Source organism: Chiloscyllium punctatum, chromosome 13, assembly GCF_047496795.1.
Source record: "Chiloscyllium punctatum isolate Juve2018m chromosome 13, sChiPun1.3, whole genome shotgun sequence".
Taxonomy (NCBI): Eukaryota; Metazoa; Chordata; class Chondrichthyes; order Orectolobiformes; family Hemiscylliidae; genus Chiloscyllium; species Chiloscyllium punctatum.
The window spans coordinates 83,061,607-83,205,785 of record NC_092751.1 but is presented as its reverse complement, the minus strand read 5'-3'; positions in this window follow the sequence as shown (position 1 = coordinate 83,205,785).

Genomic DNA, 144,179 nt, shown 5'->3' with positions numbered 1-144,179 from the left:
CAGAGGTTTGCACTCTGATGACAATCAGCGTCCAAACCTTGTGGAACAGTTGATGAGTCCAACAAATAGTTTCAACACTTTTACACCTCTTGATCACTGCGTCTCTCTTCCAACTCTCACCCTCTCAGGATCCGAGTATGAGGAACAAAGCTCACACACTTCAATAATTGCAGTCCGAGACAAAAATCTGAATCAGTAGTGTCCTTTATTTTACTCTTGCAAGAGGGTGTGATGTCCATTGTCTACAAGGCAAAGGACACACACACTAAATTCAATTAATACATGATATTTATATAATTTGGTTTCTTTTTTTTATTGCTCCTCCCCTGTTTACATCTTCCACTTCCCTAAGACCGGCCCCCATTACCCCTGTTTATCTCTTGCCTTTTCCGGCCTTGTCTGTGACAAAATGCTTATTTCTGGCCTCACAAGGCCGTTTGACCTCATCCCGCTGTGGGTCATTGTTAGGCATATCCTTTCTTCATCATAATCTACTCCCTCCGTCTGTACCTTCCCCTACCATACTGATCCTTATGACCCTTTTAACTGGGGTTTGTTCCTGTGTTTCTGTAAAAGTGGGAAACAGATGTTTATACCTACTGTTTGTACAGGCGTATCTAGCTTAACTTCCTCCCCTCACAGCATCTTATCTATTCGCCTGTAATATCTACCATTGTTTTGCAGTCATGTTTCATTCTTGCATACAATTTTAGCTAATACAAAAACAATTATGTATTTCCTCCACATAGTTTCCATTCTTGTTGACTCAGCTCTTGGCTGAAACAATTACACACTGGTGTGAGTTCATTTACTTTGTATAAGTAATTACAATTGCAGAAGTAACACTACTTTACCTATATCCCACACAAGCATAGTTATTTTGCAGTCAGTACGTGACCTAAGGTCTTGACCTCAGCTATTTTCATTTGGAAAGGTTTCTTGCTCAGGTTCAGGTTCATCTGGTGAGCTCTCTCTCTCTCTAATAGCTGTCCCGTATTCTGAGTGTGGTCTACGATGTTTTCTTACAATGTGGCTCCATAACCTCACGCTGGCAGGTCATCCAAAATAGCTCCCCCTAGAGGAAGATCATCAACTTCTTGTGCTGTTTGTGTTGGTATTGTTAAGGAGCAGTGAAGCTTACCAACCATTTGTATCTTCTGAATGGCATCCAGAACTTAAAAGAAAAAACAGTTGCTATCATCCAGGTTCACTTCCCAGTAACCGTCTTTTGTAATAAAGGGAATAAAGACATTTGCCTTGGCAAGTTGTGGCAAGTTTCTTCAATGATTGGAATGGGGGTAATGAGATCTCTTCAAGCTCCGTTCAGATTTTTTGGATCAAGCATACCCACAGTTTTCCAAGTTGTTAGCATGCTGTTAGTCTAGTCTGCAGGAAGTGTCACTTTTTTGAATTACCCAAACCCCCTTCTTTTCCAGCTCTTCCATTTTGCCTACGAGGTTGGCCTTGAGAGAAGTTGGAACCGTGCTCGGTCTCAACTGAGTTGGTCTCACACTTTCACCCATGTAAAGATGCTATTCGCCAGGAAGACATCTGAGTCCTCTGTAATCTTTCAGAATCTGTTCAGCAGTCAATGGCCTCATGGCTTGTGAAATCCTGCAAACCTCGTCTGGCAGATTTAGCCTCGCGACTCCAGAGTCCAGACGAGCTTTAGCTGAAATAGAGCCATAGAGTCATACAGCACGGAAACAGATCCTTTGGTCCAACTAGTCCACACCGACCATGTTCCCAAACTAAACTAGGCCCCCTTGCCTTCACTTGGCCCATATCCCTCCTTACCTTTCCTATTCATGTACTTATCCAAATGTCCTTTAAATACTTTTAACTGCACCTGCATCCATCATATCCACTGGAAATTCATTTCACACATGAACCACTCTCTGTGTAAAAAAAAGTTGCCCCTCATGTCGTCTTTAAATCTCCTATGCCCTTAAATATTTGCTCCCTAGTTTTGAAATTTACCCACCTTTGGGAAAAGACCTTTGCTGTTCACATTATCTATGCCCCTCATGACTTTATAAACCTCTACAAGGTTACCTGTCCGCCTCAAATGAAAAAAGTCACAGCCTCTCCAACCTCTCCATATAACTCAAACCCTCCATTCCCAGCAACATCCTGGTAAATCTTTTCTGCACCCTCTCCAGTTTAATAATATCCTTCCTGTACCGGGGGACCAGAACTGTACACAGTACTCCAGCAGAGGCCTCATTGACATCGTGTGCAACCTCGACATGGCATCCCAACTCCTATACTCAATGGTCTGAGCAATGAAGGCAAACATGCTAAACGCCTTTTTCACCACCCTGTGTACTTGTGAGGCAGATTTCAAAAAATAAATGGGCTTTGCTTAATGTCTACAAAAGTAAATTCCAGATCTTCATTCTTTCCATTTTTTTTTACTCTCAGCTTTGTATGACTTCTTGGGACGAATTTAGTGCCTTTATGTAGCCTTCCCATCATGCAGCTCTTCATTTTCAGTCACCACCTTGAGTGACCTCTGACCGGTCTGCAGTCTTCCTAATGCTGGGTGTGGTGTCTTGATGATATTTTACATTCACTTTACACTTTCCTTCTGCAGACATCAGTCTAACAGCCCCAACATATTTGATGCCACCCTGTTACATTGTGGAATGACATTCATCAGAATCACAACCTCACATTTCCCCAGCAGCTCTTGCTTTTTTACCTCTGTCGAGCTAAGCACTTGTGTCCAAAACAATTCCGTTTCTTGCAGTTAGACCATTGCTTTCCTCACATTGGGCACACTTTCTTTTCTTTAATACGACGTCCGCTGCAATATTTACACCCAGCCCTCTGTCCTTAATCTTTCTGCAAGGTCTTCAGTAAATATTTCTTCTCTTTTTCTACCTTTTTAGTTTTTATTGTGTCCATTTGGACTGACATGTCTCTCAGTCTAATGCAAAGCCTTGACTATTCTCCCAGTAATACACTTTACCTAATGATCGACAGTCTTGAAGCTTTTTACAAAGATTTGTAGATGTGATTGTCGGTTTGTTCGCTGAGCTGACAGGTTGTCCTGCAGACATCCTGTCAGCACACTCGGTAACATCGTCAGTGTGATTCCTGTGAAATGTTGTTATTCTACTCCCCTTGATAGTTATATGATCCAGTCTGTTAAGGTAGGCATCGTCATTTCCGGTTCTGCTCTGGAGTGGTTTGTATATGGCCTCTAGAAATTCTCACACTTGACTCTGGTTAGTTTGTCCTTGGATGATTATATTGCCCAAGTCAAACTGGTGGTCCTCTTTGTCTGCGTGTATTGAGATGAGGGAGAGTTTGTTGTGCTGTTTAGTTGCTAGTTGGTGTTCATGTCAGGGTTGTGTCAGTACACGATTTAAAAGTGCTGTAACACACCACAACACACCAGAACTACACAAAAATGAGGAAGAACATCTGCACAAGGTCTTCAGAAACAACAGATACCCCAACAGCTATTGGACGGACAAGAGGACACCGTACGCCCTGACTCACTGCGTCACCCTACCCTATATGAAAAACGTATCAGAAATGACAAGCAGACTCCCGCTACCACTGGGAATCATGGTAGCACACCGACTCGCAGCCACACCATGCCAACTACTCACAAAGATGGAAGACCCTATACCCACACCATGCAGGACCAACGTAATATACAAAATCCCATGTAACGACTGCCATAAACACTGCATCGGACAGACTGGCAGGAAGCTAGCAATCTGGATACACAAACACCAACTCGCAACAAAACAGTATGACCAACTTTCCTGGGCGGCACGGTGGCACAGTGGTTAGCACTGCTGCCTCACAGCGCCAGAGACCCGGGTTCAATTTCCACCTCAGGCGATTCTCTGTGTGGAGTTTGCACATTCTCCCTGTATCTGCGTGGGTTTCCTCCGGGTGCTCCGGTTTCCTCCCACACTCCAAAGATGTGCAGGTCAGGTGAATTGGCCATGCTAAATTTCCTGTAGTATTAGGTAAGGAGTAGATGTAGATGTAGGGGTATGGGTGGGTTGCGCTTCGGCGGGGCGGTGTGGACTTGTTGGGCTGAAGGGCCTGTTTCCACACTGTAAGTAATCTAATCTCCCTCATCTCAATACGGGCAGGCAAGCAAGGCCATCAATTTGACTGGGACAATGTGACCATCCTCGGACTAACCAGCGACATGCACGGGAATTGCTAGAGGCCTGGCTTTCTACCTGGAATACCATCAACAAGCATGTAGAAATGGACCCCATATACAAACCACTCCAGAGAAAAACCGTGAAAGTGACATCACCCACCTTAACAGGCCGGATCATATAAATATCAAGCAGAGTAGAATAACCACGCTACATGGAAATCGCACTGATGATGGTATTGAGTGTGCTGATGGAATGTCTGCATCACAACCCACTAGCTCGGCGAGCAAACCAACGACCAAATCTTGAAGCGCCTGCACATCTCGGTTCTTGTGTTGGTTTCTCCTTCTTCAGCCAACGTGCTCTCACAGCTGAATCATTTATATAGAAGCCAATCCTATTTCTGTTGAAACCATCTTCCAGTTGTCCAAATTTACAGGAATTCAGCAACATATGCCAGGGTGGTCACACACTGGTCAGTAGTCTCACTCTCGGTGTTCTGATGTTGAACATATTGTTTTAGTGTAACATAAATTTAGGTCTCATAGGGCATCTTCAAAGCTTTGAAAGGTTCTGCAGTTTGGCTCCTCAGTGGGATTTAGCCTGCAATGTAGCTTGAAATATTCTTTCCCCAGCACTGATAGCAGGGTTGTTAATCTTATGGGATATATACCTCATTGGCCATCCCAGTATTTGTGCCTGATCTCCAAATGGCCTTGAATGGAGCGGCTTGCCACCTTAGAGGGTGGTTAAGAGTCAACACAATGCTGTGGATCTGGAGTCACAAGTAGGCCAGACTTGGGGTTAGGGTGACAGATTTCTTTCCATGAAGGACTTTTGTGATCCAGAGAGCTTTTTTGGACAATCGGTGATGGTTGCCATAGTCACTATCAATGAGATGGCAACGCATTCCATTTTTTTCCGAATGATTTGAACTTTCCCACTGGCTGCCATGGTGGGACATGAACCCACCAGAGCACGAGCTTAGACCAGAAGCTTAGACCCCATCGTCTCCTCAGAATTTCATTTCATTCAGAATTTTCTTCTTGTGATTTAAAAAAAAAAGGAGTTCTCCACCAGGGGCAACTGCTAATTATACAATCATAGAATCCCTACAGTGTGTAAACAGGCTTTCCATCCTGTCATGCCTACACCGACACTCAGAAGAGCATCCCACCCAGATCTACCCCCCTCCCGTATCTTTGTAACCCTGCTAACCCACCTAGCTTGCAAATCCTTGCCAATCCACCTTATCTGTACGTCTTTGGACCTCTAATCCTAACAGCCATTCCTCACTATTCATGCATGCTCTACTGTCCGAATGCCAGTGGAAGAGGTAGACGAGATTACAACTCCGAAGATTCATTGCAGGAGCCCGCTGTCAGCTAAGCTGGGGCCACAATCATTTTCAAGGAGCCTGCCATGGAAGTACATTGCCATTCCTTTGTTATCGCTGAGTCAAAATGCTAGAAGTCCCTCCATAAAATCTCAATGATGCTTTGACACTGCATGGACTGAAGTGACCAATGGCCATGGCCAATCAGCTCTAACAGTGCCCACACCCCGGGAATTCTCTAATGCATGCACATCTTTCCCATAATGTGGCACCAGAACTGCCCGCAATCCTTCAGCTGAGGTCTAACACGTGTCTGCTACAAGTTCAACATCACCTGCTTGCTTTTGTCCTCAATGGCCGTATTATTCAAGCTGAGAACATTGACTGTTCTGTCCACTTGTTCTGACCCCCTCAATGATTGATACACACAGAGCCCCAGATCCTTCTGTTCCTGCACCCCTTTAGAACTACAGCTGCCATTTTGTTTCATAAATGCCTCTGAGGGAAGAAAGCTTGACATCCAGACCCCATCTGGCCTCTATGTGACTCCAGACCCACAAGAAGGTGGCTTACACAGTAAACCCATGACTGGGGTTTGCAAGGCTTGGATAGAAGAGAGCTGGAGACCAGAAACTAATAAACATGTTTATTGGCTATTCACACTATTTACAGAAACAGGCTTTAGCAGAAGTCCATTAGCACATCCCTGCTTCAGGCTCCAGTTGCACATGGTCTGATAATAAGGCGAGAACTGTTTAACTCCTTATGCTAGAATAAAAACAAGCAAAAACTCAGCAGGTGAAAGGGAAATGAACACGGTTATAGAAAACACAGAAAATAGGTGTGGGTATAGGTATTCAGCCCTTTGAGCCTGCACCACTATCCAATATGATCATAGCCGATCATGCAATCTCAGTATCCCATTCCAATCCTTTTAGCCGCATGACCACGTTCAGCTTCCTCTAGAATATGTCTAGCAAACTGCCTCCAACAGCTTCGTGTGGGAGAGAATTCCACAGGTTCACAACTCCCTGAGGGAAGAAATTCTTCCTCATCTCAGTCCGGAATGGCTTCCCCCTTATTCTTATACTATGACCCCTAGCTCTGGACTTCCCCAACATTGGGAACATTCTTCATTCAGTCATCCTGTCTGGTCCCATCAGGATTTTATACACTTTGACGAGACTCCCCCCTCATGCTTCTAAATTCCAGTGAGTACAAACCCAATCGATCCAAGCTTTCTTCATATGTCAGTCCTGCCATCCTGGGAATCAGTCTGATGAACAGTCGCTGGGCTCCCTCAATAGCAAGATGTCCTTCCTCAGACTCGGACACCAAAACTGCACACAATATCATTTCAAATCCATTCAGATTGTTGTTTGGAGTTGAAGAGAGAGGGTGGAAAAGTGATGGGTTTTATACAGTAGTGAAAGTAGACAGGTAGGACCAAATGGAACAGGAGGGAAGGGCAGGAGAACACGATTAAAGATGAGTGATTTAGTTACAAAGAAACAAAGAAAATTTACAGCCCAGGAACAGGTCCTTCAGCCCTCCAAGCCTGAGCCCTCTCATTATTAAATCCCTCACCTGGGGAAAAATCTTATCTCTCTGCACCCTGTCTATACCTAGTACTCTTACTCTTCCCTTAGGACCACTCTCATCTTTGTCTATGAGTATTCTAAAACTTACAGAATTGTGGTCACTATTCCCAAAGAAATAGGTCTGATCCACCTTTAACCTCAAATCTCCCTGGTCCTCTACCCTTCCTCTACACTTCCCTTTAGTTCTACTCACCTTTCCTACCATTTTCCACAATATAAACTTAACACTAATCCACCTTCAATTCCAAAGAAGACTCAAAGTGTTAATTCTGATTCTCTCTCCACGGAAGCTGCCTGACCTGTTGGGTTTCTCTGGCACTCTTTATTTTTATTTCAATGGTCTGGCATCTGCAGGATTTTGCTTTGGTTTTAGTAACCTGATATCATTTGACTTGGCTGCCTTTCTGAGATGGCTCAGTATGCCCCTCAGTGATATGATAAAACAATGGGAGGGCCTACACTACATGAATTGCAGCAAAGACACAGGCATGCAAATTAAGATGAGAGGAGGCAACTCGAGCCCTCAATCTGTCAAAGAGTCACAGAAAGGTACAGGACAGAAACAGACCCTTCGGTCCAATACGTCCATGCTGACCAGACAGCCGATATTTATCTAGTCCCATTTGCCAGCATCATTCAATAAGATCTGATTACTCTACATTCTTGACTGCCGCTAACAACCTTTCACCTCTCTGTGTAATCTCTGCTTTCAAAGAGTCTGCTATTGAGGAAGAGAACCCCAAGCCCTCTGTGAGGAAATATTTCTCCTCAAATTTGTCTTGACAAGGCAATTCCTTATTTTTGAAGCTGCGCCCCTTCATTATTGGTCCTCCCACAAGGTGAAACACCGCCTCCACATCCATCCTCTCCAACCCTCTCAGGATCTGACACATCTCGATCAAGTTACCTCTTGTTCTTCTCAGCTCCAATGGATACAATCATAATCTGTCCAACCATTGCCCTCAAGACAACACACTGATTCCAAGCTCTCGCCTCTCCAGGGCAATTAAGAGTGACCAATAAATTCTGGCCTTGCTAGTGATGGTCACATCCCTGGATGAACAAATAATCTTTAGGAAAATAAACTATTTGAACCAGTCACCAATTCTCTAGAATTGGCAGCCATGTTGTAATGCCTACTCTTTCAATGGGTATAGAAAGATAAGAACTCCCCTCTCAATAACTATTGTAGATGTTGAGAGGGCTGCAGAGTAGCACGGTCGAAACAAAGGCTCATCTGCACCTATTTGCTTTCTCTTTTTTTCCTTTTCTTCTTTTCGTGTTTGCTCCCTTCCTCCTTTTTTCTTTCAGTGAATGATGGGTGAAGGAGGAGGTCTCCGGTGGCAGTGGCAGCAACATCAGGAAGAGCTGGATATGGCTCCACCACAGCCCAGGGTCTCTAGGTGAGTGGGGAGCTGGTGGACTCGCAGGAAAAGCTGGGGTTTGAGGTCCAAGGCTAGGCCCAGACACCTGGAGGGGTGGAAATGTCGGTGAAAGGGTGGTGGACGATGACCAACGGCTGGCGGCAGCATCTGGAGGAATGTTGAATGGGGAAAAGGTGGGACATATCACAAAAATCCCCAGGGCCTGGCTCCAGTGGCAGTTGCAATTGTGCTGAAGGTGGAGACTGGCAACGGAGAGCATAGAGCCCATTACAGAGACACTAGGGCCCATTACAGGGACTCCAGAGCCCGTTACAGAGGCCCCAGAGCCTGTTACTGTGACCCGAGAGCCCATTACAGAGACCCCAGGGTCTGTTACAGAGACCCCGGGCCTGTTACAGAGACTCCAGAGCCTGTTACCGAGACCCTGGAGCCAATTACAGTGACCCTGGAGCGTGGTAGAGACCCCAGAGCATGTTACAGAGACTCCGGGGCCCATTACAGAGACCCCGGAGCCTGTTACTGTGACCCCAGAGCCCATTACAGAGAGCCCAGGGTCTGTTACAGAGACCCCCAAGCCTGTTACAGAGAGCCTGGGGCCCATTACAGAGACCTCAGGGCCTGTTAGAGAGACTCTAAAGCCTGTTACAGAGACCCTGGGGCCTGTTACAGAGACACCGGGGCCTGTTACAGAGACCCCAGAGCCTGTTACAGATACCTGGGTCTGTTACAGAGACCCAGGAGCCTGTTACAGAGAACCCCGGGCCCTGTTACAGAGACCCCGGGCCTGTTACAGAGACCCCGGAGCCTGTTACAGAGAACCCTGGGCCTATTACAGAGACCCCGGGCCCTGTTACAGAGACCCCAGTGCCTGTTACAGAGACTCCAGAGCCTGTTACAGAGACCCTGGGGCCTGTTACAGAGACCCCGGGCCTGTTACAGAGACCCCGGGCCTGTTACAGAGACCCCGGAGCCTGTTACAGAGAACCCTGGGCCTATTACAAAGACCCCGGGCCCTGTTACAGAGACCCCGGTGCCTGTTACAGAGACACCAGAGCCTGTTACAGAGACCCCGGAGCCTATTACAGAGAACCAGGTGTCCGTTACAGAGAACCTGAGGCCTCTTACAGAGACCCTGGAGCCTGTTACAGAGACCCCGGGGCCTATTTCAGAGGCCCTGGGGCCCGTTATAGAGACACCGGAGCCCGTTAAAGAGACCCCGGGGCCTGTTACAGAGAATCCGGGGCCTGTTACAGAGACCTTAGAGCCTGTTACAGAGAACCCAGGCATGTTACAGAGACTCTGGGGACTGTTACAGAGACACTGGAGCCTGATACAGTGACCCCGGACCATGTTACAAAGAACCCGGGGCCTGTTACAGAGACTCCGGGGACAGTTACAGAGACCCCGGAGCCTGTTACAGAGACTCTAGGGACAGTTACAGAGACCCCGGAGCCTGTTACAGAGACTCCGGGGACAGTTACAGAGACCCTGGGGACAGTTACAGAGACCCCGGAGCCTGTTACAGAGACCCCGGAGCCTGTTACAGAGACTCCGGGGACAGTTACAGAGACCCCGGAGCCTGTTACAGAGACTCTAGGGACAGTTACAGAGACCCTGGGGACAGTTACAGAGACCCCGGAGCCTGTTACAGAGACCCCGGGGACAGTTACAGAGACCCCGGAGCCTGTTACAGAGACTCTAGGGACAGTTACAGAGACTCTAGGGACAGTTACAGAGACCCTGGGGCCTGTTACAGAGACCCCGGGGGTCTGTTACAGAGACCCCGGGGGTCTGTTACAGAGACCCTGGGGACTGTTACAGAGACCCCGGAGCCTGTTACAGAGACCTCGGGGCCTGTTACAGAGACCCCGGGGGTCTGTTACAGAGACCCTGGGGCCTGTTACAGAGACCCCGGATTCTGTTACAGAGACCCCGGGGCCCGTTACAGAGACCCCGGAGCCTGTTACAGAGACCCTGGGGACTGTTACAGAGACCCCGGTGACCGTTACAGAGACCCCGGAGCCTGTTACAGAGACCCTGGGGACTGTTACAGAGACCCTGGGGACTGTTACAGAGACCCCGGAGCCTGTTACAGAGACCTCGGGGCCTGTTACAGAGACCCCGGGGGTCTGTTACAGAGACCCTGGGGCCTGTTACAGAGACCCCGGATTCTGTTACAGAGACCCCGGGGCCCGTTACAGAGACCCCGGAGCCTGTTACAGAGACCCTGGGGACTGTTACAGAGACCCCGGGGCCCGTTACAGAGACCCCGGAGCCTGTTACAGAGACCCTGGGGACTGTTACAGAGACCCCGGTGACCGTTACAGAGACCCCGGATTCTGTTACAGAGACCCCGGGGCCCGTTACAGAGACCCCGGAGTGTGTTACAGAGACCCCTGGGCCTGTTACAGAGACCCTGGGGCCTGTTACAGAGACCCCGGTGACCGTTACAGAGACCCTGGGGACTGTTACAGAGACCCTGGGGCCTGTTACAGAGACCCCGGTGACCGTTACAGAGAACTCAAGGCCTGTTACAGAGACCCCGGGGCCCATTACAGAGACCCCGGAGCCTGTTACAGTGACCCCAGAGCCTGTTACAGAGACCCCGGAGCCTGTTACAGAGACCCCGGAGCCTGTTACAGAGACCCCGGGGCCTGTTACAGAGACCCCGGGGCCTGTTACAGAGACCCCGGGGCCTGTTACAGAGACCCTGGAGCCTGATACAGATATCCCGGGGCCTGTTACAGAGACCCTGGAGCCTGATACAGAGACCCTGGTGCCTGTTACAGAGACCCCTGGAGCCTGATACAGAGACCTCGGGGCCTGTTTCAGAGTCTCTGGCCCATGTTAAGCAGCAACTAGAAGAGCAGCAAAGGAGGCACAATTGAAAGGGAGAAAGATGAATTTTAACGCTGTAAAATCTTACATTATTTTCACTGTTTCAAGATGGTGCTGGAGCCTGGCAACACTTTCACCCTTTTTTTTACCTACCTGTGACAATACATCTAAATCTATGTATAACAAGATATGCCATCCAATCACAATTCTAATTAATGGCTGGAGATCGGGGGAAGGTGGGATTGAAGTGAGGTCTCTACATACATATAAATCCATTTCCTTCATCACTACTGGGATTGAGTTAGACCTGAGAGCAAGTCCAGTCTGTTGACTCTGCAAAGCCCTGCTTACTTACATTAGGGGGCTTGTGTTAAAATTGGGAGAGGTGTCTCACTCACGTAATGAAGCAGCAGCCTGATATAGTGATACTCACAGAATCATACCTTATACACAATGTCCCAGTCAGCACCATCACCGTCCTTGGTTATATCCATTGCCACCGACAGTACAGAGCCAACCTGGTTCAATGGAGAGTGTAGGAGACCATGCCAGGAGCAGCACTGGCATACATTACAGAGCCACATGCGTTCCAAGCATCATACACAGAGCTGAACAACTCAAAACCAACAGATATGATCTTAACTCTGCAGTCCTGCAACATTCAGTTTTAAAAGGTGATGGGTAATCAAGTTATTGGCCGAGAAGGAGGCCGCACAAATGTCCCCATCCCCAAAAACAGGGGGAGCCCAACATGTCGGTGTGAAAGATAAGGCTGAAGCATTCACATCAAACTTCAGCCAGAGTGCCCAGTGGATGATCCATCTCATCTTCCTCCTGTGCTCCTCAGATACCAATCATCAGCCAATTCCATTCACTCTGTGCGATATGAAGGAGCAGTTGGAGGCCCTGGATATTGCAAAGGCTTATTGTTGGCCCTGACAACATTTTGACAATTGTATGTATTGAAGATTTGTTCTCCAGAACCTGCTGCTAGCCTAGCCAAGCTGTTCCTCTACAGCCACAAGATTGGCATCTACCAGACCATGTTGAAACTTGCCCTGGTACATTCTGTATAGAAAAAGCGGGACAAATCCAACCTGGCCAATTACTGCCCACCAGTTCACTCTTGATCATCGGGAATGTAATGGAATATGTTGCTGGTTGCCCTGTTGAGAGGCACTTACCCATTCATTGTTTGGGTTCCTCATGGACACTCAGCCATGACTCCATCTCAGCCTTGGTTTAAACATAGACAAAACTCTGAACTAAAGAGGGGAAGTTATGGCCACTATCTTTACCATCGAGTCAGCTTTCGACTGAGTGTAGCATTTCGGAGCCCAACCAAATGTGGAATCAACCATCTATAAAACTCAACTCAGATTTATTTTGGAAAACCCTCTGCTTGTCTGGATTGGTACAACCCCACCAACACTCAAGAAGTGCTTCACCACCCAGGACAAAGCAGCCTGGCTAAATGATACCCAAGCTAACAACTTCAACATTCACCTCCTTCCTCATTGATACAGAGTAACAGCTGCGTGCACCGTCGACAGGATGCATCACCAATTCCCAGATAGAACCTTCTAAAGTTACAATCCCGACCATCCAGAATGATAGGAACAGCAGGAACATGGGAACATCACCACCAGCAAGTTCACACCCCCAAGCCACATCCTACCCTGGTGTTACATTTTATTGTTGGCTACATTGTCCATAAGACCAGAAGACGCAGGAACAGCAGTAGGTCATTCAGCCCATTGACTCTGCTCTGCCATTCAATGGGATCTTGGCTGATCCAATAATCCTCAACTCAACGTTCCTGCCTTTTCCCCTTGATACCCTTACTAATTAGATTACTTACAGTGTGGAAACAGGCCCTTTGGCCCAACAAGTCCACACCGACCTGCCGAAACGTAACTCGCCCAGACCCATTCTCCTACATTTACCCCTCTCACCTAACACTATGGGCAATTTAGCATGGCCAATTCACCGAACCTGCACATTTTTGGATTGTGGGAAGAAACTGGAGCACCCGGAGGAAACCTACGCAGACACGGGGAGAATGTGCAAACTCTGCACAGAGAGTCTCCTGAGGCGGGAATTGAACCCGGGTCTCTGGTGCTGTTAGGCAGCAGTGCTGTGCCACCGTGCTGCCCACTAAAAATCTGTCTACCTCACCCTTGAATATGCTTAATCATCCAGTATTGACAATTCCCTTTCTGAAAAGAATTCCACACATTCACTATGAGTGAAGAAATTCTTCCTCATCATTTCTGTCCTAAATGGGTAGACCCCCCCCCCCCCTGCCCCCCCCCCCCCCCTCCACTCTGGCATTTGCTGTTGGTCCTAGACTTTCCCACAAGGTAAGAAAACCTTTTTGTATCTACCCTGTCAACCCCCCCACTAAGAATCTTGTATATTCCAATTCGGTCACCTTTCTTTCTTCTAAACTCCATTGAGCACAGATCCAATCTACTCAGTCTCTCCATACCTGGGACCAACAAGTGAACCCTCTCTAGTCTGCCTCCAATGTCAATCTATTCTTCCCCTGATAATGAGCCTAAATGTTTCCCAGTATTGCAGCTGTTGTCTGACTAATGCCTCGTACAGCTTTAGTAAAACTTCCCTTTTTCTTTTATTCCCTTTAAAATAAAGACCTACATTTAATTTGCCTTCCATATTACCCAAGTTGGGTGTTAGCTTTTTGTTATTTATGCAAAGGTTCCCCCATATCCCTCTGCCATGCAGCTTTCTGTAGTCTTTCCCCATTTAAATAACACTCATTCCTCTATGTGTCCTGCCAAAGTGCCTATCCTTATATTTTCCCATATTATATTCCACCCGCCAAGTTTTGCCCACTCGTTTAACCTGTTGCATTCCTCTCCAGGCTGTTCATGTAATCCTCACTACTTGCATTCTCATCTATTTCTGTGCCATCTGCAAACTTGCGATGATACATTGCCTGCAGCAAACATCAAGTATTCAGATGACTGGTTGCAATCATGTCGAGCACAAGGGAAGTTGCTTGTGATTGATCAAGATCATCCATCTCAGGTCCAGGACATTTCTGCAAGAATAGTGCCTGAGCCCAACCATCTTCAACTGCTTCACGATGAACTTCCCTCCTTGGTGAAGTCAGGGTGGGGTGTCAGGGCTATTCACTGAAGATTGCATAATAATCAGCAACATTTCCAACTTCCCAGAGAGTAAAGCATTCCAAACACAGCAAGGCAGGACATAAAAAAGGGTAAGGCAGTGACTTAGTGGTATTATTGCCAGACTATTACTCGAGAAACTCGGTTAATGTTCTAAGGATCTGGGTTTGAATTCCACTGTGGCAGATGGTGGGATTTCAGTTCAATAATAAATACTTAGAATTAAGGAAAACTCATCTGGTCAACTCATGTCCTTCAGAGAAAGAATCTGCTATTCTACATGTGACTCTACGCCCACAGTAATTTGGTTGACTCTCAATGGTCCTCTGAAATGGCCTAGCAAGCCATGCAGTTGTTCTATTCGTTACTGGGAGGGGCTGTAGCTCAGTGGTTAGCACTGCTGCCTTACAGCACCAAGGGGCCCAGGTTTGATTCCATCCTCAGGCGACTGTCTGTGTGGAGCCTGCATGTTCTTCCCACATCCGTGTGGCTTTCCTCTGGTTACTCCCACCATCCCAAGATGTAAAGGCTAGGTGGAGTGACCATGCTAAATTGCCCATAGTGTCCAGGGATGTGCAGACTAGGTGGATTAGCCATGGGAAATGCAGAGTTATAGGGATAGAGTAGGGGGATAGGTATGGGTGGGATGCTCTTCAGAGGGTGACTGTGGACTTGATGGGCAGAATGGCTTGTTTCCACACTGTAGAACTCCATGAGTTACACATATGTAATTCAAATTGAAATATCATTGTTAATTCACATGATGAACTCCAGTCTGCGAGCATTCTCTAGCCAAAAAACAACACAATTATTTTTCACCAATCTTATCAGACACATCTATGTAGCAGGTAGGTGCGAATCTAGATCTTCTGGCCTAAAGGTGGTGACACTACCACTGTGTCGCCTGATCCCTGTAGGTTTTAGTGAGCTATGGAGTCATGCTGCTTCACTGGGCAATTGAATGCAGATGCTGAACCATCACTAGGCTCCTGATTATTGCTGTGGTCATACAGTTGGTGTCACACTCTTGCTGTCAATGCTATCCCTTTCAGAAAGAATGTCACTTACTCCTTCACTTTGTGCGCATCTTAAGTTGTACAGTGGCTCAGTGGTTAGCACTGCTGCCTCACAGTACCAGGAATCCGGGTTCGATTTCAGCCTCGGGCAATTGCCTGCATGGATTCCCTCTGGGTGCTCCGGTTTCCTCCCACAGTCCAAACATGTGCAGATTAGGTGAATAGGCCATGTTAAATTGATCATGGTGTCCAGGGATGTGCAGGCTAGGTGGATTGGCCAAGTTAAATTGATCATGGCCTAGCAAGCCATTCAGTTGTTCTATTCACTACTGGGAGGGGCTGTAGCTCAGTGGTTAGACCTGCTGCCTTACAGCACCAAGGGGCCCAGGTTTGATTCCATCCTCAGGCGACTGTTTGAGGATGCTGGAATCTGAAATAGACAGTTGCCAGTTTTAATTATTAATAGAGGATATTATGAAGTTGGAAGAACTTTACCAGGATGCTGCTGGGATTGGAGGTTTTGAGTTATAAGGAGAGTTTGGACAGGCTAGGAAGTTTTTTGACTAGGAGGTTGAGGGATGACCTCAGAGAGGTTTATAAAATCACGTGGGGTATAGATAAGGTGAATGGGCAGGAGGCTGGAAGAGCGCAGCAAGCCAGGCAGCATCAGGAGGTGCAGAAGTCACTGTTTCAAAGGGTTACACCTGAAAAGTTGACTTCTCCACCTCCTGGTGCTGCCCTGGCTTGCTGCGTTCTTCCAGCCTCCTGCCTGTCTATTTCAGATTCCAGCATCTGCAGTTTTGTTTTTGTCTCTAACCTAGACAAGGTGAAAGACAGATGTCTTTTCATTAGGGTGGGGGATTTCGAACCTGTAGAGCACATTTTTAAGGCAAGGGGGGAAAGATTTAAAAAAGACATGAGGAGAAATTATTTTATGCAGAGAGTGATTTGTGAGTGAAATGAAATTGCAGAGGAAGTGGTGGGTGTGGGTACAGTCACAACGTTTAAAAGACATTTAAGTAAGTACACGACTGGGAAATGTTTGGAGAGATATGGGTCAGGCCCAGGCTGGTGGGAGTAGTTTAGTTGGGATTATGGTCAGCATAGACTAGTTGGACCAAAAGATTTGTTTCTGTACTGTATGACTCTCTGACAGACTGTGGCTCAGTCCCTGGACTGATAAGAGTGCAGGTCACCAGACTTGTTACCGGACTAAATGGGTGACCATGGTGGCTCAGTGGTTAGCACTGATGCCTCACATAACCATGGTCCCAGGTTCGATTCCAGCCGCAGGTGACTGTCTGTGTGGAGTTTACATGTTCCCCCCATGTCTGTGTGGGTTTCCTCCCACAGTCCAAAGGTGTGCAGGTCAGGTGAATTGGTCATGTTAAATTGCCCATAGTGTTAGGTGCATTAGTCAGAGGGAAATGGGTCTGGGTGGGTTACTCTTCAGAGGGTTGGTCTGGACTTGTTGGGCCGAAGGGCCTGTTTCCACACTGTAGAAAATCTAATCTAATCTAAACATTGGGCCACAGCTGATCCCCTGGACTGACCGTGGTGACTGAGTGGGACCGTTACTCCACTTTCCCATTCAGACATCACCATCCTCTTCATGCACATGTTCTGTGTTTACTGTGTGCGTAGCAGGCACATACACTACATCTTGGTCAAAGAATGTGATGCTGGAAAAGCACAGCCAGTCAGGCAGCATCCGAGGAGCAGGAGAATCGATGTTTCGAGCATAAGCCCTTCATCAGGAATGACATCTGACATTAAAGCAGCACCATACCCTTCAGTTACATCCAGCCTCCCTTCGCTGAGCATGACAAGCTCAGGGTTGTGCTCTTATTTCCTTCACAAAGCTGCCACCTTCGGATCCAAGCTGCTATGTTGCTGTTGCCCAGCTGGGTTCTGAGATGGTCCAGAGACACTGGTGTCTTAGCATTCACCTCCTCCAGTTGTAGATCTGACATTTACACCTTTTCACTGAGTTAAAAATCACACAACACCAGGTTATTGTCCAACAGATTTATAATTTTATTAAACAATACAATTTACAAAACAATTAACATTGACAGCTTGTATGCAGAGAAACAGCAATTTACAAGGGGGAGGGACAGCAAAGCCAAGTCCCAAACCCAACCATTTAACCAGTTTTTGGGGAAATGAAGGCAAACCTCAAATCCCACTTTCAGTCATCACAAAACAGTAACAAATACAAGTTCATATTAAAAAAAAAGTGCATACAATGCAAACACCCAGCAACCCAGCAACCACCCGCTCCTCCCACCATTCAGCCACTCGAAGGCAGCCTGCCCCCTACTCCCCTTCCAGCTCTCAGTCCTCCCCATTCCCCTTCCGGCTCTCGATCCGCACAATACTCATTCCGGTTCTCGGTCCGCCCTGACAGATCTTCTGACCATCTCTACGACAGCCTGTCCTCTTTCCCCAACTCCCACCCACCTCCAGGATGACAGCAGTCAGGACTCTTCTGGCCACCTCTAGGATAGCCCATTCTGGTACCTGCCCAGGGTGACAGCGCTGAGGATTGCCTACTCTCCTTCCGGCCCTCAGTCTGCCCCTACGTACCATCTGGCTCTCGTCCAACAGGTTTATTTGGAAGCTTTTGGAGCACTGCTCCTTTGTCAGGTAACTAGTGCGACAGGATCATAGGACAAAGAATTTACAGTAAAAGAGAAAGGAAAAGCAGAAACCTGAAAGAGTGGAAACCACAGAGTGAGGTAACTGGTATGCATTTGCTACATATGGTCATACATCACAATCATTAAGTATCTCAACTGGGTAGAAGTTAATTGGGAAACTTGAGTCCAGTGAGTTTTGCAATTACTGAGGTGTAAATGGGTTACATGTTAAAATCTCATATACTGAAGTGCTGAAGGTTGACTTGAGAATGGAGAAGACAATTGTTAAAGTTTATTTAGACTAAGATTTAAATTTTATTGACACGTACTCAAGTATGTGGTACAAGTGTACAGTGAAAAGTGGACAATGAACATCTTAGGTACAAAGTGTGTAGGTACAAAATCTTAGTCACAGAAGGAGAGAAATAAATAAGTTAAGAAGTTCAGCATTACAGTCTTAGAGTCATAGAGATGTACAGAACAGACACAGACCCTTCGGTCCAACTCATCTATGCAGACCAGATATCCTAAATTAATCTAGTCCCATTTGCCAGCACTTGGCCCAAGTCCCTCTAAACCCTTCCTGTTCAAATACCCATTCAGATGCCTTTTAAATATTGTAATTGTACCAGCCTCCAACACTTCCTCTGGCAGCTAATTCCATACACGTACCACCCTCTGTGTGGAAAAGTTGCCCCTTAGGTCCTTTTTAAGCCTTTCCCCTCTCCACCCTAAATCTATACTCTTTAGTTCTGGACTCCCCAACCAGGGAAAATACCTTGTCTATTTACCCCATCCATGCCCCTCATGATTTTATAAACCTCTATAAGGTCACCCCTCAGCCTCTGACGCTCCAGGGAAAACAGCCCCAGCCTGTTCAGCCTCTCCCTATAGCTCAAATCCTCCAACCATGGCAACATCCTTGTAAATATTTTCGGAACCCTTTCAAGTTTCATAACATTCTTCCCATCAGATGGAGAACAGAATTGCACACAATACGCTAGAAGTGGCCGAGCTAACGTCCTGCACAGCCGCAATATGACCTCCCAACTCCTGTATTCAATACTCTGACCAATAAAGGAAAGCATACCAAACACCTTCTTCACTGTCCTAACTACCTGCGACTCCACTTTCAAGGAGCTATGAACCTGCACTCCAAGGTCTCTGTTCAACAACAGTCCCCAGGACCTTACCATTAAGTGTATAAGTCCTGCTAAGATTTGCTTTCCCAAAAAGCAGCATCTTACATTTATCTAAATTAAACCCCATCTGCCATTCCCCAGCCAATTGGCCCATCTGATCAAGGTCTCATTTTAGCATAAAAGTAGGAAACAGAAGAAGTAAAATTAAGAAGTCAAACATTAAAGTCTTTTCATAAGCCATAGGCTCAAATCATTGCATTTCCCCCACACCGGGCTAATATGCCAAGGCTTCAGCCTCGATTGCTGCATTGCTGCTGATTACTACTGTCACCATCCTCACGGCCAAATGCTGCCATCCCTCAGCATCACTGACCACTGCCACCATGCCCCATCACTGTCCCATCACTGACCGCCACGACGATGCCCCGTCACTGTATCCATCCTCACAGCCAACTGCTGGGATCCTTTGCCATGGTGCCCGGCCGCTATCCCATTGCTGACCACTGCCCCCAGGCCCTACCACTGTCAGCCAATTGCCACCATCTTGGTTGGTACTGTGCCCCAGCTGGTGCCATGCTTACTTCACAGCCTCCAGAAGGTAAGTGAGAAACACTGAAAACTAAAAGAAAACTGGGAAAAGAAGAAAAAAGCAAAGGGAATGGGAAAGGCAGGAAAAAAAAGGAAAGCACAATGAGATTGGGGCTCAAGAGCCCATCCTACTGTCCCCTACCACAACACCGCCACCTACCCCATCAACGCCACCTATCCCATCAACGCCCCCTACCACACCACCGCCACCCATTCCATCAATGCCACCTATCCCATCACCACCCCCTACCCATTACTGCCACCTACCCCATCACCGCCACCTACCTCACCACCACCACCTACCCCACCAACGCCACCTATCCCATCACTGCCTCCTGCCCCATCACTGCAACCTACCCCATCACCGACCCTACCCCACTACCATCCCATACCCCATCATCGCCTCCTAACCCATCACCATTTCCTGCCCCATCACACAACCTACCCCACTACTGCCTCCTACCTCACCAGCATCCCCTATCCCATTATCGCCCCCTATCTCACCACCATCCCCTACCCCACCACCACCCCCTACCCCATCACCGCCTCTTACCCCACCACCATCCCCTACCCCATCACCACCCCCTACTCCACCACCATCCCCTACCCCATCACCGCCTCCTACCCCATCACTGCCTGCTGCTCCATCACCGCAACCTACCCCACTACTGCCTCCTACCCCACCACCACTCCCTACCCCATCACTGCCTCCTACCCCATCACTGTCTCCTGCCCCATCACCGCAACCTACCCTACCACCGCCTCCTACCCCATCACCACCCCCCTACCCCATCACCACCCCCTATACCATCATCGCACCCTACCCCATCACTGCCGCCAACCCCATCACTGCCCCTTACCCCACCACCACCCCTAACCCATCACCACCCCCTACACCATCACTGCCCTGTACCCTATCACTGCAACCTACCCCACAACTGCCTCCTACCCCACCACCAACCCCTACTCCATCACCACCACCTACACCATCACCGCCCCCAACCACATCACTGCCACCTATCCCATTACCACCCCCTACCATCATTGCCCCCACCCCATCACACCTACCTCACCACCACCACTTACCCCATCACCGTACACTACCTCATCACCGCCACCTATCCCATCACCACCCCCTACCATCACCCCCTCTCCCCATCATCACCACCTACCTCACCACCACTACCTACCCCATCACCACCATATACCCCATCACCGCACCCTACCCCATCACCACCACCTACCCCATCAATGCCCCCTACCCAATCACCACCCCCTACCCCATCAACGCCACATATCCCATCATCACCCCCTACCATCACTGCCACCTACCCCATCACTACCCCCTACCCCATCACAGCCCCCTATCCCCTCACCACCCCACCCAATCACCGTCCCCTACCCCATCACTGCCTCCTACCCCATCACTACCCCCTACCCCATCACAGCCCCCTATCCCCTCACCACCCCACCCAATCACCGTCCCCTACCCCATCACCACCACCTACCCCATCACCACCACCTACCCCATCACCACCACCTACCCCATCACCGTCCCCTACCCCATCACTGCCCCCACCCAATCATCACCTCCTACCTCATCACCACCACTTACCCCATCACCGCCCCCTATCCCATCACCACCATCTACCCCATCACGGCCACCTACCCCATCACCACCCCTACAAATCACCGCCACCTACCCCATCACCGCCACCTACCCCATCACCACCACCTACTCATCACCGCCCCCTACCCCATCATCTCCCCAACCCCATCACCGCCCCCACCCCATCACCACCTCCTACCTCATCACCACCACCCTTACCCCATCACCGCCCCTTCCCCATCACCACCATCTCCCCATCACCACCATCTACCCCATCACGGCCACCTACCCCATCACCACCCTCGACTCCATCACCACTCCCACCCCATTACCACCACCTACCTATCACCACCACCTACCCCATCACCTCCCCCTACTCCATCACCGCCCCTACAAATCACTGCCACCTACCACATCACCACCACCTACCCATCACCGCCCCCTACCCCATCATCTCCCCAACCCCATCACCACCCCCAACCCATTACCACCACCTACCCCATCACCACCACCTACCCCATCACCATCCCTACCCCATCACCACCCGCTACTCCTTCACCACCCACTACCCCATGACCACCACCTACCCCATCACCACTACCTACCCCATCAACATCCCTACCCCATCTCCACCCGCTACCCCATCACTACCACCTACCCCATCACCGCCACATACCCCATCATCACCATCCACACAATCACCACCCCCACCCCATTACCACTACCCAACCCATCATCACCATTTGCCCCATTTCCACCATCTGCTGTATCACCGCACCCTACCACATCAAAGCCTGCTATTCCATTACCACCACCTACTCCATCACCGCCACCTACCCCATCACCACCTTTTGCCCCATCACCACCCCCACCCCATTACCGCTACCTACCCCATCACCACCATTTGCTCCATCACCAGCCCCACCCCATTACCGCTACCTACCCCATCACCACCATTTGCTCCATCACCACCCCCACCCCATTACCACTACCTACCCCATCATCACCATTTGCCCCATCACCACCATCTGCCACATCACCGCCCCACCACATCAAAGACTCCTACCCCATCACCACCCACTACACCAACATCACCCTGTACACCATCACCGGCCCACCTCAACACTGTCCCCAACTCCACCTCCGCCTTCTACCCCATCACTGCCTCCTACCCCATCACCACTACCTACCCCATCACTGCCACCTACGCAATCACCACCCCTGAACCCATCACCACCATCTACCCCATCACCACCCCTGACCGCATTAACACCACCTACCCCATCACCACCCACTACCCCATAACCGCCACCCACATCACCATCATTCCCGACCCCATCACCGCCCCTACACCATCACCATCCCCTACCCCATCACCACCATTTGCCCCATCACCACCACCTACCCCATCACCGCACCCTACCCCATCATCGCACCCTACCCCATCAATGCCACCTATCCCATCAATGCCCCCTACCCAATCACCACCCCCTACCCCATCAACGCCACCTATCCCATCACCACCCCCTACCATCACTGCCACCTACCCCATCACTGCACCCTACCCCATCACCGCCACCCACCCCATCACCACCACCTACCCCATCACCGCCCCTTACCCCATAACCGCCCCTACCCCATCACTACCCCCTACCCCATCACAGCCCCCTATCCCCTCACCACCCCCACCCAATCACCGTCCCCACCCCATCACTACCACCTACCCCATCACCACCACATACCCCATCGTCACCATCCACACAATCACCACCCCCACCCCATTACCACTACCCAACCCATCACCACCATTTGCCCCATTTCCACCATCTGCTGTATCACCGCACCCTACCACATCAAAGCTTGCTATCCCATTACCACCACCTACTCCATCACCGCCACCTACCCCATCACCACTTCTACCCCATCACCACCCCATACCCCTCACCACCACCTACCCCATCACTGCCCCCTACCCCATCACCGCCACCTACCCCATCACCGCCCCCTACCCCATCACCACCTCTACCCCATCACTGCCCCTACACGATCACTGCCTCTTACCCTATCACCACCCCCACCCCATCACCACCCCCACCCCATCACCACCACCTACCCCATCACCAGCACCTACCCCATCACCACTACCTACCCCATCACCAGCACCTACCCCATCACCACCCCTACCCCATCACCACCCCTACCCCATCACCACCACATACCCCATCACCACCCCTACCCCATCATCACCCCTACCCCATCACCAGCACCTACCCTATCACCACCACATACCCCATCACTACCCCCTCCCCATCACCGCCACCTACCCTATCACCACCCCTACCCCATCATCACCCCTACCCCATCACCACCACATACCCCATCACCGCCCCTACCCCATCACCGCCACCTATTCCATAACCGCACCCTACCCCATTACCACCGCTTCCCCATCACCGCCACCTACCCCATCACCACCCCTACCCCATCACCACCCCCTCTCCATCACCACCACCTACCCCACCACCAGCTACCTCATCACCACCCCTACCCCATCACTGCCACCTACCCCACCACCACCAGATACCCCATCATCGCCCCTACCCCATCACCACCATGTTCCCAAACACCGCTCCCTACCCCATCACTGCCACCTATTCTATAACCGCCCCCTACCCCATCATCACCACCAAACCCATCACCACCACATACCCATCACCACCACATACCCCATCACCACCACCAGCCCCATCGCCACCACCTACCCCACCATCGCCACATACATCACCACCACCTAGCATATCACTGCCACTTCCCCCATTGCCATCACCACCTACCCCATCACCAGCACCTACCCCATCACCACCCCTACCCCATCACCACTCCTCCCCATCACCGCCACCTACCCCATCACCACCCCTACCCCATCACCACCCCTACCCCATCACTAACCCCTACCCCATCACCACCCCTACTCCATCATTGCCCCCTACCCCATCATCGCCCCCCTACCCCACCACCACCCATACCCGACCACCTATCCCATCACCGCCACCTATCCCATCATTGCCCCCTACCCCACCACCACCCCTACCCCATCGCCACCACCTACCCCATCACCCTCCGTACCCTGCCACCACCCCCAAGCCCATCATCTTCACCTACCCCATCACCCGCCCCCTACCCCACCACCGCATTATTGCCTTGACACCAAGATGCCAGATTCCCTGTCTGGTATATCATCATGCCCAACGTTTGTCCCGGCTCCTCTGGGAGCGGGAAATCATGTCCAGTTAAAATAAAACAAAATAAAAAAGGATGAGTTGACAGCCTGGTTTGATGTTACCTTGTATGTGAGATCGAGTCTCGATTTGCATAACTGATTGCAAGTGCTGCATGATGCCAGTGTTGGAGCAATGGATGGTCTTTGTGATGTGCCCTGTTGTCCTAAAGATTGTACCATACTCCTCAACACTCGACTCTGTTCTCCTGAAGGTGCAAGATGGCCATGAATGAAGCAACTCAGGAACTCAATGGAAACCTCTTCAACCAGTGAGTGGTGTAAACAGGGGACCGCACCAATGCTGGGAATAGTTGAGGTGAAAGTGACATTCAAAGGACAAGGTTAAGTCGTACATCAGGGAGACAGAAATGCTGATCGAGTGAAATAGAGTCATAGATTCACAGAAATGTACAAATCCTTTGGCCCAACTCATCCGTGCCAACCAGATATCCAAAATTAATCTCGTCCTATTTGCCAGCATATGGTCCATACCCAACCCACTTAGTGTTGTAATGTTACTTACTTCCTCTGGCAACTCATTCCATACACACACCACCTTCTGCATGAAAAAGTTGCCCCTTAGGTCTCTTTTGAATTTTTCCCCTCTTATCTTAAACCCAGGTCACCTAGTTCTGGACTCCACCACCTTGTGGAAATATGATCTTGACTATTTACTGCTATTCATGACCCTCATGATTTTATAAACCTCCATAAGGTCACCCCTCAGCCTCCGACACTCCAGGGAAAAAAACCCTGGCCTATTCAACATCTCCTTCTAGCTCAAACGCTCCAACATCCTTGTAAATCTTCTCTGAACCCTTTCAAGTTTCACAACATCTTTCCTATAGCAGGGAGACCAAAACTGAATGCAGTAATCCAAAGTGACCTAACCAAGGTACTGTGCAGCCGCAACATGACCTCCCAACTCCTATACTCAATACACAGAACAATAAAGGCAAGCAGACAAACACCTTCTTCACTATCCTCTCTACTTTCAAAGAGCTGTGAACCTGCACTACAAGGTCTCTTTGTTCAGTAACACTCCCCAGAACTGTACACATTAAGTGTATAAGTCCTGTACAGGTTTACATTTACAAAATGCAGTACCTCACATGTATTAAATTGAACTCCATCTGCCTGAAGAGGGTGGAGTCTCGCATTGGCCTGTGATGCTAACACTAAACAATTCTACTTGAACATAGGGTTGTCGGGTGAAGTGCAATTTTAATATTAGCCATTTATTGGCCTCGAGGAAACCTCTTCAGTGGAGATTTCTGCCCTTCATTCTGATTGACAGAGCAACCAATGGGCAGCCACTCACTCATGGTGTCGGACATGCAGTATTCATGGCTCCTGCTTTTATTCAGAAATAGTTGGGGAAATTAAAGACTTGTTGGCTGGGTGTCAGGAAAGTAGAATTAATGTAATGTAGGAGCTGAGAGACTGCCAGCCTTCCCTGTCTTATTTTGTTTTCCCCCCTATTCAGATGCTCATTTCTGAATGCAGGAGTAACCAGATAGGGTGGACAGCTGGGGACCATGGATGAGGAACCTGCACTGCATGGTTTTGACATAAAAATGGCCTATCACTTACATAGAGTTGTATAGAGTTGTGTAAGATACCTATAACCATCTCACTCGGATAGTGATACCTGAAGAGTGTACGAGAGAACGGAAATGAACACTGTCAGTTCCCTGGCAATGCAACAGGGTTACTGCAGTGCTCTGTGTGTTTGTAGTTCGCCTGAATTTAATTTCGCTGTGTGATTAGGACAGAGAGACTCACTGCTACCCTGGTTATTAGTTCCATCACTAAACTAAGGCTTCGTGCTAAATAATGGATAGAATGAGATAACTTCACTGAATAGAAGGGACCATTCCATCGATTGTCTGGCACCATTCTTTGAAGTATTCTCCAATAATCGTGCCCTCCCCCCACCCCCACGCTTTCCTGCTTTTGTTTTTCTTCGCTAAGTATTTATCTAATTCCCTTTCAAAAGTTCAGATTAAACCTTTCCTTCCTGGCTGCACAGTCATGTTAATAAAGAAGAATTCTCAGCTCCTCTCAATTATTTTGCCAGTGACTGACTGATCTGCCAATGGAAACCACTTTATTTTCTGCTTTCCCTGATCAAAGCCCTTTCGTTTTGATTTTGAGCACCTCGATCAAATTTCTGCTTAGCCTTTGGGAAGGGGAAAAGTGCAGCGGCATGAGATTGGAGAGACGACTGACATCACTTGTGGCAGACCAACCAGTTTCCACGTTACAATCGCACTTTTTTTTTCCTGGCTGCCATTTGGTGATATTAGCTGGGGTTCCAGTCTGGAGATCTTTTAAAGCAAGAGACTGGTCCTCATTCCAATCCAATCAGGAGGTAATATACTCCCTGCCTCTATGAGCAGCCAATAGAAACACAGACAAAGCAATGAGAGGCTTGTGGGATTGTCACCTGACCTGGCGTTCTGCCAACTCACCTGTCCTCATCATAACACCAACTGTGTGACGCACATGGGAGAGCATAATTGCATGAAAAAGGATCTCAATCAATTAAGAACACAGACGAGTTTACAGTTGGCATGGACTGGTTGGAATGAAGGATCTGTTTCCATGTTGTATGACTCTATGATTCTATAACAAGAAAGGAGTTTCTTTTTTTCTTTTTTTTAGAATGAACAGGATATCTGACACCCCTGTTTTTTTAATCTCTTTTTTTCCCTTTTTTTCTTTTTTTCTCTTTACCCCCACACCACCGCCTAACTGCGGTAGTGCTTATTTGTTCCCCAGCACCCATGTTGTGTGTGTGTGTGCAGGTGTGAGACACAGTGAAAGACACAAGGTGCACGAATCTTTATTCAATTTCCATCACCAGGAAGAAAGGAATCACCCGAGTGAAGAAAGAAGTTTTAATATGGACATACGTTACCTCATGCATGGGGACAGAGGTAGATTAAAAGTGCAAGGGATGCCTGTTAGCAAGGGTCAAAAGCCATTTGCCACTGGTCTGCCTATCTGTGACCAACCCTGCTGTATCTTCCTGTAACCTACAACCATCTTCTTTGCTATTAACCATCTCCACCAATCTTGGCGTCATCTGCAAATTTGCTTAACATTGCCCCACATTTCCATCAATATCATTGATGTAAAAAACAAACGAGATGGGTCCCAGAATTGATCCTGGTGGTACACTGCTGGACATCGACCTTCACTCACTCACACAACCTTCTACCATTACCCTTTGTATCCTGTCACTAAACCTGTTTCAGATCCATCTCGCCAAGTTTCCATCAATCCCAAAAGTTGTCAGAGGTTTTACTAAAATCCATATAAACTTCATCAAATTTGTTGGGCAATTAACCCATTCTTTCTCGATGTGTATTAATTCTCCCCTTCAGAATTGTCTCCAATAGTTTCCCTACCACTGATGTGAGACTCACCCAATCTGTAATTTCCTGGTTAATCGCTACCACCTCTCTTAAAAGTGTAACCACATTAGCCATTCTCCAATTCTCTGGCACTTCCCCTGTGGCCAGAGAGGAATGAAATTAGATTCTTTCTTGTTGGAGATGTTCGGTATTGTGGGTCCAGCATGCTTCATGATACTCGTGCCTCAATGCTGTCCAGGTTGTGTTGCCTTTTAACATGGACTACTTTGGTACCTGAAGAGTCGTGAGTGGTGCTGAACATTGTGCAATCCCCTACTTCTGACCTCTGAGAGAAGGTCATTGATGAGGCAGTTGAAGATGGTTTGACCAAGGACACTACCTGATGATACAAATGAATTAATGTCTGCATTAAAATAGCAGAGCGAGACATCTCATATAAGCTGTCTAAGCTTTCTTTGATGTCTGTGACAGTAATGTTTTCACTTATTTCTTAATAATATGCAAACATGATTATCTTTCATTGATTGCTAGGTCTGTTCCACTTGAGCAGCTTTTTGGTAAATCATAAAGTAAGTGTCAAAAATACTTTAAATTAAGATTTGTATTCCAACATGCCGTGCATTTTTCTATTGATAGTAGACAAATCACAATCTCTTTTGGTTCCCCGCCACTTCACTAATCTAAAAAAGAGCAGAAGTCCTGGTCAACATTTATCCCTTGCTGAACATCCCAAAAAAAAATCATTCATGTGATGTGGGTGTCACTGACTGGGCCACCATTTATTACCCAGCCCTTGCTAACTTTACCAAATGGCCTAGTGGTGTTGGTGGGTAGATTATTAATTCCAGAAGTCCATGTAATGTTCTGGGGATCCATGTTCAAATCCTACCCCAGTAGCTGGTGGAATTTGAATCCAATAAAAATCTGGAATATCGATGATGATCATGACAAAGGAATTGTTGGCAAAATGCATTTTGTTTACTAATCTCCTTTAGGGAAGGAAACTGTCATCTTCAGTCCTGATGAAGGGCTTTTGCCCAAAACATCGATTTTCCTGCTCCTCAGATGCTGCCTTGACCCGCTGTGCTTTTCCAGCACCACCCTAATCTAGACTCTGATTTCCAGCATCCCAGTCCTCACTTTTGCCTAACTGTCATCCTTACCTGGTCTGAACTACTTATGACCCCAGACACACAGCAATGTGGTCAACTCTGAACTGCCCTCTGGGCAATTAGGGACGGGCATCCTATGAAGGAATTTAAAAAATAACTTAATCTTGTCATTAATCACATTAGTGTTTGCGGGAGCTTCTCGTGTGCAAATTGGCTGGCGTGTTTTCAACATGACACCGGTCACTGCAATCCAAAACTACCTCATTGGCTGTAATAAGGCATCCTGTCATTGCGTATGGTGCTATATAATTGCAAACTTTCCATGGTCATATTCCACTTAAGGTGGCAGCTTACAATCAGAAACTGTGCCCATTACTGTTGAATTATGAATTGCCCTGATTAAAAATTGAACAAAATTTTTACTGCGCTATTAGAAGCAATCATGACGTTCGTTCAAGCGCCCTTTCACATGAGCTTGGAAAAGCTGATATAATATCAATTACAAAGCTTAATAAATATTGTAGGAGCCTGATACAGAGTTCGAAATTACTAATCATAGCTTTTGTAATGTTAGCTGGTTTCTCCCAAAAGAATGATTGACACGCTTTTTTGTAAACAATTTGCTCATGTAGGCCAAGCCTAGTTTCCATGGCGACTGCTGATGTTGACTCCATTTTGGCCAGAATAAGCAAACGCCTCTTGTTCTCTCGATGTTGAATATACCCAGAATTAGGGTAAAACATGAATGGAAGGAAACTATCTGCCAAAAACACAAATGGAGAATACATCTGAGCTGTGGGAATAAACTGGTGATTCCTGACCTGAACTGCACAAGGTGAGAGGTCGGAGGTTACGTATCATCTTACTTTGAGGCACAGCTGGGCTGATTCTTTTCCCTTCAAAGTTTGGACAGTAAACAGGAAAACAGATTCATCTCCCGGTCTAGAACATTCTGATTCTTATTGTCCTGATTTCTGTGAGAATGAAAAAAAAGGGATGGGATCTTAATGGAAGTTAAGCTGTCATGCAGATCATGTCCAGAGTTGTAACAAGGATCTAACTAAAGTCTTCCCCCAGTGATGTTACAGTGGAATAGCACTGAGTAAAATTCAGATTATCTGTAAGTTCAAAATTTCTCAGCCCTTTCTGCCACAATTCCTCACTGGTGACTCAAGATTAGCCAAACTTATTTAAACTGTCACATGGCTCTGTCAGCCATTTGGTGTGGAGTTAAGTCATACGAAAGCACAAAATCATGGAATTCAGGGAAAGCCATCACTTAACTTCAAGAATACAGGAACACGTTGAGAAGAGTCAGACCAGACTCAAAATGTGAAATCACTTTCTGTCTTCATAGATGCTGTCAGGCCTGCTGAGGTTCTCCACTGTTCCCTGCATTGATCTAACATCAGGAACTTCCTGTGAAAGGATGTTGAAAGCCTGTGCGTAGGGTTAGTTCAGTGATTGGAAACTGGGCCAGGTGGATTTCGATGACCATCAGATCCTTGACTGAGGTTGTTAACCTGGACGGATCAAGTAGCTGTGGTTGACAGATATAAACAGGAAATTCAGAAAGTCTCCAGATTCTAGAGACAAGCTTAAAGCTGGCTGGTCTGAACCAATATATTGTGCACACACAAATAACAGGTGACTTCTCAGAGAATCCCTACAATGTGGAAACAGGCCAGTTGGCCCAACAAATCCACACCAATCCTCTGAAGAGTATCCCACCCAGACTCTATTACTTCACATTTCCCCTGACTAATGCACCTAATCTACACGTTCCAGAACACTATGGGCAATTTAACATGACCAATTCACCTAACCTGCATATCTTTGGATTGGGGAGGAAACCAAAGCACCCGAAGGAAACCCATGCAGACACGGTGAGAATGTGCAAACTCCACTCAGACAGTTGCCCGAGACTGGAATCGAACCTGGGTCCCTGGCATTGTGAGGCTAATCACTGAGCCACCATGCCACCTTTGGTGACGGGATACCAGCCTCTGTGCAGTTATTTCAGCTAGGTTGCAAATATAGGCCATTGGAGAGAATAATATGACCTCTACAGTGTTGAAAGTGACCTTTTGGCCCACACCAAACCTCCAAGGAGCATCCCCACTGCCCTAAACCTGCACTTCCCATGGCTCAGCCACCTAGCCTGTTGCACCCCTGGATACTATGGGTAACTTACCATGGCTAATCTAACTAGCCTGCACATCTTTGGTCTGTGGGAGGAAACTCACACAGACAATCACCTGAAGGTGGAGTCAAATCCAGGTCCATAGCAGAGGGAAGAAGGTGAAGTTGATGCAGCAAGTCGAAACCCCTAGAGTGAAGCAGACATCATAGAGAGCTTGAGCAGTCTGGCAATACCTACCTGCCTGTTTCCTACACTAAAAGCTGAAGACCATCGAGGGGCTGCAGGATTGTAAACTGCAGCACACAAAACCCAAAAACATGTTTGGCTGCATTGATGAGATGATGGACTGCAGGAAAGTCAACATGCTGAGCAGAGAAAACGTCAGAGCTTTTCCGGATCAAACTCCTGACATTTTTCAATGGCTTTGACAAGGTCAGGCCACTGAAAGGTATGAACAGACTGAAGAACAAAGAATTTTTGCCACAGTCACTGTGTTTTCATTTGGGATTCATTTTGACATTGGGTTACACTGGACCTCAATGGCTCCTCAAAGTTCTTGTTAACGTGAGTCTGTGGGTGGATCACCTGGGATTTGTTTTATCAAGTGGTGACGGTAACTCAGTAAACCAGGAGGCAAACAACAGGCCTCTAATGGGTGAGGAACATCGGAGAACAGGATATAATGAAGAAGAAGATGAAGACCTGGTGAACAGGTGCATGTATATATACTTCACATCGTGGCTGCTGCAATCTCACCTCCACCAATGCACTCGCTGCTACAAGTCCTCGCTAATGCAGACGCCATTGATGCCAATGGGTCTCATACTGGGCCCAAACTCGTCATGACTCCATGCTTCCCGGGCCTACTTGTACCTGACTCGGCTCACTCACGGCTGCCAATGTCATCACCGTGACCGAGCTCTTCAGCAAGAGGTAAGCAAAACATTAAGAAAAGAGAGAAAGGAGAGGCAAAAAAAGAGAGAAGAAACAAAAGGAAAAGCAGACAGTGCGGATGAACCCCAGGTTCAGAAGTGCTGCTCCGTCACCACCTTAGCAGATGAAGTGGCTTGTTTAGATGTTAATGTTACAGCGTGTTTTGTGAAACACACAGCTTGTGATGGGTTGTCTATGTACGTTTGTGAGAAGAAGGATCTGCAGATTATGAAAAAAGTTGCTTTAAAAAAAGCAACATTTGATGCTTAAGAATTTGTCCCTGAACCTTATCAATTAAAATTTGGAACGAAGAGGAAGAAAACTAATCAGACAGCTGCAAAATTTTCAGCAGGGAAACAAACGCTCTGGAATCAGTGCTTTTGATCACCGACATTAGAAAAAAAACCCAACAGGTATGTATTGGAAATTGTGATTAGATTCCCCTACAGCATGGAAACAGGCCCTTCAGCCCAACAGGCCCACACTGACCCTCCGAAGAGTAACCCACCCAGACCCATTTCACTCTGACTAACGCACCTAACACCATGGGCAATTTAACACAGCTAATTCACCTAATTTGCACATCTTTGGACCGTGGAAGGAAACCCACACAGACAGAGGGAGAATGTGCAAACTCCATACAGACAGACGTCCAAGGCTGGAATTGAACCTGGGTCCCTGGTGCTGTGAGGTAGCAGTGCTAACCACTTAGCCACCATGCATGATTATGGAAGAGTTTAGCAATAGCACACTTGCAAACATTAAAACTTTTTAAAATAGACTCCTTATCATGTGGGAGCAGGTCCGTTGGCCTAACAAGTCCACACTGACCCTCTGCAGTGTATCCCACTCAAACCCATTACTCTACATTTACCCCTGACTAATGCACTTACATATTCATGAACACAATGGGCAATTGAGCATGGCCAATTCACCTAACCAACACATCTTTGAATTGTGGGAGGAAACCAGAGCACCCAGAGAAAACCTGTGCAGACACAAGGAGAATGTATAAGTTCCACACAGATGGTCACCAGAGGCTGGATCCAAACCTGGGTCCCTGGTGCTATGAGGTAGCAGTGCTAACCACTAAGCCACCATGCCACCCATGGTGGTCAAATTACGTAGCTGAGAGTCAAGTGTCAAAGACATAGGAAACAACCTGTCTAGCAGACATCAAGAATATGTGACAAAGATATTTCCAGATGCATTATGGGAATTCACTAGAAAAGTGGAGCCATGTTTGAATGGAAGAGATTCTAGTTTTGGTAAACAAACAAATGCCAAAATAATGAAAGGGAAAAATTCGAACCAGAAGGTTCTATAAAGAAGACATCATGCTTCCATTATAACAAGTCTGGATACACCAAAGCCAATTGTTGGAAGTTAAATGGGAGTTTTATTGCAATGATACATATGTCTAAGGAATCCTCAGAATGAAATAGATATTGAAACTGTAGAATTAGAATTAGAGTTAGATTTTATTGTTACATGGACTCAAATACAGGGATACAGGACAGCAGTGAAAAATATATAATATCACCATTCTGGTGCCATCTTAGATACAAAGATACCTGGGTACAAAATCTTTGATACAAAATAGAAAATTAAGGAAATATAGTTAAAAGATCAAATGGATGTACAAACAGAACATGTGTTTTTGAATTTAGTAAGAAAAGAGACATGAGTCAGGGCAGTGAAAGAATTCATGTTTTGAATATTGATGGAAAATCAGACCACCGAGGTTCTTAATATTTATATCATTATATATCTTTATATTTATAATGATGGTCTTATTCTCAAAAATAGCAATATTTCCTATGGTGCTAATCTAGTAGGTAAACCAATAAAAAATAAAGTTAAAAATCACACAACACCAGGTTATAGTCCAACAGGTTTAATTGAAAGCACTAGCTTTCAGAGCACTGCTCCTTCATCAGGGGGTTAACGGGCCATAACCCCCTGATGAAGGAGCATCACTCCGAAAGCAAGTGCTTCCAATTAAACCTGTTGGACTATAACCTGGTGTTGTGTGATTTTTAACTTTGTACACCCCAGTCCAACACCGGCACCTCCACATCAATAAAAAATATTGAGGGACATGGGAGAAAGTCAATCACTGACACTGGATGATGATATCATTTGTTTTCCAGCTATATTATTCAAGGAAAAGAAAACTATTGTCGGCCCCATTTTACGAAGTGGGATTAAATGGAGACTTAGTAATTAGAGAAATTATAGTTAGAATCGTGAAATAAATTGTCATAGAATCTATTATTGAATAATAACTTAGGAAATGACCTGGCTGTTTCAAAAATATTAGCCTCAGCAAGGGTGTTGGACCAGCCAGCAGAAGTAAAATAGACTGAGAGATTCTTCAACAGAAACATCTCAGATTGTTTCCTGACAGTCTAGCGACTAGATCTCAGGCCTATAGAATTAGACAGGAATAAGAGTAGTCTCTGAAAAGGAATAGTTCTTGGAAATTCAGTTACTGAATCCGCCACTTAAAAAATTTAAAGAGAAAGAATGGAGTTAAAGAGAATGAAGCAGACTTGTTTAGTTTATCTCCTTTAATGGAAATTCAACAACAGAACACTGAATTGACAGTAAATTGGCAGAAGGGTGTACTGCAGATGCTGGAGATTAGAGTCAAGATTAGAGTGGTGCTGGAAAAGCACAGCAGGTCAGGCAGCATCAGAGGAGCAGGAAAATCGACGTATTGGGCAAAAGCCCTTAGCACAGTCTTGATAGGCCTAAGGATGTCTTCTATACTCGATGATTCTATGAAATAACTATTACACAGAAGCCATTCAGATATTCCAATAGAACCAATATCTGAGTGTGATTACTTGGAGGAGAAAATACTAGTGAGGATACCACATCAAATACCAGTGACTGAGGAATGGGCAGCTGTTCATCAGGAAGTATTCCCAACTAAAAGTAGTAACAAATCTTTTGAGCGGCTTATGAAATTCCAATGGCAGGTCACTTAACTGTTACAGGCAAAAGTGATAAGTAAGTTTCCGTTGGCCTGGATTATATAAATTGATGGTCAAACGTTACCTGACATATCATTCATGCCAGTTAGTTAGGAACCTCAACTATCATAAGGCCATAAGACATAGGAGGTGAGATAGGCCATTCAGCCCAATGAATCTCCACCGTCATTCAATGGCTGATCTGATTATCCTCAACTCCACTGTCCTGCCTTTTCCCCATAACTCTTGAATGACGTCAGTGTTGTTAATTCCAATAGCAGCTTTCAAAGAAACATTTAGCAGGGTCTATCACCCACAATCTATTTAAAACAAGGAATGTGAATCAGTATCCTCAGGTAATTATATGCGTCCAACGAGATTTCCTGAAGCAATGCCTTTTGGAGAAATTACTACAAAAATTGATAATTGAAAACCTAGTTCAGTTTTTCACAAGGTATGGATTACCAAAGGAAATATAATTAGATCAAGGTTCAAATTTTAATTCAGAAATATTCAAAATCTATAATAAATAATTTGGAAATAAAGCAAGTTACGATCAGCCTATCTCCCACAATCTCAATGCGCATTTAAAAGATGACAAAAATGTTGAGGACCATTATTGGGACATATGGTCAAGAAATTCCTAATGTTTAACACAAAGGAACTCCCTCCTGAGTATTTGTCCTTAGGGATGCTCCTAAGATTCAGTCTTTTTGAACAGATGAGATCATGAGGTAAGGTATGAGGTGAGAAGACTACTTTAACTGATTAAAGGCAAACTGATAAATCGAAGCTCAGGGACTTATCTTTATCCTATATTTCATGTTTCAGAGAATAACAAACTAAAGTAGATTCATATGCTATTCTAAGATTGAAGAATGCATTGAAAAGATTAGGCATGCATAACTTCACACCAAACTCGATTTGCCAAAACGATATTGGTCTGAGCAAGATAAAATGTCAGTTTCTGCAAAACCAGATGGACTTTATCAATGCAAAGTCATGTCATTTGCAATTAAAAATAAAGCACCAACGTTTAAATTATGAATGAACAAAACAATTGAATGACTATATAACTGTATGATTTACATCAATATTACATTGGTTGTGGGAAGAACACTTAGACTACTCGACTAAAGTGTTGGCTTTGTTGCAAAGAGTTACACTATTTATTAATCCGTACGTGCGTGAATTTGCCAAAGTAACCACGAGTGATTTGGTAGTGGGAAAAGCCATTCAGTTGTGTATGATAAGATTCACTAACTAAGCTTCCAGACACCTGCACTTCATTCAATCTAGTCTATAATGTTCACTGCTTACACATGTGGTCTTCTGTACATTGGGGGATGAAATATTGACTGGGTGGGCACTTTGCAAAACACTTACGCTCTGTCTGTAAAAATGACCCTGAGCTTCCAGCTGCTACTTTAACATACCTTCATGCTCCTTGGCTCAACATTCCCATCTCAGGCTTGCTGCGATACTTCAGCAAAGCTCTTTCTTTTCTCTACTTGACTGGATGAGGGCAATCACTTATTGCTCTTAGAGGAGTTAAAAGCCAGCCAAATTGCTATGGGCCTGGAATCACATATAGGTCAGACCAGGTAAGGATGGAAATTTCCTTCCCTGGAGGACATTAGTGAGCCAGATGGGTTGTTCTGAGTTATGGGCTTTTGCCCGAAACGTCGATTTCGAAGCTACTTGGATGCTGCCTGAACTGCTGTGCTCTTCCAGCATCACTAATCCAGAATCTGGTTTCCAGCATCTGCAGTCATTGTTTTTACCCCGATCTGAGTTATAGTCATCAGTAGGTTCTCAATCCCAGGTTTTTATTCTCTACCTGCTGTGGTGGGATTTGAGCTCAAATCCTCAGAACATCACCTGGGTGTCTGGATTAACAGCCCAGCAATAATAGCACTAGGCCATTGCTTCTCCCAAAGCTCAGTACAAGCTGCAAGAGCAACATGTCAACTTCCACTTGGGGACCCAGCAGTCTTCAGGACTCAGTATGGATCTCAATAACTTAAGGGCCTGAACACCTTCTTCCATGTCCTTTGCCCAGCCCCAGATACCAAGTCCTGTCATATCACGGGCTGCTTCCAGCACAATCAATCCATTTTACTGATTTATGTTTCCCATTACAGATCATTCCACGCGTTTCGTTAATGCGAATTCACTGTAACACCCGTTGATGAATAAGGGACACTGTTTCTAAAGTCCAAACTTTTGGTGGCTGTAACGTGATTACATCACCAACACTTTAAGCGTTGTTTCTAAAGTGCAAATTTTCTAATAACGCGGGGTTGCACAAGAACGCAACCAATGTGTTATAGAAGAACTGACTGTATCAGCTTCTCTCCTTACTACGTAGACAAGCAGGAGACTGGAAGGACACAGGAAGCTAGGCAGCATCAGGAGGTGGAGAAGTCAACATTTCGGGTATTAACCCTTCTTCAAAACTAGAGGTGGGGGTAGGGGGAGGTGCAGATGAAAGGGGGGGGGGGGTGAGGGTAGTGGAACGGTGAAGTAATGATGGTGAACACAGGTAGTGGGTACAAACTGATTGGTCGATGGGACAGATGAATCCAGTTGGTAGCTGGAAGGAAGGGCCATTTGGAGGGATGGAAGGAAGGAGGCGGGGCTGGAAAAGGAGCAGGGGATGGGTGGGAAGGTTATTTGAAATTGAAAAACTCAATGTTGAACCCCCTGGGCTGTGAGCTGCCCAGGCGGAAGATGAGGTGTTGTTCCTCCAATTTGTGTCCTGATTCACTGTGGCAATGGAGGAGGCCGAGGGTGGACATGTTGGGGAGGGTGTGGGAGGGGGAATTGGAATGGGCAGTGACCGGAAGGTCAGGCTAGCTGTTTTGGGCCTGGTGAAAATGCTTGGTGAAACAGTCATCTAGTCTATGTTTGGTCTCTCTGATGTAGAGAAGACCACATTGGGAGCACCGGATATAGTAAACTAAATTGGATGAGTGGAAGGACTGTCTCACTTGGAAGGACGGCTTGGGGCCCTGGATGGAGGGAGGTGGTATATGGGCAGGTGTTGCATCATTTATGGTTACAGGGGAAGGTACTGAGTGTGATGGAGGGGTTGGTGGAGAGTGTGGCATGTGCCAAGGCATGGCAAAGGGGTCAGGCCTTGGGGAAGGCAGAGAGAGGCAGGGAGGGCAAGGTGTTCTGGGTGGTGGGGTCTAGTTGGACTTGGCGGATATATTGGATGTGGAAACTCACAACAGTGTAGCAGTGAGAAAGGGACTCCTTACAATAATTAATCCCTCCGACTGTCTAATTATCTTGCTATCTCTTAAAGCTGTGTCTCCACCTCCCTGCTCACTCCTTTCCCTTCCCACCCCTGTCATCAGCATTAATGCCACCCTTTTTATCTACTCTTAGTTCTGAAGAAGGTTCAGAAACTCAAAATATTACCTCTGCTTTCTGTCAACAGATGCCGCCAGACCTGCTGAGTTTCTCCAGCAATTTTTGTCATCAGGTTGAAACCTTTGCTTTTTTTGTGTGCTTTAAGATTATTTTTTAAAGGAGTTCTAATCTAGCTAGCTTGGCTTGTTTGTTTTTCCATTTACCATCTGTTCTGTTGATCAAGAAACTTCACAGCCTTGATGTGACTATGCATCTGTGAATGAACCCTACGTTAACTAAAGTTTAAAAAAACATTCCAAGCCAGATTTCATTGTGGGATCTGACTTGTCCAGTAGTACCATCAGCTGGGATCATAATTAGACAAGGAGTTCCAGTTTAGCTTTTAGACGGAGCAGGAGACAAAATCATAGAATCCCTATAGGATGGAAGCAGACCATTTGGGTCATCAAGTCCACACAGACACTCCGAAGAGCATCCTACTCAGACCCAGCCCCCTACCCTATCCTTGTAACTCTGCATTTCCCATGGCTAACCCACCTAGCCTGCTCATCCCTGGACACTATGGGAAATTTAGCTCATCCACCTAACCGGCACGTCTATGCACCAGCAGGAAACCTACGCTGACAGAAGGAGAATGTGCAAACTCCACTCAGACAGTCATCTGAGGGTGGAATTGAACCCTGGTCCCTACTGCTGTGAGGCAGCAGTGCTGCCCCTTTGTATCTGCACTGGCTGTGTAATCTCTCAGCAATTCTGCCTGACTAAATGCAGTGTTCTACTTATTGCTATCATGCAATTAACCTTCTTGATTAGATTAGATTAGATTCCCTACAGTGTGGAAACAGCCCCTTTGGTCCAACCAGTCCACACCGATCCTCTGAAGAGTAACCCACCCAGACCCACTTCCCTCTAATGCACCTAACACTATGGGCAATTTAGCATGGCCAATTCACCTGGCCTGCACATCTTTGGACTGTGGGAGGTAACCGGAGCACCCGGAGGAAACCCAGACAGACACGGGGAGAATGTGCAAACTCCACACAGATAGTCAGCCGAGGCTGGAATTGATATCTAAGATCAAAAGGATCCTATTGAAGTTTTCATACTCATTGTGAAATCTGTACCTATTCTGGATTGTCAAGTCCAGAAACATTCCTGTCATCACTGAAGGTAGGTCCAAAATTAACATTCAGCACAGACAATCGAGAAGAAGTGAAGACTGAGGACAGGATTGAGCAGACAATCCAGGTGAACTGATTCAGAAGTCTTTCATGGTCATTAACAGGACAGTGAATGCCAGTGACAGTGATAATGCTGGGTGAGGGGCAATCTACCAGCAACTTGACTGGGAAATTTACTTCACCAGTCAAATAACCACAATGGCTGACTGAAGATGTCCAGCCTGACCAACCACTTGAGGGTGATGAGCCACAGACAGCTCCATGGGATCCAGACCAACATCCATCGACTCAGTTCACAGCCAACAGGGAGAAAGTAGGACTGCCTCATCTAAACATCTAGGATACGACAAAAAATAGGGATGACCTCTCCCAATTGCCTGAACCAGAAATCCAGGAAATGAATTTCCAGGGAATCCAGGAAGAGGAAAGCATTTCTTTCAGAAGAGCAAGCTGCTTTCCAGATAGAAAATCCAGGAGATTAATGGTCCTCCAGATAAGATAATGAACATGGAACATAGAAAATGGCAGCACAGTACAGGCCCTTCGGCCCTCGATGTTGCTCTGACCTGTGAAACCAACCTGAAGTCCATCTACCACACATTCCATTCTCATCCGTGTGCCTATCCAATGCCCATTTAAATGCCCTGAAAGTTGGCGAGTCTACTACTATTGCAGGCAGGGAGTTCCATGCCCCTACTACTCTCTGAGTAAAGAAACTACCCCGATATCTGTCCTAAATCTATCACTCCTCAACTTAAAGCTATGGTCCATCGTGCTAGCCATCACCATCTGAGGAAAAAGGCTCTCACTGTCCACCCTATCTATTATTTTATATGCCTCAATTAAGTCACCTCTCAACCTTCCTCTCTCTAATGAAAACAGCCTCAAGTCCCTCAGCCTTTCCACATAAAACCTTCCCTCCATACCAGGCAACATCCTGGTAAATCTCCTCTGAACATCATCCAAAGCTTCCATATCCTTCCTCTAATGCAATGACCAGAACTGTACACAATACTCCAAGTGCGGCTGCACCAGAGTTTTGTACAGCTGCAACATGACCTCTTGTTTCCGAAACTTAATCCCTCTACCAATAAAAGCTAACACACCCTATGCCTTCTTAACAGCCCTATCAACTTGGGTGACAACTTTCAAGGATCTAAGTAACTGGACACCAAGCTCTCTCTGTTCATCTACACTATCAAGAATCTTACCATTAGCCCAGTACTGTGCATGCATGTTACTCCTTCCAAAGTGAATCACCTCACACGCATTAAGTTCCACTTACCACCTCTCAGCCCAGCTCTGCAGCTTATCCATGTCCCGCTCTAACCTACAACTTCCTTCATCATTATTCAAAACTTTACCGACCTTAGTGTCATCTGCAAATTTACTAACCTTCTACGCCCTCATCCAGGTAATTTATAAAAATGACCAACAGCAATGGACCCCAAATAGATCCTTGCAGTACACCAATAGTAACTGAACTCCACAATGAACATTTCCCATCACCACCACCCTCTGTCTTCCTTCAGCTAGCCAATTTCTGATCCAAACCTTAATCAACCTTAATCCCATTGCACTAGCCTACCATGGGGAACTTTATCAAACGCCTTACTGAAATCCATACACATCAACCGCTTCACCCTCATCCACCTGTTTGGTCACCTTCTCAAAGAACGCAATAAGGTTTGTGAGGCATGACCTACCCTTCACAAAACCATGTTGACTATTCCTAATCAAATTATTCCTTTCTAGATGATAATAAATCCTATCTCTTATAACCCTTTTCTAACACTTTACCCACAATCAAAATAAGGCTCACTGGTCTATCATTACCAGGATTATCTCTATGCCCCTTCTTGAACAAGGGGACAACATTTGCTATCCTCCAGTCTTCTGGCACTATTCCTGTAGACAATGACGACATAAAGATCAAAGCCAAAGCCTCGACAATCTCCTCCCTGGCTTCCCAGAGAATCCGAGGATAAATCCCATTCAGCCAAGGGGACTTGTCTATTTTCACACTTTCCAGAATTGCTAACACCTCCTCCTTATCAACCTCAGTCCTGTCTAGTCTAGTAGCTCAGTATTCTCCTCAACAACATTGTCTTTTTCCAGAGTGAATACTAATGAAAAGTATTCATTTAGCACTTCCCCTATCTCCCCTGACTCCAAGCACAGCTTATCACTACTATCCTTAACTGGCCCGAATCATTCTCTGGTCATTCTTTTATTCCTGACATACCTATAGAAAGCTTTAGGGTTTTCCTTGGTCTTATCAGCCAATGACTTCTCATGTCCCCCTCCTGGCTCTTCTTAGCTCTCTGTTTAGGTCTTTCCTAGCTAACTTGTAACCCTCAAGTGCCTTAATTGAGCCTTCACATCATATCCTAACATAAACCTTCTTCTTCCTCTTGACAAAAGATTTAACTTCCTTCGTAAACCAATGGGCCAATAACAACTTTTATAAAGACCTGAATCCTGAAGGCTATTATCACTAGACTGTTAATTCGGAGATGCACGTATCTTCTGGAGACATGGGCTCAACTCCCATCATGGCGGATGGGAGAACTTGAATTCAATAAAAAAAATCTGGAATTAAATGACTAATTGCCAGAAAATCCATCTGGTTCTCTAACATCCTGTGGGGAAGGAAACTGTTATCCTTACCTGGTCTGGCCTACATGTGAGTCCAGACCCACAGCAATGTGGTTAACTCTTAAGTGACCTCTGGACAATTAGGGATAGGCAATAAATGCTGGCCTAACCAGCGCTGTCCTTATCCCATGAATGAATAATAAAAAAAATTGGCTTCACCCATTCTCATCATGTCACGTGCAACCTGTAGATGGAGACAAAGAGCTTTACCCCAGCTTTTGGAATGAGCAGCTGCATCTGTACCAGCTCCCTAAGGTTGCAGTGTGTTTGTCTGAGTAAATGTAGTGTACATAGTGCTGTCATGCATCTGACCTGAGTGTTGCATCAAAAAGTCCGAGAAAACATTGAGTCAACGGGAATTGGGGATAACTTTTCACTGAACGGCATCATATCCAAAGATGTACAGGTTAGGTGAACTGGCTGTGCTATATTGCCTATAGTCTTCAGGGATGTGTAGGTTAGGTGCATTAGTCAGGGGTAAATGTGGAGGAATAGGGTAGGGGAATGGGTCTGAGTGTGTTAATTTTTGGAGGGTCGGTGTGGACTTGTTGGGTCAAATGGCCTGTTCCCACACTGGAGGGGTTCTATGATTCTGTATCTAGCTCAAAGGAAGGTGGCGGTTGTTGTTGGAGGTCAGTCATTTCACCTCCAGGACATTTCTTCAGGAGCTCCTCAGTGTGGTGTCCTCAGCCCAACCATTGCAGCTACTTCAGCAATGACCTTTCCTTCATCATAAGGTTAGAAGTTGATGATAGCACAATGTTCAGATTAGATTAGATTACTTACAGTGTGGAAACAGGCCCTTCGGCCCAACAAGTCCACACCGCCCCGCCGAAGCGTAACCCACCCATACCCCATACATCTACCCCTTACCTAACACTATGGGCAATTTAGCATGGCCAATTCACCTGACCTGCACATCTTTGGACTGTGGGAGGAAACCGAAGCACCCGGAGGAAACCCACGCAGACACGGGGAGAACGTGCAAACTCCACACAGTCAGTCGCCTGAGGCGGGAATTGAACCCGGGTCTCTGGCGCTGTGAGGCAGCAGTGCTAACCACTATGCCACCGTGCCGCCCACAATGGTTCAGACCCATTCCTGACTCCTCAGGTACTGAAGCAGTCCATGTTTGAATGCAGCGAGGTAATGATGAGACCTAGCCTTGAGCTGACAAGTTACAAGTGAAATTCCTGCCACACATGTGCCAGGCAATGACTGTCTCCAACAAGGGAGAATCTAACTAAAGCCCCTTGACATTCAATAACATTAGCATTGCTGAATCCTCCATTGTCAACATCCTGGGGGTTACCATTGACTAGAAACTGTTCAGGGCTAGCCATATAAATATAGTGCTTCAAGGCCATGTCAGAGGTTAGAAATTCTGCAGTAAGTAACTCTCTAAAGCCTGTCCACCATCTACAGGGCACAGGCCAGGAGTGAGATGAAATACTCTCCACTTGCCTGGGTGGGTACCTCTCCAAGAACACTCAAAAAGCCCGACACCATCCAGGACAAAGCATTCCACTTGACTGGCACCACATCCACAAATGCCTACTCCTTGATGCACACGAGTAGCAATATGTACTATCTACAAGATGCATTACAGTAATTCACCTTAGACATCACCTTCCAAACCCACGATCACGAACAACTAGGAAAATGAGGGCAGCAATTGTGCGGGAACACTACCAATTGAAAGCACCTCTCCAAGCCACTTACCATCCCAACCTTGGAAATATATTACCGTTCCGTTTACTGTCACTGGGTCATAGTCTTACAACTCCTTCCCCTAACAGCAGTTCTTGACACTACATGGGCTGCAGCAGTTCAAGATGGCAACTGATAAGGGAAATTAGGAATGGATCATTAGTGCCTGAATAGAACATCTCTAATTATCCAACAACATCTTCTGTAGATACTCTGTGGTGGTGTAACCTCCACCATTAATGGCTGGATCCAAAACAAAGCAAATACAAAAATGAACTACCTCAAGCAATCAGTACCCAGTGCCACCTGTTGGCAGAGGTGGCAAATACTTCATGTTCCAGGAATGGTCATCTGGGGTAAAAGAAACACAGCCGCAGTTTCATGTAACTCAACCTACAATTCAAAGGGAACAGCGTCCTCGCAAAATAATGTGGGATAGCTTGCTTGCAGTTGACAAAGGGTTAAAGCAAACTTTGTGTCATTGTAACACAAAAGGCCAACATGTCCCAAAGTGTTCCCAGGTCCGGGCTCAACATTTGGACCTGCCCTCACTGAGCCTGTGTCTCTATTGTTCTCACAGCCATAACTCATGCAAGTTGAAAGTGCAATGGAGTTATTATTGAGCCCTTTCCCACGCATGAGAATCTGCAGGTTAACCTCAGCTAACATTCCATTCACCCGGGGAGGTTGGCGATTTTGATAAGTAGGACTCAAGCACAAGGTGTGTGAGCTGGAGCACCACAAGTTCACTCAACTCACCACCAGCTGGGAGACAAGAATATCCCTACTCCTTAACTAAGTGCCTCCCTTTGAAGCCATTATACCGCACACCGCAGCAAGGCAAACAAGGCTGGGATAATCGATTCAATGCTGTTATTTTGGAAAAATGGTGCTCCAAAACTCTGTGGCGTCAACACTGGCCAAATGTCTGTCTTCAGCTGCAACTCACCCGGAGGCGAAACCTGTGTTATAAATAGCAGCCAAATTGATTTTTCTTGGAAAAAAAATGTAAATTCTAATTCTCAAGTTGGTACAATGGGATTTGAACTCAGATTCTCTGAATTATTCCTTCAAGTTTCTCAATTAATGTGTCTGGTCTGCAGAGTAATGGTAGATTAACTGGCTGCACCTGGGAATGTTTTTGTCCACATTTAATCGCATACAATCTCCCTGACACAATTACCCCTCAGAGACACAAAGGCATCTCCTAAAGGACAACGTTATACCTCAGAATATCCCAAAGTGCTTCAGCTAATTGAATGTTTTTCTAAGTGTACTTACTATTACTATTCAGGCACCTGTGGAGGCCAATTTGGGCTCAGCAAGGTTCCCAACACAGCAATGAGATAAATGATCAAAGACAAGGCTTGTCAAGTTCACAACCTGGTAAAAACAAAATGCCACGGGCTCTGTGTTAGCCAATGGACCAGCCAACCAAAGTAAGTAGAGTCATAGAGATGTACAGCGTGGAAACAGACCCTTCGGTCCAACCCGTCCATGCCGACCAGATATCCTAACCCAATCATGTCCCACCTGCCAGCACCCGGCCCATATCCCTCCAAACCCCTCCTATTCATATACCCGTCCAAATGCCTCTTAAATGTTGCATTTGTACCAGCCTCCACCACATCCTCTGGCAGCTCATTCCATACACGTACCACCCTCTGAGTGAAAAAGTTGCCCCTTAGGTCTCTTTTATATCTTTCCCCTCTCACTCTAAACCTATGCCCTCTGGTTCTGATCTCTCCGACCCCAGGGAAAAGACTTTGCCTATTTACCCTATCTCTCATCTCATTGGCCCATCTGGTCCAGATCCTGTTGTAATCTGAGGTAACCCTCTTCGCTGTCCACTACATCTCCAATTTTGGTGTCATCTGCAAACTTACTAACTGTGCCTCTTATGCTCGCATCCAAATCATTTATGTAAATGACAAAAAGTAGAGGGCCCAGCACAGATCCTTGTGGCACTCCACTGGTCATAGGCCTCCAGTCTGAAAAACAACCCTCCACTACCACACTCTGTCTTCTACCTTTGAGCTAGTTCTGTATCCAAATGGCTAGTTCTCCCTGTATTCCATGAAATCTAGCCTTGCTAACCAGTCTCCCATGGGGAGCCTTGTCGAACGCCTTACTGAAGTCCATATAGATCACATCTACCGCTCTGCCCTCATCAATCATTTTTGTTACTTCCTCAAAAAACTCAATCAAGTTTGTGAGACATGATTTCCCAAGCACAAAGCCATGTTGACAATCCCTAATCAGTCCTGTCCCTCAGGATTCCCTCCAACAACATGCCCACCACCGAGGTCAGGCTCACTGGTCTATAGTTCCCTGGCTTGTCCTTACCACCTTTTTTAAACTGTGGCACCACGTTAGCCAACCTCCAGTCTTCCGGCAACTCACCTGTGACTATCGATGATACAAGTAGTTTGTTTTTCATCAAAATACGAGGTGGTGGGCAGTGCTGCACTCCAGTACCACACTAAAGTGAGAATGGGAAAACTTGGACTTAGTGCCTTTCGTGAACAGGTCCCTGCTGTCTGGTACATAAACATCCAGAGTTATATTACCAGCCATCAGAAGGACATTTTCTTACCGAATGTGATAAGTCCCTCACAATACAACAGTCCCAGATTCAAAACAGGAAATCAGGATTGTGATCTCCTGAAGACCATACCAAGGCAGAGTGACTAACTTATTGAGATGGGAGTAGGTTTCCTCACTTTGAGAACTGATTGTTTGGTCGCCTGTCTCTCTCTCTCTCTCTCTCTTTCTCTCTCTCCCTCTGTCCTTTTGATCAAAACCTCGGATGGTATTGATGAATGATCTTGGCAGCTTGTTTTTAGAGTGCACAGGGAACCGATGCTCCCCCTTCTCTGAGCGTGCTGGGTACCGGGGAATTACTCTACAGCTATTGTCGTGACGTAGGACAAATGTTTTACAGAAAATCCGCAGACAGCAAACTCCCCGCCAGTGTGGCAAGGATCTCTTGCAGTCTCTCAAATTCCACTTGGGAACCCTGCAGCCTCTGGGACTCAACATGGAGCCCAATAACTTTAAGATTTGATACCATTCTTCTTCATCTTCTTACCTCGCCCCTCACTGTGTTCCATTATGACATGGGTTCCATTATGACATGGTTCCATTATAACATGGGTTCCATTATGACATGGTTCCATTATGACATGGTTCCATTATGACAGGGTTCCATTATGATATGGGTTCCATTATGACATGGTTCCATTATGACATGGTTCCATTATGACATGGGTTCCATTATGACATGGTTCCATTATGACATGGTTCCATTATGACATGGGTTCCATTATGACATGGTTCCATTATGACATGGTTCCATTATAACATGGGTTCCATTATGACATGGTTCCATTATGACATGGGTTCCATTATGACATGGCTGGCCACCCACTCTCACGCCTATGATCACATTACATGCTTTCAATCCAGACTACCCAATCGCTGCTCGCCTCAGCTCTCATTACCACTTATTCAGCATCTCTTCTGTCCTCGCCTGCAACCCGTGCTCCCCTCACTTACCTGCCCCTTCCATATTTCTCTCTCTCTTTAGGCTCCATCTCTGCCTCTCTGTGCAGCTATCCCCCCACCTCCACCCCTCCCCAAACCTCACCTTCGGCATCGTCATCGCTTTCGCCCGGCTGCTGACAAAGAGTCACCAGACTTGCAGATACCTCTGCTTTCTCTGCACCATTGCTGCCAGACCTGTTGAGTTTCACCAGCAATTTCTGTTCTTGGTTCAGATTTCCAGCACCCACGGCTCAGAGCTTTAATCTATTTCGGGAAATGGCCTGAGAAGGGAATATTCTCCCAACAGGGCCAGGATCTCTTTTGCAGCATGTCGACTGTGGAAGCAGTGGGACAACAGCAATGTGACTGGACTAATAATCCAGCAGCTCAGGCTAATGTTCTGGGGATGTAAATGCAAATCCCACCATGGCCAGATGGTTAAGATTTTGAATTATAACCTGACCTAGTGATAACATGCAGCAAGTACAATGAAAATCCCATCTGGATCACGAATCAGGTTGTGTTGTAAGATGGTGGCCAAGTAGAAAGCTCCAGCTGAAACTTGTCTGCTCCTCCATCTCTTCTTTTCACCTTTCTCTTCTCTTTTTCTTCCTCCCAGTTCTTTTTTTCTCTTCTTCCAATCCTTCTCACTGCTTTTTCCCTTTGACTCCCAGCTCCGACAATACCTGCTGGCCTCTGGCGACCTAAGGTGAAGAGCCACAATTTCCGGCCTACATCGAGCAATGGTCTCCAGCCTCTGGCAATGACTCCCAGCCTGGCCCAGAAGCCTCCTGGTGTTGGTATGGCATCCTCCTGGCCTGGCCCAGAAGTCTCCTGGTGTTGGTATGGCATCCTCCTGGCCTGGCCCAGCAGCCTCCTGGTGTTGGCATGGTGACCTTCCAGCCTCCTGCAGTGACCTCCTCCTGTAGGGGCCTCTGGGCATGACGTTTCCTCAAGCCTGGCCTCCCGCAGGGTCTTCCAGTGTGGTGTGTCGCCAGCATGGTGGAGAGGCAGGGCTAGGTGTGGACTGGGAGTGAAGTGCCAGAGTGGTTTGGTGGACTGAACTCTTTTCTATAATGCTGGACATTCTATTTCTGTATTGTCTAAAATCTTGTAATAAAATAAGTTGTGAGTAGGTACTACTGTGTCTAAGTCAGTGGTGTAATTGGAGATTTTCACTGTACTTATTGAGTATATGCGACAATAAAGATTATTCTAATTCTAATTCTATTCTAATACTAATGTTGTTCAGGGAAGGAAATCTGTCTATGTGTGACTCCAGACCCACAGCAGATGGCTTGACTCCTGACAGCCCTCTGAAGTGGAGTTATGGAGTCATTCAGCATGGAAACAGACCCTTCAGTAACAACTCGTCCATGCTGACCAAGTTTCTCAAACTAAACTGGTTCCACTTACCTTTACTATGGGCCATATCCCACTAAAGCTTTCCTATCCATGTGCCTGTCCAAATCTCTTTTAAATGTTGTAACTGTACCTACATCTACCACCTCCTCTGGCAGTTCATTCCACACACGACCTATTCTCTGTGTGAAAATATTGCTATGAGGTCCCTTCTAAATGTTTCCCCTCCCACCTTAAAAATATGCCCCCTAGTTTTGAACACACATACCCTAGGGGAAAACACCTTTGTTATTCACCTTATTAATGCCCATCATGATTTTATAAACCTCGATAAGGTTTATAACATCCTACACTCCAATGAAACCTCTACCATTGGGGAGAAGGTACAGAAGCCTGAACACAGCCGGTTTCGCAACGGTTTCTACTCTACTGTTGTTAGAATACTGAATGGACTCACAAACTCTTAATATTTGCCAGTACCTGTGTTTTTGTTTTTGTCTATTATTTACTATCTATGGTACTTAACTCTGTGATCTGCCTGTATTGTTCGCAAGACAAAGCTTTTCACTGTGCCTCAGTACACGTGACAATAACTTCAATTCAATTCAATTCTGTCCAGCCTATCTTTCTATCTCAAACCCTCCAGTTCTGATAGTCTAACTCGGATAAATCTTTCCTGATAAACATCGTGATAAATCTTTTCCGAACCCTCTCCAATTTAATAATATCTTTCTTAAAGCAGGGTGGCCAAGCAAGTTATTAGGGATGGACAATAAAAACTGTTATTGTCAGTTATGCTCATGTTTTGGACAAATGTGAAAAAAGAGTACTGTTCTCCCATGTTGGTTAGGCCGCTTTTGGAATATTGTGTGCAATTCTCATCTCCCGGCTATAAAAAGGATTAGATTAGATTACCTACAGTGTGGAAACAGGCCCTTCGGCCCAACAAGTCCACACCGCCCCGCCGAAGCGTAACCCACCCATACCCCTACATCTACATCGAGATCTACATCTACCCCTTACCTAACACTACGGGCAATTTAGCATGGCCAATTCACCTGACCTGCACATCTTTGGACTGTGGGAGGAAACCGGAGCACCCGGAGGAAACCCACGCAGACACGGGGAGAATGTACAAACTCCACACAGACAGTCACCTGAGGCGGGAATTGAACCCGGGTCTCTGGCGCTGTGAGGCAGCAGTGCTAACCACTGTGCCACCGTGCCGCCCAAGTTGTGAAACTTGAGAGGGTTCATAAAAGATTTACAAGGATGTTGCCAGGGTTGGAGGATTTGAACTATAGGGAGAGGCTGAACAGGCTGGGGCTGTTTTCCCTGGAGCGTCAGAGGCTGAGGGGTGATCTTATCGAAGTTTACAAAATCATCAGGGGCATGGATAGGGTGAATAGACAAGGTCTTTTCCCCATGGTGGGGTGTCCAGAACTAGAGGGCATAAATTTAAGGTAAAAGGGATCTAAGGAACAATTTTTTCATGCAGAGGGTGGTACGTGTATGGAATGAGCTGCCAGAGGAAGTGGTGGAGGCTGGTACAATTACAACATTTAAAAGGCATCTGGATGGGTATATGAATAGGAAGGGTATAGAGGGATATGGGGCAAGTGCTGGCAAATGGGACAGATTTATCTCGGATAGCTGGTTGGCATGGACAAGTTTCTGTGCTGTACATCTCTATGACTCTGTAACATCACCTAACCTGGATTTTTAACCTGGAAACTACATCCTTCAGCTCTTTGCTAGTTCAGTCAGACACAGTGCTAACACGCCACTTTAGAGTGGTGGATGTGGGCACAGTTACAATGTCAGAAAATACCTGAATAGGAAAGGGTGGGAGGGATAATTGCCAGCAGCAGGCAGGTGGGACAAGTTTAGTTTGGGATGATGTTGAGCATGGACTGATTGGACCGAAGGATCTGTTTCCTTGCTGTATGGCTCTATGACGATGTCAGCCCATTGAAGTCCTCCACATGGAGAGCATTCTGTGCCCTTGGCATCTCCTACATTCCTGCCAAGCCAAGTTCAACATTGGGTGGTGCGGCTGATTCGGGGGAGATCGAGGGAATCAACAGGAGGTTTCCTTGCTTGTGTTTGACTGGAAATCATGTGATTTTATTTAAACTTCCAAGGGTCACTCCCTCCCAACTGCAAAATACTATGCCACGATCTACAATAGTCCTGTTCTGCCAAGCGGAATGGGACATACAAGTCCTACAGTACGGACGCAGGCTAACTGGCTCACTGATCCTTTGAAGAGCATTTCACCTCAATCCACCTCATTCCTATGATCCTAAATTTCCCAAGGCTAACCCACCTCACCGACACTTCCCTGGATACTATGGCCAATCCACCTGACCTGCACATCTTTGGACTGTGGGAGGAAACCCACACAGGCACAGGGAGAGTGTGCAACTGCTACCCGAGCTCCCGAGGCTGGGATTGAACCCGGGTCCCTGATGCTGTGAGGTAGCAGTGCTAACCACTGAGACACCATGCCACCCCAGGGCTGCCTTCTTAAAATATTTTGAGGGGCTCTCCTCTGGCCTATACCACCACTGTGCGAATCTTCTATACATTCAGATGTAAAATCTTTAGCATTGTCTTTTCAATGATTTTACCTTTTTTTTGTGCTGATGTGCTATCTCTGTTCACCCTTGTTTCCTCCGCCTTCCACTTTTGCTTTACACTGTCCTAGCTTTCATTGCTATCCTTGTTTCCATATCCTGTGTCTCCCCACTTAGGGTCTCCCATCCCCTGCCACTGTTGTTCAAAGTCTCCCCCCCCCCACCGTACAGGTCAATCCCCCAGTGAGGGTGTTAGTCCTGCTGGAGTACAAGCCTTCCAGCTTCTCCAGAATCAGTCCCCAATGGCTCAAGAATCAGCGTCCTTCCCTCCGACACCATGTCACCAGCCATCCATTCATCCAGCCTATTCTCCCACTCCTGATCTCTAAGCATGTGACACTGGGCGGGTCTCAGATTCCATTGCGAAATTAGGATAGAAGAGCTGTTCAAGATGTTCTTTCCAGCATCTTAACCAGTATTGTCACCCTTAAGCAGTGAAACTTCATCCTGTGACTGAAGGGGATTTAGTCAATTTGACCTTTCAGAAAGCTTTGATGGTCAGCAGCTTAGTGGATGTTTGGGGCTATTTTTTCCCACCTTATGTTTTTTATCTTCTGGATTGGTCTTTGGAAATCAGCCTTAAGATGTTGGAATGCTGCTGTCTTAACCTGTGATCTCGTTGCTCCTAACCACAGTGAAAACTGATCATTCCTGTTCCAGGAGGTCACATGTTCCAGTGATGTGCTTGTCGAACCTATCCTGGTGATGGTGATGCTCCACAACTCAACAATGCAGCTGCTGGGGCCCACTCCATCACCAAACCCTAACCATCTGATACCTGGAGGAAGAACATCTCATCTTCTGCCTTGGGACCCTGCAACAACATGGAATCAATGTGGATTTCACCAGCTTCCTCATTTCCCCTCCCTCCACCTTATCCCAGTCCCAAACCTCCAACTCGGCACCGCCCTCTTGACCTGTCCATCGTCTTTCCCATCTACCCGCTCCATCCTACTCTCCGACTTATCACCTTCTCCCTTACCTTCATCTACCTACTGCATTCCTAGCTATCTTCCCCCCAGTTCCACTCCCCTCTCAGCACCCATGGCCGACAAGCCCTATTCTTGATGAAGGGCTTATGCCTGAAACCTCAATTCTCTTGCTCCTCGGATGCTGCCTGACCTGCTGTGCTTTTCCAGCACCACACTCTTAACTCAACAACTCAACGGTCAGGACAAAGCTGACTTTATTTGGTCCCACTGATAGAATTAAGTGAGTAACGGTATTTCAGCTTCATTCTGAGACGCATTTGCAATTCCTCTCCTTCCGCTGTGCTACTTCAGAGCTGAGACATTGGTCTTCATCCTCATTTACGTTTGGTTCTGGGTTTTTTGGTGCTGAGCGGGTGTGCATCACTGATTGAACACAACACACACTAGCCACCACAACCATCAAGTGGTGCAGCTGTCATGTAAATTCTTGACCTGAGCAATGACATAATGCAGGAAGTGCCAGTGCTTTGATCTGGAATGTTTCTATGTGGTTTTGTAACCATCCTGGTTGTTATTATGAGGCCATGTTGAGTAGTTTGACAGTAGGAGTCCACCATTTGCCTTGTCTTTCCCCACCTCAATGGTACCACGTTAGACATCGCAGTTCTGGCCAAGCCTGGCTTTAAAGTTTGTCAGAAAGATGATTGTTTCCTATTTTGGGTTGGCAGTGAGACTTCCTCAAGGTCAGAATAGAACATTTCCTATACACCTTAGTGTCAAGGAACCTAAGGGCTGATTCTGGTAACATTTTGGTCACTGTTAGTGAAGTACCAGCTGTTTTTCATTTCTATAACTGGGGAGTTTTGACCGTGCACACAAGGACTGATTCAGGAGTGCGACACCAATTCCCTTCCAGCAGCTGGCACTGCCCCCAACCAATTCCTTCAGCAACTTCTCCCCAGGAAGGCGAGGGAGGGAAAGTCAGCTGGGAGTCTTAATAATCACATGATCCATTCAGAATTCTTCTTTACGGCTGGTCACTTTTGAGATTGTCAGAACACTCCAAATTGCGAAATGGAGAGTTTTCTCTGCCAAACCATGAAGATGGTGATCCAGCAAAGTGTGGCTCCCCACTCAGGAGGAAGTAGGACTGCCGATTTCTTTTAGCATCTTTTCCAGCCTCCTCCTACCCATCTATGGGGAGCAGAGGGAGTGCAGCTCAGTCACAGGCGCTGTCGTCCAGAGACACCTCTCTCCCAGTGCAGGGGTCCAATAACCCTCATGTCACAGATGTTTCAGATTAGGAATGAGGAACCCTCCGAGTTCACAGCCCAGTCCCTATAATGAACCTGTACCACCTCAGGACTTGGCAAATGGACATCATTAGAAGCTTCCAATGACTTTGTTTAACATGGGGAAGCTGTGATGCGGATATCGACAGGGGTTGGATTTCAGTGATGCATCAAACGACAATGACTCGGGGAACCTTGTCATTGTAGCTTTCATGCCCCTTTATCACTGGTGTGATGTACAATCTTCCTTCGCCTGTCATATTTTTGAGAACAGCACCAGATGTATTGTGCACATCTGGAAACCAATTTTTTTTAAAAACAATGAGCAAGCTAACACTGATATCAACATCCTTTGAGTAGAAGTTATTGTGGAGAATCCTTAACTTACTCCCAGATATTTGTGACCCTGTGCATAAACAACACTAAACCCCTTGATTAGGTTTCAGTTTGTATCTCACTCTTGGATATCTGTTATTCCACATATAAACCACTCCAAATCCCTCAATTTGATTTCAGATTATAATTCACTCCCAGATATCTGCTATTCTTTGTAAAAATCACCCTGGATTCCTTGATCAAATTCCAATCTGTAATTCACTCCCAGGTGTTTGTGACTCTGTACACATACATTGGAACAGCATGGTGGCTCAGTGGTTAGCACTGCTGCCTCATAGCGCCAGGGACTTGGGTTTGATTCCAGCCTTGGGTGACTGTCTGTGTGGAGTCTGCACATTCTCCCCCGTGTCTGCGTGGGTTTCCTCTGGGTGCTCCGGTTTCCTCCCACAATCCAAAGGTGTGCAGGTCAGGTGAATTGGCCGTGCTGAATTGGTGCATTAGTCAGGGGTAAATGTAGGGGAATGGGTCTGGGTGGATTACTCTTCGGAGGGTCAATGTGGACTTGTTGGGTCAAATGGAATATTTCCATACTGTGGAGAATCCAATCTAATCATTTCACCCTGAATCCCTCGCTTAGATTCCAGTTTGTAACTCACTCCCATTTACCTGTTATTCTATGTGTAAACCACCCCTTGAAAAATTCCTTATCCTTTCATGGAAGGTGGGGATCCCCACCCAATTGTCCTCAAACTGTGAAGTGTTCTAGGGCCATTTCAGAGACCATTAGCCAAATTGCTGTGAGTCTGGGATCACGTGGAGGCCAGACCTGGTAAGGGTAGAAAATCGTCCTCCCTAAAGGACATGAGTAAATTTAGATTTCCTACAGTGTGGAAACAGGCCCTTCAGCCCAACCAGTCCACACCGACCCTCTGTAGAGTAACCCACCCAGAACCATTTCCCTCTGACTAATGCACCTAACACGATGGGCAATTCACCTGACCTGCACGTCTTTGGACTGTGGGAGGAAACCCACGCAGTCACGGCGAGAACGTGCAAACTCCACACAGACAGTCACCCAAGGCTGGAATCGAACCTGGGACCCTGGTGCTGTGAGGCAGCAGTGCTAACCACTGAGCCACCATACCACCCCAATGAAACAAACTTCAATCGTTTATTCAATGAATCAAACGTTATTCTTTGGTTCAATGAAACAAAAAAACAACACATTAATTTAATGAGAAGGGTTTGTACCCTAAGCGATGATAGGTTCACAGTCATCATTACTGAGACAGACTTTATATGTGAGATTTTATTAAATTTGAGATTGGAACCATGTATCAACATCTGAATTAATTACTGGATTAGTGGTGCTGGAAGAGCACAGCAGTTCAGGCAGCATCCAACGAGCAGCAAAATCGACGTTTCGGGCAAAAGCCCTTCATCAGGAATAAAGGCAGTGAGCCTGAAGCGTGGAGAGATAAGCTAGAGGAGGGTGGGGGTGGGGAGAGAGTAGCATGGAGTACATGGGTGAGTGGGGGAGGAGATGAAGGTGATAGGTCAGGGAGGAGAGGGTGGAGTGGATAGGTGGAAAAGGAGATAGGCAGGTCGGACAAGTCAAGGAGACAGTTACTGAGCTGGAAGTTTGAAACTAGGATGAGGTGGGGGAAGGGGAAATGAGGAAGCTGTTGAAGTCCACATTGATGCCCTGGGGTTGAAGTGTTCCGAGGCGGAAGATGAGGCGTTCTTCCTCCAGGTGTCTGGTGGTGAGGGAGCGGCGGTGAAGGAGGCCCAGGACCTCCATGTCCTCGGCAGAGTGGGAGGGGGAGTTGAAATGTTGGGCCACAGGGCGGTGTGGTTGATTGGTGCGGGTGTCTCGGAGATGTTCCCTAAAGCGCTCTGCTAGGAGGCGCCCAGTCTCCCCAATGTAGAGGAGACCACATCGGGAGCAACGGATACAATAATTAATTAACCTAGCGATATTATCATGTTCTATAATAATGAAGCAGCTTGACAAAAGAGCTAGAGAAACATTGTTTTCACTGGCGGGAGTGCTGGTGAGCACAAGACACAAATCAAGACATTTTTTAACAAAGTTTCCAAGGGACAAGTAAGAAGAATATTTCTTGGGCAGTGAATTGTTGTCATCTTGAGTAGTCTACCTGACAGGATAGTGAAAACAGAAACTTTCAGAAGGCTTTCGGATAATGATTTCGAAAGGAAAATAACATTGCAGGGCGTTAGGGAAGGAACAGGGAATTTGGGCCGAATGGATGACGTTATCGAAGGGCCAACGCAGCCACGATCAATGACAAAACCAGAAATTGCTGGAGAAACGCAGGAGGTCTGGCAGTGTCTTTGTGGAGGTAAACAGAGTTAACATTTCAAGTCGAGTGACCCTTCCTCAGAACAGTTCTCAGGGAGGGTCACTCTTCCCGAAATGTTAATCCTGATTTCCCGCCAAGATGCTTCCAGACCTGCTGAGCTTTTCCAGCAATTCCCGTTTTTACGGCTGTCAAAGAAAGCTCGACAAGAGGGACTGAATGGCCTTCAGTTTTGTGACTCAACATGTTCTGCAACATGAGCAATATTGCAAGTCCCTGTGGATTGAAATTTTCCTCTTTAAGCTTCTAACAATGCCTTTATCCATGCGAGAAAGTGCCTCTCACTCTGTTGTTGATTAACCTCCGATTTCAGTGCACAAACACCAATTTGCACTGGGCGTGGACTGGGTTACTTATTCTATATTTTCCCCCTCTGGCTGTGTCAGTCTGTGTACTTTCACAGAGCACCATTGTTCTGATTAATTTCGCGTATGCTCTCGCTGCCCCTCCCCTCCGACAGAAGCCAGTAATTGTTTGTGTGATTTAACAGAGGGCGCAGCTATTGCCACTTAGATGTGGTATCAACTGGGTAACAATAAGCATTGTGCAAAGGCGTTAAAATCGCTTTGTCTGAGGTTGGCTTAATATTGTTCCAGCATTTGTACTGCTTTCAGCTCCATTAAGTTCCTGTATTATTAAGACGGGTAATAACATGAGTCACCCAGCATTTGATTCACTGTTGCAACATTTGGAAACAAACCCAAGAAGAGTACATTGGCAGAAATGATTAGTTTTAGTTGATTTACTCATTGGGTAAATAAGTGACCATTGTCCCTCAAGCCTGGTGCTTGAAAGCTATTGTTTCCTCCTGTTTTATGTTTTCTTGTTGTTGCAGTGTTACTCTGCTTTCTTATGCAAAGATCATGCAGACACACTGAGCCATCAAACAGTGCGAGTGGACCTTGCCTGGCTCCCATCCAGCACCAAACAGAGCAGCAGGAAAGTCAATTATTTCCCACGATGGGTGAGAGATCCATCAGTCTAATGCACCTTCATGAAGTATTATTCCAGGAGGTGTGATATTTCCAATCACCATATCCTTCTCTGTGAAAAAACAGTTACGATGGGTTGCCATGGAGACTCATCAGCCAATGTCCATCACAAGGGGTCATCAGAGAGTCACAAGGACTAATCGAAGAGACAAGGTCATGGCCATGAAACAGGATTGTTAAGAAACTCTGGACTTCCCACTCACCTGTTACAAGCAATATCCAAAGTTTTTCCTTTTAGGGTGTTTGTTTCAGGGTTATCTATGGGCCTGACAATGGCTGGTCTGACAGTCTCACTGGGACTTTGAAGACAAAGGAACAGACCAGCACTGCTGCCTCACGGCGCCAGCGACCTGGGTTCGATTCCAGCTTCAGGTGACTGTGTGGAGTTTGCACGTTCTCCCCGTGGGTTTCCCCTGGGTGCTCTGGTATCTTCTCACAGTCCAAAGGTATGTAGGTCAGGTGGACTGGCAATGCTAAATTGTCCAGGGATGTGTTGCTTAGGTGGATTAGGCATGGGGACTGCAAGGTTACAGAGGGAGAATAGGAGGTGGGTCTGAAAGGGATATTCTTTGCAGGGTCAGTGTGGAATGAATGGCTTGTTTCCTTACTATAGGGATTCTATAAATTTTTCACCTCTACAAAATGTTAGAAATAGATGTTCCAAAAAATAAACAACTCCATACTTTCAAACTTCGATCACCACTGGCTGATTTCATGTGATTCTGATTTAAAAGAATGTTGTAGTTCTAAAAGCAACATCAAACTCTGAACCGAGTGATTTCTCATTCTGCATCATTTCAGTCTCCATCGCATCTTCCCTTCCACCCTCTCCCCTGTTTCCTTGTTGCTCCTTCCACATGAACATTCTGACCCAAATTAACAGCCACTTCATCAACCTCGTCACCTCCAGAAGCATCCCTACACCCTTCAACTCAATTTCAGACCAACGCTGACTCCCTCCCACTTCCTCGTCACTCAAAACCTCCTATCCCTTTCATCCGTCCAACCACATATCTTCCTGGGTCTGTCCATTATAAAGTACTCCCAACACCACCAACACCCAGATGACTTACACACTCAATTTGAATGTGCCACATGTTCAATCCTTGCAACTTCAGAGTTTAGCCATCGGTGCTCCTGGTTCCGGTGTAGCCAACAATTCGGCAGTAACCAATGCTTGGACCATTGGAACTGGATCTGATCCAGTTGAATGCAATGTGTCGGGGCCATGTGTTCTGGATTGCAGTTGGCCTGAATCAAATACTCTATCCCAGAATATTTAATGTGCTGGAGACTTCACTTGATAACATTTGAAGTTTGGGTCAGTTCGACAGTGTTTGACCTGAGCAGCAAAACTTTGCCATGACCACTCATCCATCAAGAAGTAATGGGGTGCTTTTTCACTTCGTCACATCAGAGATAGCGTGGTAGAGCAGTGCTACCGCGCTTTTGTTACCCCCTCCTCCAAACCCACACCCAATTCTCATTCCATTGATTTGAATGAGAGATACCCCAGTGCAAGACGTGCTGAACTCATCAGCAATGCAGAATGAGCTGGGTGCGGTTGAAAGGAGAGGGATAGCTGGAGCCAAGTGCGTCTTTCTCTTTAGCTGAGTGAGCACAGCATAGAAAGGGTAGAGTCAACACACAATAACACTGCACCACACTGAACACATTCACCGAATTGAGACACCCAGCACAAATCACAGACCACAGAGTGTGACAGGAGAACGTGTGGAGATCACAGACCCATGGTGGATTTAACAGCCAGCTCAACTGTTAGAGTGGAACGTACTTGGAAACAGTTCCCACTTCCCACTTTCCAACTATGGCTCCTCCCCTTGAATATCTAATGTCTACTGTGCCAATGCCAATCCAACCCCACAACCCACTGCCCATGTCCCCTGAGGCTTCCATAATTATTTGTGTATTTCCAGTAAGATTAGATTAGATTAGATTACTTACAAGTCCACACCGACCCGCCGAAGTGCAACCCACCTAGACCCATTCCCCTATATTTACCCCTTCACCTAACACTACGGGAAATTTAGCATGGCCAATTCACCTAACTGCACATGTTTGGACTGTGGGAGGAAACTGGAGCACCCGGAGGAAACCCAAGCAGACAGGGGGAGAATGTGCAAACTCCACACAGTCAGTCGCCTGAGGCGGGAATTGAACCCGGGTCTCTGACGCTGTGAGGCAGAAGTGCTAACCACTTCCAAAACTACTTCCAAATCTTAAAACTCTTTATTGGAACTTTTTAAAAAATTCATTCATGGGAAGTGCGTATCATTGGCTGGGCCAGTATATATTGATCCGACCCTAGTTGCCCTTGAGAAGGTGGTGATGAGCTGCTTTCTTGACCCCCTGCAGTCCACATACTCTAGATTAAACTACAATGTCCTTTGGGTGGGAGTTCCTGGATATTGACCCAGCGTCTATTTCTAACTGTGTTTAATCTGAGCTACAGGGAGAGGCTGAACAGGCTGGGGCTGTTTTCCCTGGAGCGTCGGAGGCTGAGGGGTGACCTTATAGAGGTTTATGAAATCACGAGGGGCATGGATAGGATAAATAGACAAGGTCTTTTCCCTGGGGTGGGGGAGTCCAGAACTAGAGGGCATAGGTTTAAGGTGAGAGGGGAAAGATATAAAAGAGACCTAATGGTCAACTTTTTCACTCAGAGGGTGGTACGTGTATGGAATGAGCTGCCAGAGGATGTGGTGGAGGCCGGTACAATTGCAACATTTAAAAGGCATTTGGATGGGTATATAAATACGAAGGGTTTGGAGGGATATGGGCTGGGTGCTGGCAGGTGGGACTAGATTGGGTTGGGATATCTGGTCGGCATGGACGGGTTGAACCGAAGGGTCTGTTTCCATGCTGTACATCTCTATGACTCTATGAAGTGAATCCATGATAGTTTCACATCCTCAGGATTCGGAACGCTGATTTCTCCGTACCTGTCCTTTCAATGCTGCTATGATGGTTCTTACCCTCTCGGCTGTGTCCAGTCTTCCAGCTCTGTGATTGGAGACCATTCCTTCAGTTGCCAGGACTGCAGGGTCTGGAATTCCCACCTGAAACCTCTCTCTCCTTCTGTAAAATGCATTTTGAAACTTATGATTTGGAGATGCCGGTGTTGGACTGGGGTGGACAAAGTTAAAAATCACACAACACCAGGTTATAGTCCAATAGGAAAGCTTGTGCTCCCAAATATACCTGTTGGACTATAACCTGGTGTTGTGTGATTTTTAACTTTGAAACCTGGTTCTTTTGAACTCCTGTTGGGTTGCCTCATGTTTGCTGCGAGGTTTGGAAAGTTTGAGCCAAATGGGCCAGGGCTATTTTCTCTGCAACGTTGGAGACTGAGGGGTGACCTTATAGAGGTTTATAAAATCATGAGGGACATGGATAGGATAAATAGCCAAGGTCTCTTCCCCAGGGTAGGGGAGTCCTAACGGCTCCTAAAAGGGACCAAACGGGTAACATTTTCACGCAGAGGGTGGTGCATGTATGGAAAGAGCTGCAAGAGGAAGTAGTGGAGGCTGGTACAATTACAACATTTCAAAGGCATCTGGATAGGTATATGAATAGGAAGAATTTAGAGGGATATGGGCCAAGTGCTGGTAAATGGGGCTAGATTAGGTTAGGATATCTGATCAACATGGACAAGTTGGACCAAACAGTCTGGTACTATGCTGCACAGCTCGATGACTCTCTCTGACCTGTCCAAATCACCCCATCCTGTTCAATTTTCTTGGTTACTCTAAGTTCACGTTGCCACGTCAACCTTGCAAGCTTCTTTTGGATTTGCTCCCTGCAGTGGAGACTGGAACCAAATTTGTCCAGAATTCTGAAAGCTAGAAAGTTGAGTTTGAGAGTGACACAAAAGCAGGGGCTCAGTGGGAGGGGGAAAGGGATGTACCTGGGTGGTGCAGGGTCAAATTGGCCACCCTTTACACACAGGGTTGGCATAGCACCCGGGCACCTTTGACTGCTGCTAAGGGAACCATGCTGCTGTGACTGTACCAGGGAGCGCCTCATCTTCTCAAAACATGGCCCACGGAATTTCCAGGGCTGCCCAAGCTTTATGGCAACAGCAAATCAAGACATTACAGGGGCTGAATTCCCAGGCAGGAATCATCAAGGTGATGATGCAAGAAAAATGATGTGAAGGAGCTTCAGTGAGAGACCCCAGCATGGAACAGTCCCCCTTCCTCTCTCTGCCCATCGTATCTGAGTGTGGAGACTCTCCACATTACCCATTGTGGAATGTCAGGGAATTAGATACATTTCACTCAAGCTGTAACTATTGCGATAAAATCTTCTACCCGGATTAACAAATAAAACGAAATGTGAGGATGATATTAGCAACACAATAGCACTACGGGTGGTATGGTGACAAAGCAGTTCGCACTGCTGCCTCACTAGTGGGTTCAATTCCACCCTCGGGCAACTGCCAGTGTGGAGTTTGCCTGCTTTCCCCGTGTCTGCGTGGGTTTCTTCCCACAGGCCAAAGCTGTGCAGGTTGGGTAGATTGGCCATGCTAAATTACCCATCATGCTCAGGGCATGTGTTGGGTAGGTAGGTGAGACATGGTGATGGAGATGGGGTGGGTCTGGATAGGATGCTCTTTGAAGACCTGAATGGCCTTTAAGGGCACTGCAGGGATTTATTCTACAATTTACTCACTGACTAACACGTAAAAATTCATGCTAGCCATCTCGTATTTGATATGTGAATCCATCTGAATTATTTGAACTTCCAATTGGCAATTCGCTCTATTTCTCCGTATGTAGATGACCCAGTCCTTTCATTAAGATTCCAGGCTGCAAATCTTGACCGTCTATTATTTATTTCAAGCATCTGAACCAGTTCTATTTGAGCAAATAATTACCTTGCCAAAGTGCAATGTAAACCTGTTGACTCCTTTGCTCAGAGTAAGCCGCTATGCCATGCATAGAGGGATAGGGGTTTTCACTGAGGGCTTTAAGACCCTGGGCCTCAGGCTTCAGTAAAACGGTCAGAAACCTGTACTACATGGGGAACATTCAACCAACCTTGGAGAAGGGAGCCTGGGAGTGAGCTAAAGATGGGAACTGGCTATGAAGGTTGGCAGCACATGGTTTCATGCCCGCTCACCTCCATTTTCATCTTGACTTGGGCCAAACATCCAGTCTAGGGTATAAATTAAACTGGGGTTTAGATTAGATTATTTACAGTGTGGAAACAGGCCCTTCGGCCCAACAAGTCCACACCGACCCGCCAAAGCGCACCCACCCAGACCCATTCCCTTACATATACCCCTGCACCTAACACTACGGGCAACTTAGCATGGCCAATTCACCAAACCTGCACATCTTTGGACTGTGGGAGGAAACCGGAGCACCCGGAGGAAACCCACGCAGACACGGGGAGAATGTGCAAACTCCACACAGTCAGTCACCTGAGGTGGGAATTGAACCCAGGTTTCTGGCACTGTGAGGCAGCAGTGCTAACCACTGTGCCACCGTGCCGCCCTAGGGTTCTGGGTGTAAGTTTGCTCGCTGAGCTGGAAGTTCGTTTTCAGACGTTTCGTCACCATACTAGGTAACATCATCAGTGAGCCTCCGGATGAAGCACTGGTGGCACGGGCCAATTTCAATTTATGTGTTTAGGTTTCCTTGAGTTCACATCCATCAACATCAACCTACACTATTAGAAGAACCAAAGACACATACGCCAAACACCACCAACCTCATCAGCAAGGACAGTATCGTCAAGCTAGTGGACCTATGCCTTACCACCCACTTCACCTTCAACAACAAAACCTACAGACAAACCAATGGAACACCCATGGGCTCTCCAATATCAGGATTCCTAGCAGAGGCAGTAATGCAGCGACTCGAACAAACAGCTCTCCTAACCATCCAACCTAAACTTTGGGTCCGTTACGTGGATGACACCTTTGTTATCACCAAACAAAACAAATTAGAGGAAACCTTCAAGATCATCAATTATACCCTTAATGGCATAAAATTCACTAAAGAGGAGGAAAATAATAACAAACTGCCATTCTAGATGCCACAGTAGAGCGAACAGCCAATGGGGAACTTCAAACTAACGTTTAGAGAAAAACAACACGTACTGACCAAATACTGAAATACAGAAGCAATCATCCCAACACCCACAAATGAAACTGCATTAGGACGTTATTTCAATGAGCCACCACACACTGCAGCACTGAGGAACTACGCAGAGCAGAGGAAAATCGCCTATACAGTGTATTCAAAAGGAACAGGTACCCAATGAACACAGTCCACCGATTTCTCAGCAACAAACCCAAACAAGCAGACAAAACACATCCAGAAACCCTAGCCACTCTCCCCTACATCAAAGACATCTCAGAAATGACTGCCAGACTACTCAGACTCCTTGGCATCATGGTAGCCCACAAACCCACCAACACAATAAAACAGCAGCTAGTGAACTTGAAAGACCCTATACAGACAACAAACAAAATTAATGTAATTTACAAAATACCTTGCAAGAACTGTAACAAACACTACATTGGCCAGACAGGCAGAAAACTAGCCACCACGACACAGGAACATCAACTAGCCACAAACAGACTATGACCCTCTCTCACTAGTATCCTTACATACAGATGAGGAAGGACACCACTTTGACTGGGACAACATATCCATCCTAGCACAAGCCAAACAGAGACATGCACAAGAATTCCCAGCAGCATAGCATTCCAACCGGAACTCTATCAACAATCATATTGACTTGGATCCCATTTCCCACCCCCTGAGAAAAAGAACAGGAAATGACATCACAACAGGAAACGATGTCACCACTGGAAATGACATCACCAACCCAAGGAAACCTAAACACATAAATAGAAAGCGGGCCATGCCACCAGCGCTTCATCTGGAGGCTCACTGAAGATGTTACCTAGTCTGGTGATGAAACATCTGAAAACGAACCTTCTACCTCAGCAAATAAACCTACATCCGAAACCTCAACCTGAGCTACAAATCTTCTCAAAGTTCATCTGGGTGTTACCAGTTGAAAAAAAGGATGACTGTAAGATATAGGAGCAGAATTAGGCCATTCGGTCTATCAATCACGGCTGATATATTACTCAACCTCATTCTCCTGCCTTCTCCTTGTAACCCTTGATCCCCTCACTAACAAAGATCCTATCTACCTCTGCCTTAAATACATTCAATGACGTGACATCCATGACCATCAACAGCAATGAGTTCCACAGATACACCATTCTCTGGCTGAAGGAATTTGCTGTGCATTGTATATTTGCCTCTTTTCCATTGACAGAAAATAAATTGACATGGTGTGTGACACAGATGGTTGACTGGCTATTACCCTCTTAACACTGCATCCAGGGAATTTGTAATTCTCATGTAGTTTTCTGTTGAGCTAGACTTGGCCGAAGGATAACGGCTTTCAGTTTATAGCCTTGGTTTACCATCTTATTGACAGAGTTTGACAACAGTCAGTAATATTGCCACTTCTATCTTTGCCCTCTAGAAAGCACTGACATACTTTGAGGAGTTTTGCCCATCCTCTGTGACTCTAACGTGCAGCTAGAGCTGATCTTTGGAGGTTGTCAGGTTTACCTGTTCATCATTTGACTGTGGTCGATCTCGTCTGCAAACACCCAGCTGCAGTATCTTCATCTGGGCAGCAGGATTCTTCCTCCAGTCACAAGGGAGCAGTGTTCTCCCTCCAGCTCCTCAAAGCCCCTTACAGTACATCCAAATTGACACCCATGAAATGAGGGCTGCTCAGACTCCTAACCCCAACTCTGTGGCAACAATTCTTTCTGTGTTGGAGATGAAAATGAAGACATCTTTGTGGAAGCTAAGACCATTGCTCAGTTGTTTGTTTGTAATATCCTGTTAAATCCCAGAGATACAATCTCGCACGTGGGTCTACCTTGTGCCTCCTGGGTTCAGAAGAGACTTATCAGGATGTTGCCGGGTGTGGAAAGTATGAGTTATCAAGAAAGGCTGGGACCTTTTTTTCACTGGAGCATAGGAAGTGGCCTTATAGAGATTTATAATGAGGGGTATAGATAGGGTTAATGGCAAGTGTATTTTCCCTCAGATGGGGATTTCAAAATGAAGGTGCGTAGTTTTAGGTGAGAGGTGAGAGACTTAAAAAAGATATGAGAGACAATTTTTTTCACACAGAGGGTGATTCGTGTGTGAAATGAATTTTGTGAGGAAGTGGTGGGTGTGGGCATAGTTCCAATGTTTAAAGACACTTAGATAACTACATACATAGGAAAGGTTTGAAGGGCATAGGCCAAGGGCAGGCCAGTGGGACTAGTTTAGTTTGGGATTACATTTGGTATGGCCTGGTTGGACCGAAGGGTGTATTTCCATGTTGTATGACTCTATTAGGTGGCTGAGTTCAATGATACACACACTTAACATATTTTTCAACTTTTCCACGTCCTGCTGGACCATGCTGAGAAAGCAGTTGGATATTTAACCCCAGCCTAATGTGTTTCAAACCCAATGAGAGAAAGTAAAACAGTGTGCAGGAATGAAGGAGGGCAAATGGAGTGTGTTTCATCAGGAAAGCAGCTGGGCAAGAGTGATCATAATATAGTTAAGGTTAAAGTCGTAGGAAAGGGACAAAGAAAGTCAACGGTGAAAGTACACAGTTGTAGATATGAAATTTTAGTTGAAGATCTGGACCCCTCCAAAGATGCCTTTCGGTTCGAGATCGGGTCAAAAGATTCAACGGAATGCGGTCTGTTTAAAGCAAGGTACTAAAGTAAGGTAGCCTGGCGCAGATTTGTCCAGCAACACAGAGATTAAAAGCTTCTGTGATTCATGGAGAAATGGCTGCCTTAATTTATTAAACTGATAACCTTGCTTTAAACAGACTGCATTCTGTTGATTCTTTTGACCGATCTCGAACCGGGAGACCCCTTTGGAGGGGCCCAGATCTTCATATTGGCTTCAGAATGAATCCTGCTCAGATAGCCTGGAAGGAAGATGGACCAAGAAGGAATAAATGAACAATGGCAAGTCTTCAAGACAACTTGAACTCATTACCTCAGAGTGAGGTGGATGCTGGGATACGAAGCAAATTTGAGGAGAAGATCGACAGATTTTAAACTCGTAACAGCTTGAACAAAGAGCAAACAGGAAAGTAGAGCTGAGGCCAAGAATGAGATTAATCCTGATTGAATTACATGATGGAGCAGGCCTGAGGGCCTGAATTGCCTCACTCCTGCTCCTAGTTTTCGAAGTAGATTTAGGCCACACTGGGAAAGCCAATAGATTTCCTTTCCTAAAGGTATTTAGTGAACCAGATACGTTAGCCTGATTGTAGCACAGGTTAATCAGAACGTTATTCAATGTGCAATTGCAGAATCTGGGCATACATTCACTGCAATAGACAAGATTGGACATGGCTTCATTTCCATTTTCCGGTTTTGGGTGTGGTGTGTTTGAGGAGGAATGTTTCCTTTAAGGGTCAGTCTGAGATGAAGGGACATAAATTTGAAGTCAGAGCCAGACTTTTCAAAAGAGAACTCATGAAAGTATGTTTCCACCAAAAGCAATCGATGCTGGCCCAATTAATAATTTCAAATCTGAGATTGAAAGATTAATGTGAGCCAAGGGCATGAAAGGATATGGAAGCAAGATGGATAATTGGAGTTGAGATCAACTATGATTCCATTGAATGTGGAACAAGGGACAGAAAAGCTTAGTCTTGTTTCTGTGTTCCTATCTTGACAAAGAGATTTAAATTAATTAAAATTAATTGAAATGAAAAGCTTTTGGATGCCAAGAGCTGGTCCCCGACAGGATAAGCTTCACAATTTGGAATCAGATTGGCAGCATTCCTTCTGCTTTTGATCAAAGAGTCACAACTTCACAGCCCCAGTGAATTGTGATCATTTTCCACTTGGATAGAGACTGCCCTAACCCTCACTCTCCCTGAGGTCAGAGACTGTGTTTCACTAACAAGGTGCAGAATCTGATTACTGTAGCTGATAAACCCTCCATGCAATGCTCCCATCCCTAACTGCAGTATGTCTGGAGAGAGTGCCATAGCGTCAACGATGCCATTCCTTATTGGAGACCAGATATTGAGGGGCCCGATATTTAGCTTCGGTAGATATTAAAGATCCCATGCCATTATTCAGAGTGCTGTTGGTGAGTTTGTCAAGAAAAGTAGGTTCATCAATCCTACACTCAGAGCTGGGCAACGACTGGTGGGGAGAACATCAGGCCTCATTCTGAGTTGGCATCACCAACTCAGAGCAGTTGATGCCTGACATTGGTTGGAAGCCAGGATACTGAGATGCACAAAGCATACCCACCTCCTGATTGGCTGAACCAGGTCTCATTCTCGAGGGGCTGACTGGATTCCCTAAAATTAAAGAAATGATCTCAGAATGTGCCAGGAGAATTGTGGAGTAGTTGCCATTCAGCCCATCGAGTCGCTATTTTACTGAAGCAACTGACTCAGTCCTGCTCTGTTTCCCTTATCCTGCAGCACCGCATCATTTCCCTCTCCAAGCATTTATCCAATCCCTTTTGCAATTCACAATCGAATCTTTTTGCTTCACATTCACAGGCAGTGCATTCCCGATCCAAACTACTCACCCAGTGAAAATGATTTACCTCATGTTTAGGTTAGGTTAGGTGAGTTGGCCATGCTAAATTGCCCATAATGTCCAGGCATGTGCAAGGTAGCCATGGGAAATGCAGGGTTACAGGATTAGGGTAGGGGAGGTGAGTTTGGGTGGGATGCTTTTTGGAGGGTCAGTGTGGACTCGATGGGCTGAATGGCCTGCTTCAACACTGCAGGGATTCTATGATTCTATACTGTGTTTGATTTTTTTTCAATCAATCAGTTTAACTTCATTTCCTCTGGGTCTCCGTCATTGGGAATCATGCCAAATGTTGTGCTCTATCAACTCCGCTAAAGACCCCTCAAGAATTTTCTGTCTCAGCCACTTTCCTCTCAAGCGAATCAGTGCAGCTTTCCCATTGCATCATGGAACCAAATTCCATCAAACTCTGCAAAGCTCTCATCAAATATTTTGAGGAAGAAAGGAATATGTACAGCAGGTCAGGCAGCATCCCAGGAGAATCCATGTTTCGGGCATAAGTCCTTTATCAGGAAAGTCCTCACTTTCTCCGAGAGAAAAGGAATATATCACAACTTTATCACTGAGGGAAAAGGGTTATGAAGGCAGTCCTTCCTCTCCACTATGAAAATGCCCTGACTAGCTAAAGCTGGTGCACCCAAGTGAATTTAATCAGCTAACTAGAATAGTGATCAGTTCCTGTTGTATCTCCATGCCAATCAACGCCCTCATCTAACGCTCCATCAATTGTTAGTTACTTCCCAAAGTTAGTTTTGTTATGTCTCAGTTTTTACTCTGTACCTCTCTGTATGAAGCAAGAAAGCTTTACCGCTGTCTCTTATTGCCTTGCCAACTTCAATGGTCTGTGCACATTTACTCCCAAGTCTCATTGTTCCTGTAGCCCTTTAGAATTATGTAATTAACTAATCCAGCATCTCCTTATTCCTCCTACCAAATGAATCACCACTTTTCTCAGCATTAAATTTTATCTGTTTCCTGTGAGTCCATTCCACCAGCATTTCTTTTGTTTTAAATTGCTTTAGGGATGGGACTGTCTCTTGTAAGGGCAGCGTTTTTTTTGGACCATTCCAATATTGAGTTGCCTTCTTGGTCTATGCAGTCTACGTGATGTAGGTACATACAGAGCGCTGTGGGAAGAGAGTTCCAGGATTTTAACCCAGTGACACTGAAGGAACCATGATATATTTCAAAGTAAGGATGGTATGTGGTTTGGAGGGGAACTTGCAGGTGGAAGTGTTCCCATTTATGTTCCATGTATGTGGTAGGGGTGCAGGGTGTGGAAGATGCTGTGAAAGAAGACATTGCAAGTTGCTACAATGTACCTAGTGCAGGCTCTTGTGACTGTGCATTGATGATGGAAGGGGGTAATGTTGATGTTGGTGGATGTGGTTCCAGTGAAATGCTTTGTCCTGGCTAGTATTGAGCATCTTGAGTGTTGTTGGAATTGTGTTGAACCAGGAAAGTAGGGAGTGTTGTGTACCTGATGTGTCAAGCAGTGAGTGCTCCTTGTAGAAGGTGGACAGACCTTGAGAAGAGTCAGAGTTATTTGCCACAGAATTCTCAGGCTTTGGTCTGATCTTTTAACTATAGCATTTATGTGGCGAGTCCAGTTAACTTCTAGTCAATACTAACTCCCGAGATGAGCCTACTGGAGGATTCAGCAATGGTAATGCCATTGAGCATCTAGGGTATATAGATCCATTCTCTCTTGTTGGAGATAGTCATTACCCATGCTATGACCAAGACTGGAGGAGCACACCACTGCCTGTTATTATTTTTGGAGAAAGTGAGGACTGCAGAAGTTGGAGATTAGAGTCGAGAGTGTGGTGCTGGAAAAGCACAACAGGTCTGGCAGCATCCGAGGAGCGGGAGAATCGACGTTTCGGGCAAAAGCCCTTTTCTGATGAAGGGTTTTTGCCTGAAACGTCAATTTTCCTGTAATTATCCTTGCTCATCATTGCTTTCACTGGAAACACTCCTCTTTCAGGTTCACTGTTGGCTTGAAGATATTGTGGTGAGCTGGTGATAAGGACATATTGTAAACTCTGTCAAACTCTCATTGGCAAGCTGCACTTCACTGTCTGAGATTCCATACCTTGTTTAGTGATGTAATCACTGTTTCAGACAAGATCCTTAGCTTCGATCCATCTGATATAATCATCCACAATAATCAAGACATTTACCTCTGTGCTTGGAGGGCAGCACAGTGGCTCAGTCAGTTAGCACTGCTGCCTCACAGCACCAGGGACCCGGTTCAATTCCAACCTCAGGCGACTGTCTGTGTGGAGTTTGCACATTCTCCCCGTGTCTGCGTGGGTTTCCTCTAGGTGCTGTGGTTTCCTCCCACAGTCCAAAGTAGTGCAGGTTTGGTGGATTAGCCATGCTAAATTGCCCATAGTGTTCAGGGATTTGCAAGTTTGGTGGATTAGTCCAGGGTAAATGTAGAGTGGTAGGGGAATTGGTCTGGGTGGGTTACTCTTTGGACGGTTGGTGTGGACTTGTTGGGCTGAATGGCCTGTTTTCACACTGTAGGGCTTCTAAGAAAAAGAAAACATATTGTCTTGTCACAACAGTTGAGACAGTGGCTCATACAGGATAGCTAGATAAGGCAAGGACATTCATGACTCAGCTACATCCCCACTGACCTCTGGAGCTCAGTCATGCTGTAAGAATCTGGACTCTCTTAGACTGCTTTGTCTTCTATTGGCCCAACTCTGACACTGGATGCATCCACCCTATATTACATCCACTATATGTCCGAGAATCTTGACAGTCTGCTTTGAGACTTCAGCTTTGCGGTTGTGTGTTGAGTCCTGTTTCCCAGATATATGTTGCAGCACAGCTTGAAATCTGGGGTTATCTTCTAATTCAGTGGAACCCAAGCATCATCCACGTGATGTACAACTTCATCCAGTCCTTGACAGAGGCTTCTGGAACAGTCTGCTCTGATACCAAAGGGTTACCTGTGGAAACAATGAAGCACTGAAGACTGTGAGCTACTTAGAGTCTTCAGTCAGTAGTTGTCGAAAACACACTCTTTGCATCAGCTTTCTGAAGATCTAACTCTCTCCCAGTTTTGTTCAGCTTGCATTGTGTTCAGTTCTGGTCGCCTCATTATATGAAGGATGTGGAAGCTTTTGAGAAGGTGCAGAGGAGATTTACCAGGATGCTGCCTGGACTGGAGGGCTTGGCTTATGAAGAAAGGTTGAGGGAACTAGGGTTTTTCTCATTGGAATGAAGAAGGATGAGAGGTGACTTGATAGAGGTGTACAAAATTATGAGAGGCATCGATAAGGTGGGCAGCCAGAGTCTTTTTTTCCCAGGGCGGAAATGGCTATCATGAGGGGGCATGGTTTTAAGGTGTTTGGAGGAAGGTTTAGGGGAGATGTCAGAGGTAGGTTCTTTACACAGAGAATGGTGGGTGTATGGAATGCACTGCCAGCGGTGGTAGCAGAGACATTAGGGATATTCGAGTGACTCTTGAATAGGCGTTTGGCAGATATGAAGGTTATGTAGGTTAGTCTGATCTTAGAGTAGGATAAAAGGTCGGCACAATATCAAGGGCTGAAGGACCTGTACTGTGCTGTACTGTTCGATGTTCACCAACAGATAAAAAAAAAGTTCACTCTCAACAGTGAAAGATTTTGATGGATCAATAGTGGGACCATTCCTGAGTGGGACCTGTTAAAACTGGTGAAATAACAGAATGAATACAGAACCAATTTGCTTCTTCACCTTTGATGAGTGGATGAGGAACCTTTCTGGGTATAAACAGATATACTGCTTCCTTTCAGGATGCAGGGCAATGTGGTGTATTCCCTTCAGTTTCCCTGTGAAAGTTCAACCCTGAGTCTTTCAGTTGACCTTCAAGGTTTTCAAGCTCCTCTGCTCTGCAAACCCAGTGCAGGTTGGTGCAGACTTACTTGTTGAAGAGGAAACAACCAGTTCTGGATCATGTATTAATTTTCAGTGATTTTTGTCTCTAGTGAAGGGCTGCATTCGATTTGCCCTGTAACTCCCAGTCTGCTGCATATGTTTATGTGTGGTAGCTAACCAGAATATTTCTCTGAGCAGCTTCCGGTCGCAGAAAGAACCAAAAATGAATCTGAACGTTGAACTGTCTTACCCATATAAGCACAGATGCCCCTGATCCTTTTTGGAAGGCTCAGAATACTGTAAAATAGTTTGTACACAATTCTTCCAACACACCATAATGTAACCGAGATTAATGACTTGCAATAGAGAGGTGGCCATCTGATCAAGACCAGGAGGTAAACAAGGGAATATAGTTCTACATCAAAAGCCCATATTTTGTCATGGAGAAGGATGAGGGCATCAGGTATATATGAACATCACACACTTCATGTCACGCTCCAAGTTGCACACCACTCTAATTTCAAAACCTATCAACCACGGCTTAATAGTAGCAATCTTATCTCTGTGCTAGATGTTTTCAGGTCCCACTGTAGGGAGTTGAGCACATAATCTGAGCTCAAACTCCCAGTGTTGCACTGGGGAGTGCTGCATGCTCAGAGCTACTGTCTCTTAGATGAGGTGAGAAACCAAAGCTGTGTCGATATTCTCAGATGAATAGAAAGTATCCCACAATGCACTAGTTTGAAGACAGGGCAACTATTCCCACTGCAGAGGCCATTTCTTTCATTGTTTCGATCAACATGTATTTATTGTTGTTATGGTAACAAAATTGTAAAAGAAAATCTAGGTTCTCAGGCTGCAGAATTGCCATGGAATCCTGGGTTCAGGGCAGATTGGAGTGATACTGAACGTGATGTAAAGTGTTGGACCGATGAGGGTGGACATGTAGTTCTCCTCGGATGTGAGATCGATGGAAGGGACAGACCCACGCCTGAAGCTGACAGAAGAAATGTTCGATCTGACAGCTCAGAGCTAAAAGAATATTGAAAGTGAAGCCTGTGTAAGAGTTGAGGTGCCTTGGTCGACTCACCAGCAGCTCCCAAGAGGAAGGTGATGTCCCACATTTTCAAATGGCCCAGCATCGTTCCTCATCGAATTTAAAAGTAAAGAGTCTTCCTTTGAAGACAGAGGTAAGAACTTATTGTTCTCTCAGAGGGTCATTGACTTGTGGAACTTTCTTCCTCATAGACCAGTGGAGGCGAAGTGTACAATATATCCGAGAGCTGAATCAGACAGATTCTTCATCAAAATGTAGTCCAGATTAGCCATGGTGTTACCAACTGGCCGAGCACGTTCGATGGGGTAAATAGTCTACTCCTGATGCTACTATATTTCGATGTGCGGTCACATTTTGAGTACTGCTCAAACAGCAGAGGGAACTGAAGGGGGTACATCAGTAAAGCTGGGACTGGGAGTGAGTTAATTGGGGGTGTGTCAATGTGATTGAGATTGTTTTAAAAAAAAGTGAAAAACAATGAAGTAAGAAATAATTATTCCACTGAGTTTATATCCCGTGTGAGCACTTGATCTTGTTCATTGAGTTCCATTAGCGGCTGCAACACACTTTAAATTGTGGGACAAAAACCCAAAGGTTAAGACAAAGGGGGTTAGCTTCAGGCCTGTCACAAGATGAAAGTGGATACTGGCTCCAACTCCTGTCAGCACCTTTAATGTGAACTTTGGGATTGATTGTCAAAGTGGTTGGGTTTCTCCCGAACTTTCCCAGACGGAATGTCTGATGGATTCATAGTTTCATTATTAACTTCAGTCTTTAGACCGCAGCCAATCAGTAACTGCTATTAAATTACTGAGCTTTTTAATCTGCTGATGGACGGGAAGTTTGATGTGTGTGGGACTGAAGGATGTGTGGTGCAGTTAGGGGGGAGGGATGGGGGAGAAGCCAAACTCAGGCCAGAAACATACAGCCTCATTAATGCATTGTCACAGATTTCATTAAACAGTCTGACCTAACCAGAGTCGTCATAAATCAGCTAGAATGCTCAGGTTGCCAGTGGCTGATAGCAGGGGCACCCAGTTAAATAAGGGGCTAGAGCTGCAGGATCTGTCATTTGGCTAATTTGCTGCAGAAACCTCACCAATGACAGTACCCCAACGAAAGGATCTGCAGGGCTGATATTTTAATGTTTGCAATCAAATTATTGTTCTTAAACTGGCACCAACCAGGTTTGGGGAAGGAATTTAATGACCGAAGGGCCAGAGAATTCCACTGCAGTCCCCCAATACAAAAACATACTTATTCACCTGATCACAAAGTGAAGGCCACAGTCAAACTCAGTAACTCCCTCACAGTCAAACTCAGTAACTCCCTCACAGTCACATTCAGTAACTCTCACACTCGCACTCAGTAACTCCTTCACACTCACACTCAGTAACCCCCTCAGAGTCACACTCAGTAACACCCTCACACTCAGTAATACCTTCACTGTCACACTCAGTAACTCCCTCACACTCACACTCAGTAACTCCCTCACACTCAGTAACACCCTCACACTTAGTAACTCCCTCACACTCACACTCAGTAACACGTCCACAGTCACACTCAGTAACACGTCCACAGTCACACTCAGTTACTCTATCAGACTCACACTTTCACTCAGTAACACTCCCACAGTGAGGGAGCTACTGAGTGTGAGTGTGAGGTAGTTACTGAGTGCGAGTATGAGGATGTTACTGAGTGTGACTGTGAGGCAGTTACTGTGTGTGACTGTGAGGGTGTTAAAGAGTGTGAGTGAGAGGGTGTTAGTGAGTGCGAGTGTGATGGTGTTACTGAATGAGAGTTTGAGGGAGATACTGCGTGTGACTGTGAGGGTGTTAATGAGTGTGACTGTGAGGGTGTTACTGAATGTGACTGTGAGGGTGTTACTGAGTGTGAGTGTGAGGGTGTTACTGAGTGCGCGCCTGATGGAGTTCCTAATGTGACTGTGAGGGTCTTAAAGAGTGTGAGTGTGAGGATGTTACTGAGTGTGACTGTGAGGGTGTTACTGAGTGTGACTGTGAGGGTGTTACTGAGTGCGCGCCTGATGGAGTTCCTAATGTGACTGTGAGGGTCTTAAAGAGTGTGACTGTGAGGGTGTTACTGACTGTGAGTGTGAAGGAGTTACTGAGTATGACTGTGAGGAAGTTACTGAGTATGAGTGAGTTACTGAGTGTGACTGTGAGGGAGTTACTGAGTGTGACTGTGAGGGAATTACTGAGTTTGACTGTGAGGGAATTACTGAGTTTGACTGTGAGGGAGTTACTGAGTGTGACTGTGAGGGAGTTACTGAGTGTGAGTGTGAGGGAGTTACTGAGTGTGAGTGTGAGGGTGTTACTGAGTTTGACTGTGAGGGAATTACTGAGTTTGACTGTGAGGGAGTTACTGAGTGTGACTGTGAGGATGTTACTGAGTGTGACTGTGAGGGAGTTACTGAGTGTGAGTGTGAGGGAGTTACTGAATATGACTGTGAGAAAGTTACTGAGTATGAATGAGTTACTTAGTGTGATTGTGAGGGAGTTACTGAGTGTGACTGTGAGGGAATTACTGAGTTTGACTGTGAGGGAATTACTGAGTATGAGTGAGTTACTGACTGTGACTGTGATGGAGTTACTGACTGTGAGTGTGTTACTGAGTGTGACTGTGAGTGTGTTACTGAGTGTGACTGTGAGGCTGTTACTGAGTGTGAGTGTGAGGCTCAGTAATAATGAGATGCTGTAGAGCTGTGGAAATGTCACTGGACTAGTAACTCAGTGTCCCAGGTGAATGTGAAGAGAACATCAGTTTGAATTTTACCAGGGAAGTGGCATCCTCACACCTGGAATTAAAAATCTAGTGCAATGGTGATTGTGTAGTCTCTGCTGTTTGTTGTAAACTCTGGTTCACTAATGACCTTCAGAGAAGGAAATCTGCCATACTTCCCTCGTCTGACCTACATGTGAGTCCAGACCCACAACAACATGGTTGACATTTAATTGCCCAATCACAGTATCGGAATGAAAGGAACTGCAGGGCTGATATTTTAATGTTCACAATCAAATTGTTGTTTGACTGGGGAGATAGATGTGGAAAATTCTTCGCGCAGAGAGTGGTGGGTGCCTGAAATACGTTGCCATCGGAGATGGTAGAGGTGGGCATGATAGCATCATTTAAGATAGATCTAGACAGATACATGAATGGGCAGGGAGCAGAGGGATACTGAAAATAGGTGACAGGTTTAGATAGAGGATCTGGATCAGTGCAGGTTTGGAGGGCCGAAGGACCCTGTTCTTGTGCTGGAATGGTCTTTGTCTTTTGTCCTCTGAAATGGCCCAACAAGCCTCTCAGTTGTACATAGTCTTCCCGGATGCATGGTCCACCACTAACCTAAACTCTAGATAAAAGAATGGCAAACCCAGCCCTGTCAACCCTGCAAAGTCCTCCTTACTCGATTCTGGGGGCTAGTGCCAAAATGTGGGAGAGCTGTCTCACAGGCCAGCCAAGCAACAGTTTGATATTGTCTGTCAGGTACGGTTCCATGAATATTGACAATGTTGCGGACACCACCAGCCACATCCCTTGGTATGTCCAGAGGCAGGTGGAATACAATGGTATGCAGTTGGGGGAGGCCCGGAGTGGTGGGATGGATGTGGGTATTGCCCTGGGTGACTCAGGACACCCATGAAGTTTCAGGTCACGCAGGCAAGATAAAGGCCTGTCCGTTACCATCTGCCAAACCCTCACCCCACGGGCAGATGATTCACTCCTCCATATTGAATCCAGCTTGGGAGGAAGCACTGAGGATGGCAGGGGCACAGAGTGGACTCTAGGTGGGAGATAAAACATTCGGTATTGACCGAGCTGACTAAAGCTCTTGGATCCTGGACCGGGCGTGCTGCAGGTGTGGAGGGAAACTATAAGAATAAAAAAAAAATGGACTTTGTCCTCACTTCTTTCAGCCGTGTCTGTTCAAAGTGGTATTGGCAGGAGTAACCACTGCAAAGCTGTTGTGTAGACAAAGTCCTGCCTTCACATTGAAGCCACCCTCCATTTTGTATCTGGCATGGGAGAGAATTCACCTCAAAACTGGGCATCCATGAGACACCGTGGGCCATCATCAGCAGCACAATTGTGTTCAAATACAACCTGTAACCTCGTAGTCTGACATATCGCTCACTCAGCAAGCCAAGAAATCCACCCTGATCCATTAACAACTGCCGGGCATTCCTGAAAATGAGGGGTCAATCTGGTGAAGCTACAACATGGGATCACTTTTGTGCCAGACAGCATAAGCTGCAAGCGATAGGCAGAGCTAAGCGATTGCGCAGTGAAAGGATCAGCTCTAACTCTGCGGCTCTATCAGATCCAGTGAATGATGGTGTGCTATTAAAGTAAGAACAAAAAGGGAGCAGGTTCGACAACTATCCCCAACCACAATGATGGGGCAGCCCCACACATCCGTCCAAATGACAACACTGTCGCATTTTCACTCATCTTCAGCCAGAAGTACTGTGTCGATGATTAATCTTGGCTTCTTCCTGAGGTCCTGCCAGTCTTTTGGCCAATTCCATTCACTCCGCGCAATGTTAAGAAACAGCTGGAGGCACTGAATACTGCAAAGGCTATGGGCCCTGACAACATTCCGGCAACAATACTGAAGACTCGTGTTCCAAAACTAATCACACCCCTAGCCAAGCTGTTCCAGCACAGCTACGACACTGGCATCAATCTGACAATGTGAAAAATTGTCCAGGTATGTCCTGAGCTCAAAAGGCAGGGCTAATCCAACTATTAGCTAGTCAGTCCATTTTTGTTCACCAGTAGAATGATGGCAGATGTCAATAACAGTGGTGTCAATAACCTGCTCAGCAATAACCAGTTCAGTGATGCTCAGTTGGGTTTGTCGCTCAGCTCCTGACCTCATTACAACCTTGATCTACATACAGATGAATCAGTGGTAGTCCAGAGGGGTGCTGAGAGTGACTTCCCTAGATGTTAAGGTTGTATTTGACAGAGTGTGCCCATCAAAGAGTCCTAACAAAACTGGAATCAATGGGTACCGGGAGAAAACTCTCCACTGGTGGGGTCATACCTAGCACATTGGAAGATGATTGTGGTTGTTGGAGGTCAGTCATCACAGCTCCAAGATATCTCTGCAGGAGTTCCTCAGGGTAGGCCAAACAATCTTCAGTTGGTTCGTTAATGATCTTCCCTCCATCACACGGTTATAGGTGGCACAGTGGCTCAGTGGTTAGCACTGCTGCCTCACAGCGCCAGGGACCCAGGTTCGATTCCAGCCTGTGTGCAATTTGCACATTCTCCCAGTGTCTGCGTGGGCTTCCTCCGGATACTCCGGTTTCCTTCTCCAGTCACAAAGATGTGTAGGTTAGATGGATTGGCCAAGCTGATTGCTCATCAGGTCCAGGGATGTGCAGCCTAGGTGAGTTAGCCATGGGAAATAAAGGGTTACAGGGATAGGGTATGGGGATGGGTCTGGATGGGATGCTCTTCAGAGGGTTGGTGTGGGTTTGATGGGCCGAATGGCCTGCTTCCACACTGTTGCGATTCTGTAATTTAAGTGGGGATATTTGCTGACGGCTGTACAATGTTTCAGCACCATTCGCGACTCCTCAAATACTGAAGTAGCTTGGGTACAGACACAGCCTGGGAAGGTGCCACTGAGGGAGGGGGGGGGAGGGGGGGGGAGGGGGGGGGGGGGGGGGGGGTGAGATGCTGGGAGTGATGGAGGAATGGGCTACGGTTTACAGGGACAACAGACTCTTCAGAATACTGACAGGGGATGGGAAGATGTGCTTGATGATGAGGATGCTGTACAGCAGGCTAAAATGAAAGATTGCTAGCCCTCTGAGTAAGAACTGTCATCCAGTCCAGAGGCAATGTACTGGAGGTTACTGAGATGACTGGAGGTGGAAGAGGCTTTAACCACAATCTCCCCAATTCCCGTGAATGTAAAAGTAGTTCTAGAGACTGGAAGATTGAAAGTATTACATTCTTGTTCGAAAAACGGAGAAATGAGGTAACTTCAAGCCAGTTGGGTCTTTCAACAGTGACAGGGGAACGATATAATGATGGAACCAAATCTCTCACAGGTAGCTTAGTACGACTTCCACATTCCCAAGACCCAGTGTCGAAATGTGTCTTGGGACAGACCTCGATCCTAATCCACAAACGGGGAAAGGGTGGATTTACTTTGGCACAGCAGGTCTGCCTTCAGTTGTTCAAGTTGTAAGGCACAGGAGAAAGAAAATGCCATTCAGCCCATGGAGCCTGCCCCATCATTCAATGAGATCAATGATTGATGTTCTATCTTAGCTCTACTTCCCCCAAACCCCTTAAATGACCAAGTTGACCAAAAAAATGTCAACTTCAGTTTCAAACTTAACGTCTGAGCAAGCACAGCTTTGTGAGGGAGAAAATTCCAAAGACCCCCCACAACTCACTGACTGAAGAAGTGTCTTCTGCTTTCACCTGAAAGCCCCCTACCTCTGGTGTGGAAATATTGCAGCAGGAAGGTGTATCAGTCAGGAACAAAGTTTAAAATCACACAACACCAGGTTATAGTCCAACAGGTTTATTTGGAAGCACTAGCTTTCGGAGCGACGCTCCTTCACCAGGTGGTTGTGGAGTATAAGATTGTAAGAAAAAAGTGAGGACTGCAGATGCTGGAGATCAGAGCTGAAAAATGTGTTGCTGGAAAAGCACAGCAGGTCAGGCAGCATCCAAGGAACAGGAGAATCGACGTTTCGGGCATAAGCCCTTCTTCAGGAAGGGCTTTCGTTCCTGAAGCCCTTCATTCCTGAAGAAGGGCTCATGCCCGAAACGTGGATTCTCCTGCTCCTTGGATGCTGCCTGACCTGCTGCGCTTTTCCAGCAACACATTTTTCAGCTCAGATAAGACTGTAAGACACAGAATTTATAGCAAAAGTTTACAGTGTGATGTAACTGAAATGATATATTGAAACAGACCTGGATTGTTTGGTCTGTTTCAATATATCATTTCAGTTGCATCACACTGTAAACTTTTGCTATAAATTCTGTGTCTTACAATCTTATACTCCAAATTTTTAAAAACATTTTAAAGACTTTATTCCTCTCTATTTACCAGACTGCAAGAGGTTTAGACAACATCTTTTCATAGATTTTATCCGTATTACTATGATGAAGCAGCCCTTTACTCCCTCCAAAACCAATGCCTCTCCTCCCTGGTGCCATGCTGGAGCTGAGCATATACGCCAAAGGGGATCTACTAACCAGAAACTACAATATAACTGTCACCTCTTTGTATTTAAGGCCAGTTCAGATAAGAGGCAATGCTCCATTGTCTATTCTAGTTGCTTTCCATACTTGTTTACTGGCTGTCAAGGATTTGTTGACTGGAGTTCCAAATCTGAACAGAGAGAATGTGGGAACTTAGGACTTCAGAGCAGAATGAGGCCACTCAGCCCTTTGAGACTGTTCCACCATTTTGTAATATCATACTAGATCTGGGCGTGGTCTTAAATGCATTTTCCTCTCAGCCCCCATCCCTTTCATAACCTTTGACTTGCTTGTCTATTAAAAATCTGTCTACGTCAGTCTTAAATAAATTCAAAAATTACACAGCACCAGGTTATAGTCCAAAAAGGAACATTTGGAAGCACGAGTTTTCGGAGCACTGCTCAACCACCTGATGAAGGTGTTGTGAGGTTTTTAACTTTGTTTACACCCCAGTCCAACACCATCACCTCCAAATTTAGATTTGATTCCCTACAGTGCGGAAACAGGCCCTTCAGCCCAACCCAATCCTCTGAAGAGTAACCCACCCAGACCCATTTCCCTCTGACTAATGTATCTAACACTACAGGCAATTTAGCATGGCCAATTCACCTGACCTGCACATCTTTGGATTCTGGGAGGAAACCGGAGCACCCGGAGGAAACCCACGCAGACACGGGGAGAACGTGCAAACTCCACACAAACAGTCACCCGAGGCTGGAATCGAACCTGGGACCCTGGCGCTGTGAGGCAGCAGTGATAACCACCTAGCCATTGGGCCACCTTGAATAAATTCAGTCAACTATCGCTTTCTAATGAAGAGAATATCGGAGGTTTCTTCGCTCCTCTACAACCATTCATTTCTCAACTCTGGAAAATATTCAAATTCATTTTTCTTGGGTCCAAAGTAAATGGGCAATAAGAATTAGTGGAGTGGGCGTCATGGTCAGCATGGACCCATGTGGGCCGAAGGGCCAGTTTCCATGCTGTATTACTCTATGACTCTATAGTATGTGATGGGAGCCCGTCTTAGGATACTGCAAATTAAGCCATCAACGTGGAAGTGCAAGGGCACATCAGGAATTTGGATTCAATAGGTATATCAGATCAGAAAAGATCGGTTCTAGCTAGAGGTAGAGGCTGTTCTATCCTATTCCAGGTGCCATGTGGAATAAGCAACTATTAAATCTAAGATGTCTCATCATTCAGTGTGGCAATCAATGTTATACCAGTTTTAAAGAAGAGAAAGATAAAGAGAAGACAGGCTTTCACACTTTCTTGGTATCCTACGTTCTTCAAAGGATCTTCATCAGTTATATCTGAGGGAAAGTCTGAAACGTCATCAGTGAAATATCTGTAGGAACTCTGATGAAGAGTCTTTGAGACTCAAAACATTCGCTTGGATGCTGCCGGACCTGCTGTTATCTCCAGCATTATTTTGTTCTCACTAGCGTTTCTGCTTGTTTGGGGTATATGCATCTTGCGTGCACATGACATTGCTCTGCGTCTGCCAACACAATGGTTTGGGAAACCTCTTCTGTAAGGGGTGACGTCACTTTGGAAATTTGCCTGGGAAATAGCAGTGGCAGCATCTGATCATTTAGTGCCTTTGCAGTTTTGGATAGTTGGGATTTTATCTCCTCACCTGTTTGTTAAACACTTTGCATGTAGCCTACATGCGAGCACACAGTCAACAGAACACTCACCACGTATCACTAGCAGGCATTTTCAGAATAAAACAAGATCTAACTTTGTAATGGATAATTTATATTGATTTTGATCGGATTATTAGACCAAAATACAACAATAAGGTGTAATCTTGCATTATTAAATTTTAATTGTGGTAATTCGTTGTGCAAATGTCATTTGTGCCACACAAGTTGCAGGCAATCATATCCAACAAGAGAGACATTTCCCCATGACACTCAAAAGCATTCCCAACACTGAAACCCCAACTAACAACACCCTGTTGTTCCCATTGACCATTGAAACTGAACTGGACCAGCTGTATGAATGATGTGACGACAAGAGCTGTTCAGAGGCTGGGGATTCTGTGGTGTGTAACTCCAGCCTTCCCAAAGCCTGTGCACAATTCAGCAGTGAGATGGGATACTCCCCATCTGCCTGGATGAGTGCAGCTCCAACAACATTTAAGAAGCTTGACACCATCCAGGACAAAGCAGCCCGCTTGATTGACATCATATATTGCACCTTCAATGTCCACTCCCTCCATCACTGATGGACAGTAGATGCAATGTTTACTATCTAAAAGATCAATACAGAAATTCAGGAACGTCCCTTTGACAGCACCTTCCAAACCCTTAACCGCCTGGAAGGAGAAGGACATCAGACATGTGCAGGTTAGGTGAACTGGCCATGCTAAGTTACCCATAGTGATTGGTGCATTAGTCAGAGAGAGATGGGTCTGGGTGGGTTACTCTTCGGAGGGTCGGTGTGGACTGATTAGGCCGAAGGGCCTGTTTCCACACTGTAGGGAATCTAATCTAATCTAATCCAAAAAAAAACCAAGCGGCATGCCATCCTTATTGGAACTATAATCACCAATTTGTTCAGTGTCGCTGGGTCAAAATCCTGAAAGTCTCTCCCTAACAACATTATGCACGTCCTCACACACCAAGGGGGCAGCAGTTTGAGAAGGCAGATCATTACCACCTACTCAAAGGGCAATTAGGGATGGAGATAAACCTGGCCAGCAATGTCTATATTTCATGAAAGAACTCCATTGATCTTGATTTCTCCTTCTGCACTTATTCCATCTCCATCCATTTGCAACTTTCTGCAGTGGAAATTCACCGAGACCAAGCCCCAGATCGGGTGTAGCCACAGTATATAAACTCCCAACAGGGTCAGGGAGGTGCTCATAGATCATCGGGTCATTGTAGGAGTGTAAATGGGAGTCTCAGGGGTAAATGAGCAGACATTGTCAATGCAAGTGTCAGTAATAGGAGCAGACAAAGGTTGGTGCTGGTTTAGAGTGGCGCTGGAAAAGCACAGTAGCTCAGGCAGCATCTGAGGAGCAGGAAAATCCACGTTTTGGGCAGGAGCCCTTCATCAGGAATGAGGCTGGAAACCTCGGGGATGGAGAGATAAATGGGAGGGGGGTGGGGGGGGGTGTATCTTTGTAGAGGGAGGAGGATAACTTCAAGGTAGGCATCCTTGCAATCTTAGTGCTGTCATAGTGTAACCATTCTGATGTGTCAAACTGCTCAAGTCTCTACCTGGATTTAGTCACCATCACCGCCATTAAGTACGCAATGTGTTTCAAAGCAATAGGTAGGTCACGGTGACTAAGAAGGAGGCTTGATTGTGGAGGGCTTGCAAACAGGAGCTCCTTACCATTCCTAGTTGACTGCAATCTACCCAACCCATGGACTAGGATGGAAGTTGCATGGGAGTTAAAAACAGACAGCGCTAATGACAGAAGGCCAGAGAACAAAGTACAATGATGTGAAGTAAGCTGCAAAGGAAATGATTGCAAACAGCTACCAAGCCAAGAATAGCAACCACCAGAACAGGCGAGGGTACTCTTGGCGGTGGACATGGGTCTGCCCCTGCTCTTCATCAATGAGGAACTTAGCCAGACCCATGGTTGGAGGGCTTAGAGGTGAGTAGGTGGGGTGGGAGGGGGAGGGGAGATGGATTAGGGGAAGGGGGGAGGGGTGAAGAGCGGAAAAAAGAGTGGGGAAGCCACGTCAGGATGACTGTCTGAAGTGATTCATCCCCCGACGGGCATTTACATTGGGCACCTGGATTGATTGACTGCCAATGAGGGCTGATTACCGTTGGACGGTGGGGGAAGATCAGGCCCTCCACGCTCCTCTGGGCATACAGAACTCACCACCTCCATGGAAATGGCACCCTGTGTAGGTCAGGGCCATTAGTGCTGGGGGCTCAATGCCCCATGAGGGGTTGGGGGAGTGGAGGGGAAGGAGCAGGAAAGACCATCCCAATGACCCAAACAATAGATTGGGGAGAGGCTGCCCCTCTGCTTCCAGAAGCCTAAAAGCTCCATCCCGTTAATTTGTAATACGTGCCTCTGAGGGACCAGCCATGATGCGATGCCCCTCCTCAACCTGCCTCAGTAATGCCCAAATCTCGCCCCCAGTCTACAAAGGCTCCCCAGTGAGGAAGCTGACACCGTTGAGAGCCCACCTAATGGTGGTCAGAAGATTGTGGTGTCTGACAACCTGCCTAGACAGACTGGCTCATTGAGCCCCAATGTCAGGGTCCATAGAATGATAATCTTACAGCACAGAAAGAGGCCATTATGCCTATCACTCTGGGACTTTGAACATAGAAGATAGCACAATACAGAGCAGCACAGGTCCTTTGGCCCTCGATGTTGTGCCAACCTGTGAACCAATCTAAACTATCCCATCATCATCAATGTGCTTATCCAAGGAAAGTTCAAATCTCCCTAATAAGGCTGAGTTAACTATTAGTAGCCTCATCTTCCGCCTAGGAACCCTCCAACCACAAGGGATGAACTCAGATGTCTCCAGTTTCCTCATTTCCCCTCCCCCCTTGTCCCAGTCCCAACCCTCAAAATCAGCACCACCTTCCTAACCTGCAATCGTCTTCCTGACCTCTCAACCCCCACCCCCACTCTGGCCTATCACCCTCACCTTAACCTCCTTCCACCTATCGCATTTCCAACACCCCTCCCCCAAGTCTCTCCTCCCTACCTTTTATCTTAGCCTGCTTGGCACACTCTCCTCATTCCTGAAGAAGGGCTCATGCCCAAAATGTCGATTCTCCTGCTCCTTGGATGCTGCCTGACCTGCTGCGCTTTTCCAGCAACACATTTTCAGCTCTGATCTCCAGCATCTGCAGTCCTCACTTTCTCCTTAAGTACATTAGCAGGCAAGGTATTCCACACCCTTACCACTCTCTGAGCAAAGAACCTGCCTCTAACATCTGTTTTAAATCTATCACCCCTCAATTTGTAGTTATGCCCCCTTGTAGAAGCAGACGTCAGCATCCTAGGAAAAAGACTTTTACTGTCTACTCTATCTAATCCTCTGATTATCTTGTAGTCAGTATCTCTGGGGATAGATCAACCCAACCCAACCCAACCCAACCATTAGACTCCTCCAATGTGGCTTCCATACCCTTCCACTCTATTAATGGTCAAAGTATTATCCAATTCCCTTTGGAAGTTCCTACTGAATGTACTTCCACCATCCCGTCAGGCAGTGTCCTCCTGATCACAACAACTCAACTCGAAACTGATCCCTGTGTCAAAGTCTAGGCAGAAGAAGCTTTTCAATTTGTAACAACCACATTGTTACTCAGACAGAAGATAGCTCATCAATGGCATTTCACAACTCATAGAGTCATAGAGTCACAGAGTCATAGAGATGGACAGCATGGAAACAGACCCTTCGGTCCAACCTGTCCATGCCGACCAGATATCCCAACCCAATCTAGTCCCACCTGCCAGCACCCAGCCCATATCCCTCCAAACCCTTCCTATAACATGTGTGACACCATTCAGTCAGATTCAGATACAAACTCTTCAAGCTACTGAATATGGTAATAATGTTCCTTTAAGATGGCACCCCCTCAGTAGGTAATGTTCAGGCTTGTCGGAGCCCGTCTGTGCCAGGCCGGTGGATTCATTTTCTCTATCTACTTATAGTTTCTTTCTTCTAACTTTCTCCTTCATCTTCGAGGCTAGGACAGAATCGATGGGGCTTTGGCTGCAGTGTGGCCAGTGTGGACGGGAGCTCCTGGGCGGTCGTGGCAGTGCTCAGAGTGGGGACTCCTGGGTGGTAGTGGCAGTGCTCAGCGCGGGGACTCCTGGGTGGTAGTGGCAGTGCTCAGCGCGGGGACTCCTGGGCGGTAGTTTCAGTGTTCAGAGCGGGGACTACTGGGCCGCTGTGGCAGTGCTCAGAGCGAGGGACTCCTGGGCGGTAGTGGCAGTGCTCAGAGGAGGGACTCCTGGGCGGTAGTGGCAGTGCTCAGAGGAGGGACTCCTGGGTGGTAGTGGCAGTGCTCAGAGCGAGGGACTCCTGGGCGGTATTGGCAGTGCTCAGAGGAGGGACTCCAGGGCGACAGTGGCAGTGCCCAGAGCGGGGACTCCTGGGCGGCAGTGGCAGTGCCCAGAGTGGGGACTCCTAGGTGGTAGTGTCAGTGCTCAGAGTGGGGTCACCTGGGTGGTAGTGGCAGTGCTCAGAGTGGGGACTTCTGGGTGGTAGTTTCAGTGCTCAGAGTGGGGATTCCTGGGCGGTAGTTTCAGTGCTCAGAGCAGGGACACCTGAGCGGCAGTGTCAGTGCTCAGAGCGGGGACTCCTGGGTGGTAGTGGCAGTGCTCAGAGCGGGGACTCCTGGGCGGTAGTTTCAGTGCTCAGAGCAGGGACTCCTGGGTGGTAGTGGCAATGCTCAGAGCGGGGATTTCTGGCTACAGTAGGTGGTGTTAGTTAAGTTGCATCACCAGCAGAGCTGGGGTTACCTGGGGCAGGAGTCCTTCAGGACCAGAACACCTTGCAGAATCCCGGTGCCATGCTGGAGACCCCAATTTGAACAGAGGGTGATCTCTTATTAAAATAATTTCTTTTTATCCTGATTGAAACTGAAATTGGCTGTGGATTGTGGCAACAAAACACTTTTCACGGTATCTTCAAAATACAGAGGAACCTCGATTATCTGGCATTCGATTATCCAAATATCGGATTATCCAGCATTCGATTACCCCGCAAGAGTGCAAGGTCCTGATGCTTGATTAACCAAGTTATCTGGGCATTCGATATCCCAAATCCAATTAACTAATCGAAATATTCTCCGCCCATGTCCTTTGGATAATCGACGTTCCTCTGTGTATGTGATCATAAACAAACCATTTCACATGTATGTCCATGCTCTGTCTCTGTATGATTTTCATAACCTTCCTTCTCAGATAGCTTCACTTTAAGGGCGACACGGTGGCACAGTAGTTAGCACTGCTGCCTCACAGCACCAGAGACCCAGGTTCAATTCCCGTCTCAGGCGACTGACTGTGTGGAGTTTGCACGTTCTCCCCGTGTCTGCGTAGGGTTTCGTCCCACAGTCCAAAAATGTGCAGGTCAGGTGAATTAGCCACACTAAATTGCCCGTAGTGTTAGGTTAGGGGTATGGGTCGGTGTGGACTTGTTGGCCCTAAGGCCCTGTTTCCACACTATAAGTAATCTAATCTAATCTTACATGATCGTGTCTTCCTCAGTGAACACTTGTAAAGGATCAGGTTTTGTAACACCTTCAACCTTGTCGTTTGTTTTTTGAAAAGGCTGCTTGAAATTCTGACCCAATGGATAGAAGCAGACATTCTGTTTGCTGTCGTTTGTTCACTGGATGTTAGAGTCACTGGTCGGCCCAGCGTTCAGCACCCACCCCTATTGTCCCCAGATCTGAGTGACCTGTTTGGGCTATTCACCTATAATTGATTGCTGTGAGTCTAGACTCACATATAAGCCAGACCAGGTAAAGATGGCAGATTTCGTTCCACAAACCAACAGGCTAGCTTTCAAATCCCAAATTTTTATTGAATTCAAATTTCGTTACCTGCGAGGATGGGATTTGAACCCATGTCCCACAGAATATTACCTGTTCAATGCTATTGCCACTAAATCCTTGCCTCGCCTCCCCTTGTTTACTGACTGCCTAGCGTGAGGTTATAGATGAACAGCCATTACAGAAACAGACAATTGATCTTTTCCACTTCATTGGAAATCTGACAAATTTCCCAGGATGTTCAGGATAGGTCTTCACCATCTGCCTAGCTTCTGCTTCAACTCGAGATAGCAGACAAAGCACAAAATCTCAGACACGCAACAGCAAAATTTGCAACAACTTAAACTTAATCCTTTCATGGCAGTCCCCATTTCATTAACCATCCACCTTCGACTCCAGTTCTCAGATGTTCTCCACCTTGTGCCCAGTTTCACAAACACACAGGCATTTGTGGGAAGCATTAATACAAAATACTAACCCGCAATAAAACAGAAAATGCCGGAGAAACTCAGTAGGTCTGGCAGCATCAGAGGAGAGAGAAACAGAGTGAATGTTTCAAGACCAGTATGACTCTGCTTCAGAACTGAAATGGTGGGTTTGTTTTCGCTGTACATGGAGGAGGAGGGGGCTTGAGTGGAATAAATGGTGAGTGTCCTCAATCCAAAAGCAAGAGTATTCTCATGGTGGTGAAGGAGCGATTGAGATGTAACGTAGGTGTAAATGGCAGGTGTGAAAAGGGGAAGATTGCTTTTGTCTGCTCACAGCAAAGACAAAAGCTGTCATGGGGTGGAGGCGGTGTAGGAATAGAAGTGTTGCTAGGGGATGGCAATGGTCTTCAAAAATATTCTGAAGTTGTTAAACTCAATGTTGAGTCCTGAGGACTAGAAAATACTTTCTTGGAAAATGAGGTAATGTAACTAGTAAAACTAGTAGAATAGTCCTTTATATTGAGGGGAACTGAACACAGAAGTATGTGCTTCAGTTACAGAGGGATTTTGTGAGACCACCTCTGAAGGACTGGGGTACAGCATTGGTGACCTTATTAAGGAAAGGTATAAATGTGTTGGATGCAGTCAAGAGAATATTTATCAGACCAATGCCTGGAACAAGAAAACTGTCTTAACGGGAAATATTTGACAGTTGAGGCTCATGTCCACTCGAATTTTGACGAGGAAGAAACAACTCGATTGAAGTGTAAAAAGATCCTTGATGGGTGTTGACAAGGGTAGGGGAGCAAGTTTCCCCCTTATGAGGAATTCTAGGATTAGTGCTCGCTGTTTAAAAAACCAGCTGGCAACCATTTCAAACCCAGATCAGGCAAATCTCTTTTCTCTAGAGATTTGTGAGTCTTTGAACTCTGGCCCTGAAAGGTTGGCACGAGGTGAGTTCTTGATTCATTTATTAGAAGAATTCTTGTTCAGCAAGGGGGTGACAGACTAGGAGCAGTAGGTGGGAATGTGGACTTGAGGCGACAATCACGTCAGTGAGGATATGGTGAAGCAGGCTCGAGGGGCCGAATGGTCTACTCCAGCTCTAATTTGAATGTATGTACGATCTGGTAACTACTGAGCAACCACAGTTCATCCAGGTTGCTTCAATGTTTTCACCAATTTTTGCCAAATGATACGGCAATGCGCCATAACTGACTTTGCAATCAACCGTAAACAGTATGGATAGAAGGAAAGTACCTTGGATTACTGGGTCCGGTCAACCAAATAGAGTAATGAAACGTATAATGGCTTGGAAGCCACAAATGTATCAACTGTTAATTTAATCCATATCAACAGAAAATACAAGTAAGTTGTACAAGTTATAGATTACTAGGAAGATACCTGTTGGGACCTACAAATTACTAACAAGTGTATGTGCGTTTAGCACAGAATACCAAAGAAGTACTGAAAACAAAGCTAAATACATGTCTGAATGGATGTCATGATGGGCAATGTTAGATACATAGCTCTAAACCTATCAATTTTAAGATTATTGTCATCTGATCTTTAAACGTCATATGTTGCTGTACCATTAGGTGGCACTGTTAAACCACATATTCTCCATTTTCATTGTGAAGGTCATTTATCATGAATTCATGAAATCCTGCAGCACAAATGTAGGCCATTCTGACCAACTTACCTGTACTGGCTCTTCGAAAATGCTGTTCCATTCCCCTGTTCTTTCGCCATACCTCTGCAACGACTTTAGCTTCAAAGCTAGTGGCTCAGTGGTTAGCACAGCTGCCTCACAGCAGCAGGGACCCGGGTTCGATTCCAGCCTTGGGCGACTGCCTGTGTGGAGTTGCATATTTTCCCCATGTCTGCGTGGGTTTGCTCTGGTTTCCTCTCGCAGTCCAAAGATGTGCAAGTTAGGTAAATTAGCTCTGAGAAGTTGCCCTTTGTGGCCAGAGATAGAATCTCTGCAGTGTGGAAACAGGCCCTTCAGCCCAACAAGTCCACACCGACCCTTTGAGTAACCCACCCAGGCTCGTTAACCCTACTCCTGACTAATGCACCTCTCCTACACATCCCTGAACCAATCGTGTGGCCAATTCACCTAACCTGCGCATCTTTGGGCTGTGGAAGGGAACCAACACAGACACAGGGAGAAGGTGCAAACCTCACACAGCCTGACGCTGGATTTGTACCCAGGTCCCTGGTGTTGTGAGGCAGCACTGTGACCTACTGAGCCATCGGGCCACCTAGATGCAGGCTAGGTGGATTAGCAATGGGAAATGCAGGGTTACTGGGACAGAGGTGTGGATGGGATGCTCTTCGGAGGGTTGGTGTGGACTCAGTATGCAGAATGGCCTGCTTCCACACTGTCTGGATTCTATGGAAAGAATTCCCTTTTTGAGAATTCTGAGTAGATCTGCTCCCAGTCAATACACTCTACACCACTGGAACATTGATGGAGGAGATCAATCAGTTTTGACTGAAATATAACAACTGAAACCTTGACCTTTTCATTCCGAATTTGACATAATTCTTTCAAAATTCCTGTGATTTTCCTTAAATAGAATTAACCTGCAAAAATCCTGCTCATCTTTTCCGAGTGGAATACACAAAGCCTCATCGTTGTGTCAGACCTTAAGATAGAAGCAGAACCAGGCCATTTAGCCCATTGAGTTTGCTCTACCACTCAATGAGATCATGGTTGATCTGGTATTCCTCAACTCCACTTTCCTGCCTTTTCCCCATAACCCTTAATTCATTGAATTGCTACAGCGCAGAAAGAAGTCATTCAATCTATCGAGTCCAAAGAGAATCCTCACCTATCCCTGGAACCCCACATTTACCATGGCTAACCCATCTAACCTGCATAACACCAGACATGATAGATCAATTTAGCGTGGTCAATCCACCTAACCTGCACATCTTTGGACTGTGGGTGGAAACCGGAGCATCCAGAGGAAACCAACAGAGACTTGGGGTGAATGTGCAAACTCCACACACACAGCCAACTGAGGGTGAAATCAAACCCAGGTCCCTGGCGCTGTGAGGCAGCAGTGCTAACCACTAAACCACCGTGCCACCCAAATGCATTCACTGATTAAAGATCTGTTTATCCCAGCCTTGAATATATTAATATCAATCCACTGCAACCAGGAATTCCAGAATCATTCCCCTCTGAGTGAAGAAATTCCTCCTCTACTTAGTCTTAAATGGATGACCCCTTACTATGAGAGATCGTCCCACAAGGGGAATGAACCTCTCTACATCGACCCTGTCAAGCCCCTGAAGAACCTCATTCTTCTTAACTCCAATGAGTATAGACCCAAACTCCTCAACCTCTCCTCCCAAGAGAATCCCTCCAAGCCTGTACAAATCTCTGGTGCAGCCGCACTTGGAATATTGCGTACAGTTCTGGTCGCCACATTATAGGAAGGATGTGGAAACTTTGGAAAGGGTGCAGAGGGGATTTACTAGGACGTTGCCTGGTATGGAGGGAAGGTCTTACGAGGAAAGGCTGAGGGACTTGAGGCTATTTTCGTTAGAGAGAAGGAGGTTACGAGGTGATGGAATAAAGACATACAAGATGATCAGAAGGTTAGATAGGGTGTACAGTGAGAGCCTTTTTCCTTGGATGGTGATGCCTAGTATGAGGGGACATAGCTTTAAATTGAGGAGTGATAGATGTAGGACAGATGTCAGAGGTAGTTTCTTTACTCAGAGAGTAGTAGGGGCAGGGAACGTGCTGCCTGCAACAGTAGTAGACTCGTCAATTTTAAAGGCATTTAATTGGTCATTGGATGGATATATGGATGAAAATGGAATAGCGTAGGTTAGATGAGCTTCAGATTGGTTCAACAGTTCAGCGCAAAATCGAGGGCCGAGGGCGCTGTAATGTTCTATGTTCTAAGCCCAGGATTAATTTATGGCTAGTCCATGTCTGATGAGATACAGTCTCACAACACACAGGCACTGATACGGACGTCTGTAGTGTTAAGCTATTTTCCTATTGCTATGCACATTCAATCCTGCCAACCTTTGGTCATGTTCTGTTTTCTCTGTAAATAAACCAGACAAGTACCGCCTGGAAATTCCTGACAAACTGGTAGTGGGAAGACAAGAATTCTGTCAGTTCCCAGCGCCAGACAGCTGAGAACAAAACCTGGATTGCCTATCCCTGAGCAGCACTGAGGGAGTGCTGCACTGCCAGAGGGACCATCTTAGTCAGAAAATTTATTTCAGAAAATTTAAGCTCTTGCCCCATCTGTTCTCCTAGGTGACATAATAGTTCACATGGGAAACTCTCTCTCAAAGTCCAGACCAAAATCAGTCAGTTACTATCAACTAGATGATCATCTGACCCTGGTCACATTGCTGTTTGTTGGAGCTTGCTGTGGGCAAATTGAGCTGCTGTATTACAGCAGTGATTGTGTTACAAAGGTACCTCCACAGCTACAAAGCTTTTTGGGATGTTCTGAGTATGTGAGGGGGGGGGGGGGGGGGGCTACATCAATGTTAACTCCTTATTTCTCTGTGATCAACATGTACATTTTGATGAGGCAATTTCAATGGATTTTGGACACCAGACTTGAGTGGGATTCTGCTGTTGACTGGGCGCTCACTTTTTAGTAGGGGTAATGACCAGCTGATCCAAAAAATAAAAGAGTCCAGGGCTGAGCCCCTCCCACCATTTTACCATGAACTTTGAGGAAAATTGCACTCGCTTGAGTGTACATTAACCAACACAGCACGGGGTAATAAGGTGGCCAGGGGTGTTGGTGGTGGGGTTGGGTGGGGAGGGAGTGGGGGTGTGGAAACTAAAAGGAACCCTTAATATTTATCCCTCAATCGTCTTGCTAACTGATGTTCTCAGCTCCTCACATCATTTCATGGGATGTGAACATCACTGGTCAAGTCAGTAATTGTTACCCCTGAACCAAATCACCAAGGACAGCTAAGAGTAAACTACCTTGTATGGGCCTGGCTTTGGTGTCACATTTAGGTCAGACCAGGTGAGAAAGGCAGATTTCCCTTGAAAAGGACATTAGTGAGCCATATGGGGTTTTAACAGAGTCATAAAGATGTACAGCTTAAAAAAAAACAGACACTTCAGTCCAACTATTCCATGCTGACTAGATATTCTAAATTAATTTAGTCCCATTTGTCAGCACCTGGCCCATATCCCTCCAAACCCTTCCTATTCATATACCCATCCAGATGCCTTTTAAATGTAATTGTACCAGCCTCCATCACTTCCACTGGCTGCTCATTCCATGCAGAGGGTGGTGGGTGTATGAAAAGGTTACCCCTCAGGTCCCTTTTAAATCTTTCCCCTCCCACCTTAAGGCTGTGCCCTCTAGATTTCAATTCCCCTACCCTGGGGGAACACCTTGACTATTAACCCTATAAGAGGTTTATAAATTCATGAGGGGTATGGATAGAGTTGATGGTAGTTGTCTAAGATGGGGAATTTCAAGACTAGGGGGCACATTTTAAGATGATAGGAGAGAGATTTAAAAAGGATAAAGAGACATTTTTTTTTACACAGAAGGTGTGGAATCAATTTCCTGAGGAAGCAGTGGATGTAGGTACAATTACAATATTTAAAAGACATTTGTACGGATACATGAATAGGAAGAGTTTGGGCTAGGAGCAGGCAGGTGGGATTATGTTCAGTGTGGACTGGTTGGACCAAAGGGTCTGTTCCTGTTCTGTATGATTCTATAACAGTGGTGAGGTGATTAGGCACGTGTTTGATTTCAGTTTCCTCTGTGGAACCACCTGCCAGGGTAGGATTTGAACCCATCTCCCTGCCATATTAGCTGGAGATTATTGATTATGTACCTACTGACAGTGCCATGAGACCACCACCTTCCCTTCGAGTGGACATTCTGCTAACACTTGGATACTTCTTCCTTTCCTGACTGTGCATTCTGAGGTGGGAGGTGAAACGAACTGAAGCCTGAGAGGGGAACACAAGATGGATACGTTTACGTCAGGCCTCTCTCTACTCCTGCCCTCCTGGAGCATGGTGACAAGTAGGGACCTATGTTCTAATAGCCCCGAGACCCTAACCCCTTCTTCTCTGCTGAACAACTAACAACGTAGAGATAAAAACGGGAAAAAAAAATAGCAGATTCTGTAAATCAGAAACAAAACAGAAATTGTTGGAAACGCTCAGCCACTCTGGCACTATCTGTGGAGAGAGATCAGAGTTAACATTTGGGTTTCTGAGGAAGGGTCACTTTAACGTTAACTCTGATTCTCTCCACAGATGCTGTCAGACTTGCTGAGCTTTTCCAGCAACTTGTTTGCACAACAACTGAGAGATTGCTTGGGTCGAAACTGAGTAAAAATCAGGTTGTTTCCCCATATTGAACCAACCGGACAGTCTCTAGGTGAAACTCTGAGACAAGCTGCTAAACACAGTCAGAACAACTTTGTCTCCTTGACTCCTGTAAATGGGGCCATTGTGCCAGATAAACCAAACCACCCTGACTGGATTTACAAAATTAACATATTTCCATAAAGCGCCCCAGAACATTCCTCAGATATGCCGGTCACTGCACACTCTGTGACTTACTCTGGCAACTTGAAGGACGCAGCTGACTGTGAGCAGTCGAGTTTGTCAGGAGCTGCGGGAACATTGTGATCTGGACAGTCATGGATTGGGAGAGGTGAGTGAGTGCTCAAGCAGTGCTATCTTTTACTATCAGTGGGCTGTGTTCAATTTGTACATGAAGCTTCATGGGTTACATCCTGTCTCGTGAATGAACCAAGTAATACTAGCAAAGGGAGAAAACAGTGACGTTCCACTCTGAACCTTCCTTGAAGAGGAACAAAGAGCACTGTGCACCTCTTATCAGATGAGATTGTGTTGAATTTGAACCACAACACAGGCAAAAACGAGGTAAAAACAATGACTGCGGGTGCTGGAAACCAGATTCTGGATTAGTGGTGCTGGAAGAGCACAGCAGTTCAGGCAGCATCCAAGGAGCTTCGAAATCGACATTTCGGGCACAGGCAGCTTGACCCAACTTCATGGTCCTCACAAACCTCTTTCCACTTCATCATATCTCATCTCATCACCAAATTCTTCTATCCCTTTCTCCCTCAGGCATTGATCAAGTCTCTCTATTCTCCTTCATTACTCCTTGTGCACTCCTGGTCCATTGAGCTTGCTCCGCCATTCAATAAGATCATGGCTGACCTTCTCGTGGACTCAGCTCCACCTACCCACCCGCTCACCGTAACCCTTAATTCTTTTATCGTTCAAAACTCCATTTGTCTTTGCCTTAAAAACATTCAACGAGGTAGTCTCAGCTGCTTCACTGGGCAGGGAATTCCTCAGATACACCACCCTTTGGGTGAAGAAGTTCCTCCTCAACTCAGTCCAAAATCTGTTTCCTCCTCATTTTGAGGTGACATCTCCTAGTTCGAGTTTCGGAAGCAACCTCCCTGATTCTATCTTATCTGTTCCCTTCATACTTAAATTTTAGATTAGATTAGTTACAGTGTGGAAACAGGCCATTCGGCCCAAAACTTCCACACCGACCCTCCGAAGAGCAACCCACCCAGACCTATTCCCCTACATTTACCCCTTCACCTAACAATTTAGCATGGCCAATTCACCTAACCTGCACATTTTTGGACTGTGGGAGGAAACCCACGCAGACACGGGGAGAATGTGCAAACTCCACACAGGCAGTTGCCCGAGGTGGGAACTGCACCCGGGTCTCTGGCACTGTGAGGCAGCACTGCTAACCACTGTGCCACCCCTGAGAAAGACTTATAACATCAAATGGACAAATGCCATCATATTTGTAAAGAGCTTGGTTTGACCAGTGACCATTGGGAAGAGGAGCAGTATATAGATTGAATACATTTTCTACTTTTGAGTATTTGATTCACGTCACAAATGTCTTACAAATATCTGTTATTTCTTGCAATGTCACTTTACCTTCTTAAGGACTATGAACCTTCAGTCCCGTCAGTGCTCCTTCTTCCTTCAGTATGCATTGTTATGGATCTACACAAACTGCTCACTAGCTGACTAAGTGTCATCTTTTGAAATTTAGTTTTGTAAGCAAATAGTGATGTGAAGTTAATCCAGAATTTTATTTGAAATTAAACTGCATCTAGAAGTCAGAACGTTGAAGTCAAGTTAATAAGCAATGTCTTACAAACGAACATCCTGACTTTGTGTCTTTGCACACAAGCTGGTTCATGTGAACGATAGATACCCAAGAGAACAGTTCAGGTGAAAACCCTCACATTGCATAAAACGCTAATGAGTGCTCTCTTGAAACTCCAACTGTAGGTATCTAGACACATAGGATTAGAGAGATGATGAATCATAGATTCATAGAGATGTACAGCATGGAAACAGATCCTTTGATCCAACTCATCCATGCCGACCAGATATCCCAAATTAATCCAGTCCCATTTGCCAGCATTTGGCCCACATCTCTCTAAACTCTTCCTCTTCATATACCCATCCAGATGCCTTTTACATGTTGTAATAGTGCCAGCCTCTAACACCTCCTCTGGCAGCTCATTCCATACACACACCATGATCTACATGAAAAAGTTACTCCTTAGGTCCCTTTTAAATCTTTCCCACCTCACCTTAAACCTATGCCCTTAAATTTTGGACTCCCCTACCTTGGAGATAAGACCTTGGCTATTCACCTTATGCATTCCCCTCATAATTTTATAAACCTCTATAAGGTCACCTCTATAAGGTCACCTCAGCCTCTGATGCTCCAGGGAAAACAGCCCCTGCCTATTCAGCATCTCCCTGTAGCTCAAACCCTCCAACCCTGGCAACGTCCTCTTAAATCTTTTCTGAATCCTTTCAAGGTTCACAACATCTTTCTTATAGCAGGGAGACCAGAATGAACGCAATATTCCAAAAGTGGCCAAACCAATGTCCTGTGTGGCAGCAAGATGACCTCCCAACTCCTATACTCAATGCACTGTCTAATAAAGACAAGCTTACCAAATGCTTTCTTTCCCATCCTGTCCACCTGTGACTCCACTTTCAAGGAACTATCAACCTGCACTCCCACGATTTGGCCTCACAACAAAGTGCTTGACGTTAATTGCCTTCTGAAATGGTCTAGCAAGCCACTCAGTTCAAGGGCAGTTAAAGGATGGGAGACAAGTGTTATCTTTGCCAGTGATGCCCAAATTCTGTGAAAGAATAGAGAGGTCTTTGGAGTGGGATGGAAGCTTTATGACTCAGTTCTGACACCGAGCCATAGCTGCCACCAACACTCTGATTTGGACAACTCTGCCCTGACTTATTGTAGCAGGTATAGGGGCAATGAGTAAACTATCTCCACCATTGCTCATGTACCCAGACTGTCACCATTTTGTCCATTGATTGTTTCAGGCAGCTGGCAGTTCATCCAACCACTCAGCCACTGGTGCGTTTCAAAGCTTCAACATACCAGTGTTTCTTTGCAGAGGGACGGATAGACAGAGAGTACCTGAACTCATCCCCACCCCCACGCGAGGTGATAAAAGGACTGAAGCAACAAGGAACTGGAATTTACAGCTTGTTGACTCTGTCCCCGAGGCTGCCGCTGAAGCGAAACCACTTACACTGATCCGTGACGAGTGATAAATCCTTGTGTGAGCTGAACATGTATTTTCAGCAAAAATGGTCCTTGGTCCGTTCCAAGAATAATACTCAAGATTTTTCCTTCATAGTTTAGTCATCGCACACTGAGGTTCTGCTCTATTATACAGTGAGCTGATTTCAGATAAATTCACTCGGGAACCTCTCAAATTGGTAATGTGAAGCCTCACAGCTCCAGAGGTGAAGCACCTCTTGATTTCTCTTACGGCGGCATCTTGGCAGAATGTCTCTGACTTGAATAGTCGTGGGTTCAAATCCACCTGTATTGTGAGCAAAAAAAATTCAAACTAATACAGTGCAGCAACTATTATCCAAGACAGTTAGTGCCTGAAAGGGTTAACTCATATCATAATATAAGCCCCCCATTGTCAGGATCTCAAAGACTTTTTGTGTTTGATTTTGAAAATTCCTGTTAAGTTCAAGTAGCTAACAGTAATGCGTACTTTTATGCTGACTTTGTTAGTCTTTTGTGAGTACATCTTGTATCTAAGATATAATTACATATGGAATAAACAGTTACTGTTTGTCAAGATCAACCTATCTTTGCTTCAGATATGTGGGTATCCTTCCCCACTTAAACCTAAAGCCAAAGTGTTTTCAGTAGGGTCAGAGAGTCCAAAACTAGAGGGCAAAGGTTTAAAGTAAGAGGGGAAAGATTTATAAAGGTCTTGAGGGGCAACTTATTCATGTAGCAGGTGGAATCAGCTGTCAGAGGGGGTGATAGAGACGGGTGCAGTTACAACATAGTGTCATAGAAATGTACAGCATGGAGACAGACCCCTTGGTCCAACCTGTCTATGCCAACCAGATATCGCAACCCAATCTAGTCCCACCTGCCAGCACCCAGCCCATATCCCTCCAAACCCTTCCTATTCATATACCCATCCAAATGTCTCTTAAATGTTGCCATTGTACCGGCCTCTACCACATCCTCTCGCAGCTCATTCCATACACGTACGACACTCTGCGTGAAAAAGTTGCCCCTTAGGTCTTTTTTATATCTTTCCCCACTCACCCTAAACCTATGCCCTCTAGTTCTGGACTCCCCGACTCCAGGGAAAAGACTTTGTCTATTTATCCTATCCATGCCCCTCATAATTTTGTAAACCTCTATAAAGTCACCCCTCAGCCTCCGACGCTCCAGGGAAAACAGCCTCAGCCTCTCCCTGTAGCTCAGATCCTCCAACCCTGGCAACACCCTTGTAAGTCTTTTGTGAACCCTTTCAAGTTTCACAACATCTTTCCGATAGGAAGGAAACCAGAATTGCATGCAATATTCGAACAGTGACTTAACCAATGTCCTGTACAGCCACAACATGACCTCCCAACTCCAGTACTCAATACTATGACCAACATCTGAAAGACATTTGGACAGGTACATGGATAGGAAAAGTTTAGAGAGAATTGGGCTAAATACAGGTAAATGGGATGTGTTCTGTGTAGGAAACATGGTCAGCATGGATGAGTTGGGCCGAAGGGCCTGTTGCTGTGCTGAATGATTCTAATACCAATAAGAAACGGACTGAAGTGACAACGAATCTCCTCAGGAAATGTCCAATGGTTTCTGCGAACACAACCACAGCACGTACCATGCCGAGAAAGGTGTGTATTTCACCATATACACTGGGAATATGGGGCATGCTGAATAATCAGAGGTGCTGTCTTCAGGTGATATGTTAAACTGAAACCCCATCTGCTCTCTCAGGTGACAAAGGATCTCAAGATAGGTTGAGGCAACCAGCAACACTACAGTAAAATGATCGCGTTTAGTTTGTAGGAGCTTGAAGTATGTAAATTGGTTTCCTACACAACGATGACTAATTCATTGGCAGTCAAGCACTTTCGGGCAATCGCTGGTTGCATATGAATCTTTCGAGACTTGTGCATTAGAACACCACACTCCCCCCTGCACCTCAGAATTCCGCAGTCAATCGCCATTTAAGTAATATTCAACTATTTCAGTTTACCTGCCAAAGCGAACAACTTCAAAGTTTGCCAAATTTTCCTCCATCTCCCAGATTTTTGCCCGCTCTCTTAACCTATTGGTATCAGTTGGCATCCTTGTTACGTCATCCTGATGATATACGTGCCAATTTACATTTTCACTACCTGCAACTTCTGCTATCATGCCTTTGATCTCCTCATCTAAGTCAATGATATAAACTGCAAAATGTTGAGGGCACAGCACAGCCCACTGTGAGTCCTCAGTTTGTCCCACCCTGCCAATCTGAAATTGAATTCATGTAGTCTGTTATCTACCAGGCAAGCAATCATCTGTCTGTGCCTGTAGCTTATACTAATACCAGGAACAACTACTTTGTGCAAGAAACTTGTCAAATGCCTTCTGGAAATCCAAGTGTATTTCATCACTGGGCTCATCTTTATCCATATGTTACTCCTTCAACGAACTCAGACAACTTGCTTGAGCAGGATTTCCTCTTGACAAATCCAAACTCTATTTTCCTTATGACTGTGAATGCTTCCAAACACCCAATTTTAATCTCCTTTATTTGAAAAAGGATAAAAATGTATCAAAAGCAACTCAGAGAAGGCTTACTGGAGTCGTTCCTGTGATGAAGACACCATCTTATGAAGAAAGGATAATAGATTAAGTTTGTGTCCGTTGGGGCTCAGAGGAACAAGGGGGTAATCTTACTGAAGTATTTAAGAATCTGAGGGCACTTAATAGTGTGGATAGCATGAGGATGCTTCTTCTTGTGGGAGAGCATCTGTATAAAGAAGACAGTTAAAGATGTCAGAGGTTTCTTTTTTTAGGATAGTTTTTTTTGCTCTGAGAGCATCGTTAGTCTGTGGAATTCTCTTTCACAGAAAATGGGGGAGGCCGGGTCATTGTATTTGTTCAAAGATGGGTTATAAAGCTTTTTGATAGTCAAGGGAGTCAAGAGTTATGGAAAGCACAAGTGGGGTCAAGGATGTAACCAAACCAGCTATTGACTGGGAAGGGGGTGGGGGGAGGGGGTGGGGTGGGGGTGTGGGGGGATGGAGGTGGGCAGCAGTTTCAAAAGTGTGGCCTAATCCTGCACTGAAGCCTGATTGGAAAATCAGTGGGACAGGCAGTGTCAGAGAGAGGGGTCCCTGATTTTCTCAATCAGGTTACGGGACTGGGGGCAAAGGGAGTGACTACTGCCTTAATCTCCATTGATCTCTCTGCCCCTGCCCTCACCCTGCAACAGGCAAAAGAAAACAGCTTACCTTTTTGCCATTCAATCTGCTGGAATTGACATCCTCAGACCCCAAAGATGCTGACCTCTGATTGGGCCTTTCGTATTGAGGCCAGTCATTGGCTGAGAAGTTCACCAAATAGCTCATCTGACTGCAGCTCAATCTAGCAAACTTTCCCATTGGTGAAGGCATAGCCAGTTGCTGTAGAGCATGCTCACTGAGAGATTTGAACATCAAACCTCAGCTAAAGAAGCCATTTTTTTTAATCACCCGCACACACACACCATGGGTGCTGGGGGAAAAAATAAGCACTACCGCAGTTAGGCGGTAGTGTGGGGGTTAAAAAAGAAAGTAAAGAAAAATAAACAAAAAAAATAAACAGGAGATTAAGGGCAGTGCTTGTCATTAAAAAAAGAAAAAAAAGAAAAAAGAAATAAAGAAAAAAAGAAGAAAAAAAAGAAGCCTTTTTTTTCTCCTGATAGAATCAAGGATGAAGGGAAGTAGCATTGAAATCATAAAACCTGGTTCACACAGTTTCTTCACTAAAAGACTGGGACAACTGGAATCTTCTAGATTGAAATGGATATTTGTTGGGTAAGGTTATCAAAGGATAGTGAATGAATGCTAGTAACTGAATTTGACATTAGATGATTAGATTAGATTCCCTACAGTGTGGAAACAGGCCCTTCTGCCCAACCCTCACTGACCCTCCGAAGAGTAACCCACCCTGACCCATTTCCCTCTGACTAATGCATCTAACACTATGGACAATTTAGCATGGCCAATTCACCTGACCTGTACATCTTTGGACTGTGGGAGGAAACTGGAGCACCCAGAGGAAACCCACGCAGACACGGGGAGAACATGCAAACTCCACACAGACAGTTGCCCGAGGCTGGAATTCAACCTGGGTCCCTGGTACTATGAGGCAGCAGTGCTAGCCACTGAGCCACCGTGCCACCCCTGAATGGTCTTCTCCTGTACCAAGTCTTTTTAAAAAGAGGCATAGCTCACCATGTACACCAGGAGGCAGTCAAATCCAGTTCTTGGTCTATGTTCAGTTAGCTGACCTTAATTGTGGTTGATAGTTGGGGGGCTTTGATTACTGTTCCCACTCTCGTGTAAAACTAGATAACAATGGCACCCATGTTCCTCAACACCTTCAGTGTTAATGAGGATTGAAGGCAAACAGGTTGCATTGTGGCGTGATGCTCTTGTGATGGCATAAGCTGTCTGTACTTGCGATGTTAAGCTTACGGTAGAATGGACTATCATATGCAATTCCATGGGGTGACTGAACACATGCCAAAGTCAAGAAAAAATAGCTTGGAAAATGCCTGAGCCACCCCTGAAGAAGACAACAAAACAGATGCCAAATGCAAGCCAATGACATCTAAAAGTGAGCAATCACACTGAGTTTGCAGTGGGATGAGATTTCACTATTTAAATTATACTTACACACAACATTGTGATTAGATTAGATTACCTACAGTGTGGAAACAGGCCCTTCAGCCCAACTAGTCCACACCGACCCTCCGAAGAGTAACCTACCCAGACCCCCTATTTACTCCTGACTAATACACCAAACTCTTTGGTCAATTTAGCATGACCAATTCACCTAACCTGCACATCTTTGGACTGTGGGAGGAAACCCATACAGACACAGGGAGAATCTGCAAACTCCACACAGACAGTCACCCGTGGCTGGAATCAAACCCGGGTTCCCGGTGCTGTGAGGCTGCAGTGCTGACCACTGAGCTGCCACAAAGAAAGCAGTTGAAGTGAGAACAGCAATCACTCTGTCCCTAGGTGGTCTCAAACCACCAACCTTTCTGTTCACAGCCAAATGCACTGAGTCACAGTGAGGCTGATGTGATTTGAACACACTACCTTCTGATCTAGAGGTCACTACACTACCTTTGCGCCACAGGCCCAACATAAAAGTCAGTCCTTCCAACAACAGGACCTGATTCCTTTATATTTCTGTGAATCTCTTCAGGACATTTTTAGAAGCTAATTCAGAAGATGAGAGATGTGGGCATCATTGGCTCGGCCAACTATACTTCCTGACCCTGAGAAGGTGGTGGAGGGTTTCCTGCTGGGCTGGAGGAGAGGCTGTCTATTTGGTGAAGACTCCTGTCTAGTGCTATTAGGAAAGGAGATCCAGAAGTTTTACATGGCAGCGAATGCCATAATTGTGCAAAACTGGGTGGTGAGCGACTTGAAGGAGAATTTGGGATAGTTAATGATCCACCTGATGGCCTTATTATTCTCAGTAGACTTGACGTGTGGGTAACTTTTTATTTGCAAAGAAATTTATAAAGGCACTTTGGCAAAATAACCCATCAATAAATTAAACTAGAGTGGAGATTCAAGAATTTAAGGAGCTGGATTTATTTTTAAACCCATGAGCTGGGGATAGCTATAACTCCTGACACTTTATTTAGTACATTTTCTAATAATTTGGAACCTGCAATGAAGAGGGGTGATTGCATTTTTTTTAACATCGAAAGGAAGTGATACTTCCTCAATTTTATTGAAAACTGCTTTCTATTTGACACTTGGGAATAAATGACTTGCTATTTAACTTAAAACTTCCTTCTAACAACAGTAGAAAAAAATGATATGGCATCAAAGTATCGTACAGCATTGTAGAAGGCCATTTGTTCAATTATATCTGTGCTGGCCCTTCGAAAGAGCTGTCCAAATAAGTCCTACTCTGTCCTTGCAGACTACATTTAAAATATTTACCTAAATCTCTTTGAAAGTTATAGTTGAATATGATTCCACTGGCCTCCCAGATCACAAATATGGGCTCTGTAAAAAGATTTGCCGTCATCTTCTAGTAAATTAAATTTAATACATTATGATTAATCAATCGTAATTAATTAAATTATTGCTTTGGTTTGATAGCAAGTCTAGGATAGTGGGTGGCACAGTGGTTAGCACTGCTGCCTCACAGCGCCACAGACAATTCCCACCTCAGGCAACTGTCTGTGTGGAGTTTGCACATTCTCCCCGTGTCTACATTGGGATGCTCCTGTTTCCTTCCACAGTCCAAAAAATGTGCAGGTTAGGTGAATAGTAAATGTAGAGGAATGGGTCTGGGTGGGTTGCTCTTCGGCGGGTCGGTGTGAACTTGTTGGGCCGAAGGGCTTGTTTCCTCACTGTAAGTAATCTAATCTAAAACAGACCTTATTGACCTATTATTGAAGAGAGCTGGAGGAACAGAGGATAACCAATCCAGAAGCTCAGGGTAATAATTGGGCGAAATCGGTTCAAGTCCCACCAGAGGAGATGGTGAAATTCGAATGCGATAACATTTAGAGTACCCACCATTGTTCATTTTAAATCCTATTTCATTCACCTTTTAGATAAAGAAATCTGCTAGCCTAAATAATCAGGTCTAGCATCATCTGTAGAGAGAAAGCAGAGTTTGTGTTTCGGGTCCAATCACTCTTTCTCAGATCAAAAAGGATCAGTCAGCCTTACCTGGTCTGGCCTACATGAGACTGCAGACCCACAGCATTGTGTCAGTTTCTTAGCTAATAAGGTGAATAGCAAAGTTCTTTTCCCTAGGCTGGGGAGTTTGAAACTCAGTGGCATATTTTTAAGGTGAGAGGAGAAAGATTTAAAAGGAATCTGAGTTGCAATGTTTTTACACAGAGGGTGGTTTGTATGTGGAATGAGCTGCCAGAGGAAGTAATGGATGCAAGTACCATTACATCATTTAAAAGACATTTGGATAGGTAAATGGAATAGGAACGTTTATAGGGATATGGGACAAAAGCATGTGGGACTATCTGTTTAGGAAACTTGGTCGGCGTTGATGAGTTGGACAGAAGGGTCTGTTTCTGTGCTGACTGACTCTATGACTCCATAACTGCCCTGTGGGCAATTAGTGATGGGCAATAAATGGTGCCCTAGACAGCAAATCCCATGTCCAGTGAGCGATTGACAAAAAAAAACCATGGGATTATTCCAGGTGGGGCAAATATCACACACTGCTCAGGGCAACTTAAGATGGATCGTGCTTGACCAGGTGCACCATGGCCTTTTAAAGATGGCGTGGTGCCAAGGATCTTGGGATATCTCAGTAGTGGTGAGTGCACCCAGCTACAGTGACTGGGTGAATTGAAAGAGGTGAAACATAGATAGTTAACGAGGTGAGCGTTGGACAATAACAGAAGAAAACTCCCAAAGCTTCAAAGAAGGGAAGCCCTGCATGAGACTCAACGAAAATAATACTTAGACGAAATATCATAAGACTCAATCCATTAGAACAACAGTCGAGGAGAAAATTTCATGTCTTGGGAATGAAGCTTTTGTGAGAAGGCAGAAAGAAGCTAGGTTTGGTGGAAGAGTGGCTGAGTGAGACCTTAGGGAAAGCATTAGAAGAAAAAGAGAAATGTGAAAATAATACCTCCCATTCACATTTTTAGGGCTTTATTTCATTGTAGTTTTAAGTTTTCAAGGATCTGACAGTCTCTTCCTGCAGCCATTGTGCAACTGAGCTTAAACTTTCTCAGGTTCAAATAACCTTTTTGCGGTTTTAGTCAACACTTTTGGTCTAGAACTTTTTGACTGATGTTCTCTATATGGACTTCAGCAAGGCATTCAAAAAGGTTTTGCATGGTAGACTGGGTAGCAAGGTTAGATCACATGGTTAGGTGAATTGGCCATGCTAAATTGCCCATAGTGTTAGGTGCATTAGTCAGGGGTAAATGTAGGGGAATGGGTTTGGGTGGGATGTTCTTCGGAGGGTCGGCGTGGACTTGTTGGGCCGAAGGGCCTGTTTCCACACTGTAGAGAATCTAATCACAACGGCATGGTGGCTCAGTGGTTAGCACTGCAGCCTCACAGCACCAGGGTTCCAGTTTCGAATCTAGCCTCGGGCGACTGTCTGTGTGGAGTTTGCACATTCTCCCCGTGTCTGCGTGGGTGTGCTCCAGTTTCCTCCCACAGTCCAAAAATGTGCAGGTCAGGTGAATTAGCCATGCTAAATTGTCCATAGCACTAGGTGCATTAGTCAGGGGAAATGGATCTGGGTGGGTTACTCTTTGGAGGGTCGGTGTGGACTGGTTGGGCCGAAGGGCCTGTTTCCACACTGTAGGCAATCTAAATGGGATCAGATCAGTTCAGGATATCCGGTTAGCGTGGATGAGTTGGACCAAAGGGTCTGTTTCTTGGCTGTACATATCTATGACCAATCGAAATGGTGATGTGGCCTGAGACAGATCAAAATGATTGAAAGGCGAGAACGTGCGAGTGAATTGATAAAAAATCTGAAGGTGATGGTAACCTGGTATAGAAATGACAAATGCTCTGGGGGTCAGGCTAAACCAAAAACTGCTTGCTTTTCCTTCTGGATTCCAGCTTGCTGCAGGTTCAGAAACCTTTTTGCTGGATTTCTTATCTTGGACTGTAGAAGATCCTAGACTGTGAGGAGAGGCAACACAACTCAGCTACAGAGATGGGCCTCACCTTTCCATTGTTCCCACGCACAAATAACTTTCAAAACTGCCCTTTTTTATTTTATCGATTCTTTATTGGACACCTGTGACAACCGGGGAGGAACCTAGTTTTCTGTTAAAGAAGTGCTCTATCTGCTTTGTTATGTTAGTAGAGGCTTCATCCAACGACCACTAATCTCCAGCTGTTAAGCTGAAAGAACTTTCCCATCTCCATCTCCATTCTTGCAGCCCGGAAGGTCCAAACGCATAAATTTTCTAATGCCCCCATGATTTTTCTCCCTGTTGTGGTCCACATTAGAGTTTCACCCCTAAAGACTTCAGTATAATTCTGGAGGATTGGCATCTCCACCCACTCAGTTACACTTTGCTCAGTTTATCTGCAGATTGATGGTTCCATATGTTTACGAAATGTGGCATTGTTGATGGGGGAAAGTCAACTGCAATTTGCTTCCGTCTCTTTACTTAAGATTGACTTGCATCGAAGGCACCTCAGAGCAGATTCAGCTTGGTGGATTCCGGAGTTGAAGAGCTTGTTTCATGAGGCAAAGTTGAACAGGTCTATAGGTGTTAAAGAGTTCAGAGAAATGACAGGTAACTTTATTGAAACATGTAATATTCTGAGGGGGCTTGAAGGCGCAATTTCAAAATAAGGGATCCCCACTTAGGAGATGAGGAGGTATTTCTTCTATCAGAGAGTGATTAATTATTGAAATTCCCTGTCTCAGAAAGTCTTCAAGGTTGGACTATTGAACAAGCTAAGATAGACAGATTACTGGGGGTGGGAATATCATTACTTTGTTAATGCTCTAGTGGTATGTGTTCAAATCCCAACCTTGTGGGATCCTGTTTGCATTTTAAGTAGACTAATAATCTGGAACTGATTGCTAATTTTAATAGTGGTGACCATGAAGGTCATACACTTCCATCTTTACCACTGTAGGGAAAGGAATCTGCCATTCATACCCGGTCTGGTCTACGTCGGAGTCAAGATTAGAGTGGTGCTGGAAAAGCACAGCAGGTCAGGCAGCATCCGAGGAGCAGGAAAATCGACATTTCGGGCAAAAGCTCTCATCAGGAATTCCTCATTCTTGTCTAATCTTGACTATAATCTTGACTCTAATCTCCAGCAACTGCAGTACCACTTCCACCTGGTCTATGTAGGACTCTGGACAAGAGGCATATTTTTAATATTGAAAAAAGAAAGTTTAGAGGGCATTTAAGGAAAACTATTTACATGTAGAGGGTGCAGGAGATCTGGAATACATTGCGTGGGAGGGTAGTTGAGGTGGGAAACCTCACAATCTTTAAAAAGTACTTGGATGAAGCCTTAACGTGTCACAGCATTCAAGGCTATGAGACTAATGCTGGCATGGAGAAGAAGTGTAGGTTTAGTGTCGCTTTAGCGGTACAGATTCAATGGGTTGAAGGGTCTGTTCTGTTCCGTGTGATTCGATGACCCATGGCAACGTGGCTGATTTTCAAATGCTTTTAGCATCTCCGGGTCTTCTCTACTTTCTTAGAAGTGGGCTTCGATTATCAGCATCAGAAAGTGTGGTGCTGGAAAAGCACAGCAGGTCAGGCAGCATCCGAGGAGCAGGAGAGTCGATGTTTCAGGCATAAGCCTTGACTGTGGCATCCACATCCCATAAACGCTGACATAAATAAATAAAGGAGTCAGGGATTTGAGGGACAAGAAAATTAAGTTGACCAACAGACCATCGTATTATAGAGGAGCCGAGTGGCCTATTCCTTATCCTGTATCTTATATAATCCAGTCACTCCTTCCATCCTGCTCACCTCTTGTTACAAACCGTTATAAGGAATTCAAAGTATTACCGCAGCTGGGTGAATATTGAAATCTGGGTTTCATCTATCAGCTAAAATTTTGCCAAATATTTAAATACAGAAACGATCACTTCTGCTTTCAGTGGTGAAAGGAGAAGGGAAGTTTTTAGAAAGAGCTAAAAAACCCCCCAGCACATCTGTCTCGGATGTAGAGTCACTGAATGCATGCGGTTTATGGTTTTCCTCATTGCAGTGGTCACTCCCCAAACACATTGCTCAGCGATTCAGAGAATTGAATGGCCGGCTGGTTCTTCCATTCACAGAATCCGAGAGGAATGTCACACAGAAAGCTGCCGTTCAGCCGTTGTGGGAGGATACAGAGAGGTGGCGTGGAATTGAGGGGCATTGGAGTGCATGCCCGTAGACCTCTGAAGGCATTGGGACAGGGTGTAAAGAGAGCATGGGGTTAGGAAGTCACACAAATCTTTTCTTTAATGGTTGAGCCATAGAATATAAGAATGAGAGGTTGTGCTCCAGCAACATTAATGCTAGTTAGGTCACAGTGTAAATACCGCGTGTAGCTCTGGTCACTTCATCACAGAAAGAATGTTATTGAACTGGAAAAGGTACTGAGAATTACAGATGCTACCTGGATGAAAGATTAGACAGGTCGGATGGTTGTCCTTGGAAGAGCAGAGCTATGTGGGTTGAGAGTGTGGCGCTGGAAAGTCACAACTAGTCAAGTAGCATCCGAGGAGCAGGAGAATCGACGTTTCAGGAACGAGCTCATTCCTGATGAAGAGCTTATGCCCAAAACATCGATTCGCCTGCTCCTGGGATACTGCCTGACCTGCTGTGCTTTTCCAGCACAACACCCTTGACTCTGATCGCCAGCATCTGCAGTTCCTCACTTTCTACTACAGAGGAGCTATGTGTCAGCTGTGCAAAGTTGTGAGAGGCCTGGATAGATTTCATGGACATTGGCTCTTGCGGCACAGTAGTGGTGTCCCCTAATTCTAGATTCAAGTCCCACCAACTCCAGAGGTGTGTGTGAACAGGTTGGTAAAGAAATATATAGCATGTATGGGACAGACCCATTTCCGGGAGCATTGGTAGGATTAGAGAGGAGCTGAGACCTATGTTTCTCACTCGGAGTCTGGCAGGTGTCTGGAGCTCATTGTTCAAATGGTGAAGGAATAGCAAAACCCTCAGCTCATGTCAAAAGATGTTCGGATTGAAGCTCCGACCATCCAAGGACCAAGTGCTGGAAAATGCAATGGAACAGGACGGTTCATTTACGGCCCTCCTTGCATCCAGTGAACTCTTCCACATTTTCTAAACATTCTCAATACCTGAACAGGAGGGACATAGAGAGTGCAGGGTGACAGTGGAGTTCCTCTTTAGGTAGACCATGATGGGTTGAATGGCCATCTGTGATGTAATGAATTGATATCCACCTGTGTCAGTGGAAGAGTGACCCAATTAGATTCACTCACTTTTCTCTCTGCAGTGCTGCAAATACAATTGATTTAATTTGATTGATTATTGTCACATGTACCTAAGTACAGTGAAACGTTTTGTTCAGCATGCAGTACAGGCAGATCGTACCATATAAAATGCATTAGGGTAATGCACAGACCAAAGAATACAATGTTACAGCTGTGGAGAAGGTGAGCAAAGAGTGAGATCAACATTAAGTGTAAAATTTGAGAGGTTCATTCAGAAGTCCAATAACAGCAGGGAAGAAGCAGTTAGTACACGTGTTTAAACCCTTGCATGGAAGAGGCTAGGCAAGAGTGTAATCAGGGTGAGAGAGGTCTTTGATGATGGCTGCCTTCCCGAAGCAATGGGAAGTGTAGATGGAGTCAATGGATGGGAAGTTGGCTTATATAGTTGGCTTCTATAGGGAAAGGAATCTGCCATTCATACCTGGTCTGGTGTACATCGGAGTCAAGATTAGAGTGGTGGTGGAAAAGCACAGCAGGTCAGGCAGCACCCGCGGAGCAGGAAAATTGACATTTCGGGCAAAAGCTCTCATCAGGAATTCCTCATTCTTGTCTAATCTTGACTATAACCTTGACTCTAGTCTCCAGCAACTGCAGTACCACTTCCACCTGGTCTACGTAGGACTCTGGACAAGAGGCATATTTTTAAGGTGAAAAAAGAAGGGCTAGGTTCATAACTCCCTGTAGTTTCTTAGGGTCCTAGGCAGAGCAGTTGCCGTACCAAGCTGTGATGCAACCACATAGAGTGCTTTCTATGGTGCATCTGTTAAAATTGATGTCAAGTTGCCGGTGTTGGACTGGAGTGGACAAACTAAGAAGTTACACAATGCTAGATTACAATCCAGCTGGTTTATTTGATATCACAAGACTTCACCTGATGAAGGAGCAGTGCTTTGAAAGCTTGTGATTTCACATAAACCAATTAAATCGTAACCTGATGTCGTGCGACTTCTTAAGAGACAAAAAAGATGCTGGAAACCAAAATAGACAATCAGGAGACTGGAAGAACACAGCAAGTCAGGCAGCCTCAGGAGATGCAGAAGTCGATGTTTGAGGTATAACCCTTTTTTCAGGACTGGAAGTAGGGGTAGGAGGAGCTGCAGACAAAGGGGGTGGCAGTGAAGTAGGGATAGGTGAAGACAGGCAGACGGCACCACTGACCAACCAGGTCATATCCTCTGCCTGTTTTCATCTATCCCCACTTCACCACCACGCCCCCTGCACCCCCTTTATCTGCAGCTCCCCCCCCCCACCCCCCACACACACACATAGTCCTGAAAAAGATTTACATCAGAAACGTCGACTTCTGCACCTCCTGATGCTGCCTGGCTTGCTGTGTTCTTCCAGCCTCCAGCCTGTCATGTGACCTCTGGCTGTATAAAAATTGGTAAGAGTCTTTATGGACATGTTGAATTTCCTTAGCCTCTTGAGGTAGTAGAGGGGTTGGTGTACTCTCTTGACTATCCCCGCAACGTGGGTGAACCGGGACAGATTGTTGGTGATTGTCACTCCCGGGAAGTTAACGCCCTTGACCATCTTCACCTCAGTACCAGTGATGTAGACAGGGCTGCGCCATCCACCTTGCTTCATTTTGCTGATGTTGAGGAGAGATTGTTATCTTTACCCCCCCACCACCAAGCACTCTATCGCTTTCCTGTATTCTGCCTCATCATTTGAGATCTGGCCTACAGTGGTGGTGTCATCAGTGAACTTGTAGATGCAGTTAGGAAAATATAGTGACCAGATTCCAATTTGAACATTATTTCTGAGCTTGCTTCCTTTCTGGTAATGCATCTTAAAAAATCATTACCACATAAAAATCCTCAGTTCTTCCAGTTCTATGCCAATGTCTATAAGTCTGTACCTTTTGGTTATCAAGGCTTCTGTTGCTGGAAATAATTTCTTCTTAATTACTCTCCAGCAAATCTTTCATGACTTGGAGCAACTCTGTCAACTCTGGCCGTATCCTTCTCTGCTCTAAGGGAGAACAATTTCAGCTTTTCTGATCTCTCCACCCGAGCTGACATCCTCATCCCTGGCACCATGTTATTTGCACCAAGGCCTTCCCACAATGCACCAGTTGGAATCTAACCAGTGTTTTATCAAGGTTCTCTCTATAGAGATGGAGTGGGGAGAGAGACAGAAGAGGGAGAGATGTTATTAATTTAGCACATTGAATTGCTGTGATCTGTAATCCACTGACTGTAAATAATGTTCAAAAAGGATTTGGATAAAGATGTGAAAACATTTGGGCTATGCAGGAAGAACAGGGAGTGCATCTCATTGGATAGTTCTTTCATAGGTTTAAGATTGTGTTCATTATAGAATCCCTGCAGTGCAAAAAGAGGCCATTTGACCCATCGGGTCTGCACTGACCCTCTGAAGAGCATCCCACACAGACCCAGCCCACCACCCTATCCACATAACCCTGCATTTCCCATGGTTTTTCCACCCAGCCTACACATCCCTGGACATGACGGGGAAACTTAGCGTGGCCAATCCACCCTAACATGCACATCCCTGGACACTATGTGGCAATTAAGTGTGGCCAATCCACTCTAACCTGGACATCCCTGCACACTACGGGGCAACTAAGCAAGGCCAGTCCACTCTAACCTGGACATCCCTGGACACTACGGGGCAACTAAGCAAGGCCAGTCCACTCTAACCTGGACATCCCTGGACACTTTGGGGCAATTTAGCGTGGCTAATCCATCCGAACCTGCACATCCCTGGACAATACGGGGCAATTTAGCATGGCCAATCCACTCTAACCAGGACATCCCCGGACACTACGGGGCAATTTAACATGTTCTAGAAGAAAGTGAGGACTGCAAATGCTGGAGATCAGAGCTGAAAATGTGTTGCTGGAAAAGCACATCAGGTCGGGCAGCTTCCAAGGAACAGGAGAGTCGACGTTTCAGGCATGAGCCCTTCTTCAGGATTCCTGAAGAAGGGCTAATACCCGAAACGTCGATTCTCCTGCTCCTTGGATGCTGCCTGACCTGCTGCGCTTTTCCAGCAACACATTTTCAGCAACTTAGCATGGCCAATCCACCCTAACCTGGACACCCCTGGACACTACGTGGCAATTTAGAATGGCCAATCCACCTTAACCTGAACATCCCTGGATACTATGGGGCAATTTAGCGTGGCCAATCCACCTTAACCTGCACATCCCTGGACGCTACGGGTCAATTTAGCATGGCTAATACACCTAATGTGCACATCCCTGGGACACTACGTGGCAATTTAGTGTGGCTAATCCATCCTAACCTGCACATCCCTGGACACTACGTGGCAATTTAGCATGGCCAATCCACCCTAACCTGGACATCCCTGGACACTATGGGGCAATTTAGTGTGGCCAATCCACCTTAATCTGCACATCCCTGGACACTATGGGGCAATTTAGTGTGGCCAATCCACTCTAACATGCACATCTAAACAGGCCAAACAGCTTCCTACTCCGCCCCCTCATTCCATGATTCTAAATTGACCCAGAAAGAGCTCTCCTTTTTTGGAAGGCGATTCCAGTGACCGATCCTGTAGAAATATGGAGCAAATTCCGTTGGGCCATCATTGTGTAGAACAGTCAAGGGAAGGCTGAGCACACCCTGGCTGCTGTAGTCTGAGGATTCAATGCTTAGTGTCACAGACAGCCACATTCCGAGCTTCTGAGTTACAGTAAGTTACAATAAGTATGTGAGCTCAGTTCTGAAGAAGGGTCGCTGGGCTGCAAACGTGTGCTCTGTTTTCTCTCTGCAGACCTGCTGAACTTTCCCCAGCAATTTCTGTTTTTGTTTCCGATTGCCAACATCTGCAGTTCTTTCGTTTGTTTTTTGTTTTACTTGAGCTAAATGTTAGTGGGAGGGGTGCCCAGGAGACTGGGGAGTAGGGTATTTATGAGTTACAATGCTGGGTGAAAAGGATGCCACAATAGTAGGGCACCAAGTGGGTAGATTGCCAGGTAAGGAAGTGTTGAAGTGTTGAGGGGGTGGGCAGGACTTTTATGGTTCCGACCAAGAGAGGAGAAGGAGGGGAGATGTCAAGTCCTGAAGGAGTGGGGCACAGACACAGAGGTCTGGCAGCAGGAGAAGGGGAGTTAGGGAGAAAGGGTGGTGTCGGCTCCAAGGGGAAGGGTGATTGTTGGATCTGGATGGGCACTGGGATTTGTCAGACCCTGCAGTGTTGGGAAAGGTGTAGGGGTAGGTTCTAAATCCGAGGGGGGAATCCCAGGGCAGGGGGTGTTGAGTTCCAGGGCTTGGAGGGAGTTATAATTGAGGGTGTGTGTGCTATGTATTGGTGGGGTGGGAGTTAATTCAATAGTTAACCAGGAGTTTAGACAAAGTTTTTAATTGCCTAACCTGTCCTGGGTAACCATTAACTAAACAGCAGCAAATTCCTCCAACTTCTCCAGTTCGATTGGACACTTTCAGAGGTGCCTCAGTGTGGGGGGATTGGACATTGGAATCTTCAATTTCCTGGGCAACTCCTCCAGAGTCTGCAATGTCTGGGATTCCACAGGGACCCAATGAGCTCCTGCTGTCTGAGCTGCACAAAAAAAAAATCAATCTTGGCCGATGACATCGAGCACCGTAAAATCCCACATTGTTTTGGCAGCAAAATTGAGGTGCATTGCAATAAATCTACACTGTGTGAACAACTGGCATTGGCCCCAGGATTGGGTTGCCTCTAATTTGGGTTATAGTCTGAAGTTACTATTTGATTTTAGACAGGCGATGAATTACAAAGCAAAGACATATTTGGAGATATTGAAAAATACAAGCAGCAGGAATGGTGTCTGTTAAAATGAAATTATTGCTCAGAAGAGATTCACTTAAGGATTGTCCCATCAGAGAGAGTATTACTCATTCTCTGTAACAATGCATTTTAAAAAAAAACTCACATTTTTTGATTTGGACTTCAAACCATTCTTGTTTTGTAAATGGATTATGTGTCATGAGAATTGATTTTCCCAAAGCATGTGCATTCCATGCCAGATGTCAGCTCCAGTGTTTGCATCTTTATCTTTGAGTTATAAACACATGGCCAGTATTGTCCACCAACAGGATGTTGCCATCAAGCCAAAGAGATGCTCTGCCAAATGCACAATTGAATACTGTGGTATTCAAGTTTCAGTACTGCTGTGATGCCAGGTCTCCTGCACATAGGTCCCAATGACTAACAGACTGTATAAAACAACATGATGCACAGACTGTCCACAACACGTACATGCCAACTGAGCTCAATCAACCAGTACTAGCAAAACTCAGAATCTAATGTCCCATATTAGGTGTGATTCTGCTTTTAGACATCATTTGCTCAATAATTCTAATTGGGCTAAGATATTCAGGTCAGATTTACTCTCAACATGGGTGTCATAAACTCTGATTATTAACAATTAAAACAACTGACATTTCCCCTAATGCTGGTTATTTTTCAGACCAAAGCAAATGTAAGTAAGCAAACACATCAAGATAAAAGTAAAGGTCATAGCCAGGCACCAAGACTCACATAAGCAACAGTAGCTCACATTAATATAACACTCTTAGCGAAAACATCCCAAGGCATTTGAAAGATCGTCATTCAGAGAGTTGATTCTGAAACAAAAGAGGAGATATTAACACCAAATGCTAGACAAAGCGATTGGCTTTTAATAGCATCTTAGGGTAGAGATACAGAGGCAGAAAAGTAGGAAGGAGGCATCCCTGAGACCAGAATCTGGATGACTAAACGCAGAGTTGGATTAGAAACAGGTCTGTATTACTAATCACACATAAATTTGCAGCAAAATCTAAAATGTTGGGAAGATTTGCGTATTCATTCATGCAGTGCCTAGGCCAGCATTTATTGTCCATCCCTTAAGTTGCCTTCTTGTACTGCCACCGCCCATGCTGCTTAGGGACATGCACAATGCTGTTAGGGACGGAGCTCCAGGAGTTTGACCCAGCAGCAATGAAGGACCAGCAATATATTTCCAGGTCAGGATGTTGTGACATTAACATGTCCTATATTTGCACAGTCACTGGGCAGGTCCATGTGTGTCAATCTTTCCACTTCTGTACACCTGTGGAAGTCCACACAGTAGCAAGAAAAGTGACCAGCCACATTAAGCTGAAACAGCAAAGAATCCTTAGTGTGGAAGCAGGCCATTCAACACATTGAGTCCACACTGAACCTCTGGAGAGCATTCCACAACCCCTTTGCTATCCCTGTAACTCCGCATTTCACATGGCTAATCCACATGGCCTGCACATTCCCAGACACAATAGGTAATTTAGCATGGCCAGTCCATTTGATCTATACATCTTTGGACTGTGGGAGGAAACTGGAGCATCCAACAGAAACCCACACAGATGCAGGGAGAATGTGCAAACTCCACACACAGTCGCCGGAGGCTGGAATCAAACCCAGGTCCTTAGCACAGTGAGACGACAGTGCTAATCACTGAGCCCCATGCTGGTGTCTATTGTATCAGCCCATTGCAGACCCCTTTGTTGCCTCATGCTTCTGTTGGAGAGTTTTCTACCAACCTTCAGTGTAGCTTCCAACGCTCGAGCTGGTTGTTTAGTACAAGACTAAAAGAAGTGGTGATTGGAATGTTTGTGCATGTGAAAAAGCACTGACTTGCAATTCTCTAAAACCTACCTGACCCTGAGGAGGATTCATCATAAATATATTAATTGGGACCAAGGTGGAAGCTTGGTCAATGACAGACAAATATCGCTGTGCTTCTGAACTCTGTTCACAGATACTGCATAAATAAATCCCAGCGACACTCTGAGCTCCATGTACCACAGATCCCAGTGATCACATTTAAAATTATACACGGTAGGACCCCTGTGATATGCTGAACTTTCTTAATTTTCTTATTCAGTGCTCTCTGTGTTCCTGACATAACTCTAATATTGCTGCTGTTTCACTGATGCTGGTCATTTTTTGCCACCACTTGCTCTGGTAGCATTCCTCGCCATTGCTAAACAGCAGAAGAACTTCAGATTCCTGTATCTCTCACATTCACCATGAGTGTCACTGTTGACCACAAACTCCAACTGTTGGGAAGTGTTGCATTTCGTCTCAGAATCTCAGATGGACATAAAGAGAACTTTTTGTTCAGCTGCTCAGCTTAAACTGTCTTTTTATATATAAAATGACTCCAGCACATTCACTTCCTACAAAAAAAGAACAGAATTAATTTTCAATTTCAGCCAAAATCAAATTTCTGACTAGAAATGCTCAATAGGGTGGTCACAAAGATTTTAAAAGGTTAAAAGGGGGAGAGGGCTCAGGAGAGTTTATTATAGTTTCCCAAACAAATAGAAGTACAGAGAGTATGGAAAGGGTCAAGGATCTGACTTCAGGCACAATCATGAGAAGGTGGGCAGTCTACACAGGTTCAAAGTTTGGGAGAAGATTTGTAGCTCGGGTGCTCGTTGTTGTGGTTCTGTTCGCCGAGCTGGGAATTTGTGTTGCAGACGTTTCATCCCCTGTCCAGGTGATATCCTCAGTGCTTGGGAGCCTCCTGTGAAGTGCTTCTGTGATGTTTCCTCTGGCATCTCTAGTGGTTTGTATCTGCCGCTTCTGGTTGTCAGTTCCAGCTGTCCGTTGCAGTGGTCGGTATATTGGGTCCAGGTTGATGTGCTTATTGATTGAATCTGTGGATGAGTGCCATGCCTCTAGGAATTCCCTGGCTGTTCTCTGTTTGGCTTGTCCTATAATAGTAGTGTTGTCCCAGTCAAACTCATGTTGCTTGTCATCTGTGTGTGTGGCTACTAAGGATAGCTGGTCGTGTCGTTTTGTGGCTAGTTGGTGTTCATGGATATGGATCGTTAGCTGTCTTCTTGTTTGTCCGATGTAGTGTTTTGTGCAGTCCTTGCATGGGATTTTGTACACTACATTGGTTTTGCTCATGCTGGGTATTGGGTCCTTCGTCCTGGTGAGTTGTTGTCTGAGAGTGGCTGTTGGTTTGTGTGCTGTTATGAGTCCTAGTGGTCACAATAGTCTGGCTGTCAGTTCAGAAATGTTTTTGATTTATGGTAGTGTGGCTAGTCCTTTGGGTTGCGGCATGTCGTCATTCCATTGTCTTTCCCTTAGGCATCTGTTGATGAAATTGCACGGGTATCCGTTTTTGGCGAATACATTGTATAGGTGTTGTTCTTCCTCTTTTTGCAGTTCTGGTGTACTGCAGTGTTGTGGCCCTTTTGAGCAACTGTTTTGATGCAACTTCTTTTGTGTGTGTTGGGGTGGTTGTCTTCGTAGTTTAGGACTTGGTCTGTGTGTGTGGCTTTCCTGTATATCTTTGTGGTGAATTCTCCATTCGGTGTTCTCTGTACCATCAAGTCTAGGAATGGGAGTTGGTTGTCCTTTTCTTTCTCTCTAGTGAATCGGATTCCTGTGAGTATGGCATTGATGATCCGGTGTGTGTTTTCTATTTCTGTGTTTTTAATGATTACAAAGGTGTCATCCACATATCTGACCCAGAGTTTGGGTTGAACTTGCAGTAAGACTGTTTATTCTAACCTTTGCATTACCGCTTCTGCTATGAGTCCAGAGATGGGTGAGCCCATGTGTGTGCCGTTGATTTGTTCATATATTTGGTTGTTGAATGTGAAGTGTGTTGTGAGGCACAGGTCCAGTAGTTTGAGTATGCCGTCTTTGTTGATAGGTTCCCCGTCTTGTTGTCTGTTCTGTATGTCCAGCAGGTTGGCTATTGTTTCTCTGGCTAGGGTTTTGTCGATAGAGGTGAACAGTGCCGTTACATCGAATGAGACCATAGTTTCTTCCTTGTCTATGTGTATATTTCTGATGATGTCCAAGAATTCCTGTGTTGACTGTACTGATCAGGTCTTTCAGTTTCTGCTGTAGTTCTTTAGCCAGTTTGTGTGATGGTGTCCCTGGTAGTGATACTATGGGTCTGAGTGGGATGTCTGGTCACAATCTGATCACAGATTCAATCAATGAGCACATCGACCTGGACCCAATATACCAGCCACTGCAACGGACAGCTGGAACTGACAACTGGAAGCAGCAGAGACAAACCACTAGAGATGCCAGAGGAAACATCACAGAAGCACTTCACAGGAGGCTCCCAAGCACTGAGGATGTCACCTAGACAGGGGACGAAACGTCTGCAACACAAATTCCCAGCTCGGCGAACAGAACCACAACAACAGTCTACATAGGACTGAGGGTGTTGTACTTAAATGCACACAGTGTATAAAACAAAGTAAATGAGTTTGTAGCACAGATTGAGATGGATGGGTTCAATGTTGTGGGTGTCACAGAGGCGTGTCTGCAAAGGGGATCAGGGCTGAGAACTAAATATCCAAGGATACATTTCCTACCGGAAAGACAGATAGATGGTTTGGAGTTGCCTTTCTAGTAAGAAATGAAATTAAGTCAATAGTAAGAAGTGATATCGAGTTGGAAAGCATAGAACCTGTGTGGTTAAACTTGAGGAACTGCAAAGGTACAAAAGACCCTGATGGGAGGTTCTGTCCAGCCATATTAGCTGTAGTCTGGATATGGAGCAGAAAATAAATTAGGATCTAGAAAAGGCCTGTAAGAAAGGCACTATTACAATAATCATGGGGGACTTCAATGTGCAGGTGGACTGGGAAAATCTGGCTGGTCGTGGATCGCAAGAACAGGAAGTTTTGGAATGTCTACAAGTTTTTATTTGGAGCATCTCGTGGTAGAGTCCCTTGGGGCCAGGCAATTCTTGAGTTGGTGGTATGTAGTGAGACCGTCTTGAGTAAAGAGCTGAAGGTGAAGGAACCCCGAGGGGGAAGAGACCATAATACGATCAAATTCACCCTGCAGTTTGAGAAGGAGAAACTGGAATCAGATGTAATGGTATAACAATTGAGTAATGGTAACTGTGAAGACATGAAGGAGGAGCTAGCCAGAGGTGATAGGAAGGGCAGCCTAACAGGGAAGATAACGGAGCTGCAATGGCAGGGGTTTCTGGGGGTTTTGAGGGGTAATTTGGGAGGCACAGCAAAACTTCACCCCAAGGAAGAAGAAATATTCTAAAGGGAGGATGATGCAACTGTGGCTGACAAGGGAAATCTGGGACAATATAAAAGCATATAATGTAGTGATTAGTGGGAAGCCAGTGAATTGGGAAACCTTCAACAACAGAGTAAAACAGAACAAGCAACAAGGGGGGGGAAGATGAAATATGAGGATAAGCCAGGGTCATAACATAAAAGAAGATTGTAAGAGATTTTTTAGATACATTAGATGCTAAGAGAGAGGTGAGAGTGGACATTGGGCCACTAGGAAATGAGGCGAGAGAAGTAATAATGGGGAACAAGGAAATGGTGGAGGAACTGAATAGGTATTTTGTATCAGTCTTCCCAGTGGAAGACACCAATAGAATACTGGAACTTCGTGAGAGTCGGAAAGCAAGGTGAGTGTAGTGGCCCTCCCTAAGGAGAGGGTTCTGGGGAATCTGAAAGCGGTGGAATCTATTTGCGTTATAAAGTAGAGCTGAGTCCACATGCCTCGTCAAAGGGAGATGATGCCTGACTAATCTGTTTGAATTCTTTCGGGAAGTAACGAGCCCATTAGACAAAGGAGAACCAGTGGACGTGACATATTTGAATTTCCAGAAGGCCTTTGACAAGTTACTGCACCGGAGATTGTTAAATAAGATAAGAGCTGATGATGTTTGGGGCACAGTACTGGTATGGATAAATCATTCACTGACTGGCAGAAGGCAGAGAATGTGGATGAAGATGGGAGCTGGTGACCAGTGGAGTTCTGCAGGGGTCAGTGTTGGGACCACAACTATTCACATTTTACATGAATGATCTGAACAAAGAAATGATGGCGTTATTGCTACCGCTAGGGACAGGTAATGTGAGGAAGTGGGAAGGCAGCAGAAGGACATGGGCAGGCGAAGAGAGTAGTCAAAAAAAAACGGCAGATAGAATATTATGTGGGAAAATATGAGGTCATATACATTGGTTAGAAGAATATAGGCATAGACTATTTTCTAAATGGGCAAGGCTTAAGAAATCTGAAGCACAAAGGAGTCCTAGTTCAGAATTCTTTTAAGGCCAACATGCAAGTAAAGTTAGCAGTCAGTAAGTTAAATGTAATGTTAGCATCCATTTTGAGAGGGCTAGAATACAAAAGCAAAGATGGACTGATGAGGCTATATAAGGCACTGGTCAGACCACCTTTAGAATATTGTGAGCAGTTTTGGACCCCGTATCCAAGGGTTAGAAAGGATGCACTGGCCTTGAAGAGGGGTCCACACAAGGTTTACAAGATCCCACAGATAAAGGGTTTGTCATATGACAAGCAGTTGACAGCTCTGAGTCTGTACTCCACGGAGCTAAGAGTTTAATATTGATAATATTGAAACTTACAGAATACTGAGAGGCCCGCATAGGTGGACATGGAGAAGATGTTTCCAATTGTAGGTGAGACTTGGACCTGAAAGCGCAACCTCAGAGTGAAGGGACGACCCTTTAGAACTGAGATGAGGTGGTATTTCTTCTGTCAGAGGCTGGTGAATCTGTGGAACTCATGACCACAGAAGGCTGTGGAGACCAAATCGCTGAATGTATTTGAGACAGGAATGGGTTCTTGATAAGTAAGGGATCAAGGTTTATGGGGAGAAGGCAGGAGAATGTGGTTGTGCCAGAATCAAATGGCAGAGCGGATTTGATGGGCCAAATGACATAATTCTATCCCTGTATCTTATGGGTTTTTTTTTGGTTTTCTCCCATGGAAAAAAATATTGTCTCCTAATACATTGCCACTACCTTGAAACTTGATGCCTCTTTGCCCTCTCTGCCAGTAGATTGATTCTGTTGTGTTTATGGGACGGCCAGCGTTAAGCATAAACATTTGCAATTACATCGTTAACACGATGCAGAATGTTTTCTTCTTGTCACCCAGATGAGAAGCTGATGTTGCCAATCCTTTATAGGGTCTTTCCACCGTCCAAGTAGGGTGTGTTGAAAGCACATGTAGATTTTAGAATCTGGATTTCAAAATAGTGGCATGTGTGTGTCAGTTTCTTTTGTGAAAGGTTTGTAATTAAAAATTCATACTATTCTCCCAGAACAGTAATCTAATCTAGTATAGTACGTGTCAGATAGCAGACGATTGCAAAGCCCTGAAGTGTTAATGGAATAAAGTGTTTATATTGTGGTGGTTTATGATAAGCAGGTGAATTACTGAAGGACTTTAGCTTGTCTTTAGCTCAGGATAATCCAGGATTGATTTAAGATCAGTAAATCCAGAGCTTGAATGCTTTTTGTTGATTGTTCTTTTTGGGGAGACCCGAATGAGGTCAAAAGTAAGCATGTTCTCTGTCCTCGAAGGGGGTACAAGACAGATTTTGGAAAAGGTTAGTTTGTGAAACTTCCAAACTAGGAGCGTTTGGTTAGGAATCTGTAGTTTGTTAAAAGGGATAAATTTGAAGCTCTCAGCTATGTGAGAAGACTTGGTAGAACTTAAAGATTTGAGATAATGGGATAATTTTGCTGATTTAAGTCTCTGTAATAGAGAGTTTTGAAAAAAAAAAGGTGACACTTTATTTTGCTGTAGGTTTTAAGATGTTTCTAACATTATTCTATGTTTAGATAAGTATTCTCTTTCGTCAATGTAATAAATGTCTATTTTGTTGCTAAAGAAACCATTCCACCTTGTGGGACAATGTGTCGGTGATGGACCATCACAGTACTAAAATTTTTTTAAAAAGATCTGTTGAGCCAGATTTCATTCTGGGATCAGACTCATCCATTATTAACATCAGCTGGGATCATAGCAGTGGCAAGATGTAAATCTGTCCCAAAGTATCAAAATTGTTGAACAAATACTCTGCTTGGAACCTGTCAAACTGGGAGTTGAAAAGAAAGAAAGAATTTAAATTTGTGTAACAACTTCTACAACCTCACAATATGCCAATGTTCTTTAAAATTAATAATCATTGTAAATTAGATGGTCAGAACTAAGGTGTACAGAGATCTAATAGTTAGTTCTATGAAAATAATAAAGTTGGATTGATAACAAGTGAAGCGAGTGCTCAGTAGAGTGTGTAACTCCACCATGCTGTGTTAGCTCAATGTTATTATAATTACACAGCTCTTCCTTGATGCTTCTCCCTGCCTAGTTAATGCTCTGCTACTGCAAATTTGAAAAACAAATGATATTGTTGGGACTTTCCATCTCATTGCAAAAAAGGGTCAATACACATCGAACAATCTGTTCTGAAAACCTTGCTCATTTCTATCCATTGTGACACATTGCCCCAACAACAGATGAGGCTTCCTGGAGCATTTGAAAACAATCAACGACATTTGCAATAAACCGACACATGACATTCTTTTGTCCTGTCTCCCGATGCTATTGGATACTTTAAGGCATTCCATGATCCAGATCGTGATCTATATCTTTGGTAAAGCTAACCTGTTCTTCCTTGTGCCACACTTGATCTGTGTATCGCGTTAAGTTGTAATCAGTCCCTTATAACCAGGCAAACACACTGTTAATAGCGTCAAAGATATTTGCCATAGCAACAACAGAGCCGAACAAAGCTAAACGGAAATGAGAAACCTCCTTCCTGTCAGTTTCCTTTTTCTGTCCATGATCCAGATGGATTTAACGGGATGGTTGACCTTTACTCAGCCAGGCCATTTAGCATTTTTTGCAAACTGACCTGTTATACAGACAGTCAGCAGGTAATGTGTGGTCAGGCCAATGTTGAGTTATCCGATAACCAACAGAAAGAGCTTGCCACAGATGTTGACCAGGGCATGTGTGAAGAAAGTGCATGTGGGACTACTGTCTCCTCCAGCAAACTCCTTCATGAAGATCCCAAGGTCTATCTGTGTCCATCCAGTGACTCTGCTACCTCTATGTACAAACAAGCCCACTGAAAACTAATGGAGAGCTGGAAGTAAAAGCAATCATCCTGGGTCTGAGTAACGCATAGACAATTAAACATGTCAAAGAATCACAATATGTTTTGGTAGCTGTGATATAAAGACAAATGGGTGTAAAATTGCCTTTCTACCACCAGATGCCAGCAGATAACATGAAAAAATACACAGATTTGATGATAAGTCCAAACATGCTAAAGACATCAAGCACTCGGGAAATGTAGTGGATACAGTAACTCCCAAAAAGATTTTTTTTTCCCCAGACTTGTTTTCCTTTTCTGTAAGGTGGAGATGATAATTCAGGCATTCTAAGCTTTACAGTAAGAAAAATAAAGGATATATTCACTGAGTCTGCTGGAGACCCCTGGATAATTGAGTTCTACCGAGAAAGTTAGCTCCAGAACCTGGGACTCTGCTCATTTCCTCAGAGAAGGTCAAGTGGAGAGTTAATAGAGTGGGTTCAGCATTGAGAGGTTTTGATAAGGTAAGTAGGCCAGAAAAAAAACTATTTCCACTGCCTGGTAAGTCAGTAACCAGAGGGCAGTAGTTAAAAGGTCACCACTAACAGAACAAAGAAAAGGTTTGGATCAATTGTTTTTTTTACACGAGTGGTTGTTATGACATGGAATAGAACATTAGAAAACAGTGGTACTAGCAGAATGCATTATAGTGAAATTGATACTTCTGTGAAAAAAAAATTCTCCACAATGGGAAATGTGGATTCATTCTGAGACACGGTATAGAAGTGGTCGGCTGATTGGTTCCCATCTGAGCTGTGAAAGTTGAGAACAACATGACAGAATTAATAGGGTGTAGTTTGATTGGTCTTTGATTATCATTGGCAACATTAGTGTGCATTGCCCATCTCTATTTGCCCTTGCGAAGGTGGCACCGAGAAAGGAAAGCCAGCAAAATGGGCAATTGGCACATACAACTCTGATTCATCCTGTGTGTTTTAAAACCTAGCTGCAATACAATGAGAATGCTCTTTTCCAAGTACAGTTGGTTTTTCCTACCGGGTAGTGAGTTACCATCTGAACCCACCACAGGCCACGGCAGTAAGTACACCCATAGTACAGAGAGCATCCGAGGAGCAGGAAAGTCGACGTTTCGGGCAAAAGCCCTTCATTAGGAATGATTCCTGATGAAGGGCTTTTTGCCCGAAACGTTGATTTTCCTGCTTCATGGATGCTGCCTGACCTGCTGTGCTTTTCCAGCACCACTTTAACCTAGACTCTGGTTTCAGCATCTGCAGTCCTTGGTTTTACCTACAACATAGTACAGTCCAGGAGCACCGGTGATAACAGAGGAACATCACTATAGTTTCAAATCAGGTTGATATGTGGCTTAAGACCTTAAGGCCATAGACAGAAAAGATTTACAAGGATGTTGCCAGGGTTGGAGGATCTGAGCTACAGGGAGAGGCTGAACAGGCTGGGGCTGTTTTCCCTGGAGCTTCGGAGGCTGAGGGGTGACCTCATAGAGGTTTACAAAATTATGAGGGGCATGGATAGGATAAACAGACAAAGTCTTTTCCCTGGGGTCGGGGAGTCCAGAACTAGAGGGCATAGGTTGAGGGTGAGAGGGGAAAGATATAAAAGAGACCTAAGGGGCAACTCTTTCACGCAGAGCGTGGTACGTGTATGGAATGAGCTGCCAGAGGATGTGGTGGAGGCTGGTACAATTGCAACATTTAAGAGGCATTTGGATGGGTATATGAATAGGAAGGGTTTGGAGGGATATGGGCCGGGTGCTGGCAGGTGGGACTAGATTGGGTTGGGATATGTGGTCGGCATGGATAGTTGGACCGAAGGGTCTGTTTCCATGCTGACCATCTCTATGACTCTATGACTCTATGTAGGAGCAGATGGAGCCCATGGAGTCTGCTTCAAGCTTCAGTTAGATTCAGATTTATCATCAGATGTATTCGAGTACGGGAATACAGGAGTACAGTGAAAAGTGTACAAAGTCGCCATTCTTGGCGTACAAACAACAGGATTAAAAACAAAATAAAAGAGCCAAAAGAAAAGGCAACATCCAGATCACTCCCCCACCTCCTCCATGAAGCCTCCATCTTATAATTCTACTTACCTACCTTTTCCTTATAGCTCTTGGCTCCCTTACTGATTAAAATTCTGTCTAACTTGGCCTTGGATATCCTTAATTGCCCTCATTGACAGACCTTTGTGGTAAAGAATTCCTCAGGTTCCCTCCCACCTGAGAGAAAAAAAATCCTCCCCATCTCTGTTTTAAATGGGTGACCCCTTATTCGGAGATTATGCCCTCTAGTTCTACAAACTTCCACAGGGAGCAACAAGTGCTCCACATCTACCCTGTCCAGCACTCCCCAAGACTCTTAGCAGATGTAGCAGCATCTGTGGAGAGAAAGCAGAGTCAATGTTTTTGTGTGTTTTGATAAAGACTCACTGGTTCTGAAACATTAATTCTGATTTGTCCCCACAGATGCTGCCTGTCCCGCTGAATATCTCCAACAATATCTGTATTTGTTTCATATTTTCAGCATCCACAATTCTTGTTGTTATGCTTTGCTCCTATGAATCTTACATATTTTAGGAAGGTGACTACACATCTAAAATGCATAGTCTGACCTGAGATGTCACTTCCATACAGATAAAACCTTAAGTCAGTTCAGGGGAAGAAATTCTGGAATTTATATATTCATGAATCGAAATCTGCAACTCCATTCTAACTGATTGAAGATTTTACAGTCATCTGGGGTTTGTTCAATACATTCGCAACAGTTGTATGACCCTTTGAACTATCGCTTTTAAATTCTGTGACGGATGTCTCCTCTCTCACTCATACCTGAAGGAGTGAGGCTCCAAAAGCTTATACTTTCATATATACCTGTTGGACTATAACCTGGTGTGTGATTTTTGTCCTTGTCCAACCCAGACCAACACCGGCATCATGGCCTCTCCTTTGAAGTGATAGAGCCCTTGAAAGGTTATAGCTATCAGTATTATTGTCAGTGCACATTGTAGCCTTGATACAATTGAGAGGGTTGAAGGTGGTGGATGTTGTAGAATTCAAGTGGACACCTTTGATCAGAATGGTGTCAAAATGCTTTAGGACTGTTGGAGCTGCACTAATGCAGGCAAATGGGGAGTACTCCATCAAACGCCTGACTTGTGCCTTGTAGATAGTGGGTAGACATTGGAAAGTCAGGAGGAAAGTTACTCATCTCAACATTTCCGGCCTCTCACCTGCTGTTGTGGACACAGCAATTATATGGCTGGTCTACTTCTATTTAATATAAACCGCAGCATGTTGATGTTGAGGGATTCAGTGGTGGAAATGCCATTGAATACCAAGGCAGATGGTTACATTCATGGAATCCTAACAGTGTAGAAACTGGCTATTCGGCCCACCATGTCCACACCAACCCTCTGAACAGTATCTCACCCAGACCCACCCCCTTCCATACGGCTGCAACCCTGCATTTTGCATGGCTAATTCACCTAACCTGCACATCTTTGGACTGTGGGAGGAAACCAGTGCACCCAGAGGAAACCCACGCAGACACGGGGAGAATGTGAAAACTCCACACAGACAGTCACCCGAGGCTGGAATTGAACCGTGTGCTGTGAAGCAGCAATGCTAACCACTGAGCCACGATGCCACCCTGTCATATAATTCTCTCTTATTCAAGATGGTCACTGCTGGGCACTTGCACTGCATGAGCCCAAACCTAATTTTGTTCCTGGTCTTTACTGAGTGTTAGCATGGATTGCTTCGTTATTTAACAAATTGATCTTCGATCTTCGAATGGTGAAATTGTTAGGAAGCTGAAGATGGTTGGGCCTAAGACTCTCCCTTGATGAACTCCTGCACTGATGTCCTTCAGCAACTACAAATATCTTCCTTTGTGCTAGGTATAATGAGAGTTTTCCAGGAATTCCCATTGCTTTCAACTGTACTTGCTGCCACACCCTGTCAAGTGTTGCTTTGCTGTTGATGACATTAACTGTAATTAACCTTTGGAATCCACATGCTAGAACCAACATAGTAATGAGGTCTACTACTGGGTTTTCCTGATAGAGCCCAAACTGAGCTTCAATAAACACTAGTAATGATGCCTTCCTAATTCCCTCACCTTTGCAGGTTGATGGAGTGTCATATCAAGGCTGCACTGAAACAATATGGCTCAGGGCCCAGCCAATAACACTTCAGCAGGATGATATCTAGCCCCATTTGCTGTATATACAATGGAGGGATCGAGTTGGCTAAGTGTTGCTTCCTGTGATGGTGAGGTCCTCAGGAGGAGGATTTTCCAGGTCATTCACTCCACATGTCTGGCTGCTTATGGTTGCAAACTCTTCAGCCTTGTCCTTCATCAGCTCTCCCCCCCATCATGGAGGGCAGGGATGTCCTTTCAGCTTTCTCCTCCAGTGAGTTGTTTGATTGGCCACCACTATTCACGGCTGGATGTGACAGAACAGCAGAGCGCAGTTCGGATCCTTTAGCTGTGGGGTAAGTTTAGCTCCGTCTGCTGTTTAGAATACAAACAGCATTGTGTGTTATAGCTTCACCAAGTTGGCATAAGGAATGCCAGGTGCTGCTCCTGATATTCTCTCCTTCAATCCTCATTGTACCAGGATTGCTCCCCAGGATTGATGGTAATGGTAGAGTGACGAATATGCAAGGTCGCAGATCCTCGTAGATACAAGTCTGCTTCTGCTGATAGTCCTCTGTGTCTCATGCATGTCCAGTTTTGAGATGATAGATTTGATCTGAATCCAGCCCATCGAGTCTGATAGTAATTCCACAAAATATCCTTGAGGGTATCTTTATTGTGAAACAAGTCTTCATCTCCATTATTACAGAATGGTGCGTCATTACCACCAGTATTATCATGGACAGAAGCATCAGTAACAAGGGGATTGGTAATGATTAGATGTATTTGGGTTCTCCTTCAGATTGGCTCTCTCATTACAAGCCCCAGGCTCAGTCAGACAGCTATGCAGTTCATCGTGCTCTTTACCAAGTCATGATGATGGACATTGAAGTGTCCCACCTCAGGTACTCCTGGTTTCCTTGCTACCCTTGCAAGCAATGATCAACATTGATGAGGTCTGATTTGTTAACTGAGGAAAAAAAACACACTGTGGATATTGTGGTATTAAAGAATCCAAAAGGCATTCATTACAGCAACCTATTCTGTACAATCATTGCACAACATCTGGTCGTCACCATACTAGCAGAAGGACGTGGGTTCCTTGGGAGGGGTTACGGAAAAGGACGTTGCCTGGTTTGGGGGATTTTAGCTATGAAGAAATGTTGGATAGACTCTCATTGGAACGTGGAGATTAAGGGGCGCCTTGATAGAAGTTTATAAGATTGTGAATGGCATGGATAGAGTGGAAAGCTTTTTCCCAGGGTAGAGGGGTCAATTATTAGGGGACACTGGTTCAAGGTGCGGGGAGAGGGGTACTTTAAAAGAGATGTTCAAGGCACATTTTTCACACAAAGGGTAGTGACTGCCTGGAATGTGCTGCCAGAGGAGGTAATGGAAGCAGATACAATAGCAGCATTCAAGAAACACATGGACAAATACATGAATAGGAAAGGAACAGAGGGACACGGATCCTGTAAATGAAGACAATTTCAGTATAGAAGGGCAAAATGTGTTGGCATAGGCTTGGAGGGCCGAATGCCCTGTTCCTATACAGTATTATTCTTTGTTGTATTACAATCCTCAAACACATCAGTGTCTGGCCTAATATTAAGAACATAGATAGGTAAGTGATAATCAGCTAGAAGTTCCCATGCCCATATTTGACCTAATCTCAAGATTTTCTTGGGGTCCAGAGTTTATGTGTTGGATTCCTAGGCCCACTGCCTCCCAAATGTATGTACCACTGTGCCATGCCAACTGTCCTGTGTCTGTCAGGGACGTACCCACAGGTGGTGATGGAGGAGTCTGGGACATAGTTTAAGAGATACTTTAGCTTTTTTTAAAATCTGGAAATAAAATAAAACTGATATCAGGAAAACTGGCTATGAGTTATTGCAACTTGCAAAAACCCAACTGGTATATTTATGTAACCTTCCGGATGGGAAACTCTTTATCTTTACCTGAATTGACCTGTATGTGAACTAGTCCCATACCAATGTTGCTAGCCTCTTACTTGTCTTCTGCTATCGACACAGACTGAGTAGGGGTTCAGTCATCACTGAAATAACTTCACAAAAGCCAGTATCCCATCACCGAGTCATCCTTCATTTCAACATGGAGAATCCTTGGCACTGATCCAGCTTCCTCAGCGCTAGCTCTCAGTGTGAACAAGATGTCTGTCAGCCAGAGTTCCCCGATTGGACCAGATTAAGATCCCCAATCAGGGAACCCATACTCTCTGAGGTCCACCTGACTGACATCATTTCAATCACTGCATTGCTCCCCCTCTGTCTCCAAGTTTACCGGCTGGTTTCGTTTATCTGTAGCTCCTCCTGTGGCATTTTAGCAGTGGGTCAGGTACCTCCATAGGCAGTGTGTAATGCACCTCCTGCATCCAGAGAGTCTCAGAAGAAATTCTCTCCCTCCTTCTGACAGCAAGGGTCTCGTGGCACCCATGTCAGCTGTATCTGTCTCAGATTTCGAGGTATCTGCAACACGTGACAGGACCCAACGGGGTCCGGAAGATTCGGAAAGAATGTTGACGAGTTGGGCATGTTTTGCTCCTGTGTCATTTGCGACCAGCTTTCATATGGACCTCGTGCTCATTCAGGATTGTTGCACCTACCCACACCTTATACATCACTGGACCTGACCTCACACTGACCATGCACAGTCATTCCCACAGTTTTAGATTAGATTAGATTCCCTACAGTATGGAAACAGGCCATTTGGCCCAACAAGTCCACACCGACCCTCCGAAGAGTAACCCATGCAGACCCATTCCCCTACCCTATATTTATCCCTGACTAATGTACCTAACACTATGGGAAATTCAGCATGACCAACTCACCTGACCTGCACATCTTTGTGCAGGAAGCTGGAGCACCCGGAGGAAATCCACACAGACAGTCACCTGAGGTGGGAATCGAACTTGGGTCCCTGGCGCTGAGCCACCGTGCCGCCCTAAAAGTTCCTACACCAAACTTCGTCCCCTGAGGTGAACTGTTTCTCTTGCTTTGTGGAGGCTTGTGTCTGGCTTTTGTGTTCCTAATGCTAGTTCACCCTTACCCCTAGGGCCGGGAAGATCAGATTTGGGCATGGTGTCTTCTTGCCATGAGCAACTTTGCTGAATCTATCCCTGTAGTTGCGTGAGGGATTGTCCTATAATCAAATAGGAACTGGGACAGTTTTGATATCTAGTGAAGCTTTAGGCTGTTTCTCTAAGCCTACCTTAAAAGTTTGGGCTGTTCTTTCTGCCAGACCATTGGATGGTGGATGGAATTCAACTTCAGGAAATATTCAAATTCCCTGCTGGTAAACAATGGCCCATTATCTGTGACCAACACCTCCGGGAGCCCATGTATTGCAAGACTCTCGCTGTTTTTTTATCACCACTTCTGCATTTGATGAATGAACTCTATGTACATCCAGCCACTTTGAATGCGAGTCCACAATGGCTAAGAACTGTGAGCCCTTGAAAGGACCTGCATAGTCACTGTGAAACCGAGTCTAGGGTTTAACCAGGCCTTCCCATGAATATAGTGGAGCTGCTACTGCTGGTAATCTTTGTCCTTGTTGGCACTCTGGGCACTGCCCCGCCAACACAGCTTTGTCAGCATCCAATCGTGGTGAATACCGTCATTTCAAAGTCTTCATTTTGGAAACAGTTGGATAATCCTGTTGGAGTTCAGCCAGTTTCTAATAGCAGCTTTTGCTTGGGACAATCATGCTTGCTCCCCATAGTAATATGTCGTCCTCTACTGTGGTCTGGTCTCTCTGGGTCCAAAAAGGTTTCAGTTCCAGTTGTGATGGCCCCTTTGGTTTCTCCCATTACCACCAGCTGTTTCAGTTTTGCCAGGACCGGATCCTTCTGCATCCAAAATCTGATGTATACAGCTGTGACTGATGTGTGTGCAGAAAATGTAAAACCGTTACTGACTCTTCCAGTGGTGGTACCACCGTTGGTGTATTTGCCATTGGGAGGCCACTCAGTATACCCACACTTGCCACTTGGTCTCTCTGTTGAAAGGTTTATGCCTAAAATGGCGACTCTCCTGTTCCTCGGATGCTGCCTGACCTGTTGTGCCTTTCCAGCGCCACCCTTTTCGACTCTGACTCTCCAGCGTCTGCAGTCCTCACTCTCTCTCCCTGACAGTGTTCTAACTTGTAATTATATGAACTTAGTTTGAGAGCTCACCGCTGAATTTAGCCTGAAGCTACGGGTGGCACTGCCTTGTCCTCTCTAAGGAGACTTTGCAAGGGTTTGTGGTCTGTTATTATGACAAATTTACCTCTGTAAAAGTATTGGTGGAACTTTCTGACTCCAAACATGAACACCAAGCCTTCCTTTTCTATCTGAGCACATTTACACTCTGCATTAGACAAAGTCCTGGATCCATATATTATTGGGGGTTCCTCTCCATTGGGCCACCAAAAAGCTAATACTATCCTGACGCCATTTGGAGAACCGTTGTATGTCAATACCAGATCTCAATTGGGATCATAACGTACCAACACCTTAGATACTGATAGCTGTTTCTTCACTTCCTTGGAATGTATGGCTTGGCTATGCAACCATTTCCATGGCTGACCCTTTTTTAAGGGTTGATGCAAAGGTGGCAGAATGGATACCAGGTTATGTATGAATTTGCATAATAATGCACCAGCCCAAGGAGAGACCTAAGCTCCAGTACAAATGTGGGAGCTGGCGACCCGCTGCTCTATCTCCCAATGGGTGTAACCCAGTCTTGTTGCCCAAGTAGGTCACTGGGAGTGCTTAGAGCACACATTTTCCTCTCCTAAGGCAGACATCCCCCTGAGAGAAACATCGAAGAACTATGCCCAAGTTCTCTAAGTGCTCCTTATTGGTCTTCTCTGTTATTATTATGTCATCTAGACAAATGACAACCTGGGGTAGACCTTGTACAATGTTTTCCATCGTCCATTGAAAAATTGCACAGGGTGGTATATTGGTGCAAATCCTTATGTGGATTAATTGTAGCTTACTTCTGGGAATCCTCATCTAACCGCGATTGCAAGTGCACATGGCTCATTTCCAGTTTCGTGAAAGGCAGCCCCCCCACTGGCAGTTTTACGTACAAATCCTCCATGTGAGGGATTGGATATTTATCCAGCTACGAAAAGCAGTTTACCATTTGTTTAAAATCCCCACAAAGGTGAACTGACCCATCAGGGTTCACAATCCGTACCACCAGTACTGCTCATTCCCCAAACTGGACGTGTTTGAAGATTCCTTCTCTTTCCGGCCTCCTGATTCCTGCCCCTGTTTTTGCCCGCAAGGCAAATGGCACTGGGTGGAAATTGGTGGAAGTGCTTCCTGGTCAACATCAGGGCGGCCTTGGCTTCTTCAATAGTCCCAAGACCTTCCTGAAAAACATCTGGATATTTGATTAGGTCTTCACTCGGGTAGCCATTTTCTAATCGAAAAATGTTGAGCCAATCCAGGTGAATCTTTCTCAACCAATTTCACCCCCTTTCAGGCTTGGGGCCTGAGCCTTTTACTACCATCAGTGGGAAGCTGCTTCTCATGAAAGACAGAAACCAAACTTGTGCCCTTCAATCTGGAAGGGTTCCCTGGTATGGATTCTCAGCCTAACTGAGGTCTCACGCAACTTTAAGGGTTGGAGTCCAGAATGAAAGTTGGGAGAGACTGGTTCTGTAGTCACTGATACAGCCACACCAGTATCGACCTCCATTGGAATCAGGTGACCATTTAACCAGATGCTTATTTTGAACGTTTCTGATTTGGATGTTTTGAAACAATGTAACTGTTCCATGGCTGATGTAGGTAGATTTTCCAGGATGTGTACTCTCTTGGATACTGGCCCATGATTTCTTTTACTCACTTTACGTCTGGTGGCACTCTTTTGCTGTCTTGGAACCACATACGGGCAGCAGCTCCCATGGCTGGCCGGCCTGGATACTGAAGTATGATTTAATTGAATTTGGCCGAAGCTTGGGGTTTTGCAGTGGGCCGATCTAGAATCCCACTCTTGTCGCCACTGAAGTAACTCCACGGAGCTGGTATCCCATCACCAAGTCACCTTTTATTTACACACAGAGAATCCTTGACACTGATCCAGCTCCCTCAGAGCCAGCTGTTAGAGTGAACAGAATGTTTGACGCTCCTGTTTATGTCTGGCAGCCAGGGCTCCCTCATTGGATCAGATTAACAGCTCCAATCAGGGGTCTCATATTCTCTGAGGTCCACCCAGTTGATTAGCTGCAATCACTGTGATCAGCACCTTCTCAGGGCAACTGGCAACAAGCAATAAATGTCAGCCTCGACATTGTTGAACATGGAACTGAAACTTTAAGGAAAAGAGGCTGATGTTCTTAATTCTTTCACGGAATGCAGTGTTGTTGACACAGCCAGCTTGGCTCTGGTCTAAGCTTGACAGGGTGAAATTGGTTGAGAAAGATTCACCTTGATTGGGTCAACATTTTTCAATTGGAAAATGGCTGGCTGAGTTAAGTCCTAATTAAATACTCAGATGCTTTTCAGGAAGGTCTTGAGACATTCGAAGGAGCCAAGGCCAGCTTGCTGTTGACCAGGAAGCAATTCCACCATTTTGCCCATCTCTATGTGACCTTGAGCTGAGTGGCTTATGAGGGCCATCTCAGAGAGCAGTTAAGAGCTAACTGTATTGCTGTGGGTCAGACTGGGTAAAGATGGCAGATTTTCTACCCTGCAAAGTATTAGTGAGAGCTTGAGCAACTTTTGAGGGTAATTTCATGGTCATTATTACTGAGATTTGCTTCATATTTCTGTTTTAATTTATTTGAATTTAGATTCCTGCAACTGCCATGGTGGGTATTGAACTTGTCTCCCCAGACTGTTAGTCTGGGTCTCTAGCCCTGTGACATTGCCACTACCTCACTCCATAATTTTGACTCAAAAACACCAAGATCTCACAATATTTCCTACTTACAGTACCGGATTTAGTGAAATTGAAGCTAATCAACATCCTAGTGCTTTACAGCAAGGCAATGGCCCCGCTATTTTATCACTCGACTGTTCATCCAGAAACTTAGCTAACGTTCTGGGGATTTTGGTTCGAATCCTGCTGTAGCAGATGGTGGAATTTGAATTCTATAAAAGGAAATATCTGGATTTAAGAATCTACTGATGACCATGAATCCATTATCAATTGTCAGGAAAAGCCCATCCGATTCAGTAATGTCCTTCAGGGAAGGAAACTGTTATCCTTACCTGCTCTTGCCTACATGTGACTCCAGACCTGCACCAATATGACTGACTCTCAGTTCCCCTCTAAAATGATCAACCAAGCCATTCAGTTGTACCAAAGCCCCTTCAAGGGCAGTTAGGGACAGAGTCGAGAGTGTGGCACTGGAAAAGCACAGCAGGTCAGGCAGCATCTGAGGAGCAGGAGGATCGACGTTTCAGGTATAAGGCCTTCATCAGGGATCAGTTAGGGACAGGCAATAAATGCTGGCCAGCCAGTGATGCCCACAAATTAAAACAAACTGACAACAAGGTTAAAGTGCAATCATTGAGTGTTTCTCGTTGAAGTCTTGCTTATTTTGAAATGGAGAGTTAAATGTGCTCCTTAGTGTATGCTAACCCATGGGCTTTTATTCACTCTCAGGGCAGCTTTTATCTTTCTCTTCTGTAATGTTCTGTCACATGGCACAGGGCCGAGTTGGTTCCAGTAGATTCACTCTTCTGGAGACAGTAAGTGCAGTGTTATTGTGAAAGGCTGGACACTCAAGTGCTTTTTGACTCACTTCAAACACCTCTTTAAACTGGTGATGTGCTGCAGGAGTGACTCTCACTGAAGTGCCCTCACAGAGATGGGAGCACTTGGCTGTCCACTGAGCTGAGACATCAAACCTTCTTGACATGTTTCGCTACAGTGAGGGCCAGCAATAGAACAAAGTCAACATGGTGCATGCACTTCGTGCTCGAGCTCCTGGGGCCATTTACTCACCTGGTATCGAGCTAGGTATGTGCGACTGTTTAATGCCTATCAGAGACTGTGACTGTGTGCAAAAGGGTTATCCATGAAACCACCTTCCTGGACAGTTAACTGGATAAATCATTGGTTGCTCAGTCAGCACCCCTCCATTTGTTGAACATTCCCATTCATCACAGTCACCAAGACAAGGAAGAGTTTGATGACTAAAATATTTTCGGTATTTAATCTTTAGGAGTACCATCTGTTAATACAGGGTGTTTTACTTGATGTGAAAATGCTCATGTTATCTACTGGAACATATACATCAGATATCATGGTATTGAAGAATCCAAAAGACATTTAGTAGAACAAACTATTGTGCACAAACATTACATTCCTCAGGTACATAAGTATCAGGGCTAATATTGAGCTATTAGGTTACAACTGAGGAGCGTGCTTCCAGTAGTGTGTCAGATTTTGTGAATGATATGAAACTTGGAAGCACCGTGAGTGATGGAGGAGGGAAGTACAGAGCTTTGAAAGGACAGAACAGGTCAGTGGGTTGGGCAGACAAGTTGCAGATGAATTTCAACATAGAGAAATGTGAAGTGATTCACGTTGGTAGGAAGAACAGTCATGTCATAGAAAATAAAGGGTACAATTCCAAACAAATACTGAGAGTACTGGAGAAACTCAACAGGTCTGGCCTGTCTGTGGAGAGAGAAACAGAGTTAAATTTTGAGTCCAATATAACTGCTTCAGATCTCACACTTGAAGTAGCTGAAAATGGTTTATTTACGTTCTCCATTGTTGGCTTTGCTTTCTCCTGAGCAAATTACCATCCATCCCATTGACTCCCTTTCAGTCATTTCCCCTCTCTCCCTCTGTGTTCGACCTCCATGTATCTGCTCACTCCTTAATCTGTCTTCAACATGTATACCATCTTTTCCTAGCTACTATCAGTTCTTATGAAGGGTTCCTTTGATTCTGCTTTCTCTCCATAGATTCTGCCAGACCTGCTGGGTTTATCTAGCAACTTTTGATTTTGTTTCCAGCCTTCATAATTCTTTGTTCCAATGCTTATCGCATTCACCATTTTGCGAAGATAGAGTTCTGAGGAAAATGAGAGACCTGAGGTTCGATGTGAAGGCGTATTTCAAGAAAACATCCAAATCCTGTTTAAAACATACACAGGAGCATTTTTGTTTTAAATACAAAATGATGAAGGTTATAAGAAGCCTTTATGAAACATCAGTCAGGGTTTAGGGTGAGAAGGGAGAGCTATAAAAGGGACCTAAGTGCTAACTTTTTCACGCCGAAAATGGTGCATGTATGGAATGAGCAGCCAGAGGAAGTGGTGGAGGCTGGTACAATTACAACATTTAAAAGGCATCTGGTTGATTACATGAATAGGAAGGGTTTAGAGGGATATGGGCCAAAGGCTGGCAAATGGGACTAGATTAATTTAGAATATCTTGTCAACATGCCAAGTTGGACCGAAGGGTCTGTTTCCATGCTGTACAACTCTGTAGCTCTATGACTGCAGGTCTCAGCTGGAATACTGTATTCATTTTCGAAAAAAAAACTCATTCACAAGATAGAGTCATAGAGAGGTACAGCATGAAAACAGACCCTTCGGTCTAACCTGTCCATGCCAACCAGATATCCCAACCCAATCTAGTCCCACCCAGCCAATATCCCTCCAAACCCTTCCTATTCATATACCCATCCAAATGCCTTGTAAATGTTGCAATTGTACCAGCAGCCACCACATCCTCTGGCAGCTCATTCCATACACGTACCTCCCTCTGTGTGTAAAAGTTGCCCCTTAGGTCTCTTTTATATCTTTCCCCTCTCACCCTAAACCTATGCCCTCTAGTTCTGGACTCCCCGACCCCAGGGAAAAGACTTTGTTTTTTTATTCTATCCATGCCCCTCATGATTTTATAAACCTCTATAAGGCCACCCCTCAGCCTCCGACGCTCCAGGGAAAACAGCCCCAGCCTGTTCAGCCTCTCCCTGTAGCTCAAATCCTCCAACCCTGGCAACATCCTTGTAAATCTTTTCTGAACCCTTTCAGGTTTCACATCTTTCCGACACGAAGGAGACCAGAATTGCACACAATATTCCAAAAGTGGCCTAACCAATGTCCTGTACAGCTGCAACATGACCTCCCAACTCCTGTACTCAATACTCTGACCAATAAAGGAAAGCATACCAAACGCCTTCTTCACTATCCTATCTACCTGCTACTCCACTTTCAAGGACCTATGAACCTGCACTCCAAGGTCTCTTTGTTCAACAACACTCCCTAGGACCTTACCATGAAGTGAGCTTCACTGAATTAGCCAGCACTTCGCTCCCATTTGTATTGATCCTTGAGAGATTGGTGGTGAGCTGCCTTTTTGAACTGCTGCAGTCCATGGAGTGCAAGTCCATGCATTGTCCTGTTAGGAAGGGAATCCCAGAATTTTGACTCTGAGACAGTAGAAGAATGGTGAGACAGTTCTATGCCTGGATGGTGTGTGTCTTGGAGGGAATCTTGCAAATGGTGGTGATTCAATGCACCTACTGCCCTTGTTGATATAGGCAGTAGAGTTTATGGGTTTATAGGGTGCTGTGAGAGGAACCTGAATAAGTTACTGTAGGGCATCTTGCACATGGTACATAGTGTAGGCACTGTGCATTGGTAGTGAATGTTGTAGGTGGTGAATGTGGTGCCAAAGATGCGGGCTGCTTTGGCCTGGATGGTGTCAAACTTCTTAAGTGTTGTTGGAGCTGCACTGATCCAGGCCAACAGAGAGTATTCTATCACACTCCCTCTTGCACCTTGTAAGTAGTGGACAGGCTTTGGTGCGTCAAGAGATGAGTTACGCGCTACAGGATTTCTAGGCCTTGGTCTGCCCTTGTTACCATAGCATTAGTTTGGCTGGTCCAGTCATCGGGTCTCAATGATAATAAAGTATTTGATTATCTCGGGGGAATGGTTAGATTTTCTCTTGTCGGTGGCCTTTGTGAGGGTGTCTGCCACTTCTGTGGCTTGAACATTACTTAGCACTCGTCACGTTGTCTACATCATCAGCGAACAAATCCACTTATGATGGTCTTTGATCAAGCAGCTGAATATGTTTGGGCCTAAGACAGTACCCAAATGAACTCCTGCAGAGATATTTTGAATCTGAGAATATAACCTCCAACAATCACAGTCATCTTCCTTTCTGCTAGATTTGGTAATAACCAGCAAAAAGATTTCCCTCTGATTCCCCTTAACTCCAGCCTTGCTAGGATGCTTTGATGTCAAATGCAACTCTGACGTCAACGGCAGCCCATTTTCCAGCCGTACTGGTTTTGGCGATTTCTGGGCGTTGTTGAGCAAACTCCACGTCTGGCCCCGGAACCACATCAGCGGTATTTGACCTAACTACGAACTGTGAGAGCCTGAAACCAACTCCACAATATTCTGGTTAAAAACGTCCAGCGGTTGAAAGCCTGTTCATATCGAGAGGCTATATAAGGAATTCAGGCTTTGTTTTGGAAGGCAAAGGACAGTTTTAACAAAAAGGCATCATCCATTCGTTAAACGTGGATGAGAATGAGTATTGGGAAAGGTAAGAACAAAGTGGAAGCACTGATTGTCACTCATGTACAGCCAATACTCAGGAAAGGAGATGTAATTGGGAATTATAGGCCAGTTAGCCTAACATTGGCAATGGGAAAAATGCATGACAGCATTTTATGGCATCCTATCAACGTTCATCTAAAAAGCATAGAGGCCATAATAGGCAGTCAGCAGGGTTTTACAAGCAATGAGCTCACGGCTCACTAACCAACTGGAATTCTTTGAAGGAGAAGAAACATGAACAGAGAAGGAAACCTCTCTGGATACAGACTAGCTGGGTTTTCAGAAGGAACTCAAGCAAGCACTGTATTTATGACTTTTCAGAATGTAGTAATGTCCCTGGTCTAGTAATCCAGAGACTAAATGTAGAAATTGCTGGAGAAACTCAGCTGGTCAGACAGCATGTGTGGAGAAAAATCAGAGTTAATGTTTCAGCTCCAGCAACCCTTCTTCAGAACTGATTGTAGCTAGGAAAAGGTTGGTATATATCTGAAAGGGCTGGGGTGTGGGGGAGGAGTAAATGATAGGTGGAGATGAAGCCCAAAGAGAGAGAGAACAACAGTCAGGCAGACCAAGGAATCATTGTAGGGGAATGGGGAGCATGAGTTGCTGACAATGGGTTGTGTGTGGTAGCACCCCATATAATGATATGGTTTGGTGTAGAGGGAGTTGGGGTAAGGACATGGGAGTAGATGCTCACCTCTTGCAACCTTCTGGACTTAAGATTGAGTTCAATAATATGAGGGCCTGAGCACCTTCTCCCATGTCCTTACCCAACCCCCACACATTGGGCATTATCATCTCATGGGCTATTACCACATCCACCCGATTGTCAGCCACTAATGTTCTCCATTCTCCCAGGTTCACCTTTACCCCTTCCTTTGTCTGCCCACTGCCTTTCTCACTCTCTGAGCTCCATCTCTACCTATCGTTTACTCCTCCCCTTCCTGCCCCCATCCCATTTTTGGCATGTATCCCAATATCTTCTCAGCTACAATCACTGAAACGGTCACTGGACTTGAAACATCAACTCTGTTTTCTCTCCACAGATGCTGCCAGACCAGCTGAGTTTCCAAGTAATTTCTGTTTTTGCTTCTGATTTTCAGCATCCACAGTTCTTTGGTGTTTTTTACAGTAATCCAGAGACCCATGTCAGTGCTCTGGTGACATTGGTTCAAATGTTGGCAGCTGTAATTTAAATTTATTTAATAAAGCTAGTTTCAGTAATGGCCGCTATGTCATATGTCCTTCGATTTTGTCAAGACCCATCTGTTCTACAATTGTACTTTTAACTTTCTTTGACTCCAGACCCAGAGATCCGTGGTCGACTCTGAAATGGCTGAGCAAGACACTCAGTTCAAGGGTAATTAGGGATGGGCAACAAATACTGGATTTTTCAGCGATGCCATAGAGATGTACAGCACGGAAACCGACCCATCAGTCCAACTGTCTATGCCAACCAGATATCCTAAATTAAACTAGCCCCATTTGCCAGCATTGGGCCCATATCCCTCTAAACTCTTTCTATTCATAAACCCATCTAGATGCCTTTTAAATGTTGTAAGTGTACTAGCCTCCACCACTTCTTCTGGCAGCACATTCTATACACATGCTAACCTCTTCATGAAAACGTTGCCCTTTAGGATCCTTTTCCATCTTCCCCCTCTCACCTGTGGGCAGCATGGTGGCACAGTGGTTAGCACTGCTACCTCACAGTACCAGAGACCCATGTTCAACTCCCGCCTCACGTTTGCATGTTCTCCCCGTGTCTGTGTGGGTTTCCTCCGGGTGCTCCAGTTTCTTCCCACAGTCCAAAAATGTGCAGGTTCGGTGAATTGGCCATGCTAAATTGCCCATAGTGTTAGGTGAAGGGGTAAATGTAGGGGGATGGGTTGCATTTTGGCGGGTCGATGTGGACTTGTTGGGCCGAAGGGCCTGTTTCCACACTGTAAGTAATCTAATCTAAAACCTTATACCTATGCTCTCTAGTTTTGGACTCCCCCACTCCCCCTTATCTATACTCCTTATGATTTACCCCTCAGCCTCTGACACTCCAGGGAAAACAGCCCCAGCCTGTTCAGCCTCTCCCTGTAGCTCAAATCCTCCAACCCTGGCAACATCCTTGTAAATCTTTTCTGAACCCTTACAAGGTTTCACAACACCTTTCTGATAGGAAGGAGACCAGAATGGAACACAATATTTCCACTAGTCAATTCTGATGAAAGAATAAAAGTGAAACTACTTTAACTTCAAACTTAAAAACAGTCAGACAAAAGATCATAAGGTTTGCAATCACTGAAAAATAGTACATAGAGTCATACAGTCATAGAGATGTACAGCATGAAAACAGAACCTTAGGTTCAACCTGTCCACGCCAACCAGATGTACCATTTGCTGTCATTAAATCCTGAAATCTGTCAGCTGTACTGCACTGAACCATTCAGAACATCTCTCAAAGTATGTATATGACAGAGATCTGCTCACACACAGAATGCGCATTTAATGTGAAAATTAAAAATGCTATATGTTTCTATAGGAGAAAGTAAGGACTGCAGATGTTAGAGATCAGAGTCAAGATGTAGTGCTGGAAAAGCCCAGCAGGTCAGGCAGCATCCGAGGAGCAGGAGAGTCGACGTTTTGGGCATAAACCCTTCATCAGGAACCTTTCGTGACTGCAGGATGTCCCAAAGTAGCTGCTTTTGAAGTGTGGCTGCTGCTATAAGGTAAGAAATATCACAGGTAATTTGCAAACAGAAAGCTCCCAGAGTCAGGAGTCCAGATTTTTTCAGTGAATTTAATCGATAAATGAATAAGGAGGACTGTCCTTCTCCTCTTCAGCGTAATAGCTCATCGTCTTTTGCAGCCAGCTGGGAGTACAGATCGGTCTTCAGCCTCATTTGAAAGTCAGCATGTTGCTCCATGAGGATTTGTATCTTCAACTAACAGTTCTGGAGGATTTATAAGTGACGTTCTTATCACAGAGCCATAGCTGACACCAACGAGAGAGGATTATCTTTTTGGGAGGCGATGACCTAGTGGAATCAGCATCTGACTGTTAATCCAGAGACCCAAGGGTATGTTCTGGGGACCCAGGTTCTAATCCCACCATGGCAGATAGTGGAATTTGAATTCAATAAGCATCTTGAATTAAGAATCCAATGATGATGATCATGAGCCAATTGTCGGAAAAACCCATCTGCTTTACTCTGGTCTGGTCTGGTCTACATGTGACTCCAGGCCCACAACAATGTGGTTGACTCTTAACTGCCCTTTGAGCAATTAGGAATGGGCAATAAATGCGGGTCTAGCCAGCGAGGCCATTGTCCCGTGACTGAATATACAAAAACTCTGAAAGGGGACATTGTGTTCAGTTCTGGTCACCTCATTATAGGAAGAGTGCAGAGTTTTAGAGAGGGTGCAGAGGAGATTTACCAGGATGCTGCCTGGATTGGAGGGCATGTCTTATGAAGACAGGTTGAGAGCGTGAGGGCTTTTCTCATTGGAGCAAAGAAGGATGAGAGGTGACTGGATAGAGGTGTACAAGATGGTGAGAGGCATCGATAGTGTAGATAGCCAGAGTATTTTTCCCAGAAATGGCTATCACGGTGGGGCCATAATTTTAAGGTGATTGGATGAAGGTTTAGGGGAGATGTCAGAGGTAGGTTCTTTACACAGAGAGTGATGGAATAACTGCCATCAGTGGGAGTAGCGTCAGGGACTTTTAAGTGACTCTTGGATCGGCGCATGGATGATAGTAAAATGTAGGGAATGTAGGTTAGTTTGATCTTAGAGTAGAATAAAAGGTAGGTGCAACATCGAGGGCCGAAGGGCCTGTACTGTGCTGTACTGTTCTATGTTCTATGTTTCTGTGAGTGTCTATTTGCTGCCGATTTGAATTCTGTGGTAATGTGAAGAAGGTTTTGTGTTCTGTGTACATCTGAGCATTGTACCTGTTATAAAAGGAATGTAGGAATAGGAGTTGGCCATTCAGCCCATCAAGTCTGCTCCACCATTTAATGGCTGATTTCATGGCTGATCAAATACTTTGCTGCCCGTTACCTATACCATCTCCATGACTCTTTATGGCATTGACAATCAAAACAAAAATCCATCTCTATTTTAAATATACTCAGAGAATGATCGTCCACAGCCCTCTGGGATGGAGAATTCCAAAGATTCACACAACTCTCTGAATAAGAAAAACATTCTCCTCCTTTCATTCCTCAATGGCAAAAAAAACGTGTACATTTACCATGTTTTTGCATGTCTGTACTTGTCAAGTGACAACTGTGGTTGAGGAGACAGGAATTATCAGTGATGGTGACTGTTGCATACTAGTCATGAGTGTTTAATAATTAGTTTTTTTGTAGTTTGTTAACTTGTGAGGGGTAAAGGAATTATTAATCTTTTGTTTCTGTTCCAGTCTCTAGGATACAGAGCAGTGAGAAGTGAACAGAGCCACTAATCCCTTCAAACGGTGAATTATAATCTATATTAGATGACCT